This window comes from Urocampus carinirostris, chromosome 19 (assembly GCF_059441175.1).
Source record: "Urocampus carinirostris isolate Australia breed hairy pipefish chromosome 19, RoL_Ucar_1.0, whole genome shotgun sequence".
NCBI classification, from domain to species: Eukaryota; Metazoa; Chordata; class Actinopteri; order Syngnathiformes; family Syngnathidae; genus Urocampus; species Urocampus carinirostris.
In genome coordinates, this window is record NC_142367.1 from 20,637,851 (window position 1) to 20,747,407 (window position 109,557).

At 39.8% G+C, this 109,557-nt stretch overlaps 2 protein-coding genes and 1 long non-coding RNA gene across 6 annotated transcripts; 1 reads left to right on the plus strand and 2 right to left on the minus strand.

The window, feature by feature from the left end:
- The first annotated feature begins 8,818 nt into the window (after positions 1–8,818).
- Positions 8,819–87,652, plus strand: etv4 (ETS variant transcription factor 4). Of its 4 annotated transcripts, XM_088323237.1 has the most exons (17): positions 8,819–8,931; positions 29,181–29,331; positions 33,062–33,277; positions 36,724–36,932; positions 37,991–38,116; positions 40,365–40,485; positions 40,828–40,918; positions 41,010–41,057; positions 53,001–53,054; positions 77,775–77,907; positions 78,609–78,782; positions 78,851–79,179; positions 82,494–82,562; positions 84,701–84,748; positions 85,683–85,858; positions 87,114–87,215; positions 87,275–87,652. In XM_088323237.1, the coding sequence occupies exons 6-17, from the start codon at positions 40,429–40,431 to the stop codon at positions 87,488–87,490; spliced, it is 1,497 nt and encodes a 498-aa protein (XP_088179363.1). In that variant the 5' UTR covers positions 8,819–8,931; positions 29,181–29,331; positions 33,062–33,277; positions 36,724–36,932; positions 37,991–38,116; positions 40,365–40,428; the 3' UTR covers positions 87,491–87,652. The 4 variants fall into 4 exon arrangements, with proteins under 4 accessions (XP_088179363.1, XP_088179365.1, XP_088179364.1 ...); XM_088323239.1 differs by lacking the exons at positions 8,819–8,931; positions 29,181–29,331; positions 33,062–33,277; positions 36,724–36,932; positions 37,991–38,116 and adding an exon at positions 39,774–39,792; XM_088323238.1 differs by lacking the exons at positions 8,819–8,931; positions 29,181–29,331; positions 33,062–33,277; positions 36,724–36,932; positions 37,991–38,116 and adding an exon at positions 40,030–40,251.
- Positions 87,103–94,989, minus strand: LOC148347670 (uncharacterized). Its single transcript, XR_015847912.1, has 4 exons — positions 94,843–94,989; positions 94,393–94,767; positions 88,562–88,713; positions 87,103–87,809 (listed from the first exon to the last, which is right to left on the minus strand). It is a non-coding gene; the product is annotated as an uncharacterized LOC148347670 (long non-coding RNA).
- A 431-nt stretch (positions 94,990–95,420) lies between these two features.
- Positions 95,421–109,289, minus strand: dhx8 (DEAH (Asp-Glu-Ala-His) box polypeptide 8). The gene is made up of 22 exons (XM_088323250.1): positions 109,085–109,289; positions 108,852–108,937; positions 108,702–108,774; positions 107,428–107,510; positions 106,907–107,355; positions 106,250–106,394; positions 105,969–106,175; positions 105,801–105,888; positions 105,630–105,727; positions 103,920–104,067; positions 101,803–101,984; positions 101,532–101,726; positions 101,271–101,456; positions 100,985–101,195; positions 100,735–100,916; positions 99,623–99,763; positions 99,398–99,553; positions 99,191–99,328; positions 97,850–97,978; positions 97,577–97,773; positions 97,323–97,502; positions 95,421–95,892 (listed from the first exon to the last, which is right to left on the minus strand). The coding sequence occupies exons 1-22, from the start codon at positions 109,191–109,193 to the stop codon at positions 95,673–95,675; spliced, it is 3,603 nt and encodes a 1,200-aa protein (XP_088179376.1). The 5' UTR covers positions 109,194–109,289; the 3' UTR covers positions 95,421–95,672.
- Positions 109,290–109,557: the final 268 nt, after the last annotated feature.

A 109,557-nucleotide genomic window follows, 5' to 3' on the forward strand; every position in this document is an offset into this window, starting at 1 on the left:
TTTAAGAGCCGGCTCTCTTTAACGAGTTGAGCCGAAAAAGCCGGTTCTCTAAAAAGAGACGGACTTCCTTTCACTTCACAACTCGAACTCGTTTGACTTGATTGATTTGCCATTTTGTGATAGTCGGTGTATACCGGATGGTATCCATATTTGACAAGTTTTTCCGTACAGATTTTCTTGTACGTCGTACACGTCTTAAAATGCATAATAAACGTACTTTGTTCTGCAAAAACGTACAGGTTAACAGGTATGCATACACACCCACAACCATATGAATGTCCACACACAAACCCAAGACCACATTTATACCCGCACCCTACGTTCAGCATGGAACCCTCAGACACCCCAAAAACATTCTTACACTCATCAACATAAATGCATACATACCAACACTGACAATACCTAGAGCAGCACGATTCTTAAAGCTAACCTCGTTTGAGGCTATATTTCTAAACTAATATTGTGTTATACTTTATTTTGAAATTTTAATGTGGACAGCTCAAACATGTGAGAACTGGGGGAATCCATCCGTTTTATGAATACACATCGTTTTGATTGCTTATGTGAAAAGTTAGTTCAAAAGGGTTCTGATTACCGTAAATTCCGGACTACAGAGCGCACCTGATTAAAAGCGGCACGTGCAAATTTAAATAAGAAATTCAACCTTGATTTTGTACAAGCCGCACCAGATTTTAAGCCGCAGGCTTAAACTGACGAATAAATGAAATAATTTCACGGCTATTTTTTTGCATTTAAAAAAAAAAATCAGGGGGGAAGTGTCTAATACAGAAAAGTAACACATTGTGTCCTGATTAAGACACTGGTTTGGGGACCCAGGCCGCAACTGTCTATCTCAACGAGCACAGCAGTTAATTATAATTCATTTGTCATTAACATATATGCAGGAGTGAAACAAAAATTATTATGCGTGAATGTTTTTATCATTTTAGCAAGTAATGTCGGCTGATAGAATATTTTAGCGTGGCAGCAGGTGACGAATTATCAGTATATTTTTCCTATCGGGATGAAAACTGACATCATAGTGATCAGTTCAATAACTGTCGTGTACACTTCCTTAATTAATAAGAAGTGTCGGCATGTAGAATGATTTTACCGTAGTATTAGCAATACTTGGTCTCCTCTCTATCACTTTGTCATGTGCGCACGGGCTGAAAGATTCACATGGTTCTGCATGTCTACAGGCTGTTAGTATTTTACGGGCTTGTAAATAATAGTACAGTTATAAAGTTTTGTCTTCAAAAAATTGTTTTCACACTCCTGCGTATATGTTAATGCTGATTAATATTGATTGCGCAATGAGATTCAGATTGACTGTTGCGCACAGAGTCCGTAAATGAGTGTCTTAATCGCGGTACAATGCGTTACTTTTCTGTAGTAAACATTTCCCCTCTGATTCTGTCTAGATCGCAAGCTTACTCTATAGCAGGGGTCAGGAAACTTTTTGGGACAAATAGCCATAAAAGCATAAATATTTTCTTTTTGAGGGAGCCTCACCATATATTTTAAGACAAAATTAAACAAAACTGCCAAACCCACTCTACAGACAAAAGCTAGTTCTTCGGCACACTTTATTTTACGGTGTGATGATTTGATAAAATGTACGAGACGTTAATAAAAATGCCAGAACCTGTGTCCCATATCAATATAAAGATACCACCTAAATGGACTAATTTTTACGCAGGTGTGCAGAATCATTGATTGATTTCTGGAAAGATAACATTTACAACTCTTTCACAATGTCTAAACATACAATATTTAGTTTTTCAGATTTTGATCAACATTGACAAGGTACCAGTCAAGGCTTTAAGCTATCGTCTCACCTGTTTTCCTGATAAGATTACCATGCTACACTTATCTGCAGGCGTTTAAATGCAAAAAACAAAAATTCAGGCGAGAATAATAACTTTCTATTTCTGTGTGTGCAACTCAGATTACTCAAATCTAGTCGTACTTCTAGTAATTTCAGTTAGGGACAAAATTTTAGAGTATTACCTTTTTGAAAAGAGATTTTAAAAAAACTTTCGTAGTCTTCAAATGGTTCAAAAACAGCATTCAATTTACTTTTGGTAGATCTTGGATTGGGATTTAGGCAAATTTTATAGGAACCTTATGAGTGTTGAAGCTCATTTTGATCGTTATTTCTGTCTTAAATAATGGTTTCAAAACGAGGTTTGAGCAAAAGTGTCACAAAATACTGTAACATATTTCACTTCGACGTAGACTGCTCTGGTCAAGGGGTGTATAGCTCCAACCAATCCTACCTCTCACCCAATCAAATTGCTTTGGGTTTTCGGCTGGAGTTTGTTTGTTTTGTGGGTTTTCATCATAAAGTGTTTTAACAGTGAAATATGTTTCATAAGCTTCAATATAAAGGATTCTTTAGCGATGTACAGCCAAAACGGGGTCTGTTGGTATGACAACTTGACTGTAGACTAACCAAATACCAATTTAGTATTGTTCCGGCTTTACACGTGCTAAAAATCAGCTTTACGTTTAAGCAATACAGTAAATAATCGCAAGTTGTATTTTATGTCCGGGTCAGATGTACTCATGGAAGGAACCATAAATGGCTTGCAAGCCATATGTTTCTGCCATCTGCTCTATAGGGACAGTGTGAATCTCATCCATCCTCATGCACATCACTAATTACATGACGAGTCATTTGGCTAACAAAGGGAGTCATAGTTACTCTCGCAATTTACCAGGGCTTCATTGAATCTCTTCACTTTGACTTTTAGATCATTTGGCAGAAATCACGTCGCGCCATATCTTGCTGCATGCCTTTGTGATGCTATGTTTGAATTAAACAGTCAGATTTCCTTGGTCTGTAACTAGTTTTAAGCCAGCTGATGTGACATGCAGGTGACGTGCCTTGCCGCCAGACTTGGTGGAGAGCGCCACCGGGTCAACCCGGGGCCCCGACGGGCACTGCAGCTGGGGGTGTCTGAAGTCCCCTCAGACACCCTTGCAAAACATCAGCCACATCGTTTGTAAGCCGCAGTAGTACGGAATTTACAATACTAAATTTACTTTTTTAGTTTCTGGTATAGTGAAAGAATCAACAATTGACCAATAAAATCTTTGAACGCGAAAGGGATATAAAAACAGATTTTGCTGCTCTGACCAATTATGACAAACACAACTTGAATGAGAAAGCAGTGTTTCTTTCTCACCTTTTCTTTCTTTCTTTTGTTCTTTTTCTCACCTTCTTTTTCTCTCTTTCAATCTCCTTTCTATCTCTCTTCCTGTCTATTTTTTCCCCCTGTTGTTCTCCATATCTTTCTATATCTTTTCTCTCTTCTCTCTTGCGCTCTCATTTGTTTTCTCTCTCTCCCTCTTTCTCTGTCTCCCTTTCTCTTTTTCTCTCTAATGTTCGAGTCTGGCCACGCAAAAGTGCTTTTTCAACCATGTGGCCCCTGAGCTCAAATGAGTTTGACACCCCAGGCCTAGTGGCTATCCATAGACTATTTTAATGTTTAGGAATCTTTTACATAACTTCCCTCTTTAAAAAAACATTGAAGGATTTGTTTTCCTTTGTTCTATATCACTCAGCACAAATTGCTACAAATTCATTTGCCAATTTGTTGTCCACTTTCTCATGAAGTGTCCCGTGGGTGTTTTCTATTCTAGTAATGCAGTGATTTCTTTTGTCTTAGCATCTTGGTATTTTGCGCCAGGACCGCGTGCACTCTCAACAGATCCGAGATGACATTTATGCTGCTGGCAGCGGAGAGATAAATTGGAAAAAATGGCACTCTGTCAAAAACCCAACAGGGAATAGTGGAATGAATTGGAAGCCCCGACGTCTCCCACCTGTGCTTCATTGTCTGTCGGCCTGTTATCACATCTGACCTCAACCATCAATCTGGATTCACTGACATAAACCAGTGTTTAACCCCCACGACATCAACCTTAACGTAACTGCAAGTGTAGCACTGCCCAACTGGAAGAGGATATCAGTACAATATTGCTACAAATCATATGTATAAAAATAAATAAATAAATAAATAAACAAGACCAATCGATGGGGACCTATTTACCTGAACACAATGGTTTGGTGCAATTTTAGAGCAAAAGCAAGGAGACAGATCTATGATCATTGTGTGCCCTTCTATTCTTCTTATCTTGGTATTGTAAGTGACACATGTTTTGTCATTGTAACATCTGAAATCTCATCTCATTAGCCGTACCGCTTATCCTCATTAGGGTCGCGGGGGGGCTGGAGCCCATCCCAGCCATCTCCGGGCAGTGGGCAGGGGACACCCTGAACTGGTTGGCAGCCAATTGCAGGGCACACAGGGACAGACAACTCATTCGCTCATTCACACCTAGGGACAATCTGGACCGGCCAATTCACCTGAAATGCATGTTTTTGGAATGTGGGAAGAAACCGGAGTGCCTGGAGGAAACCCACGCAAGCACGGGGAGAACATACAAACTCCGCACAGGAAGTCATGCACAACAAAATTAACTCTGGTACCTTGACTAAAAATAGTGTGATTAAATCGACTGCCTTTTCATTTGTCATTTTTACCACTGGTGGTCACCTGGTTAGAATTTGGTGCTCTCACTGCTACAACCAGTGTTTGAGTCCTGTTGCATCCAATTGCAAAAATTGAGCTAAAAAAAGTGTCATTTCATACTGATTTCTAATAAAAAATTAGTGTTGTGCACGTTACACCCCATTAAGTACTGTATATCTAAATAGTGTTATATTTTTGAATAATACTATTTTACAAGGGACTGGTGGGACAAATTAAAGCCTGGTGTCCCACCAGAATTCTCTCATGGTATGGGAAACACTGTACTATGTTTGTTATTACCAGGTTATAATTCTTACAAGGTAAAATGGGCTCAACCACTAGAGAGCATGGCAATTAAAAATCAAATTTCCTAGAAAATCACAATGGCCCATGTTACATTTTCAGAACCAGTTCGCGGGCTACCTGGTGCCTTTGGGACCCTTGTCCTACATAATAGACACTTTAGAAATGTAAACATTAAAATAATTTAAGAAAATTTAACTTTATACAAAAATATAAATAAACTATATAAATGTCTGTAACTATAACTAAAAGTTTAAAAAACAAATGTAAAATTGTTCTGGAACCAATAGGATCTGGACATTAAAAAAATCCTAATTAAAATGTAAACACAAGAATTTGAAAAAAAATGGTCTGGTCACAATTTTTTTATAGAGACACGAAATAAACTGGAAATTTGTAAGATACATAACAAACTCAAAAGTCCAAACAAAATAATCACCACAAAAAAAAAAAATTGTCAAATAGAATTTCTGTTTTTAAATGAATGATTAATAGCCAGTTTAAAACACCAAGACATTATTTAAATGTTTTATTTAAGAAAAATTGTTTAACTGATCCATTACAAAAAACCCCGCCCTCTCAAATTACCCCACCAACCCATTCGTAAACAAAAAAGCCTATGTTATTTTTTTCTTTTTTTAATAGGAAAACTGAGCGAAACTTTGTTTTCCTGTTGGATTGGACTCGCAACCCACTTTCCTGTTTATGTAATGCCGTGCTCAATGAAGCGTTCACTTTTAACCAATAATTCGACTAATGCCTTTAAATACCGACTAATTCTCCGTAATGCACGCTCGGTCTCCTTGTTTGTCCGCCGGCGTGCCTGCGGGAAGCTGCGAGAGGAAAATCGCAATCTGAGATCGAATTCCCTCGCAGCTGGAAAAAAAATCATTCATGCCCCACGGGAAAACAATCAGGTTGTAGGGGGCTCCTCTAACCCTAGTGCTGCCTCTCATTCTTCCGCAAACCTCTTCATCTGTTTTTAGCAGCTCTCGTGTAGAAAAAAATATTTGAGCCATACTTCCAGGCAAATAAGTTTTACTTCAGTCATGCCAAGCATCAGTTAAATTGAAGAGGATTCTGTCTGGTGAAAAGAAAAAAATTATGGTATTTTCCGCAATTTAAGGCGCACTAGATTATAAAACGCACCTGCAAAAAAACTGTCTTATGTTATCTTTTTTTAAGGCGCACATGACTATAAGGGTCATGAAATTGAGACTACTTTAAGAGCTACTTTGTTTGTAGACCCTTGCATTTGTTTTTAAACATCGTGATGTATCTGGCGGGCGGGGCTTAGCCTAGAGGCAAAAGAAAACTTGCGCAGGTCAGAAGACAGATGGGAAAAAAAGCAGTTGTTGTCATCAAGTGTGTTTGTGTGGCAGAATCGGAGAAAAATGTTCGTAAATTGAAGTTTTACAGGATCTCTGCGGACATTCCTGATCAAAGAGAAAGAAGAGAGTAGTGCAATAAAGCAAAAAGATTGGACCGAGGCACTCATCCAAAATGTTCGTGTTTGCAGCACACACTACATCAGCTAAGACAAGTTAAACGTTTATGATTGTTGTCCATATTACTATATTGGCATAGTATTTTGTTAGATAGATAGATAGATAGATAGATAGATAGATAGATACTTTGTTCATCCCCGAAGGGAAATTCACATTTCCAGCAGCATCCCTGAGCTGAGAACAATCGAGAACAATCGAAAATAACACGGGAGCTGCTGGAGTGGCTGCCATTCGTGACGGCGCCGGAAGAAAAGATTCAATTTGAATCATGTACAAACAAACAAACAATTGAATCATGTACAAACAAACAAACAAACAAAATATTCATGTTTCAATAAGTGGAGTGTTAATAAAATGGGGGGAAAATAATTTCTGATACTGATATAACCAGGTAAAACTAATTTTAAGTTACCTGTCCAAAGGAATGTTGTGCCATCTCACCTTTCCCACTCTCTCTTCTCTCACCTTTCCCACTCTCTCTCCTGCAGTTGACTTGCTGCTGCTCGCTCCTGAAACTATTCTCTTAGCTTCAGCTAACTGTTAGCTTGTAGCCTGTATGCCAACAGTAATAAACACTGCTCAGGTCAAAAGTAAAAACAGGCACACGTTGCGAACAATTCTTGGGCATACAATCAAACGTATTCATTAAATAGCCATACATATTAAAGGAGTTATTGTGGTTTTTTTTTCATGTATAAGCATATCTTGATGACCTTTAGGCTGCATAGTTAGCTGAAGCTGAACAACATAACAAGATTATTTGCCTATGTAATGAGTAATATAGACTCAGTAGCAACAATCATATACATTTAATTTCTCTTACCTTATATGAAGTGTGCTGCAAACTCAAGCGTTTTCGATGAGTGCCTTGGTCCAATCTTTTCGTCTCATTGAACAACTCTTCTTTGATCAGGAGTGTCTGCTGGGATCCTGTCAAATTTAAATCTATGATTGCTAACGTTTTTTTTCTGATTCTGGCGCACATATAACATGACAGAACTTAGCAGCAACGACTGCTTTCTTTTCCATCTGTCTTCTAAGCAGCGCCGGTTGCTTTTTGGCACCATCATCGACTGTGACGTCACTCACGCGTGACATAGGCACTGAAAGGGTCTGTACATGTATAATCATTGGGCTCTTTATACACTTAAGGCGTAAATTAGTGTAACTATTGATCAATCCATAAGTCGCTGACCAAAATCACAAAACATTGTATGCTACGGGATTAAAACCTGGGTCTTAAGAGTGAAAGCGCCAACCACTCTAACACTATTTTTACTCATGATGCCAGAAGCGCTCAATTGCATCGTGCATTTTTTTTTTTTCATTCTGGTTTGTTAAACAGTCTTTCCACTTCTTCACCTGTGCATCAATAACGTTGCAGTTGAACATGTATATGTATGTATGAGGACTTACAGTATTTTGTTGAGAGACTTTGTTTTCTCCATTCTCTAACTTCTGTTTGTGGCAGTGCGTAAAAATAGTGTTAGAATGACATAAGCTCAAATGCCTTTTCGTATGTAACATGTACCACTGGTGGCCGAGTCTTAGAGTGTCTGTGCGCCCACTGCTACGACTTCTGTTAGAATTCTGTTGCATACAATGTTTTGCTATTTTGTTCAGAGATGTTTATTAATTGAATAATCATTACACAAATACGGAAATATACTTAAAACCTTATATAGCAAAGCATACCTATAAATACCGTATTCATTTCCAATCTTATTCACCTGTGGAGGTCATTTTAAAAAAAGATGGTCTCAACCGCTTATCCACCATATTCTACAGTATATAAGGCGCCCCGAGTTACAAAGCACTCTTTGCAATTCATGGCCAATTTGAGGTTTTTAGGTGCGCATTATTGTCCTGAAAATACAACTAAAATGTTTAATGACTGGAGGTACTGTATGAAGAAAGTTGAGTTGCACGGAAATCAGAAACCCAGTCACCTGATAATGTACATTTTGGTAGGTGAATTTGAAGTGGAGCACGCTTGCATCAATCTTTATCAATGCAATCAATATCAAGGCAAGAACAAACCAAAGGCGAAAGAAACCTTTAGAATTGTTATCAGCAGTATCAGCCATCTGTGATAATTTAGTTCTTTGTTTATCTGCTAGCAGAGGAAAGAAGGGGGAAAAAGAGATTACCTTATAAATTAAGATCAGCCACCCATGTGAATAATTAAATCAGCCGGCTGATTAATCGGCTGGGCCCTTAGCGTTTATTAACGACCATCTCAAATCCACTCTCTCATCCACACACGATCATGCCTCTCATCATGAAATTGTAATGTAATTTTAAGTTTTGTCTAACACCCCCCCAGTTTATTTGACACAACTAGTTTTGTGGGGTTTTTCTGAGAGATTCCAGACATACTTTTTTGTCTCAATTAAGAGAAAATCTGACCATTAACTGTTGCTTATGAGTGAAACAAATTGCTTGATGTTTCCAGGAGATTCTCCACTTGCCATTAAGTCGTTGATGTCATGTGAAAACGGCAGAAGGAATTCAGTGTGCACTCTGACGGTGCGAATGGTGGCGGCGGAAGCCCGGAGCGGCATCTCAGCTGACTGGCAAGTCACTTTCTTTCACGGTCAAGATGGGGGTTAGCTCCGCGGGGTTGTTTGTGCTAATGTCGGCCCGCGGGCTCTCATGGGAACTAGTACATGCCAACTGGACAAAGATCTCAAAGACTAAGTGAGACAGGCCAATGACGGCACAACTTCGTCATGAATTCGCCTTTTCTATCTTTGTAAATTTAGTTGCTGTATTTTACGGACTGTAAATATCCCAAATAAGCTAGAAATTTGATAAGCCATATAAGCCAATGCGCCTTATTAGCCTTACGTACCGCAAAATACTGGTGGATATACTATTTATACGTGAGCATTATTACACAAGGTTTTACGTTATACTAACGTATTTGTGCAATGAATTGTCGATTAAATAAATAAAATTCTGACCCAAATCAAAACATAAAACTCTCATGATTACTCATAACACTTACCTGTGCCCGCTCGTTTGGCGCCAGCTGCTGCTGGTTACCTGATTGGTTCCCCGTCCTATTTAAGCTCAGTCCTTTCACTCGCCTGCTATCAGTCCGTCAGCGAACCTCTGTTTTCACAAGGCAAGCATTTTGGCCAGTCAACCAACAAAGTGTTGAGTGACTGATCGGGCTAATTAATTACCTAATCAACAAACTAAAAACGATTTCACTGACTAGCCAACAACAGCCCATGCAGGAAGAATTTAGGAAGAATGGGGTGGTAGGGGGGCGGCAGTCCGAAGTCGAAGTCAGAAGTTTAAACGTAGTGCAGTTGTGAAACCGCAAAGCGTTTTTTTCAAGGTTTTGTAGTGGAGTTTTGGCCAACCACAATTGTTACTGTTGGAGTTTTAAAAGTGCCGACCAATCAGAGGCAAGTTTTAAGAATAGCACAAGCCAATAAACGCAATTAACAGTTTGCAAGCACCACACTATGCCACACTCACCGTGTGAGCTCATTGAGTGTCATGGCAGACTCCGTAACCATAGTCCAAGAGTCAACAAACGAGGAATACTCGCTAGAAATACACTGGTGAGCCAAGGGGGCGCCAGCTTGCAAAAGTTTGGGAACCATTGATTTATATCCATTCTCTAACCTGGCACTGTTATTAAAAATAGTGTGAAAAGGCGTTGCATTGTCATATCGGTATCATACATCATGTGCATCACTAGTGGTGTATTTTTTAGGTTTCGGCGTTGTCACTGCTGCGACCGGTGTTCGCTTCCAGTAACATACATTCTTTTTGGCTCAGCGACATTTTTCAACTGATTAATCATTGCATTGCAGTAATACCGTAAATATATAAAAATGTGCAATGTTTACAAACAAATGGGTATGGTAGCTCTCACTGTAGTTTAAATTCCATGATTCTTATATGCCAGTGCGCCTTATATATGAAAAATATCAGTCAAAAGACTATTTTTCGGGGGTGGGTCTGATAATCTGGTAAGACATAGTGAGGAAAATATGGTAATTGGATTATTTAATTTGGATATACAGTGCTGTGAAAAAGTGTGTTCCCCCTCCTGATTTTGTTTTGAGTATTTATCACTCACAAAAAGTTTGTCATCAAACCAATTTTATTATCGCAGACCAACCCAAGGAAATACGAAATGCAGTTTTCCAATGTTGATACAATTTATTAAGGCCCAAAAAAATTCAAAACGTATCTGGCCCTATGTAAAGAAGGAGTTGCTCCTTGAACCTACTTGCGAGTTGGGTCACCTTTGGCAGCGATACCAAATCAAACAATTATGATAATTGATAATAAATCTTTCACAACGCTGTAAAAGAGTTTTGGGCCCAGTCTTCTTTGCAAAAGTTTCAGATCATTTATTTATGTTGTTTGTTGTGAGTGTCTGTTGAATTGTTGCAATGTTATGTTTATGGTTAAATGAAATAGTGTTAGGGCATTGGATTAAACACTTGACTCGCTACTTAGGAATTACCGGTAGATCACAGGTAAACTCGAAACTAGGTAGCTCAGTGTTTATTTCCCCAAAACATCAGCTTGAAATAACTAGCAGGTTCCCTGATCAGCCGGTCTTGTTTTCAATCAATGTCATTTCCACGGTGAGTCTGCTCGAACGGAAGAAGATCTTGCAAACAAACCTAAGCCGGTAACGAGGGGGGAAACACAAAATATTTATCAGCCAACACTATTAAATAAATCAGGAATAAAGTTTTTGCTCTTTCAACCAAAACGTATGTTGGCTTACAAACTTGGTGTTTAAATTTGGAGATCACTGAAAACCAAATAGTTCAATATGATGTCAAATCGCTTTACACATATGCATCGGAGTAAAGGCTTTCTAATGTATTAAAAAAAAAAAAACTATTTTTTGAGTGGTCGTTAAAGACAACAGCGGCCTAAATGCATATCAAACACTTTCTTTAGCGAGAAATGAGTACTGGATGAATGTGTAACAAATATGATAGTTGAGGGAATACTGGAAGTCGTGTGCGATGACGTTAGGCTAGGCTAACAAGGCAAACCTGTTAAAATAGGGCCAACGTTTGGTCATCGGACTCGCCGTAGTTCATTCTTCTTCCTTCTGCTCTGTGAGACTCGTTTCCGGTCGCACTATAGGATAGAGTGACAACTAGTGGTCAAATGTGACATCATGTACCTTCAATAAATTTCAAAACTGCATTTTGTATTTTCTTGGGTTGTCTCTGTGTGATATTAAAATTGGTTTGATGATCTTAAACTTTTGTGATAAATATGCAAAAAATACAGAAATAAGGAAGGGGTAACTACTTTTTTCCGGCACTGTATTCTAAATTTCCCTCGTCATAGCTCTATGTTACGATTAAATTCTGTATTGAATATTAAATTCTTTAAACTCAAAATTGACTTTGGTAATAGGGGTTGGCATACTAATGGATTGATTTATTGATGATTAAAAACAGAGCATATTGTAAAGCGCTTTGGGAGGTCTTCATTGACTTGAAAAGCGCTATATAAAATGCAGATCATTTACATAAAGTACACATTTTAATTATTTACACTGTAAAATAACACATTTTGCTTAGATATTCACAATAAATGGCAAATGAAGAAACGTGAATACAAAAATGTTGCAACAAAACTCCATCAAATTCCCATTACACCTAAAGATAATGTATCGTGCAACTGCAATGTTTTCTGTCAACATTATTGAGTAAAGAAACATTTCCTTTGCATTCCATCTGCTGCCAGTCATGAGACACTTCCAGGCATCATGTACTTCACGCATCAGACAAGCTTGATTGCGGAATTACACCGCAATCAATCGGGGGCTTGTATTGGGACCTTCCACAGGATTTATATTACACAGAAACTCGTTTGTGAAACAATAAAATCTTATGTATTTGATATGCAGTGGAGGTCACATGGTAAAAAAAACCCTTCTAGTCTCTTCTGCTGCAGCTTTATGCCGCATGAGAAGCAGCCCAGATGTGAATGCTTGCAGAGACGCTTGCAAACACCAAGGTGACTCGTGAATAGTAATATCACTCTGGAGTGGTGTTGATGGAGGAAGGGATATGTTGGGTCAACCTCCCCTCCCTCTGATGTACAGGTTTGGTTAATTGCAAAGATGGTGGAGTTTCCAAGTTGATTCATTCAGGTGCTATGGAATCATCCTGGACTGTTTATTTTGTAGGGCTGCGATTAACGACTATTTTAATAGTTGACTAGTCACTCAAACAATCGGAGGATTTTTTTTTTATTTAGCATGAAGTTTATTATTTGGCAAATGCTAATATAAACACCAAAAATGGCTACAATAAAAAATACATATTGAAAAAAACGGTGCATCTAAAAATTAAATTAAAATACCCTAAATGAAACCAATTATGCCCGGTGCTTTGCAGTTGAGACATAAATCCATAAATTAACCTCTGTTCGGACAGGCAAAAAAACCCACCCATTCATTCATTCATTTTCTTCCGCTTATCGGGGTAGGGTCGTGGGGGCAGCAGCCTCAGCATAGAAGCCCAGACCGCCCTATCCCCAGCCACTTCACCCAGCTGATCATACAGGATCCTTAGGCATTCCCAGGCCACCCTTGAGACATAGTCTCCAGTGTATCCTGGGTCGTCCCCGGGGCCTCCCGCCGGAGGGACATTTTCAGAACACCTCTCGAGGGAAACGTCCAGGAGGCATCCTTATCAGATGCTGGAGCCACCTCAGCTGGTTCCTCAATGTGGAGGAGCAGCAGCGGCTCTACACCGAGTCCCTCCTGAATGTCCTAGCTTCTCACCTTATCTGTAAGGGAAAGCCCAGCCACCCTGCCGAATTAAGGCAAAAATTCTCCCAAACATTAGTTTTGTGACACGTACTGGATGTTGACGCAGTCATTTCTGTATGGTACAGTGGGTAGTAATCACTAACATCTCGTGGTGAACTTAGAGTGAATCTATTTTAGAAACATACTAAACTTAGCATTTGAAACAGAGGGGTAGCAATCAGCTTGATTAGCAGAGCTGTTAACAAGAGTGGTTAGTGGGACAAGCTAGCATAGGGAGTCCTCGGACAAATTTAGTGCTGACATTCTGCCGTTGTGGAAGGTAACACCATTCGACACAAATGTAATCATGCAAATTTCTTTCCACTTAGGGTAAGAAAGATGGTGGCAAAACATTTCAGTGAGACAAAGAACCAACCTACCGATGTGATAATTAGCAATAACTAAACCTATGATGACCTGTATCTATAAAATGTAAACCTGCTTTAATATGAAGCTGCATATTATGTCTCCTGGAAGGAAAAGCACTGTATTCTATGTACTAATATAAGTTATTGCTACGCTAGCATACAAGTAGGAGGTGGTGTCACGGCCTTGTTATCACAGCTTTCTTCTCACTTTCATTTTATGAATTTTCTTTTTAATTTGACCTTTACCCTCCTTCTTATTTGCTTGTTTACTGTGCCGCCTCGTCTTATTTTCTTCGGGTGACAGCTAAGGTTGACAGGAATGAAAATCTATTCACAGTTATCAACTTTTACTGAAATTGTTCATTTGTTTGCAACCTTGTTAGGTGTTTGTGTAGATTCTAAGTAAGAGTAAGACAGGGTGGAATATATGTGTTGAGGAAGACGCAAGTTTAATGTAACTTCGCGCTTTGTGCATAAATGAAACTAGCATGAACAGACCTTTAACATGGAAAAAATTTCAATGGAAGGGGCAGCGCTAACTACCATATTGGGAATTATTTCTTGAGTCTATTTGTAAACGTAAATCAGGTGGCGAAACAAACTGATAACAAGATGCAACATCTAACAATGCAGAGATGTTTTAGGTGGATTCCTATTTATCTGTCTGCATAATCGTGTCTCATCTCATCTCATTAGCCGTACCGCTTATCCTCATTAGGGTCGCGGGGGGGCTGGAGCCCATCCCAGCCATCTCCAGGCAGTGGGCAGGGGACACCCTGAACTGGTTGCCAACCAATGGCAGGGCACACAGGGACAGACAACTAATTCGCTCATTCACACCTAGGGACAATTTGGACCGGCCGATTCACCTGAAATGCATGTTTTTGGAACGTGGGAGGAAACCGGAGTGCCCGGAGGAAACCCATGCAAGCACGGGGAGAACATACAAACTCCGCACAGGAAGTCTGGAGCTGGATTTGAACCCACGACAGGTTCCCATGACATGAACTGTGCTGCACAAGCGCTAACCACTGTACCACCGTGCTGCCTGCATAATCGTATATTTTGGAATAAATATTTTACACGGTCGGATTCTATGGATTGTCCTTGATGTGACGAAGCCATTTCCAGGGACAATCAAAGAAGTTTAAGGCTTTATAGTTTCAGTTATCTTGGTTCAGACTGATAATGACCTTTCTCTGATGAGTATATTTTGAAATGGTTCTCATATCTTGAAACCCAAGAGTTTCCGCTTTCCAATGATATGTGGCATGACATATTTCAGTGACCGTTGACATCGACAGACATGCATTTGTTTATCAAAAGTCCGGCAGGCCGTTGGAACGTTAAGGTACCGTATATAATTAAAACTCTTTCTGTGTAGCGTCTTTCATTGTAAATATCTCATGCGGCTTATAGTCAGGTGTGGCTTATGTATGTACAAAATGTTTTTTCCTATAAACATTTACTGGGTGTGGCTTATGGTCAGGTGCGCTCTATAGACTTATTTTTAAAGTATTATGCATTTATGTTGTGAAAGGTTTAGAAGTCGATCAGTTGGTTTGACTAATCATCTTGGTGTACCTTATCAAGGTTGTTTTGATGCATTAATAAATCAGTCACTCTGATTTATTGTTTTTTTTTTTTGGGCGGGTTGATAACTTTTTCAGTTTGTACCTGGTAGATTGTTTTAGTAAAATAGATTATTTATAGTTATATTATTCAGGTTATATATATATATATATATATATATATATATTCATTTCGTTTTTGGTAGTCGGACACAACTTGTTATCCACCCAGCTAAAGGCTTACTAAGGTGACTGGCCAGTGGTTTAGTGGTTTTAGCCTTTTCATACATTGATTGTCCTGTTAATCACTTTGTTGGTTATTACTTATTGTATTCCGTCAATTGCTTGGCTAGATGGTCATATCGTCATCTGATGAGTTTATCACTCAGATTAGTAGTCTTTTGCATGGGCTGTTGTTGAGTAGTCAGTGAAATAGTTGGCTTTTTAGTCTGTTGAATTAATTAGCCCAATCAGTCACTCAGCAGTTTGTTGGTTGACTGGCCAATTTTGAGTTGAACAGTCTTTTAGTTTCAAAGGCAAGACGTTTTATTGGTTGTCAGTTGAGCAATGAGCCAAGCCAGCTGGCCGACTGGTATTACTGTCACAAATTCAATGTACTGTTGTGTTGACTGGGCCTTTTGATAAAACCATCTCAGGGTCACAGATTATGCTACTGACAAGGGAGGATATGATTTACATACTGTTTAAATAAATGAATGCATTAACAATGTAGGCGATAGAAAGATGAGCTACTCCTTTTCATACAACCAGCAGTCACCACTGGAGCAAGTATCCTGAATGTTGTGTATTACTAGCGTGGATTCAATCCCATATTAGCATTCATTATTTTGTTCCTCTCCGAAGGTTGTAATCCTTTTAACCCCTGATCCCCAGACTAGAGAACCACTTTTCGCCTCCCGTGCTTGAAATCTCAACCCTTGTTAGCCTTATTTATTTTTTGCCATCTGGACGTGCCGCGTCAACCTGCTGTCCTTCTACACAATTAAAAACGCACACAAACACAGATGGCCTTCATTGTCTTTGATTTAATATTTTATGTCAATGAGATGTTAGAACCATTTCAGCATTTATGAATAGCTGAAGTAGTTTGTTGAATTCATCATAGGTTCACCGACATTTAGTTCAATTCTGTAACGAAAAAAACCCAACTGGAAATCCACTTTTTGTCTCATAGAAGCTAATAAAGGTGGGTAGGTTATCTTCCAAAGAGCATCTTATCCGAAAGATGTGTTTGGATTGTAATCGAAGTAAAACAATATTTACTAATTCAATGTCTTTCCTCATCATAATTCAACCCACATCCTATTGTATGTCTTGTATTGCACATCACACACATGCAAACATGAAATGAGAAATCTTATTTATTTATTTTACTGATTGTAACCCATCAAGGAGAAATGAATTCTTTCAGATTGCTGTGTATGTAGTGCACCACATGCGCACACACAACGCAGTTATGCACTGAGAAAAGGTGTAAGCGTGAATGGCGTGCACAAACACACTACGTCTGTGGGGGTCGAGGCAGGGTGCAGGGGGGGCTGTCCATTTCTTGACAGTGCCTAGAATGCAAAATCAAACAGTTTTTGCCTTTTGCCCGCTGTGGGACTGTCCTGATGTCCATCAAGCATTCCTCATCCTTGAGAGTTTGTTTTCAAAGAAATTTCTATGACGACTGCTTGAAAGAGAAATAACCCTAAACTGTGCAAATGTGAGTCATTCCATACCGATGGAATTTAAGTGCATCAAACTGTATTGAACTTTAAAAATAAAAATATATTTAAAAATTGTGCTGTTGCTCAAAAATTCCATCCGCGGTAGTTGTAAAGTTAATTGTACAGAACAAATCACAGATTTCCATAAGGAGGAAGTTATACACCGTATTTATTCAAGTATAACGCACACTATTTCTTTTACCTAAAATAACTCAGCTTGGGTGTGTGTCATCCACCAAGTTTTACGGTAGTATGTTACCGTGTTTGCACAATGATTAATTATTCAGATCCTTAAGCATTAGATGCAACGAGAATTGAATACGGGTCATGGCTGTGAGAGCGCTGAATCCTAACCACTAGTGATACAGATGAAAGACAAAAAGGTATTCTGTTTTATCTCATCTCACTATTTTTAGAGAACCGAGAAAACTGAAAGTCGATACAAACACAAAAAAGTACAACAAGGGAAAAAACTCTTAGGTGTATGTGATGATGAAGCTGATGAATTAAATAAGTACATTGTAATTTTTATTTTAATCATGGCTGCATGTATTTAACGACGTGTGTCACTTACAATACTTAGATTGAGCTGAGAAATTGTGAAACCAATTTATTTACCCATATTTAAATAAATAAAAATAATGGGTGCGCTTTATACACAAATACGTTAACTTTTTTAGTAAACAGAAATTAATCAATTGGATATCTGCAAAAATAGTCAACATACACTACCATGATAATGAAAAGAACTAGGGATGCAACCATCAAAATTTTCCAGTAGATATCCGATCGCTTATCTTTTAAAGCGTCAAATCTCACAATCTTGATTTATTTTGTGATGATCCTGATATTTTCGAAGAACATGCACAGGATACTTTAACCTCTCTGATTTTTTTTCATATAACATTGAGCAGTATCTGCTTTTGCTTGATTGTCAAATAAAGTCTTTCTTTGAAATAAGAATTAACATCCCACTGCTTATTTTAGCAAAAGAAAATTTAGGAAAGCATCTTGGCAGAAGCCATTTGTTCATGCTTTTTTTTTTTAATTGGTAAGGATTTGGCCTATCACCAATTGTCAAAAATTGGGGTAGAATGGTAGGTGCACTTCAAATAATTAATAATGTAATGCAAATAAAGTTGTCATTAAACAAAAATGTAGAACCAATTGCTTTTTATGGATGAAAAAGCATGACATCGAAGTAATTGCTACTACGCCGGAGGTCATGGCGACATATGGGCAGCCGTGCCAGGCATTGCTACACGCATTAGACAAGCCATAAAGCTTGAGCAGGTGCTTGGAAGCAAGGAATTGGTGGAATCAAAATCCAAACGACCCAATAAAATATAAAAAAAATCTACATCTCTGGTCCTCGTTTTGTGGTTCTGCTTGTACAAAGGAAAGCCATGTGAGTTTTATCAAATTGGATGCCAATTTTGCCTCCCTTGTTAAGTCTCATATTAAAAATTTCATCACGTTATGTCATAGTCAAATTGTTTATGGCTGGGATTCTGCACCACTTTCCGCTTTGTTACGGGTACTGTACTTGTTTTGTATTCACGGTCTGACTTTGACGCAGTTGCGCAACAGAAGCAGATTACAAACCATGGCGAAAGGTTTTACAAGGGATCATTTGTGCAAATGTACTGAACAAATAACACCGTGTGAACAAATAACACTGGCGTAAGCCCGCGACACTGCAGGATTTTCATTTCAAGTGTGCACTTTCACTTAACAGTCATAACATTAGGGGAGCCTGCTGAGTCATGATCAACATTCTGCCTTTCCAAATCTTTATGTAGTTGAGCAAATCGTTAAATAGCGAATGCCGAGGGCTGGCATTTTAACTCAATAGTATAACACGCATCATTTAATGGAATGAAGCTGGTCTTTAAAGCATGCCAAGCGATTTCTTTTTTACATGTCGACTCTTTTATCTAACAAAGGAAAAGTGTTACATATTCTCGACTATTAATATTAATAGATCTGACAGCACTGTTTTCAGCCAATCAAAACGTGAGGCTGCCCTTTCCGTATAACAAACAATGCATGGCATGATAACAGCTTCACCATCTCAACGAGCATAGCATCAATGAGAACTGAAACAGTAATTTATTCAACAGTAAGGGTTTTATTTTCAATATGCTGCTATTGGGTCGGTTAGTTGTCGGTGACAATCGAGACGGGAAGTAACAAACATGTGAATTATAATCCCCGCATCTGACTGAGACAGCAGAGCCTTTGCTCTGAAAACGCTGGTCTACTAGTGATCCCAAGAGCCAAGAAGAGATCCGCAGGTTCGAGAGCATTCTCCCTCCGGGCCCCGGTGCTGTGGAATGCTCTTCCCCTGAGATTCGATCTGCAACCTCAGTGGAAATGTTTAAATCTAAGCTTAAAACACACTTCTACTCTATAGCATATGAATAACATATACTTTATGTAACATAATATGTGTATCATTTGTCCTCATGTAGTTTGTAGATGAGGGCATGGTGTCATGATAGTCTGTAATAATAGTTTGCAATAGTCTTTGATCTGTGCAGCCATTTGAGACTCTGTGATTAAGGGATATACAAATAAACATGACTTGACTTTACTTGCAATGTGTCAGTTGTAAACTCAGACTGATAGATTTTTCTGGGACGATTGTGATTTTGAGACATGTACACTTTAGGGTACATATCCATACAATAACACACATATACACAATATAGATTTGGTCTTGTGTTGTATTTGTGTATGTAGATATATTTAACTTATTGTATCCCCGTTGCCTTTTACAAGTATTTGGAGAAAAGAGATTTATAATTAAATTCATGTGAGAGGAAAAATGCAAATATAATGCTAATGCAATCTGATAGGATTAATAAGGAAAGACAAGTGGGTGGAGGAGCAAAACAAACACCAGAGATTCAGACGGCAAGGCAAAGCGTGTTTTGCGTGTCAGTGGTTGTCGGAGGATGAGTGCCAAAGATCAAAAGAAACTCTTCAAAAACACATTTCAGGGCTGACGGACAGGTTGAGATGGTGAGGTCATTGTTCTGCTTATAGTGATATACGTATCATATTCACACGACATGATGTCTAAACCAAGGTCAGGGTTTAAAATCATAATTTCAGGTGTATAATGTGACTTTGTGTCTATGTAGTACTGACAGGACTTTGTTTTCTTATTATCAAATCCATTTATTGACTTCATATCACAGTTTGCGTTAAAAAAAACTGCAAATCAACTTTGACCTGCCTGGCATGTGACACATACTGTAAGTACTTCCTACCGACACGCAAGTTGGCGTTTGTCTGGTGGCTAGCGCACAAGCTCATATAGGATTATTCAGCTTGTCAGCTGAGATAAATGGAAGATAGAAGCCTGAAGGTGGAAAGATATATAAATGTCACCACAGTAATGGAACCCGGGGAGCCCGTGGCGCATCAGGGCCCTGCAAAAGAATAGCGACCTTGGAACCAACGAACGATCACAGAAATTTCTTTCAAATCGGATGTTTGCAGTCTTCTGATTCAATAGTGAGCTAAGGACAGCTCAGTGACAATCATCATAGATAATGTAGCCAAGAAAACGAGCCATCAGTTCCCGTGCGCTTGTAAAAGTCTAAATGCTCATCAAAGTCATTATTTTTAGGATCTAGGACTTGATTGGAATTTCAGAGAGAATGAGGAAACCTATTCTCTGGTGCTAGCAAGAGATCATTCCAAAATCCATTGGATGTATAAATAAAACTGAGGAGCCATGCCTTACCTTGATTTGCTTCTTAGTCTAAGGCAAACATTTTGGTCGTGAAATTTATAACGATGAGAAATTCCAACAGCAGAATTTTCTGAATAGACTTAAATCAAAATACTCAAATGAGGAGTTGCGTTCAAGTGAGAAGCTTTTCGCCCTGGTTAACCAGGACGGAACATTACATCAATATGTGATAGTGATTTTTTTTTTAGGTATTTATCATGGGTGTGAGGGTATGTGAGCCCATTTTATTACCCTGCTTAATTTTTGATAACATCAGATCAATGAATTTGAGACTGCAGGGCTCGACATAACATGGCCACCTCAAATCTTCTTTCTCTGAGCTGCTCGCTTGTTTTCATTTTGACATTCAGGAGAAAGCCTGAAGGACATCCAAGGAACACTTAAATCTACATGATTCGAAATGACAAAGCTAGGAAATGGAAAAGAAAGACAAGCTCTGTAGTAAAGGACGTGTATTGTTTCGCAAGCTAGAATAATGCAGACAAATAAGGTAGAATGCAAGCAAAAGAGGTGTGGATTCTGAAATGAGATAATAAAACCAAGGGAACAAATGCTAAAGGCAGTACTTGAATATATTTTACAAAAAAATGTCAGAAAATTGCTGGGAAAATGTTTTGGCACTTTGATGTATTTCAAGTCATAATCCCAAGTGGTCTTTCCTGGTTGAACTTGCCATGGTTTGCTTCGGAAGTGTAAATCCTGATGATCTTGTTTTAAATGAGGTGTGTAGGTGGATGTGACAATTTTCTTTGTCCATAGACCAAAGAGCTACAAATTAGACCCACCCTTTGGACACATTCATTATTACCAAAACACATTTTTGGAAAGTTGAAACATTAAATATTCCATCCATCCATTTTCTTCCGCTTATCTGGGGTTGAGTCACGGGGGCAGCAGCCTCAGCAAGGAAGCCCAGACCTCTATTCCCAGCCACTTCATCTGACGAGATCCCAGGGCGTTCCCAGGTCAGCCTAGAGACGTAGTCCCTCCAGAGTGTCCTGTGTCGTCCCCGGGGCCTCCTGCCAGTGAGACATGCCCCTAAAACCTCCCTTTTGCGTCTGTATCGCGGGTAAAATTTTGCGATTTTTAATTTTTTTTTATTTTTATTTTTTTGTTGTTGTTGCCCGCGGTAGAAAATGCGCAAAATTGGCCAACCGGCTGTTCATCCGTGGTATGCCCGCAAAACAGACGCCGGCGACTGTTCCGCATCCTCATCGCGTCAGTTCCACGTCCTTTCCGCGTGTGGACCACGGGTATAAAAGCTACCGGCCGGGCTGTAGAAATCATAACCGCTCAAGACAAAGTCCCGTGAAGATAAAGATTTCAAGCTATGGCACCGAAGAAGAAGCCAATATGTTATTATTGTAATAGTTTTTCATTTTTATTTTATTATCTTGTTATGAAATGAAAAGAAGTGTCAAGAAATACAAATGGATTAAGACGAGGTCACTACGGTGACGGGGATCCATGTTCACCCCTTGACGTCTCGAGCACAACTGATGTGTGCTCGGCAAATCGCGCTGAATACACGCGGAGAAAGGCGTTTGACCGTCACACGCGTTACATGCGCTAATTCACGTGATAACGCCGCGATACAGGCGCAGAACAAACGTGCTATGACCGTGCTCCACCCGCGATTACCCGCTAAAATTCCGCGTCCTACCAGTGTGTAACCACGCCGCGGCCGTAGCATGTCGTTCCGCGTCTGTACCGCGTCATATCCGCGTGTGTACCACGTGTGCCGCCCGCGGTTACCCGTGGTCTAAAGTTTTGAGCAGCGCAAAACTTTTTCGCGCGGCCAACCGCGTGTGAATTTCTTGCCGCGTGTAAAGCACGGCTGTATCTCGTCTGTATCGCGATCTCAAAGCGTCCAACAGCGTCTGCTTCACGGGCAGAAATTTCTGGTCGTTATTCAGCCGCGATACGGACGCAAACGGCTGTGTGACCGGGCCCTTAGTGAGAGCCCAGCCACCCTGCGGAAGAAACTTATTTCAGCCACTTGTATCTGGGACCCATAAAGAAATATACACTTAATTTGTTGAGTCTTTCTTAAAGTATTGTTAAAACATATTGTACGTGTAGTTCTATACAGTCAATGGATTTGCCACGCCTGTTCCTGAAAATACAGGCGCATAAAAGTTTGAAGGATAGTGGTTCTAATGGATCCTTATGCTAGATTTATCCGGATGTATTCCGGCATATCTGTTGCAAGCACAACTCAGACCATGGGTAAACTAAGGCTGGTGCCATAACTTGATGTTTTGGACAAAAGAAACTAGACCACAATGGTGCCAGGTGATAAAATGTAGGACACAAGAGCATGCACCAGGTAATCCGGCTAAATAGAACAATTGGGTCCCTCTGGGATAATCTTTGTGGATTACAAGCATATGTTTTGAAACAAACAGTTACTTAACCCCTTTAGAGGACTCTGCTTTACACCTTTTCTTATGGCTAGAAAAGAACATCTTATTCAACCAAACGAGGGAAAAATGGCTAATTGTGGTTTCAAAACGCAAACCCAACATCACCAAAAGTTCTGGCAGGTATCAAAGACAGCCAACTTTTTACATATGTAGTAGTAGTGTTATTGCAGGTACATAGTTACTGTATGTACAGTATGTTCTTCTGATAGCATATTCATTTGATGAAGCTTGTTTTTTTTAGGTGAGTTGCTGGATTTTAAGTATAGGTAAACATCGTCCGATCTTGGGAAAATGGAACTTAGACATTCAGGGTGTTTTTGTTGATCTCCATCCAAAGATGTTTTTTTGGGATAAAGGAAGTTCTAGGTCCTCCTATACTGATGCCTGTGTGGACAAGGTTCAAGTGCACCAGAGAAATTGAAATGGTTTTTACTTATATTACTGCTCCTATGACAGTACTTTTGAAAAAGAAAGGCGGACTAAATTAGAAATTGCAGCGAACATGTTCAAAAACAGACGCGAGCGAGCACTATAATCGAATACTTTCATGGTAATAATTGCTCCGATTGAAGCCCGTTTCACAAATCTCCCAGCTATGGGTGCCTTTCTTTTCTTTATTTTTTTTTGTCTGCTTCCCGACAGTGCAAGCCAGCTTTCAAATCTCTGCCATCCATCTCTCGGTCAGCAAGTGGAGAACACGATTTCATACAGACAAAAAGACAAAATCAGAAACCTGCATATTGAGACTCACTCGGGTAAGCTGTATAAAAAAACATCTTGACAAAGACATGTGCTAGGATTTAATGTATACTTGCAAAATGAAGCATTCGATACACATAGAAAAAAACAATTGTTTTCCCCGTGAGTAAACGATTTTGATGACAAGATGTCCTTGAATAGCAGCACCTTATTAGCATTGGACTTGCGTTTACTCTGGTCGCGATATTGCCAGGCAAGTAGATAAAAATTCCTGTCATACAGAAAAGTGCACTTTATTAAAAGATCTAGACAAATAGGTGCACTCAGGCAGTACCCTATTAACATCGCGCACTCGCCGAGCAGTATTTTCACACAAGTACATTAAAACGTACGCTTAGACGGCAGCATTTCAAAAGAGACAAAAATGTGCACTCAGATAGCAGCTTTTTAAGGGGACTTCCATTACTATAAGTTAAAAAAAATTTCATTGGTGTGGTCTTGTTAAATCACGGGAAAGAAAAGCTCTTTGTTTTAGGGGGAGGAATTCCCTTATTACAGGTGCCGGTAGAAGCCATAAAAGCCATTTTTTTCTGAGAGCCACATCATACATTTTAGGAAAAACTATTAAAAAAACACCAGACACACTCTCCAGACAAAAGTTAATTTTTCAGAGCATTTTATTTCACAGCGTGACAATTGATGATTTGATCAAATATATGACACTTAAATTTACCATCTAGCATTTGTCTCTCTCCTGCAGTTACTTAAGACGGTGAGTCTCATTTTGATCGTAGATAGTGGTTCCTAAACAAGGTGTGAGCAGAGTTCTTTTGTAAAATGTTCACAAATCCCTGCAAACAAGAAGGATACTAATGTATTGAGGGCATTGCGCTATGTCTTCAGAGACCCACCCACCCTTACAGCTCACCCAATTTAATTGCTCTGGGTGTTTACAGTTTGTTCAGTGGGTTTTCATCCTACAGTGTCTCGACATTTAACATCGATTGTTTAATGAGATTTCATATAAAGGAATTCTTAAAGACGTACAGCCAAAGCTGGTCTGTTGGTGTCAAACCGCGAGTGTAAACTCTTTTTTTAAACTTTGTCTTATTTTGGACTAAATGATGAATATACGGTTATGCTTTGACTTCGCAATCCGTTAAAAAACAGGAAACTCACTGAGGTTACTTTGGCCATTATTTTATCTTTGAGCCAGATGTACTTGTAAGAGAAATAGCCAGCTCACGAGACATGCGTTCCTGACCCCTGTCTTACTATAAAGTGTTTCTAAAACTAAAGACAACAATCAAAATTGCACGCTCGAAGCCAAAAAGCACCCAAGCGTGTACAATCATCTCAAATAGGAAAGGGTTGTTATGGTGACAGGGGCTTTTATATATTTCAACCCTCGGATTCATTCATCACGAGAAGTTAAGTTTACTCTCAAACACATATGCAGACAGAAATGGAAGATCATTTCAATGCAATTTTTTTGTAACAGGGAAGTCACGTCCAAGATTGCAGCTGAGGGACGCCGGGTTAAAAATAACCCTCTAGTTTGTATTTAAACCCCGGCGTAGTCTCCTCCTCCGCCGATGCTATTTTTAAACCGCGTGAGCGTCTGTCTACCACCTCGCCGCACGTGAGGACCCTCGCACGTGCACTTCCTGCCTTCCCGTGACGGAAGATGAGGTGAGGCGGAGGCAGGGCCCCGTGGATGCTGATATGAATGAGTGAAAATCCGGGTGGAGGCTTAGGATGCGCCGATGAGCCGATATGTTGATGGATTCAGCACAGGTTTAAATATAGTTTATTTATGGGTTTAAACCAGAATGCTGTGAAAAAGTATTTCCCCCCTTCCTGATTTCCGTTGTTTTTTTTTTTGCATATTTACCACTCACAAAGGTTTCAGATTATCATACCAATTTTGATATCACACAGTGACAACCCAAGGAAATACAAAATACACTTTTCAAATGTTGAGTCCATTTATTAAGGGCCCAAAAAATTTAAGTAATTTCCCCCTTAACCTAATGGCGAGTTTGGCCAACTTTGGCAACAATAACAGGAAAAAATATTGTGATAATTGGTGATGAGTCTTTCACAACCCTGTGGAGAAATTTTGGTCCACTCTTCTTTGCAAACTTGTTTCAATTCTGCCGTATTGGAAGGTTTTGTGGCATGAACTGCCCGTTTAAAGTCACACCACAGCATCTCAATTGGATTCAGAGGTGGACTTGCTGGTGTGGTTTGGATCATTGTTTTAGTGCATGATCCAAGAGCGCTTGAGTTCGAGAGCACCAACTGATTGCCGGATATTGACCTTTAGGATCTTTTGGTTTACAGAATTCATTAATCCATCAACCACAACAGTTGTCCTGGTACAGAGGCAGCAATGCAGCCCCAGACCATCACACTGCCACCACCATGCTTTATTGTCTGCATCATGTTCTGTTTTGTCAATTGCTGTGAAATGTTTACGCCAGATAAAGGGCTGCACACCATAGTCTGGATGCTTTGGCAAATATGAGATGACTTTTTGTGTTCTTTTGTGAAAGCTGTGATTTTTGCCTGTAAACTCTCATGGACACCACCTTTGGCCAGGGTCTTTCTTACAGGGGAGTCGTGAACACTGTCCTTAACTGAGGCCAGCAAGGCCTGCAGTACTTTCAATGTTTTTCGAGGTTATTTTGTAACCTGTATGAGCTGTCATCGCACTTTTGGAGTAAACTTAGTTTGCCGACCACTCCTGGGAAGGTTTGCCACTGTTCCGTTTTATCTATTTTTGAGTAATGACTCTGACAGTGGTTTGCCGGAGCCCCACAGCCTTGGAAATGGCTCTGTGACCTTACAACTCGTGGGAAATCGTGACTGATAGATTTCAATCTATTTTTTTCCTTATTTCATCTGGAATTTCTTTGGATTGTTGCATGTCAATTGTTGTCTTGAAGCTTGGTTAGGGTTTTGAGTTTTTGTCTGATACCCAGGCAAAAGGTAGAGACTGAGATCAAGGGGTTTGTGTCCAGCCAATCGATTCAAGAATAAATTACGGCTCCAATCTGTGTTTTTAGTAAGTGTTTTGAGTTTTAAGGGTTCAATTATAATCAAATCAAAAATTATTTGTAAAGGAATTTTCAGGCAATGAATTGGTGTATAAAATCGGTGTACAATAAGGAAATACAATCTCCTCTTTTTTCCCAACCAACAACAAAATACACACACACTAGAATTTAAGTTAGATTTTGAAACATTCTGATTAAGGTTTGAGACCCAGATAGAATTTAAATAGTATTTTGTTTTAGTTTAGTTAAAGTCAAAGCAAAGTTTAAGTGTTTAAGTTAAACCTTAAAGTTTTTTTTGACTGCTTTAATGATTTAGATGTAAAGTTAAAGTTGTTTCCAATTGTGATTTAATGCAGTTCAAAGTTTACAATTAACTTAAAATTTAACGGGACAGTGTAATATTTGTCGTTGAATTGTGTAGTGCAACCGAAAACCAGTGCTTCAAAGGAAAATAAGGTGACAAACTACGCAGTCAAAGTGACCAATTCACACAATTTTTCCTCTCAATTTTTTTTGCCCAGCCTTTCACAAAGTTCTTGTTTTTTTTATTTTGGTTAAACTAAGCTTCAGGATGGCAGGTAAGTTCCCTCTAAGAGGATCCCCATCTAATAAATACAAGCATTTTGGCATGCACAATTATATGATAGTTCATTTATATTTGCTTATTAATAAATCCCATCCATCCATTATCTGCTCTGCTTATTCCCAGTAGGGCCGCGGGGGTGCTGGAGCCAATCCCAGACATATTTGGGCAGTGGATAGGGGACACCCTGAACTGGTTGCCAGCCAATCGCAGGGCACACAGAGACAGACAACTCACTCGCTCATTCACACCTAGGGGCAATTTGGACCAGCCAGTTAACCTGACATGCATGTTTTTCGAATGTCGGAGGAAACCGGAGTGCCCAGAGTAAACCCACTCAAACACAGGGAAAACATGCAAACTCCACACAAGAAGGTTTTATCCCATGACCCCAGAACCGTGTCGCACACGCGCTAACCACTGTACTCCCGCGCTGCCTATTATTAAATCCCATTTTCTTTAATTAAGTTATTTTTACTGCTAGGAAGTGCTAAATAAAACACAATGTCCCTTTAAGGTTTGAGTAGGTCTAATGTAGGACGCGTAGAACGTTATTTAAAGCAGATTTAAATCATTAACTGGAGTTAGAGCTGCTTCAACGCTTGAGTTAATCCAGTTCAAAGTTTAAGTTAAGTCAAAGTTAATTTAACTTTTTTAGTTGTGTGAAAGAATACAATGTATTTTGTTAAATTTGTGACTTATGACATTATTTTGGCATTATCGTTGTGTTTTAGAACATGTCAAACTGAGGTTTTAAAGACTGGGATTCTCAATGAAAATTGGCCCAATGTTTAAATGCAAATATTTATAAATTCAAAAATATTGCTTTAATACTAACTTGTTAATTGAATTGTGTACTTTTGTCAATATTATTTTTGTGCGTCTGTATATTTCCCCCATTTTTTAATACAGCAGCGATGGGCTTGATCTTTAAGATGACTAATTACAGCCAAAAATCTCCACGTAGATTGTGACATTTCAGCTAAAGACATTAAACGCTCTTAGCAACATCCTCATTGTGCATCTCCCATGACAACTTGCTCTAATTAGATGCCAAGACAAAAAAAAGAGTATTACAAACAGTATAAAAAGTTTGCTGCCATCTAGTGACGAAAAATCATTTTTGCACACCCCAATTTCTTGGATGGTGTGTATTTTCTTTTTTAAATTGTTTTTGTCACATGGTAGAAAGGGTTTGAAACAACATTTTGTCAACAGCGAGCATAGTTTTAACTATAGTTTGACCAAAGAAAGTTTGTAAACTTTTAATCTTGCTTAACTTATCATCAGCGTGCAAAAGCTTTTTTTCATAATTTGTCGAGAAAGTCAACAACATCAACATCTATTTTACCTTTTGATTGTTTATTCTCGAAGCCCACTCAGCCAGCCTCCGATGAAAAAAATACTATGCATGCCAGACTGTACTTCTAAAATGACCCGCTAGAGGGCGGCAAGCAAACAGATATGTCGGCTTTTTTCATGACGGTTGGGAAAAATATTTTTAATGTTCACACTGAATTTTGCAAAGAAACTATTTCGTGAGAAATGTACTTTTCTTTATTCAAAAAATGGAGGAATATTGCTAAAAAAATAAGCGTAAAAGGATAGTAAATAATTATAAATTTATAGAAAGATATGTAAAATATAGAGACCTTTTTTTGTTAAAAATTGTGTTGTTTACATTTTTAGACTTGATTATTGGATTAAATTAACTTGTTGAATTAAAAAATAAAATCCTTTTGGAATTCGACTCCATGCAATTTATTTGAACCTTTATTTTGTATTTTCTTCTAATAGATGGGAGCGGCCGGCTTAGTCCTCGGTGTGTTTAGTGCGCTGGGCGGAAATGAATGAGCTCACCCCATCAAATGAGGATGACCTAATGCCACGTGACCTCACCTGAGACCAAAGGGGGCGCTCAGGATTTGGAGATCAGCTTTCTCTTTGGGTGAGTTGAGAGCATTACATCACCACATGTGGTGGGAAAAAAAAGAATCAAAACAATATGGCGCGTCGCACGCAGAAATTAACTTGCACATTGTATGTAAAAGAGAAGGTTAAATCTACTTGTCTGTGAACAAAATGTTTGCTATGCTCCGATTTCCTCAAAAATTAAAATGGTAAATCTATTTTTCTTGACTAAAGAAAAATGCTGAGCAGTTTTAATGTCAAATGTATGGTATTTTTTATTTTAGTCTTACAGATAGAATCCCTAATGCCCCCAATAAGCAGGTAGGCACCTGGTATGGCTGACTCCCTATTGGTGTGTGAGTGTGTGTGTGAATGGGTAAGTGTGAAGCACATTCTAAAGCGCATTGGGAGGTCTTCATCAACTTGAAAAGCGCTATAGAAATGCAAACCATTTACCATTTATATTTTTTCATGTAACCGGTGCATTTAGTGGTACTTTTTTCATATGAGCGTAATTTGTACGAGCTCGAATTGCTGGTGCAACCAACACATTTTACTGATAAGAAATACAGAGTATGCTTGCCATTTTGGCTTCGGTTATCGCTGGTTGACTGCTTCGCGGATAATTGATTGAATTGTATTGTCTTTATTGTCATTGATATCAAAGCATCGTCCATTGTATTTCGGTTTGCCGACAGGTTTTAAAATATTAGGATGAGTGCCCCTGTTTACACACTAGTAAGGATGTCTATTGTTTTTCTTTTTTTTCCTTCGTTTTTCTAAAAACCAGAGTACAGTATGTGTCCGAGTGAAACTGTTTTAATGAAATGTCCCAGCCTTCCACATGTTTGGACAGATAGATGTTAGAAAAGAGCATGACCACCCCCGCCCTACTCCCGGGGTTGTGGGCAAACTAGTGTGGACCAGCTTCCAAAAGGCTAAAATAACTTGGCGTTAATGTGTTTTTAACTCGTGATCCGGAGAGCCATTGTGTCGGATTTGTGAATGACATCTTTGTGGTTGTCCACAGTGGACAATTTGATGTTGCCCCCCGGGTGGGGAGACCTCCCGGCTAACTAATTGAAAAAGAAAAACACGTTCTGCCATTCCATAATTGACGTGCTTATTTTATATCCGCACCCAAATTAGCATGTCATATTAAAGGGATTCAAATGGACATGTGGGCGAACAATTGAGATCGGGGCGGGGAGGGGCCCCGGGAGTCAAAGCATGACACACAGACCCCAACAAAGATGGTCTTTTTTCTTCTTGCTGAAAGCGAGCATGTCCCCCTCGACAGCAGTTGCCTTTGGCAACTTTTTTCTTTAACGAGCCTTCTCAAGCGTAAATACACGTCACTGTGACTTGTTTGCGCATTTAAGAAGTGAGAGGTAATCTGGTCCAAAACCTTCCTTGTTATTGTGGTCATTAAAACTACGATTAGAAATGTGCGGTGGGCCTTCTGCCCCTTAAATCAACAAATAATTGTATTCTTGAATAACAAAGTTATTTTTTTTTTAAACTCAACTCAGTTTGGGTGCACGTTACACGAGAGGTTTTATGGTGGTATATTACCGCATTTGTACAATGATTGATCAAGGGGAAAATATCTCGAACCACAATCACTAAGCATTATATTCAATGGGAATAGAACCCTGATCACGGTGGTGAGAGCGCCGAATCCTAAACCCCAGTGATATAGATAACATACAAAAAGGCATATGAATTTTTTCATTATCACACCATTTTTACTCATGGCACCAGTTGTTACCGTGTTCCCGCAGATTCCTGAAAAGTCATTAGATGCATTTAATTCATTCTTTTAAAAATTAGGCCTTAATTGGCAATTTGTACTAAATCCAATTTTCGAAAGCCTTAAAAATGTGAGCACATTATTAAATTTATATTTGTTTGAAATAAAAAGATTGAATAACATTTATCAATCATCTTCTTTTTTAATTTACTGATTGGCTGGGAACCAGTTCAGGATGTCCCCTGCCCCCTGCCCGATGATTGCTGGGATGGGCTCCAGCACCCCCGCGACCCTACTGAGGATAAGCGGTGTGGCTGATGAGATGAGATGATTTACTTTTATGACCATAATAACAGAAGTATCAAAACGATGATGTGGTTTCAGTCGGGCCTTTCAGAGCAGAGTCTTGTCTTGTGTCTACCCACAACACACATAGGAACTTCGGACAGAGACATTTACTTTGGACAATGTCACGGTTGCCCATTGCCTTTAATTGGCCCCGCCCGTTTGGCGCCAGCTGCGGCTTGTTGCCTGATTGGCTTCCCTCCTATTGAAGCTCAGTGCTCTCACTCACCCTTTGTCAATCAGTCAACGAACCTCTGCACCCACAAGACGTGTATTTTGACTCTGTCCAGTTTCCTGCTTGTGTATCCTGTCCGGTATCGATCCCGTCGGTCCGGCATCGGCTCGTGTATCTGGTATCGATCCCGTCGGTCCGGCATCGGCTCGTGTATCTGGTATCAATCCCGTCTGTCTCGTCCTGTCTGATATCTGACTCCAGTCTCCAGTACCGGGTATCTATCCCGTCTGTCTCGTCATGTCTGATATCTTGCGCCAGTCTCCAGTATCCGGTATCGATCTTCTCTGTCTCGTCCTGTCTGATATCTGAGTTCAGCTCGTGTATCTGGTATCGTTCCTGTCTGTCCCGTCCTGTCTGTTAACGACCGTGTCTGTCCGGTATCTGCTCGTGTATCTGGTATCGATCTTGTCGTCCTCTGGCTTCCTGTTTTTCCACGCTGGACTTCTTCCTTACTTCTTACGCCCAGCGATCGCCGAATCACTGGCGTTTGTGTTAATGTGCATAACGGCCCCATTCCTGTAAAATAAAACTTGTATCTGAAAAACGTTACGCATTTGGGTCCTCCTCCTGTTCTGGTTCTGACAGACGATGTAAAAGGGTAAATTTATTGAACGTTTCTCGCCATGGCTAAAAGCTGTAACAGGTTACATGTGTACAAGGCACCATGTATTGTGTGCAGGTAATTTGTGTTGTTTTGTATGATTTGTTTTAATTTTGTTTTTTGGGCGACTCGTTTCTAAATTTTATTTCAAAAGGCATTCAAAGAGTCTTGAATTTAACGCGCCTTAAGCTGTAGGAACCCTGTGTTAAGAATGGAGAAGACAGAAAATCGTCTTGCAAGTTATAGATAAATGCAAACACAGCACAACGAGCAAACAACTCTTTATTGTATCTGATATCAAATCATACTTTTAAATAAATACCTTGTAAATTTTATATTGGCCGTGTGTTCATAGTTTCCATCGTCAAAAAATGATTTGAATCATGGCCGCACATTTTCAACAACATTTGCCACTTACAACACTTGTATTGGGTTGAGAAAAAGTGAAACACAATGTACAGATTTCTAATTGAAAATTAAAGGGACGCGCATTATACACACATAGATACGGTAGGTAAGCAGAGCTGCAGTGTAGGTGCAGTTGCCTATCAACTAATGATATTGACTTCAGTCCGGGTGCTCGCTCGAACGTTAGCCTCCGTAGTCAATTTGGGCTGTGTGGGAATTTGGTGTTTGACAGCGTGAAGTGCTGCCCTCCTGAGTGAAAATACAACCTCATCTTTATGTCCACGCTCTGGTGTCTCAGTGCAAGCTTTGTGTGCTTTCCCGTTGGCAGCTGAGCCGCGCAGCTGCACAGCCGCCGCATCTCTTGAGTGCAAAGCAGGCCCGTAAAAGCTCGGAGCTATTGTGCTCACCTGATTGATCTCCGGCAGGGGCAGGACCGGGCCAGACGGGGGCCGCCGACGAGGCCCGCGCGCTAGAACAAGTGGGCCTGTGTGCTCGGTGGACGGGTCCTGCCTGCAGGTGGCTCGCCCGGGAGAGGCCGACTGCATCGCAAGACCGATTCGTCCCCCCCCAACACACAACAAACAAACGAGGCATCCCGGCAACACTGGAGCTGTTTGGTGAATGAGCGACCGGGATTGAATGTAAGACAGAAGCAGACATAATATTCGCTTCACCTGCACCATTTAAACCCAGACACTCAATTTACATTTGAAAACAAACCAATTCCCTGCTAGTTCCCTTAAACCAGAGTACAAATATTGCTTTGTCGGCATTTTGTGTCAATTAGCTAACCAGAAACTAGGTTGAAATTAATTTAACAAAAAAATTAGTAAAGCTGCAAATTTAGGTGGATATATGTATATTTTAGGCAATTTAAATCAATGTAATGTGCAGGGGTGCTTGAGATCCTTAAAAATGCTTGGAGTTTAAGATTGTGTTTTCAAAGATTGAAAAGTGTTTGAACTTTGGTTAAAGTGATCGTAAATGCTTTAAATTGTTGCAATGTTTCTCAACAAGTCTGCTTGAAACGATACCGACACTGCTCTCTGCTGCCTTCACTTTGCCATTGCCTTTCTTCTCTGGTGATAACGGCAGCTGGCATTAGTCTGTATGGCATTTTCTTATAAAAAGTAATCATCCTCTGCGGGCTCGGTACAAGCTAAACCTAAATAGCACACTATTAAATGTTTACTAGTGCAAGTATTACATATTAGTTTTGGACATTTGTTATGGGCTATAAGGTCTCAATATCATTTAGAATGATTCAACACTGTTCTGGAATGTCAAGGAGAGAGTGGTGCTAGGAATCAAATGGACCGAACCATTTCAAAGCAGTGGAGTATTTTCGACGCCTTGTATTTTTTTTCTATCTAGCATTTCTAATTACATATAAGCCTATCCAGTCCTTTATTAACGGAAAGAGCGTTCTTAAAAAGCTATAATTTTGGGGAAGCTTGGGTTGAATATTGGGGTGTTTTATCATCCCGGAAAACAGGCTGGTTTCGCCCTAAGTCTAAACACAGCATTTCATGTTTTTGAAATAAGAAATATTGGCCTGTTTATATCCTGTACCCAATTTAACATTTGCTGTCGTGTGAAAATTACTTTAAAATTGCACAGGAACCAATTTACAACCAATCGCGGCTCTCCTGCTTCCTAGTGGTCTCTAAAAACAGGTGGATCTTGTTTCACTCATATTCAACAAACACAATATAAATCAAAATGTCGCGTTTTGAATAGTGGGGCCCCGTACAACTTATTTTGTTAGGAAATCCTTTGCAATGAATTGTTCTTTAACCATCTCGTTATCCTGTAGCAAGACGCCCTTCGGGTTCTCCACAGGAGTGCAAATAAGATAAGTGAGTCAGTCGTACGGTATTTTTAATAATTACTTAAACGCCTGTGGGGGCAAGGCACCCAAGCAGCAGGAAGCGCCAAAGTACTATTTTCAAAAAAGTGTGCTTATTGTTGGCTAGCCACACCTTGGCTTCCTCCGGCACAACGCTTGGGGTTAGAAGGGGTCGTTCTGTTTATTTTTTTGTTTTTTCTTTCCCCGAGGAGAAAGTGGAAGTTGAGCATGTCCGGGCACCAAAGGGGCACACACACTGTCCCGCCCGGCCCTGCGTTCACACGGACGTTGTTTGCACGGCGGATTATATTCCGGTCCAGACGAGACTCGTCCAAACAAAACTCCCACGGATGCATGAGAATTTGCTTGAAAATTGCCATAGTAGCAACTCTCAACCCATGCATACATGACAGATTTGCCTATTGCAGGATGCACGTACAGAATAAACGTGACGACGGGTTCCACGCTGTCAAATTGAGTCCCGTTTCCACAGACTCCAGAACAGAAGATCAGGAGTGCCGGTTGATTTAAAAAATATTAAGGCAGTGTATATTTTCTGAATATTTGGTAGCTGAAACTACTCAAGCAAATTTGAGAACTTTAAAGGAACTGTGTGTATTATTTAGCACCTCCTCACGATACAAAAACGAATTTGTTAAAACAACATTTTGATATGAATAATGAGCAAAAGTACATGATTTATCATAAAACGTGCGTTGATTTAATATTCACAGGTTGAGAAATTTGCATTTGTTTGACATTGCTTGAGGCTCACTAAAATGGAGCTGACGTTATTGGCCGCCGTCTTGCTGCTACGTGTAGCCCCCCCAAAAAATAAAAACCTGTCTTTTTTTGTTCTCGTCTTTTCTGTTCATTTATCTTCTTATCTTCTTTTCCTTTTTTCTTTATTCCTTTTCATCTGTTTTCCTTTTCCCTTTTGTATTTCTTTTGACTTCCTTTTCTGTCGTATTTTTTTCTTAAATGTTTTTCTTTATTTTTGTTTCCGTCCTATTTTCTTCATTTCCCCTTCTTTTATCCTTTTCCTTTTTCAGTTATTTATCCTTGCTTTCCTCTATTTATCCTTTTTCTGTTGAAAAAAAACACTGGGCAAAAAATGAGAAGAAAAATTGTCACTTTGAATGTCTGTAGTTTGCGTTCTTCATTGTGCTTTTAGCACTCATTATTCAGTTTCACCATACAATACGGTGACATCTAGTGGTCAAATATAATGCACAGTCCCTTTAAGGTGTGTTTGTAGATATTGAGAGTATTTAGCTTGCAATAGATTATTAATAATGTAGGGTAATTGCTTTATACATATGGGGTGGGGCTTGGCCTCATGGCAAAAAAATAACTCCTCAGACAAGTCTCTATCCCTTTTGTTGCATTCCTCAGCCGAGCGATTGGGAAAAGGAGAACGATGGTTTGGTTTTGCCCTGTTTCCTGGCAGGGGAGACGAGGTTGTGGCTTTCGAACTCCTTGATCGCCATTGTCCCCTAGGCAGGCGAAACCGACATTCACTTTTGTTGCTGATTACGTTTTGCGTTAATGTAAATAGTTATTAGCATTACTGTTCAGCTAGCATGGTAAATAAGTGCAAGTCTTAAATGTTGTAATCTAGGTTTCTTGTCACAGTAGATATTAGAATGGATATTAACCTATATGCACTGCTTACATTAAACATTACCGTGATTGTCAATGCTCAGTACCATGTGCCCTGCTAGCTAGCCATTGCCTGTTGATCATTGCTGCAGTGGGGACAATGCTGGACAATATACTGGAACGAATAGGCAATTCACTAGCGCCCACCAGACTTGACTCTGCGATCATCAAAGTTGGAGATTTGCTGAGTATCATTTAATCTCCTAGCCATATGTACTCACGAAAGAGCCATATATGGCTCGCAAGCCAAAGATTCTCTACCCCTGACCTAACGTGAAATACTTTGGTTTACTGGCTTTGGTAAATTTCTGATTTTATTTGAACTTCGATGAAAAATTGTTATATTTATGATTCTGTCTTTTATAGGGTGAATTTAAGTTAGGAATAGTATAATGACTTTTCATACTATTACACAACTATTTTAATGATGATCATTGTCACCCACTTTTGTCTTCTTTTTGAAGTAAAAATACTGCAAATAAGTGTGTCAATGTGCCAAGTCACCCTTTTGCTGTTTTCATCGTTTCTTGGTCTTCTCGTGTCACTCACTCACCGCGTATTCGTCTCCATCGACAGACACGATGGCGCTCGGTCCATCCCGCTGGAATCAATAAGCACTCTGAGTCCAGAGTGTCTCCCGTCTGTCTGCCCGTCTGTCAGCGCTCGCCGAGGAAGCCGGACGCACGACACCGACGCGAGTCTCCGTGCTTCCACTTCATTTGTTTCCAATCGCGAGATGTAACGAAGAACACGTGTGCTTCCGAGACGTGCGCCATGACTCAAAGGTTATTCGCTTCCCCCGACTATGTAATGGCATGGGACGGCTTTTTTTTTTCTCGGGTGTAAATATTTTATGGCGCCCCGTAAATAATACGGTGTTGTTTTGCATATGCTGTCGTGAGTTGACATTGACAAACGGGAGCGGGCGACAAAGCCCTGCTGCAGCTAATATGCAAGGAATTTTATACAAGATTGTACAGGGGTACAAACCAGTGTCTGAAATAACGTCTGCCCGGACGCCTGGGGCGTGCATCTTTTACGTCGGGCGTACAACTTACAAAACGTCTCCGTCATGGTGGCCGACAACTTTTTCAAGAAAAAAAAAACAATCTTTCGGGGTTTTTTTCTTCTAATCAAACGTTTGCTTTATTCCAATTTGGAAATCTTCGTTCGGTTTGGAAATTTCGGTTCGTTTGGCCATTTGCATACTCGGCAGCCAATCAGAAGCCTGGATCGAATAACTTCGGGCTTCCGGACTCTCCCGAGCGTTATAATGTCGTGCATTTGCATATCATTTTCCAAAGTAGATGCACAGAGAACACAAGAAAAATGAATAAGTGGTTAGGAATAAAGCCAAAACATCAGCCCCAGAAGAAATATTCAAAAGAAGCTAACAACATTTATGACGCTACAAAATGTAAAAGTACATTAAATGCATCGTGGAAAGAGGAGTTCACGTGGCTTGTAGCAGAATCCAGGTACATACTGATGGCAGATGGAAAACAGCGATGTCATATACATTCAGTGAATGTTATAAGTAGATTGATAACAAACTTAATTTTAAAGTGTTGTTCTGTTATATATTCTGATTACCAATCCTTAATACATTGCAACAATGTTTTTTTTGCGATTAGGCGTCTTATTGTGTTTCAAGTTAGGAAAAATGGGGCAGACAACTTTATGGCTGAGTAGGCAACTTTTCAGAGTTGTCTGCCCTGGTGTCCTGTAACTTTTTGTCATGAGTTTTAGACACTGGTACAAACTCTGGTTTACCGTTCTAACCTTTAAACCGGACTTTTGCATATTTTAACAGTCGTTTTATTTTGCTTATTTATTTTTTCAGTCATTTTACAACAAATATGACATCACAGAATGAACAAATCATCTATTATCTACACCTCTTATCCTCACTGGGTAGACTTTGGGCTGTTGAAGCGGACACCCTGAACTGGATGCCAGCCAGTCGCAGGTAAAAAAAAAAAAGTCCACAAAAGTGCATGACAAGAAAGACGCTTAGAGCCTGTGAAATAGTCCAAAAAAGTCCAGCAACGAAATCTTGTGCATGTAAAACTATCCAAATTGTAACAAACACACGTTGTCTTGTTCAGTGCGAACCACGATGGCGTAATCTTTCGTACGGAAGACTACGCTGACGCTAACGTACGATTAGCCTGGGTTAGCTTCATGTTTACTTTCATGGTAAACGTTCAGGGTGTTGTAACGGATTAAAACGATTTTACATTACTTTTAATGGGAAAAACGATTATCGGTGATCGACCAAATCGGTTTTCGAACAGGGTTCTGGAACGGATTATGGTCGAGAACTGAGGTTCCACTGTGTATATATATATATATATATATATATATATATATATATATATATCCACACACATTTTTTTGTTATAGGAGCAGTTTGGAATTTTGAACTTTGTTACACTCTGCCGCCATCTTCTGGCTTAAAGTCGTGATTGCAGCCTCAATCAGCTCATTCATGATGTGCATGCAAGTTCGTGCATTTCTTAGAGGCGCTCAAATATATATATTTTCTTTTTCATCTTTCTTGGGGTTTGGGTTGGCGTTTGGACTTTACTTGAAGCAAGCCTTTTCTTTCTCAATTTCCATCCTACACTGTCAAATCAGGAAAAGACCCTGCGGGAACAAGCACGATGTCAATCTCTAACTCTCCCCCCAGTTCCCATTCCTAAAACCTAATGTGTTCCACCCCGAACACATTTGCTAAAAGTAAGATAAAAATATATGAGGGCACAGCGGTAAATAAAGCATGAGGGCTCTTTGAACTCATGTGGGCATTGTTAACACATACATAATAGAGAAAATGTTTAACTTTCTTCATTTTTAAGGACACCTCCAAAGATGCACCTCGCCTTTAAAGGACAAGAAGAAAATATTTAAATTATTTTGTTTGTTTCACTTCTTTCACAGTACGATTTCAAACGTCTTCTTGAGACAAAATAGGTTATTAAATGTTTTTCCCTGTACCAGATAGCTAGTATTGTAAAGGGACAGTGTGTATGATTTGACCACGAGATGTGTCGTGATCCTAAAACGAGTGCTACAAAGCACACGGAAGAATAGAAACTGCGGAGACTCAAAGTGACTAAACAGTACCACTTTTATTATTTTTTGCCCTGCTTTTCTCAAAGGTTTTGGGGGAACCCGCAGAAGCAAGATAGCGGGCAATCATGACAGCTCCCTGTAGGTGAACTCCCCTCAGCCATGAAAATAAAAATACATTTTGTGAGCTACTAGTATTTAAAAAATAATACAAGTTCATCTGATAGTTCTTGATGTATGCTTATTATTCAAATCAATATTGTTTTTTTAATGATTGGAGTTTTGTTCCAAATGATGAACATTGCACAGTTGAAAAACATTGTGTATTGTTTTACATTTTTATTTATACGTATGACGATTCGGTACCGTTTACTTCCAACCAATTAGGTCACGCAAGACTTGTAAGTCCTTGCAGAAAATATATGCGCTTTGTGTTTTTTCTCTCGAGTTGCAAACATTTCTGTCGTCGCCTTGCCTTTTTGGACTTTCAAACCTCAAGAATGCCAAGCTCCTGGCCCATTTACGTCACATCGAGCGCCACTTTTCTACCTCTCGGTGGAGTGCGATCAGGTAAACAGGCAGAAGAAAAACAAGCCGAGGCAGGTTTTTTGTGAATGGAGGGGTTTTTTCCTACCCCCTCTCACTTTTTTTGTGAATGAAAAAAAACAACAACTAGAAAGTCCTGCGCGAACCTGGAGTTATTTTGCATTGGCGCCAATTGGCTCCCAGGCGTCCTGGTCCCGCCTTCTTCCTTCATGGCCATTGGCTGAGGGGGCGCGGTTTAGTCTCCATTCATAAGTAGAAGCTTTAACAAATGTCTGAAACTGGACTCCTCGAAAGAGGAAATGCGCCAATCGCGAAGCTTCTTTGAGAATAAAGCAGGGACATTCGTCTTAAATTGCGAAGGTCGATGTTGTTTTAAAGTGGATTTGAGAACTCATGGCAACTTTTATTCAGGTAACTCGAAGTAAGGACGTCATCGACTTTTCTGCAGACACGCCATCGCCCCTTCCCCCCGTGTTTTTTTAGGTTCTTTTTTTTTTTGTGAATGGAGCTCATTATCTATGCACCCTCCACTCAACTCCATTCACACCCCTCCTCTCTCTTCTTCCTCCTCTTCCTCACCCTTCCTCTCTCGTCAGGCTTTTTGCAGGCTGCACGGTTGTCCGCACCGCTCGGGTCCAAATGAGCGCAGTCGGCTGACGGATGGCCCGGAACATGGATGCATATTTGGACCAGCAAGTGCCTTTCACCTTAGCAAATGTGCGTATCCCCCTGGTGCTTTTTAAACGTTACTTTTGGTGCAATTATTTGGGAGTCGTTGCTCCTTTCCCCTTTACGCTCGTGCACTGCGTCCAACTCGGAACTCTCGCCTGCGTCCTTGCATTTTTAGTTTTGCTAAATCAAACTTACAACAGTACCTCAGTTAAGTTTTTTTCAGTGTTGACTCAGTGCGGTAAATGACTACTGTTCCTCTTGTTTTTGAACATACCCCTACTTCAAGAAGCGCTGGGATATCGTTACAACTTAAAAAAAAATATTCTGTTTATCTATGACGCACATGCGTCCAAGTTTTCATCTGTCAACGTGTGTTTTGTTGTGCAGAAGTCTCACGGAAATGGGCCCTCAAATAGACTACTGATGGCCGCCAAAAGGAAATACATGGACACGGAATTGCCCCCTCAGGAATCTGAAGGTAAAGTCCACTTTGTTTGAAATACCCCCCTTCCTTTCCCCTCTTTGAAGATCTGACCTTTCCATCTATTTTCCTTTCGTGTACTTTGTAGACCTCTTCCAGGATCTAAGCCAACTCCAGGAGACGTGGCTCACAGAAGGTAATACTCTATCCGTGTGAGCTGTTAAATGATCATTTACGAGCTCGTGAGCTTTTTCGGCACAAAAGTAGCTGCTGTTGGCAGTGACGACACGTCATCGGCTTGAGATTGAGTGTTTCTTGTTTGTTTTTAAAACTGTTTAAGTGAACGTGAAGTGTCCTCCTTCTGTGCTTTGGTTGGCGGTTTAGTGTTTCTAACTGCATGACCTGGCAAATGTCAATGTAGGGGAAGGTCAAGGTTCTCAGTGCTTCTATAGCCAAAAATAGATTGGTCACAATAGAAATGTGAGTTATTTGCTCCTATGCAGGAGAATGGATGGATGAAGCATAGTGGGCTTATTGATTATGGCCGTGTGGGCATGCATCACTCATACCAGCAAACATATAGACTCTGAGGCTGTGCTGGTGCTGCTGAGGATGACGTGAGTGCTAATGGAGTCGTTATACCGTTATGCTTCAATAAATGCTGCTTGTTGGACTGTGGTGGGAATTAGAAATACGAGCAGAGCAAAGATGCTTTGTCAACCCTGGTCCTTGATTAATATCGCTAAAAATGGCAATGATGCTTTAACGAAGCAAATACCCTCCATCAATGTTATTATTGAAGGGAATCTTTGTTGTTGTCTCAGATAATGACTGTTTTTATTGTTGTTTTACCACTCTACAAATTTGTGAAATACAGCGCAATACATGAAAATGAGCTCTTTTGACACGCTATGCTGCTCCTTTTCCAGTTTGTATTGTGTCTGCATGTGCTGCATCACTTTTTGTGCTAAAACTAACTTCTAGGTATTATAACCTTAATCTTTATATCCCCTGATCTATTGATTTAAGAATTAAGATTTTGGGCTCTGCAGTCGAGTGGGTCATAAAATCCCAATCAGAATTTGTTAGTTTTGTCAAGCTTTCAATACTTGGAGTTACTTTTTTGTTTTGTTTTAAAGTTTGTCTGCAACTCGGACATTCGACTACAAAGCTAGCCACCTACTGCCGCTCTTTTACGACCTCTGGTCTTTTGTCTTTGTGTGTGTCGTGAAGCTGGCGTGAAGTGAACTTGTCGCTTTTGACGCCGCATGTGAAAAGGCCCAACGCCGGTGTGGGTGCATTATTGTCGGGCTGTTTAAGAGAAGGGGAAAAAAACGTCAGAGACACAATGTCTGAAGCCAGCACACTGGTTAAACCACCCTATACTGTTTCAATAGTCTTAGAAATTTTGTCAAAATATAATCAACCAGACGGTGGGATTAATTATATTTCTCAGTTGTCCTATTTTTTTTTTTTTTTTAATGAGTAAATACCTTGGATGATTTTTACCCAAATCTTAAGTAAAATATATGTGTGTCAGTAAATGGTCACGATCATTAACCCCTTAATGTACCTGTAAAACTTGCCTAAAATCCCAATCTAATACGTACTCAAAGTAAATTGAATGCTGTTCTTGAACAGTCTGGAAAATATGGACAGTTTTGGTCTCCTTTGAAAGGTAACCAAACCTGAAATAATCACTGCAAGTGCTACTAACATTGAGTAATCTGAGTTGGAACACACAGAAATAGGTTTTTGTCCTCGCCGTTTTTTTTTTTTGGTTTTTTTGTTTTGTTTTGCAATTAAATTGCTGCAGATGAGTGTAGCATAAGCATCTCTGCTGGAAAAACAGGGGAGACCTGGTTTTGTCACATTTGATCACAATCTGAATAACTAATAATTGTAGTTTACACATTTTTCAAAGGATAGGTGTAGGCGTTTCCAGAAGTCGCCTTTTGGAGACGACCACTTTACTACACCACTAGCTTTGAAAATTTGGATTTTACTTTGGCCAATTTTTAGACACTGTGAAAGAGTTGTAAATATTCGAATTATTTTTCCAGAAGTCAATGATTGTGCACACTTGCACGTAAAAATGAATCACTAGTTTGGTTACGCATGTTAAGGGGTTAAAAGTACTAGTAGCGGGAAAAATGGTACATTTGTACTTTTTAAGATTTCTAACACTCCTCAAGGTGTGTTTCATTTTTACTATTCAAAATGATCTGTAAAGTAATTGAAGCTGACAGGTGACTGTGATCATATAGGCCTGGGGTCTAAAACTTGCGGGCCGGGGGCCAGTGGCAGGCCTCGGGATGATAGTTTGATGGCCCTGCCTTAAAATAAAAGTTAAAGGGACAGTTTGTATTATTTTCCCTCAAGATTTCGCTGTATCGAAAATGAGTGCTAAAACTAGACTCGAAGTGACCAAAACACACCTTACCTTTGTAAAGAGAAATAAGAAAATAAAAATTATTAGAAAAAAGAACAGAAAAATGTAAAATAATAAAGACAAAAATAAGAAGTGATAAGACAAAAAACTCAAAGCAATTTTCTCTTTTGTTCCTTTTATCATTTTTTTTTCTTTTATCTCACAAATGTAGTTAAGTTATTAATTTTTTCCATTTTTTTTTCTTTTCCTCTACTATTCTTTTTATTCGTGTTTTCCTTTTTTGCCTCTTTCATATTTCCTTCTTCGTATTTTTTATTCTTTTAAAAAAAAAACATTTTCTATTCTTTTTGTCTGTCTTTGATCAAGGCTGTGTAAAAATTGGAAGACCCCATTCGGCCCAATCTCACCGGCGGTGTTGGTAGGATAAAAACAACGTTTAAAAAAAGTCTCATAATTTCCGTAGTGCGGTGGTTAGCTCATTCGCCTAACACATGAAAGGGATCAGTGTCACCAGGCTGTACTTGCCCAAGACACACCTCAGAAAATGGTGCCCCTACGACCCAGGTGGTTAAGGGATCCAACCAACCAATAGTATATTTAAAAAATATATATAGATCAATTTTGACCTGCCACATGACATAGGGGTTATTTAAGACTCAGTAGTGTACTAATATCCATCCATCCATTATCTGCACCGCTTATCCTCAGGAGCCCATCCCAGCTATTTTCGGGCAGTGGGCAGGGGACACCCTCAACTGGTTCCCAGCTAGTCACAGGGCACACAGGCACAGAAAATGTACTCGCTCATTCACACTTAGGGACTATTTGAACCGGCCAATTAACCTCAAATGTATGTTTTTGGACTGCTGGAGGAAACTCACGCAAGCATGGGGAGAACATGCAAACTCTACACAGGAGGTTCGATCTTGTGACCTCAGAACTGTGCTGCACACGGGCTAACCAATGCGTCGCCGTGCTGCCCTACTAATCCTCAATAAATAAATAAAAAATAAAAAGCAAAAAAAAAAAAAACAACAACTGCACGCTATCCCTGTTAAAAAGACACACACGCTCCATAACTGAAAAACTGATCAAATCTGAAAACTGCTACAAAATGACACCGAAACGAGGTAATTGCTGTGGCCTAATGATAGTCGTTTCATGGAGGGGAAAAGGCTCACGTGACATATTGACTTATTTTGGTAATCGCGTCCCAGCTGTAGCACAGCTAAGATGTTATTTAACTTTAAATAGCAGCTTGAGCGCAGACCTTGTCTTTTCCTGTCGCATTAATTAAAGACTTTATCTCCAGCCATTGCGCTACGGAAGTATTTGCACCGATTGTAAATGCCAGGGAAGCTCTGGGGGATTTCGGCTTTATTTTTTTGGAAGTAGGAGAAGCGGAAGCGACTGATAGTTAACGTTGTGGAAGCTTGTTGCATCTTGTCCTATTGGCCCTCAGGTTTACATGCCCAGAAACTCCCACCAGGGAAAGGTGGGTGGGGGTTAATGGAAGTGTGTTTGTATGCACTTTAATATGTGTGTGTTGACTTACACACTTTCTTTCTTGTGCAAACTTGCACCTCAAAGTCCCCGGAAGCTTCAAAAGTAACAGTACAAGTAATCTTACTGCAGGTACATTCATAAATACATTATTTTCCAGACTATAAATCGCAGTTTTATTCCTTGTTTGGCCGGGTTGAGACTTGGAATAGCTTCACACTGCAGAGCTTAATGCTCCATTCCGATTTTTTGGGGGTGAAATCTGATGTTTTTGTGAGTTCGTTGACATCTCTATCTCATTGCAACTTGTATTCAAGGTTATTGTGCTACCGAAGGCTGAACAGAGTTGTCCCCCTAAATATTTTCCAAGACTTCACTTTCCCTCCATTAAATGCCATTTGTGTTTTCGTCTGCTATGGTTGTTGTGTTCTATGCTTCTTCCCTTCTTGATGACGTGCAGGACGCATGTTCACACAGAAGTAGCATGCCAAATAATCTGATATGTATCGGATTTAGGACCACATATGGATGTAGCCTGGGTCTGGTGTGAAAACATAGGATTGTCCCGTTCAGGCAGACTTTAACAGATCACATTCGGGTCACGTTTGTGCAAAAAATCAGATTTTACTGCAGTGTGAAGCTAGCCTAACCTAGCTCTGGTGCGACTTATGTGTGAAATGTTTAACACATTACATAAAATCAGTTCAGTTGTTATTTTCACACTATACCTTATGTGTGAAATGAATAATATATCATTTCACATGTTATTCTAACTAAACGAGGCAAACTATTTTAAAAAGCCATTTAAAATAAACACTGTCCACTAAGTAAATAGCTTTCCTAAAATGTCAGATTTTTCTTCTTTTCATGAATCATAAAAGAAAACTGTCTAGAAATGTGCTAGTCTCAAAAAAATGGTAAAACATGCAAATAATATGGTCAGAAATTTGTAGTCTTAACATTTCTTTTCTCAAAGACCAGTGATGCAATCCAAATCATATATATTTTTTTTTAAATAGTGATATTAATAGCCTGCCCCTACTCTGTATGCTGCACACTCTGCCCCAGCCCCTTTTTAACAACAGGACTGTCTATTTATTTCAAAAGGAAAATAATAACAAACCTGTCAATTTTTAACATCACATTCACATTACTTTTATTTTATTTTTTTTTATTTTTTATTTTTATTTTTTTTTTGCAGTTTCCAAATGAGTCACAACTTCAACTGTGTAACACTTGTACAGCAGATAATTTTGTCATCTTTGGGGTTCTCTCCAGTCCATTATTGGTCTCTCAGACAACCTGAATTTTCTGCTCAACCCACTACCCTATTTGCAAATCGTAATGACGTACCACCATATTTACTCCCTTCCAACATCAACCCCATTGTGAATTTTACAAAAAAGTGATGGATCATACTATTGCAGCAGCTAGAATATGGCTCTTGTTGAATTTTGGACCAGGTCCAATTATGTTCCCAGTCTGCCTTGTCCCTGGCCACCCGGCTTTCCAAGTTTTCTTGAGGAAACCCTGATCATAATGGATCTGGTTCGACTTCAGATTCAATATCCGCTGCAACTATCTAATGATAGACTGATGTACGCGACAAAACTCTTGCCTGCTGCATTTTGTCAGCATCAGTTTCCTCCCTAAAAAAATGAAATACAATTTAAGGCTGAGCCTGAGGTGAAACAGTAGCAACTTGGCGAGAAATGTTGTTATTATTGGGTCACAGTTGGCCGCAGGATGCTACGTTAAATTAGAAATCAATGATGTGTGTCAGAGCTTGCCACACACATAAAAATATGTGTCATCCGGTCATCCGGTTTTCTTTGTAAAGAGAAGTGTGATGACGGGAGAAAAGTGAATGATTTTATTTCCGCTTTTTGTTGCTCTGAGTGCCTGTTGTCTGTCTTGCACTCAAACTTTAGACTCAGGATAGGTTCGCACTGCAGAGCTTGATGCTCAATTTCAATTTTGTGTGTGGGGGGAGAATCCAATATTTTTGTGAGATGGTTCAAATCTCCAACTAAATGGGACTTCAAGCTGAGAGCATTTTTTTTTTTTTTTTTTACCAATTTCCGCAAAGTGCACTTGTGATCTTGTGTGTGAACGACTCCAATCGATGTCATTTGCTATGCGATCAGTGTTTATGGATGCAGTTTCAAAGTTGTCCCTCTCAAATAATAATAATTCAATGTAAAACCTCACTTTCCCCCCTATTGAACGCTTTGTGTTTTTTGACGCCATGGTTGTTGCATTCCAAGCATCGTTCCTCCTCGTTGAACGCAGAATAGTGACGTCTGCTGCCTATAGATGATGTGCAGGTCGCATAGAGGTTTCTTGATCGTTCACACGGCAGCCACATTCCAAAAGATCAGAGATATATCAGATTTGGGATCACAAGTTGGGATCCGCTGGCAAGCACATGGTGGCCAGTCCTTTTGCCCACGTTCCTTGTATGCCCGGTGCCAGAGTTTAATCTGCATTGCCGGCAGTGAGTCGGATTCGTTTCCAGTGGGAGTCGGACTCCGCCAAGGCAGCCCTTTGTCACCGATTTTATTCAGAACCTTTATGGGCAGAATTTTTAGGCGCAGCCTTGATTGGGATGGGTTCTGGTTCGGAAGCCTCAGCATTGCATCTCTGCCTTTTGCAGATTATGTGGTGCTGTTGGCTTCCTCAGGCCGTGATCTTCAGCCCTCACAGGAGTGATTCACAGACGAGTGTGAAGCGGTCAGTTGAAGATCAGCGCCTCCAAGTCCGAGACCATGGTGCTTGGCTGGAAAAGAGGTGGAGGTGTTCCAATCATGTCCCACTGGCAGAAGGCCCCTGGAACGACCCAGGAAACGCTCGAGAGACTACGTCTCTAGGCTGGCCTGGGAAAGCCAGGGGATGAGCTGGATGAAGTGGCTGGGAATAGGCAGGTTAGGGTTTACTTGCTGAGGCTGCTGCCCCAATGACCGGACACTGGATAAGTAGAAGAAAATGGATGGATGAAGGGATATGAGAGTGGCCTGGGTCTGGTGTTAAAAAATCACTTATATACCATGCAGACTGACTTGAAGAGATCAGATACAAGACAAAAAAATCAGATGGTGCAAAACAAAAAGCAACTTCAATGCAGTGTGGACCTAGCCATCATGGGGACGCAAGCAGGGTAGATGCTACAAGATTATCCGATATATTAACCTAGGCTAAATCTGTTTTCTTATAATAATACGCTTATTTGTTTGCGTTCACAAATTTAAATTGAGTCTGATCAGATTGAAAGCTGTTTTTGTTCCAAGCAGAACTCCAGAGCGATTTAGCAATGCTGTTCTGAAACGTGCCAGGCACCGTGGCTCCGATGCCACTTGTCACTGTCGCGCTGACTTTGTTTAGCCGAGACTGGGTTGTGTCAGCATAATAACTGTTATTAAATAGTTTTCATTTTTTTTATTTTTAGGATTATACCATTGATGTAATGCTGATGCTTTATCTTTATCACCAACCATGCTTCTCCTAAGCAAAGTACCCATCTGGCATTCTGTGCTGTTCTTATAGTACGTTCAAAGACCAGACATGTAGCTGGATAATTCAAAAGAAAATGTTTTGGTGTCAGAATGTATTGAATACAATTGTCTTTATTACCATTGATTTCAATGTAGTGTACATAGTTTACCACAAGATTCAGGGTGGCACTCCAGGATGAACAAATAGATTAAATAAGTATTAGAACAGATGGGTACTATTTATAGGGTAGTGGTTGTAGACTGGTCTTAATTGTATGTGCTTTGGAAAACGACAATGACATTAGCAGCAGAAGTATGAAAAAAAAAAGTCGAAAAAAATAAACTATGAACATAAACCTTCTATATCTATTGTAGACTGAATATCCTGGAAGGGGGATTACCTCATGTGCAGGCCCTTCTTAGAGTTTCTTCATTTTCCTCATGCTGAGGTTTTTGAGTTTTTCCTTGCCCTTCTGTAGGATTTAGATTGGGGGGATGGTGTAATGGTAGTCTCAAAGGGCCTGATGTAACTTATAAATGTAGCTACATTTAATAAGTATGTAAAAAGTGTCACTTCTTCATTTAAAGTAATGTATGTTCTTAATTTTCCAAATAACAAACATTACAGTTGAATTGATTTTAATATTATATATATATTAATTATAACTATACCTCTACATATGAGCTACGGGAATTTCAAGGTACGAGATGTCTTTCGAGCAAATATTTTGCTTGACATCCGAGAGAAAATTTAAGGTACGGGAATTTGCAGACATTACTAGTACATACCGTGGCTTTAAAGCCATTTTATCATCTTATTTATCCTATTACTATATTTTTATGTTCAATTCCTATTTAAATATGTTTTGTAGAAGATGTGTTTTATACCTATTTAGGGTTAACTTGGATGCTTTTCGAAGGCCGGTAATGAATTATTTTGTTTTCAGTTATTTCATATCGGGGGCGGAAAATCTTTAGATACGAGCCAATCTGGCAACAAATTAATCCCTGATGTGGAGCTATCCCATTTAAACAGAATAACAAAATCTTCTAGTGCATTTTTTGGAATCATTTATTTCTGTTCCACTCATTGGCATCAATACGGAAATACAGGCGTGTAGTGGTAATGAGCCGTCACTTCACAGAGATTGTAGTCTGTATGCATTGTGGGAAATATAGTTTTTGTCAAATAATGTTTTGACCTGTTTATTTTTAAGCTCTTTTGGGCTACACAAAATAATGTGGTGGTCCACATTCTGTCTGCGGGCCATGAGTTTAAAACGTGATCTAAAGTCTTGTGTGCTTATTTAGGGAGGTTATAGCCCTCGGGATGAAACTGTCCCATAGCCTGTTCGTCCTTGTTTTCAGGGATCTGCAGCGTCGCCTCAAGGGAAGCACGTCAAATATTCAAAGAAAAAGCTTTATCGTCCGAATGTTTGTTTTGCAGCTTTGCTCCAGATGTTTGACGTCTAAAACTCTAGATACCGCCTCCGTGCTGCAGTTTCTGTGGACTCTTAGGGAGTCGCGAGCGCGTGCGTAACATCTTGATGCGATCAGTGACTCCTCTCGGCCGGTCTCCTCCTTTCAAAAGCGTCCGATTAGTGAATGAAACTCGTCCCAGCGAGGATGTGAATGAGTCCAGTCAGAGACGGCGGCCCAGGTGCAAGCGGCCTCAGACAGGCGCTATTGTGCAGCAGGTCAGCGTTGGGAATCACCATCCATTCATCATTGTGCTGCGTGGACTACAGGATTGGGAGGGTTATGCCTGAAAATCCAATCCAAAGCAGTTTATAATTACCTGGTAAAAAATGTAATCTGTAAAGTAATCCGAAGAACTTAATATTGCAGTATGGTAACTTGATTACCTTCCATTACTTTTGGAGAACTTGAATACCAAATAAAAGACAAAATAAATATAATTATAAATTAAATGACTACATTTTCCTGCTTTTTGAGCTATTTAGCAAGCAATCTAGTTAGCTTTTTACATTCTTTCCATGCTATCTGGCTAACATTCGAACTTTTTTGCTAGTTATCAAGCTAAAGTTTGGCCTCTTTTCTAGCTAGCTATCTGGCCTTTTTTAACTTTTTTTTCGGCTATTTAGTTGGCTTTTAACTCTTTTAGCAAGCTCCCTTTACGTTTTTTACCTTTCCAGCTAACTATTAAGTTACATTTTAAGCTGTTTAGCAAGCCATCTAGCAAAGTTGCTATTTTAGAAACTCGTATCAAACTAGGTGCACTTTGCGGAAATTGGTAAAAAAATGCCCTCAGCTTGAAAAGGGTTAGACACCCCAGCTCCAGAGAGGCTTATTGTCAGAAAAATGTGGTATTCCATTACTTTTCAACCCTGGTAAACGCACACACTCACGTAGGTTGGGCAGGATAGAATCCTTTCCCTGCTGGGCCGTAAGCAGCCAGGCATGTTGTTTGCCGCTCTCGAATGAATGAGCTGAGCAGGAAGGCCGGCCAGAGATTTTCATGTGACTTTACAGTGCGCTGCACTTACCGGTGGAGCTCGAGGTGTTTACAGTGGGGTTTCGAATCGGGGTTGCGGTTTCAGTTTAGAGCAGGAGTGTCCAAACTTTTCAGAAAGCGGGTCTGATTTGGTAAGCTGAAAATGTGTGAGGGCCGACTATTCAACTTAGAGTTCTTCCAATAGTCTTTACAAAATTAACCCTCTGTGAAAGGTTTTCAGTGGTTGGCGGTCAGCATCATGACCTCGTAGCTCGCCTCTGTAGCATTTTCACTTGACTTGTAGGGTCTCATAAATAAGCGCTTCTCTGCCGTTAAAACAGCTTCCAGTTGCCTCACCTTTTCACAGCGTTCGTTTTCAGTTAGCTCTTTGTAGTCTGCATGTTTCGTCTGGCAGTGCCTTTTGATATTATACTTTTCGAAAACAGTCAGTCTCTTGGCAAATTAAGGAGACGCAATTGTTTTGGATTTTGGTAAGAAAATACTATAATGTCCACTAGTCCAGGAGGTGGAGGCCCCTCACAGATAACTTTCCTTTTTTTATTTAGAGCCACCATATCGGAATTGGGGTGGGCTAAAATTCTCACAGAAAGCTAAGGGCAAGGTGGCCAAAGGGCTACTGCCATCATCTTGTGAAATGGGGATTTATTTATTTTTTTGTACAAAATTATTTTATACTGCAGTCAACATTACTTAGCGAGGCACATATGACAAATTTTATGACAGAGGCCCAAGGCCAATATCATTTTTATCACGGGCCTTAACTTGCCCTCGGGCCGGTATTTGGACATGCCTGATTTAGATTTAAAAATGTATCAGCCCGAGCCAAGGGCATCAAAGGGGAATAGGCGTTCCTATTGTCACAATTTCAAGACCTGATAATACTTTAAAGCCAAGGTTACAATTTCAAAAGGATGTTTTAAGCCTAGGTTAAGGTTTCAAGGGTTTAGATTTCAGGGTTAGTTATGTGTAAACATCAGAGTTTATGCCTCGAGTTGTAAAGTAGGGTTTTAACACTCTTATGGCTTTGAAACTTGGTTTAAAGCGGAGATGGGTAGACTTTTTGCGTGGCGGACAGCATTGGGGTTAGCAAATTTAGGATCAGGGCCCGACTAGCGGGGAAAAATTATTTATTTTACTGACTTAAATCATCCGATACTTCGGCAATACATGAGGAGAGAAGACCTATCCAATTTATTATCTATTTTTGAATTCATGAACTTGCAGACTTCCACCTGTAATTCAAAATGGCTTTCAAACAAAAATATTTTTTTGGGTCACTTTTAAGGACTAAATTTCACAATATGCAATGAATATTACGAAAAATACTGTGAATATCTCAGAAGTTAGTTTTGCATGAAATCCCATTACTATTTTGCAAAACAGAATAATTGCACGCTTAAGAAAATAACAAGTACAATAAAATCCATGGCACGACATTAGGGACAAGTGTGGTGCCAAAACTCTTGTTTTTTATTTATTCATTAGAAGTTCATTTTTTATTAAAGTTAAATTGTTTTCCACTTTTGGATTTGGCCAGCGGTGTGTAGTTTTTCCACCCCTGGTTTCAATTTTTCGAACTATGGTTCAATGTATGGGCTAGGGTTGAAAGTCAGCCTTTGGCTTCCTGAGCTGGTTTTTGGTGCAGGGTTTTGGCTTCAACAAATAATGTTTACCCTTAGTTCAGGCTTTAAGACAGTTGGCAAGTTTTGAGAATACTTTGAAGGCTGGGTTAGGGTTTCAAACTGGAGCTAAGAGGTGAAAGCTTTGTTAGGCTTGGATTTTAACCCGTTTAGATTTTTTTAAAAGGGTTTCAGTCCAGCGTTCAATTTTAGTTGGTGTTTGTCTGAGTCTGGATTATAGTTTTAAGAAAGCATTATGCTTAAGGCTTTTTTAAGGTTTCAATTTAGTCTGTGTTGTTTCAAGACAGCCTTATGTTTTCAAATTTGTCTTTTAAAGCTTGGTCAAGGTTTTAAGAACATAGTTAAAGGTAGAAACGTGTGACAGAGGTTTCAAACTCAAGTCAATTTTCAAACTTTGTTTTCAGGTGTGGGTTAAAATTTTGGTGTGGATTTAAGGTGTCAGCTCCCACTTTACCAGTTATTTACAAGACCAGTTTTTCTTCAGAACAATGTTGTTGATTCAGTTCAGCGTCATTGACATCAGAAATCCATTTCAACTAAACTGGCACTAATTAATTTTTAATTTAGCATAAAAATGTGAAAATGTTTGTGAAGTTTAACAAGCTCCTTATGCGAAATGTTCTCTTTTTTTTTGCAGCTCAAGTTCCTGATAGCGACGAGCAGTTTGTTCCGGATTTCCACTCGGAGAACTGTAAGTAATTTGTCTTTCTTTGTCCTTGCCGAGCTCATTTCGTTTTGTGTCCTTTACCCCCGGAGATTTTTATTGTTTCTGGTGTGATCCGGCATCACTAAATTCGCTTGTGCTGTTTTTGGCCTGCTGTTGGCATGGCGAGGTCAAACACGGGCCTGTGGAAGGTGTCGGTGGGGGCTCAGCGGCTAAAACAACTAGAGTGGGGAAAAAATGACATGGTGTGTTGAGATGGATTTTGACCCATCACGAGCGGCTCTGGAACATATCATGCGAGATGATCAGTGGTCCACTGTAATCTTTCCGCCAGACAAAAGCCAGAGCGCCAAAAGGCCTTTGTATTCTGTGTCGTTCTCCATTTGCATACTCTTGAAAAGCCGACAGGGCCGGGCCAGGAAACATGTAAAAAGGCGGATTCAGGTCCAAAGATGAGGCTTTGTCCTGGTGGCAACATGTAAAAAGGGAAAGCGATCTATTTGAATGTGCTTCCTTTTTTGATAACCATGGCAAGACGGTTCAACAATTCATTTGAACAGTGTGGTGCATGTCGAGAACGAGGATTTAATTGATATCAGAGGTAAGATCGGGCCTAAAGAGTCCAGGCCGAACCGACCCATGCCCGAGGGTGTCATAGACCGACCCGGCCTTAGCCCGACCGATAAATTGAATTTTCCGGAGCTAACTCGGAATTTCATATTTTCTCTGCGAGAACTCAGGAGGAGGAGAGGGGATTTCTGATAACAAAGTTAAACAAGACTGTATAAATATTTCCATATTTCTGTGTCTTCAGAGGTTACAGCAACAATTTCATCATTGCAGGATTTTAAGAGTTCACGGGGAAATTTTAAGGCCATCCATCATTTCAAAGGGTTAAACAATTGGTCCATTAACCACAGTTGCAGTACATCCTTAAGAATCGAGCGCAGCACTTTGAGAGAGGCAGAGAGACAAACAATAATGATGCTGGATAATAGTTTATAATAGTTTTTATAAACATATATATTTTTAAAAAAGTCTGCGAGAGAGAAGCCTGGCCCAAACATAATGATTGACATTTAAGACCCGACCCGGGCTGAAATTCGGGTCGGACTTAAGTTAGGCCTTAAGATCTTATCGCTGAGAGAAATGACCTGAAAGTTGTATCTGCTTAAAATAAAAATAAAAAAGCTTGTCTTGTACTAGGAATACATTGTCTCTACTTTCGAAGACTTTGGCGTACACAAGGTCATGACTTGATTTTTGTATTGAGGTGAAGTGTTGTTTATTGTGCAAGGGGAATTGGCAGGCTGGGTTATTTCCTGGTATCAAATGTACTACTTGGCAAGCTAGCAAACGCAAGTAATGGGACTTAGTGTTGTGTAATGTTGTAAATGCAATTTTGGTCTTTTGTTTGTGTATGAAGCAGCACAGCTGATGCTTACCTAGGCTAGCTAAATAAGGTAAGCTTGGTACAACCAAAAGGAGTTACTGTTTTTTTCCGTACGATAAAGCGCATTGGATTATAAGCGCACCCCAACAAATAGTCTATGTAAAGAGCATGAAATTGAGCCTACAGTAAGAGTTATTTGTAACTGTTTGGGTCTTTATACATTTATGGCATATCATGTAAATAAATATTGCTAATTGAAATCGCAAAATATTGTTTCCAAATATAATATTATAAATATTATTGTTTCAAACCTGGAATGCGGTGGTGAGACCGCTGACACTTTACCTCTGGACCACCAGGGGTAAAAATGACATACGAATAGGCATAAGTGGTTATCTCATTATCACAGCAGTTTTAATCACAGTGCCAAAAACTCATACGTAAAATAATTGTATCATAAATTATCGAAAGACTTCATTTTCTATTCTGTTTTGCAACGTTTTTCACGCACAGATAAAAAAAAAATTGGAGATACTGTCCAGCCTGTCAATGCACTGTGCAAATCAGTGTTTATAGGACCCTGAATAATAACATTGTGATAATGAGATGAGCTTCATTGTCTTTTCATATGTCATCTGTACCACTGGTGGTCTAGTGGGAAAAGTTTTGGCGCCCTCACCCCCACAACTATGAGTCCAATTGCATTAAATTTATTGCAATTTGGGCCAGCGATGATTATCGACCAATCTTTGCACAGATAAAGAGGTATACCGTAAAACCTTTTGAACTAACGCACCCTTTTAATTTATCCCAGGGGTCGGGAACCTATGGTTCGCAAACCATGTATGGCTCTTTTCGTGAGTACTTATGTTTCGGAGAAAAATTCATACCCACGCAAACTTCATCGCAGTCCTAGTAGAATTCATGTCAGTCCTGTATATAAAGAGCATACTCCCCACTACAGTTGACGGTCAAGATGTCACTCCAACAGACCCCGTTTTGGCTGTACGTTGCTGAGGAAACCTTTAAATGAAAGTTCATTGAACAATTGAAGTCCACTGTTGAGACACCTAATGATAAAAACCTACAGAAAAAACGTTAAGACAGAAACGCCAGCCAAGCACACAGAGCAATTTGATTGGGTTAGCTGTAAGGGTGGCAGAGCCATGCATACAGTGCACTTCTACCAACGCAATCTGCACTGAGGGTAAATATGTCAGTATCGTCGTTTGCTGTATTTTGGGAAATTTTTACAAAATAACTTCGTTATGATAGCATTATTTATTAAAGAATGGATGTCAAAAGGAGCCTCAAGGATACTAAGTAACTGCGGGAGGGAGACAAGTTTAATGTGGTATATTTGTTGTTACGGACCCAGGCTCTGGCACTTTTCCTAATTCATAAATGTTAAATCATCTAGCGTGAAAATAAGTGAAATAAAATGCATTGAAAAATATTCTGGAGAGCGATTTTGCTGAAGTTTGTCTTAATATACGATATGGCTCTCTCATTAAAAAAAAAAAAAAAAATCCAAATATTTTGCTATGATGGCTTTTTTGGTCAAAAAGCTTCTCCACCCCTGTTCTATACATTGTTAAGGCCTGAGATCAACAACCACCTCTGACATGTTTTATATGGCTGAGCGTCACTCTTGGAACTACAATTTGAATGACGGGCTCGGACAGGGAGGTCACGGGGACATCCTGCCCGCTGTCTTTTGTGCGTAAACACGGCGCCATTTAAACTTGCCGGTGTCACCATCCCCACATGACACTTGCCCGCCCGCTACATTGTCGCCGTCCATTAGGCCACAAAGCGCCGGAGGAAGCGCAGATGAACCCGAGGGCACGCCAGGGTCATGTCTACTTAACCTCCCCCGGCCCGGTCGGCCAATGGTCAGCCGGCTTGCCGCTAACTGCTGACCCCTGCGCGATTTGCGGGGTCACGGGGGCCCCTTTTTGACGGGCACTTCATTTAAAGGCCAAGGGGACCTTTGTGTTGACGGACCGCGTCCCGGCTGCTCGCAGTCACTCCGGCTCTTCAACTTTGACCGGCAACTATAGTCACACATATGGAGAAGTTTGCTTAAGTTCTTCTGAGGGTCTTGACAGTTTTTTGGGCTTGACGGGTTTGGATTTTGCCATTAGAAGGGTTTGGTTTGGTCCTCCATTGTTTTCGCTAATTGTAGTGAGCCACGGCAGGTATTTTCCAATAGGTCACACTCGCGTCACTCTTATTGTGCAACGCAAGATTTGATTTGATTAATCATTGCCAGCTTACTTATTATTCGAATCATAACATTGGTTTTCGTGTATCTGAATACGCTCCTGCTCGGCATTATTTTGTGTTTACTGTGTTTACATACGTGGTTACGGGAGGGGCTTCACCCAACAAAAGCAGTGTTATCTCATGATAAGTCTTTTATTTTTCATATATGGGTAAGATAGCCCCAAGTATTACCTTTATTTAGATCCCAAGAACATTTTCGTATGTTTAAGTATTCCAGAACAGCAGCATTTTTTTCTCCCATGTAACTATTACTATGGCACACTTTTGGTTCTCATGGACCCCTCCTTTAGGAAAACTTGTGAAAAATGCTTTTTTTATTTTTATTTTTATTTTTAGTATTGTCAAATTTGAAGTGGAGCTGGGCAAGCCTTTGGGTTGTAATCCTATTGTGTTGTTCAACCCTACCACCCCGCTACATGCATTTCCTGGCAGATTTTTGGAGAGAAGAATAAGTAGAAATACTGTTAATTTGTGAGTATTCAAACTTTCAAAATTCAGTGCCAGTAGTAGCTAATCAGATTTGTACATTAGAGGAAAACATCTACCAAAACTATAATGATACAGTACTTCAAATGGTTCAAGTACGGCTTTAGTTTTACTTTGGGTGCACCTTTTCAGGTGTTCAGGTAAAAATATCCAGTGACGCTGGACTGTTTTATTAAGCAATCAATTTGAAGATTTTCATTTCACTTCCTGTATTCTAAAACAAAATATTAGTTCAATTTAACATTTTTAAATATAGATTTTGGTTGATCATTTTTTAAGTTTGATTTGTTCTACTGCTAACTTTTTACTGTGACATATTTTACTTTAAATATTACATTTTTAGGATTTTATTCTGCAGTTGTTTATTTTTTATTTTTTCAGTGTTTCCTTGTGTGGGGGCCCCTTACTGGTAGGGTGTGGTGGTTGAATGACTGAGAATCTTTTTTTTTTCTTTTTTTTTTTCAATGCCAATATAATGGCTCTTATACCATCAACAAAAAATCTAGAGCTAGTGATCTAATCAGTTAACACTTAGTAGACACTCAAGATAAGGTGGAAATATGTCATTGGTTTTCGAAGACTGGGGGATGGGTTCTCAAATAAGAAAAGTTACATCCCTTCTTAAAGCCCTTTGCCGAGCCCCATCTTTTTATTAAATCTTCAAGATTGCAAAAAGCAGGCCAATCATAAAGGGTGTGGTAATCAAAGAACCGCAACATGATTGCCCAATAGCGACAATTATGCTAAACAATGGACAACCATGTGTCCAAATAAAAAAACTGGCATCCCATGATATCTCCTGGCAAGTATTTTATTTTCATTTTTAAATGATGACACTGCTTTGCCACATTTATTATGATGAACTGCACTTGTATAGCACTTTTGATCGGTCACTGAAGCCCTCCAAAGCGCTTCACGATGTACTTCACACGTAACCCTTTCTCACACACCGATTGCCAGAGGCAGCCATGCATGTCTGCCTGCCTGCCTATATGCATTGGGTGTTCAATATGTTGCCCACATTTTGACTTTTAACTCAGAAGCCGGGTCAGGGAACCTGCGACCTCTTGGTCCCAAAACGACCGCTCTACTTCCTTAGCTACTGCTGCGAAATTCCACCAGGGACCGTTCTTAGAATAGCGTGGCATATTTTTGAGTTTTAAAGTGCTGCATAACAATCCTAACCATACTTCACGCAATTTATTATTGGTGTCTGTTTGAAAAAAGAAAATCGACATGTACGGCTGTAATTTTTTCCATGACGTCTATTCTGATGAAACCTGTGCCCACTGTCCTCTGGAATGTGTTGTTTACTAGCTTGTTGACGTTGTTGCTTCCTCGGAGAATGTTGATTGGGTTTTTTCCTTTTTTTTTCTCTAGTCAAAACAAGGCACGTCGCTTTTGTTACTATTGCAGCCTTATGATCCCCGACTCTAAGAATGAGATCCGTTTCGGTCTGTTGCCAGAAGTGAAAAGTTCAAGCCGTGTCGAGCTTGAAAGCCACCCGAGCAGGTGACTCACCTGTTATTGGAACTGGGATATGTTTGCGTATGAAATCTAAAAGCCAGTCTCTAATCCTGCTTGGCTGGAGTATAATTGATGCCTGAGGACGAACTCTGCGCCCCGCCGAGCTTGTTTACCACGTCCGCTTGTTACCTGCACGGGTGTGGCCTCCGACGGGGTGAGGAAAAAACACTTAAATAACAGTGCGGAATGTCACACCAAGGCATGGCGCAATACCTGCACATCTGTTGAGTGGATCTCGTCTGCTGGCTCGCTTTCGCCGGGCTGACTAGAAATAGAAGCTAGTGGGGGTGTACTGTAAAATTCCGGGGATGCCGATTGCTCAAAGGGATATATTATTTGAGAATAGTGGAATGTCTTTCTTGGACCTTTTCTAGTGGAAAGTCCGCTATGGCCCAACCTTACCCAGAATGCATCACCCGCCGCACCTCCAGACCCTGGTTTAAATTCTTTTTTTAATAAAACATTTGAAACTCAAGGAGTCATGAAACCAGAAGAGGCAAAATAATTTTTTCAGCAGTGTGATACGCCAAGAAATCCAACTTTTCTGAAAAAGGTGCAAAATAATCTGGGTGCTGTGGTTCTGGATTTGGCATGGATGAGGTTAGCCAATCTGTGTACCTTAACCCGGGAACTCAAAGTGAATGAGAATTTGCACAATTTTAGTTATTTCTTATTTTCTCTGTTGATGTTGACTGTGTAGTGTCTATTGATGCCCTTGCAACATCCGTTGCAGCCTGGTCCTGGAGGGAGAATGACCTCATGTGTTTCAAGGTTTCTTAGTTTCCCCTCAGTTTTGGGGGAGTTTTTCCTTGCCTCTGTGTGGGTTTCAGATCAGGGGATACTGGTCTGTGCAACCCTTTGAGACTTTTTGCAATTAAGGGCTATATAAATAAATATGATTTGACTTAACACCCCTGTATTTATGTGCAACAAAAACGACACCACACAGTTCAAAATGTGTGAAAACAAACTTATTTTCCAAAACTGTTTTCCAAAATCTTGATTTTCACAAGTCTCAATCCAGCACTGACCGGGTCGCTTAGCGCTCAGTCTCTTGTTTACACTCCACGAGGGCCATTCATAAATTTTCTTCCCTGCCTGCGTAAGAGGAAGTGTGCCTCTCTGTCGCTGACTTCTTTGCTCTCCATTCATAAAAAAAAAAAACGAGCCCCCCTCTTTTCCCGCCCTCGTCCTTCTTTCCAAGTGGATACTCCAAAACCCTCCCTCCCTTCCTGTGTGTGTGTGTGTTGAAATCTCTGCTCCTTTCTGCACTCACAACGACGCACACACAGTTTGAGTGTTCCAAGATGTGAACTAATCCAGTGATTTCTGTGCTGTATGGGACGATTGTTTGGTTTTGTGCCTTGCAGTAATTACGTAGGAAGTTGCGGCCGTAGCGAGTCCCTGCACTTCTTTTAAGGGAGAGGATGCGAGAGAGGACGAGGGAGAGCAAGGAGCCGTTGGAGTGAATGGCAAGCGGAAGCGTTTGTCGCTTATTTCGACAACTGGGAATTTTTGCTTGCTTTTGTGGTCCTTATGAGTACAGGCAAAGATGTAGTTATCAGTTTTCCTTCATATTTATAATGGTAATCCATGTGTGGTGAATAGCAAAGAAACTAAACATCAGCAGTTAGTGCACCAGACAGTCCATACTGGTTCATTAATTCAGTGTTTTTCAACCAGTGAGGGCTTTGCAGCAAGATATTTCCCAACATTCTTTGCAAATAAGCATGCCATTGTTCAGCATATTTTTTTCCTTCCAGTGATCAGCTGGGTAACTGTAACATTCATCCATATCAGTAGGTGGCAGCAGATTGCAGATTATTATTATTGTTATTTTTTTAATTTATTTTTTCATTTAAAAGGTTATGTATTATTTTGTGCCGCCAATTGTTAAAACCACTTCATTCATTAGTAAAACAATATTGATTTAAATAACAAGCAAAAATACATGAACTCTGCATTTTTAAATGCTAGTAGGTCTTGAAATTGCACAAATTTTGCAAAAAAAAAAGTATGTCATTGTTCAGTATATTTGCTTCCTTGTAGTGATCAGCTGGGTAACTAACAACCATCCACATCAGTAGGTGGAAGCAGATTGCACCATTTCTTTTTCATTTAAAGGGACATTGTTATTTAGCATCTTCAAGTGGTTAGAAAAATGTGTTCCAGAAATTTGCTTTTTTTTTTTTTTTACATATCATGAGCCTCACCTAGAGGAAGCTGATATAACTGACCATCATCTTGCTGCAACGGGTCCCCAAAATACCAAAAACCTCAGGAAAGGCTAGGCAAAAAAATTAGAAGGAAAAAAGGTGTGGTGCCGTCACATGGAGTGTCCGTAGTTTTTTTTCCTTGTGCATTTTTGGTTGCACCACACGATACAGCAACATCTAGTGGTCAAATAAGGCTTACTTTTCCTTAAATTGTTACCGTGCCCTGGAGAATGATCTTGGCCAGTCCTGATGATCTTATGACGTGACCAGACGTCCAATGTGCCCCCTGGTGGTGGTGCGCACCGTTTCGTTGGTCTTGTGGGCTAAGTAGCTCATGCCTAGAGGTTTTCTCGAGCATTGCATATCAATGGCCTGGATTTTCCTTTCCAAATTGACTGTGAGAGCCCATATATCTCCCAAGCATAAAGGAAGATGGAAGTAACCAGCACTTGCATGAGTCTGATCTTTGTTTCACTGCTATGTTCTTGCTCCTTTCTGATGAGTTTAGCAAGTGCAGCTATCCTGACCATGGTTTCTGGTTCTGACCCCTTCGGAAACACTGCATAAATGTATGCAATGATCCATGCAGTAAGTGAGTTGTTCATTAAAGAGGATAAAGAATATATTCCAGTTCGAGGGGAGAACGGCTCTTTCTTCCTCGCCTCATCTGTTTCCAAAACGAAGACGCTATTCAACCGCCCAAACGGCCAGGTGCCTGCCAGAAACGAGAGCACAAGCCACGTAAGCGACGCCTATCCCCGGCGCGTTCGACTCCGGTTGAGGCAGTGCGTACAAAAAGTCCATTAGCGCGCACGCGCAGACATGCAGAAGCGGTTTTATGAATGGGCTGCTTGTGAAAAGCCAGCTGAAGCTTGCCGGTCTTTTTTCACGACACCTCAGAGATGCTTATTTGAATCACATTATTTTTTGTTTTTGGTTTATTAAGCTGTAAATCATCTAACTTATTATTAACAATTCGCTCTATTGGTTCATTAATGTAGGAAACGGTTTAGAAATGCAACAACAAAATGTTGAATCGACAACTCATGATTTGTTATTATTTTGTAATTGAATCGTTTCAATCTTTGAAATTTTGTTTTTTTAAATGGTTAATACTTGCTGGTTTAATTGTCCTGCATAACAAACAACCGATTGGTTTATTAGGTTGAGTAATGCGCATCCACAAAAATCTCTCACCTCTCCCTCTGGTGAATTGATCTCCTAATTTCAATCACAATAGCGATCTCGTTCCTTCGGGTGTACACATCCCTCTCTGAGCAGACAAGTCTTAGTTGTCTTTTTTTTTAAAGGAAAAAGCTCTGTTGCCGATTCGTCTAGGGCCTAGACTCTAGGCCTTGCACGACACTGCTTCAGTACGCTTATTCACTGCATGGGGCTGCCTACACACACTCAATCGTCAGAAAAAGGAAGTGGGGGCTTCTTCTGGTGTATGAACCAAGATCTGATCAAAGCAACTCCTGCCTCGAATGATGATTTATCATACTGAAATCATTCCCAGAGGCTTGATACTTTTTGAACCCTTTTTAATAGTTTTTTTAGGAAATAAAACCGCGACAATGATTCTGTAAGAGGATTCATACGCCGTGTCACTGAATAAGTTAAATAATTGAATCATGGCTGAAATAATCGACAGTTTAATATGTTTACCAAACAGTGAGATGCTACAATTCCGCCCACCATTCCCGTTGAGTTACAGCACGCGCACGTGATGCCGTCCTTCTGCTGACACAAGTTCTGGGTGGGGGTTTTGACAGGGGGGAGGCATCAGAGTGTTGCGCATCGATTCCTCTACTCAACCCCCACTTGGCAGAGCAACTGATAGATGACTTGATAGAGATAAAGTGCAGATAAATCAGCTTGAAATAAGAGAGTCAAGACGCGTGCGGGTCAAACGTGTCGTGAAGCATTTACAGATCCCCATCATGATATTGAAAGAAAGCCGTCGTCGAAACGATGAAGAGGAATTGTGCACTGCTAATTTCATGCCATTGGATGACTAGTACGCTATATTAACAAGCTGTTATGTCATTTTCATGATTATCTTTTTATTTACCGTATTCGTTTTAATAACACCAATGTTCCAAGCTTCTGTGATCTGAGCAATCACACGAAGTCTGTGAATAACAGTGAGCACCATCAAAATCCCAAGTGTGGTAACCAAATCATGATCAAACATGTCCATACTATCAAGTCACATTCTGCTGGATTTCCGGCATCACTGGTTTTTTAAATTTGATTGAATTGGCTAATATCATATTGGGAAGGTTGCACGGCCCACAAGAAAGTTGTTTTACATGATCTTGACGTTCTTAAAAATAAGTACATTTTGTCACATAATTCTAAAATTGTGTAGATTTCTTTATTGGTTGCACAATTCTAATAAATACGATCAAGTAATAGTTATAACCTAAGTTGTTATTTTAGAAATGCATTCCAAACCGGATGCCCTTCTTGCTAATCAGCCGCAAAAAACTGAACAATTCTTCAAATTGTTGGTGAGCTAGCTGTTAAGGTAGCATACCATACCCGTCAACTCGACAGTAGATATACAAATAACACAGAAGGGTAGCAGTTTTTCTGTAATACAACGAAGCCAGAACAAGCTTACGGCTCCGATAATAAGTTAGTCGTCAATCATCTCGTACAACGACGCCGACGTTACCGCCCCAAAGCTCCGCGTGCGCACGATAATCCCATCAAGCGGCGCAAGCTCATTAGATCATCCCGGTAACGTGTGGGACGCATCGATTCCTACGTGAAGCGGACGGCGGCCATATTCAGGGGAGCAAGGAGTCGATGCCTGTCGGATTAATGACGTCCCTTCTCTCAGGACTGGGATGTATTGTCCCGCAGTGTCAGATTTACAGCGGCCGGACGGCAGTTTGTCAGAAGCGCCAACTCGGCACAATTGCGAGTGAAGTGGACGGCGGGGAAAACGTGTCGGAGTGTTGACACATGGCGTAAAAGCTCTTTAGCGCTCGCGGGACTTTATCACCCTCTATGTGCATTTATAATGGTCTCCGTCTATCCCGTCTATAAGTTATTTGCAACCGATTGATATCCTGCAATAGACGGGGGTACTTAAGGGTGCTTGAAATCTTTAGAAAAGCTTGAATTTTAAAGTTGCGTTTTCAAGGGTTGAAAAGTGCTCGAATTATTGGGTGAAGTGCTTGTAAAAGCTTTAAATCGTTGTTTCTTTAAAAAGTCCGCTTAAAAATGGCATAGATATATCATCTGTTCTTCCGTTGTGATTGACTGCAGCTGGCATTAGTTTGTATGACATTGTCCTATGAAGCGTCTTGGCGCCCAAGAGGACAAGTGTGTGCTACACATAAACGATGCACGATAAATTGTGTATTAAAGCAAGGATTGTAATGGGAAGAACTCCCTGCCACTGAAAATTGAGTCATTTTTCATCAACACCTGCATGGGGGGGATATTTGTCTTGAAACCGAATATAGTCGCGATTTACTCGAGATACAAAAACCATATGTTTTGATAAATGCACACGTAAGATTAAATATTGCATTTGTAAATCACAGATATATTTGTGGCATAATTCACATCAGATTTTTTTCTTTTAATGGTTCTGGAGAAATTGGAAAATTGGCTTTGAACGTCCTTTAAAAGTGCTTGAATTTGGCCGTGGGTAAGAACAAAAGCGCTCAAGTAAGAGTAGAGAAGCTTGTGTATGTAAAACAATATTGATAAAATTGTAGTGGCTTCTTTATGATGTTTTACATTGTGTTTTAGAGAAAAGCTACAGAGTAATACTCCTTTTACAGGCTGAGAACTACCGTAAAATATAGTGTTGAGCTCACCTGATTAAAGAAAAACCTTTTTGTACATACATAAACCACACCACACCTGACTATAACCCGCATGTGCCCACATTTTAACACGAGATATTGGGTAACTCTTAAAAGATTCATAATGAGTTATAAAGAATTGGGTATCTATAATAAAAAGCTGAATTTGTAAATCAGGGCTGCAACAACTAATTGATAAACTCTAAAATCGATTTTTAAAAGCGTTGGCAAGTAATGAGATCATCGATTTGTTGTATTACTTGGTTTGTGAGCCGCTAAGTACGATATATAAATGCAAATAAGCGTGCAAACAATTCGGTTGTGAGTTGTAGTATCACTTTGGTCCATCAGAGGGCACCAAGACAAGTTTATAAAAAGTTATCTTACTTTTTTTTTATTGAACAGTGTATCATTACGAAAAAAACTGGCATGAAAAAACTATTTTTCTATCCGTCCAAAACTTCAATATTTGAATAAAAGGAAGAAATTAACGTCTTTGGAAATCTATTCGACTATAAAAATTATTGTTCGTTGCAGACCTATCGTAAATATCTTATGCTAGGTGATACCACTACTGTTGACTGATGTCTGAAATGGACCTCAGACAAGTCTGTTTTCAAGCTGGCAGATGAGAAGTGCCATTTTCAAGTAGAAGGAAGCGAAAGCGTGACACTTGCAGAAAAGCAAGGCAACGTATGACGGCAGTCACACGCGCATCCGGTTAGCCAAGGATCCTTTCAGTCTATTGCAAAGAAATGCTTGAATGGAACACTTCTTGACCCATGAATCATCCGCCTGTTGTTGCCTTTATCAAACTTGCCTCATTCAAGTAATTTTGCCCGCTTATAACGTTGTTAAAAATAACGATGTGGGTCATAGACAAGCTGTAGGGGGTGCAATTCTCTTCACGAAAGGTGATTTGATACGGTTTCCGATTTAATGGGGCGTGAAACGATCTAAGGACTATTCTATTGTGCAGGGGAAACAAATGAATTCTCTGGGATTGTGATTCCATTCAATATGGTTTGACTCCTTGTGAAAAGCCTGATAGTTTTTATTATTAAAATATCAAAAGGGCCCATTTGTAGGGTCTGTATGATTGCTTGAAATCCTTGAAAAAGCTTGAATTTTAAATTTGTGTTTCCAAAGGTTGAAAAGTGCTTGAATTTGGGTCAAAGTGCTAGTAAATGCTTGAAATTGCCGCCATGTTTTCTGGCAGTCTGATTCGATAGACCACACCTTAAATATAGAAAAATAAATCAAGTCTGCTTAATAATGACGCCGAATATCTCCCTTTAACAATTCATCCATCAGAACGCATCGCACTAATGGATCCATTGGCGAGACTAGCGTGTCGCGTTTGACTCTGATTGTGCGGCGACCCGGAAGGAGAGCTCATGCCCCACAGATGTTGCAGCAAATCTTGGATAGCGTCCCTAGCTGTCTTTTTTTTTTTTGCAATTTGCAATGCCAGATAACAGAAATAGATTGATGAAAATTGAATGGATCTAGTGTTTCTTGATTCAAGTTCTTTTTTGGAAGATAATTGATCTGCCTTCCTGATATCGTCTTATACAGTTAATATTGATGACTCCTTTGAAGGCAGAATACTTTTTCGATGATTTGAAGATTGTCGTTTACCCGTATGTACAAATAATGAGAACAGCCCTCACTTTTCTGAAGAGATTTCATTATAATGTATAATAGAACATCCCTGAGGAAACATCACTTAGACGCAAAGAAAATAAGTTTGTCTACAAAGGCCATGAACCTACTGGAAATATCCCCGCTTGCATAGTGCTTTCTGATAGGTTAAACAGTCTCTCCACTTCTTCACCAACAAATGTTAGAGAATTGAGAAAACAAAAACTTTCAACCAAATACTATACAAACTCTTACATAGATATCAAGAAGTGGAGAGACTGTTTCACCTATCAGAATGCACTATGCGAAACTGTGTTTTGGCACTGTGAGTAATAAGTGTGATCATGAGAAAAATTCTCATGCCTTTTTGTACGTCATCTGCACCACTGATAGAGCGTTTGGCGGTTCGGGTTCGCGCCCCGGCCGAGTCATTCCTAAGACTTAAAAAGTGGTCGGCGGCGCCCTCTCTTGGCTGCGGCTGCATCGGGTCAGATGCAATCGACATTTCGTTCTGTGTACATTGTTACACAGAATGACAATACAAGGAAATTATTATTATTATTATTATTATTATTATTATTACTCTCATTACCTTGGTTACTTCTACATCGGGTAACCATTTATGAATAAATTAAATTAATGTAGTTGTATAACCAGATTTCACAAATGTTATGATCCCGAAAGGATTTTTTGACAGGATGATTTGTGTGGCTCTTATTGGAATTTTTATTTCATGCACCTTATAGTCCAGCGCGCCTTACATATGAAATAAATTTCTCCTAGTGTAATATTTTGGTAGTGCGCCTTAAAATTATGTTAGTTATATCGTCCAGAATATAGGGTATGTTTTATTTTTTTTTACTTTTGGACGTCGTCAAGCTTGAACTGAGCACAGCTGTGTTCAGCTGTTTGCTTTAGTATTGTCTAGCGTTGCTTCAAAGGTTGCTAGCTATAAACTTGTATATTTTTATGTGCATTCTTTAAAATTCTTAAATGCAATTTTTTTTACTCAAAAAAAAAAAAAGCAAAAGAAATTGCTTGTTATTTGTATTGTGCCTCATTGCATGTATCGATGCGGTGAAGAGGAAGCAATTTGAATTGTGCTATATGTTGTGCGTATTGTATATTTGACAATACAGTCGAAGGTGATTTGCAACTAGCATTAGCAGCTCCTTTCAATTTCAACATTCATTCCGTCGGGCCCTCGGCCTGTAGCCGCATTTTTCGTTCGGCCCTGGGTCCGTTTGACTTTGTCACCCCCGTTTTACAGTTTCAGAAACATCCAGTTAAAATCGGAACGATTGCGTTGTTGCGCGGCTCATGTCATTAGCCCTTTTTGTTAATCAATAGCTTCCTTTTTAACCTTTCAAAGCAGCATGCTAGAGGTGTCTTCAGTGGCTTCATTGATCGACGGCGTTTGGAGATCGAGCGGGGCAGGGGGACGTTTACACAAGTGATGAGAAGCAGATAACACTCGAAATGCAGTTAACTAAAAACTCAATTCACATTTGTACATATCCCCCCGTCCCCCCGTTTTTTTTTTTTAACATCACCAAAGTTCTGGTCGTGTTTGACACATGGGCTGATGTCCGCTGATTTACTGCCAGCGGGGCTTTCGTGCACTGTAGACTTGGCAAGGTTTTGCATAAACATCCCCTTGCTAGACTGTCCAGACCCAGTTTTGCCTTCTCATTGAGTTCGCGGTCGCAAAAGAGGAAGTCATGGCGAGTGCTTGTTGACTGTAGATTTGATGTTTTTGTTGCCTTTTTTTGTTTATTTTTATACATCGGGTTCAGTGGGGTTACGTTTGTGTGCAAATTGAACACAATTTAGTGTTGTCGTAAAAATGACAAATGCGTGTTTTTTTTAATTACATTTTTATGATTTTACATTAATTTCAGTTATTTCAAGACTAAAAACCTGCTGTTTTTTTTTCAACATTGGGTTTAATGTATGTTCATTTATTTGCATGCTGTATTTCTTAAGTACTACCCAGTGAGAAGAGCCTTGTTTTATTTGGCTATTGATGGAGTGATTAAATCAGGATTAATTGGCTACTTTGCTTTAAAATAATAAACACCGTGCCCCTTTTCTTGGCACAAGGTGGAAAGTCATCATAAACAGCTCATTTCTACTCAACATGGTGGAAAGACTGTTTTATGATGTAAAGTAATATAAATGTAGAATAGATTTTAATAAGTGGCGTTCATGAATGTCAAGCAAGCACATGTTTGGATGCTTTGACCACATTTCAAACGATTGAAATAGCCTCACCCAACAAACATTAAAGTATATTCCGAAAGATTCCTATGTTAAAATAACAGTTCTTTAAATGTTGGTTGATTGGATTCCTTAACAACACGGGGTTGTAGGAGGACCATTTCCAAGTACAGACTGGTGGGGCCCGTCCATCTCCAGGCTAACATTTATTTTCACCCGGTCTCGAACTGGGGACCTTTTGCATGAGCTAAGAAACTACTCGTGGCTTGTGCTTAACATGCTCAAAATGGCCTGATTCTGTTGCTTTTCATCTAGTGAACGACCCAATTCACCATTCTGACACTCAACTCAGGCATGGACATTTCTCACCTTTAGGAGAATGTCACAGCTTTGAAGTCAAAAACCTACATGAATTGTATAAATCCAAGGAGAAAATGTTTTGAGGTGGGGAGAGTGGTATTGTGGGATTTACCAGAGTAAATCGGACGTTTGTCGTAGTACAATGGAATTGAAATCAGTGTAGTTCACGTGGGCAGGAGTACTGTACTTATTTGTGTGTAACGCTCATTAGATTTTATCTCATTATCACAATATTTTTATTCACAATAGATGAATATTAGCGAATGGAGATAGCATAGTCGTCCTGAATTTCAGCCCCCACTTTATTACCAAAGGGCTATATGCACAACGTACAGCACGGATGAAATTACATTCTCTTCAGGTGGGTAAGTATGCAAGAAATAAGGCATAATACAAATAAATGGCATCAAGTTAGTTTTTTTTTTTTTTTTTTTTTTTTTTTTTTTTTTTTTTGCAAAAAACAAAACAAAAGTATTCGAAATGGAAACATATGTTGGGTTGGAGAGGGATGGGTGCCACCAGGCTGTGCTTGCCCAAGACACACCACAGGTAACGGTGCACCAACGACCCTTGTGGTTAAGGGATCCAACCAACCAACCATGCATATAAAATATGTAAGTTTCGCATGAAAAATGTACAAAATATAAGATATAAATGAAAAACACATGACAAGGGAAACCACTCTTTGGGGTATCTGGTGATAAATCAGAATTTGAAGGACTTGAAATAAATACATTGTACATTTAATGTGTGTATGTGGTGCGTATTATACAAAAAATAAATTACGTATTTCCTCCACCCTTTCTCACCTTTCTTAAGCCCTGACCTAAAAGCCAGAAAAGAACCAGTTTGTTTATATAAGTTTTATCAATATTTTGAATTCTACTACCACAAATTATGGCTGGGCAACTTAATGAGGTTTTTTTTACAATTCTTTACTGTTATACTGTATTTCAAATAGCTGCAATATACTCACCCAACAAACATTAATTTAAAGATTTCAATAGATTCCTAATGAAAAACTGATTTCTTTAAATCCACCATTAAAAAAAACACTCGTGGTTAATGCCTAACTTGCTATCCTGGTAAACGAGTCAATTCACCATTTTCGACACTTAAATGTAACAAAGAAACATTTGAGATAAAGAGAATCCTGCTTGTCATTGTAGCGGCTGCTCTACCCAAAGAAGTAGCGTAGTCAACACTGAAAGTGTGATCACAATGTGGTTCTGTCCAGGCTGGATGCTTATTTTAGTGAGTCGCTCTCATCCGTGATTGTGTGTTCTGGGGATCCCACAGGAATCCAGTCCACATATATTCCCACTCGTGAGGGGCCCGTTGGATGGATTGATTGGGTGGGGTTGGAATCGTGCAGGGGGGTGAAGTTTGCATCCCATCCCTGCCGCCTCTTGTGATTTGTTTGTGTTGAATGGGAAGCCCTATCCCCCTTGCCATCCCCCTCTGTTGTAATGATCACTTCCTAAAGCACTCAGCCATGACCATCACCTTTCTCCCAGCATCCTCCACCCCTGATCACGGTTCGTATTTGCATATGTAAAAGTACGCCCACTCCCCGCCCCGGCTTTAGACGGTCAGGGGTTGTCCACAGTTAGGCCCCCAACAGTAGGCAGTTGCTGCAAATTCCAGTTCATTTGAGTTGACTACTTAGACTTGGTGTACATATGATAAGAACCAGAACTACATGAAATTTCTCTTCTTTAAATTAGAAAATCTGTATTTTGACTTGCATGTTTATTTGAGTTTTTTTGGGGGAATAAGGTTTATACAAAGGGCTGTACAGACTACTATTAGACCATCCCCTGATCTAAAAACCTACATGAGTGCAAGGAAAAATGAAGAAACCTTGAAAAGGGACAGCACATGAGGTTATCCCCCTTCCAGGATAACCAAGCTGCAATGAATGTTGCAAGGGTATCCAACAGACAATACACAGAGACAATACACAAACATTAAAATAAAATATAGGTCATAAAAGAATGCCCAGTTGACAGCTTTCTTAGGTCAACGTCATTCATAAAGTATCGAATATAAGAGCATTCAACAGCACCAGGGGCCCAGAAGGAGAACGCTCTCGAACCTGTGGATTTCTTCTTGGCTCTGGAATCACTAGTAAACCGGTGTTCTGAACAAAGGCTCCAAGCAGGAACATAGGAGGGAATTCAATCTGAGAAGATCGTTGTTTACATTAACAAAGGCTGTCTCAGTAAAGTGATTTGCCCTGACTCCCGATTGCATGAATTTAAAAAGATTATTCTCAGACTATAGATTACAATTTGTTTTAGAAGGAAAACTTGTTTTCGTATGTGCAAACATGGTCAACAACAGGTATGCTACTTTTATACGGAAAATGTTTTGACAGCTATACAATGATTTTATCAAGTTTGTCATAAGATTGGAGTTCAGATTAAAGGGGAAGTGTGTATTAACTAGCATTTATGAGCCTTCAAAGAAAACAACATTTATATATTAAAAAAAACAACAATATTGATTTGGATAATAAGCAAAGATACACAAACTACTATATTATCATACAAAAAAATTGTATTTTACATAACACGAGGTTCGCCTGGACTATAAATTCATCGTCAGCCTTTAGCGAGTAGAAAAAAAGAAGAAAAAAACTGAGAGCGTAACAAAGCACGGAAAAAGTGCCTGCGTGGCCCCAAATAAAAAGAGTAAAAGGAGCCGGGGGACATCCCATCACTCTCTCTCCTTCTGCTTCCGTTTACACAACCGCCTCTTTCTTGTAAATGCGGACGCCATCATTTACTCTCGCGTTGGCTTTGTTTTCATTCAGGGATTATTTTTAGAAGCGCTTGTTTGATTCGAAAAAGGTTGCCAAGAGTGACTTGATCCAACACGGACAAGCTGACTTCTAGTCATCTGTTAAGGAACATTTTCTTCTTGATCAAATGGATTATTACCGGGGGCCGGGAGTCCACTAAAATAAATATCCAATATTTTTTCGTATCATTTAAAAGTAACGTATAAGGAATGATTCACATATGAGGTATTCAGGTCAATTGAATTCATTTGACTTTTTTCCTTTATACAGTAGCTTTCCATGAATGTAGTCCTTCAATCTTAATTCAATTACTGTCCACTTTGGATTATAAGTATGAGATTGGTGCATGTATGGAACCCCTAACCCAGGGGTGTCAAACTCATTTTAACTCGGGGGCCGCACGATAGAACGAACGTTCTCTCGGAGGCTGAACTAGTAGATTACAAAGAAAAAAAAGATGGCAAGAGAAATAAGAGAAAGAGAAGGCAAGAAAAAGAGAGGGTGGGACAAATAGAGAGAATAGAGAAAGAGGGGGAGAGATTGTGAGAAACAAAAGATAAAGAGAAATAGTGAGAGGGGGAAAGAGAGAAAGAAATCCAAAGACAATTAGAAAGAGAGAAGTAGAGAAAAGAGGGGAGAAAGAGAGACTGGGAGAGAGAGCAGGGGAAAGCAAGAGAGAGAGAGAAAAGAAAGGAAAAAAGGAAAGAGAGCAAAAGAGGATAAAAAGACACCGGTAAAGGGACAAAGAGGAACAAAGAAAGAAAAAGAGTGAGTGAATTAGAGGGAGAGAGAGAAATAAATACAAGTACAGTGGGACTTTGCGGTTCCAAGTTGGCGGGTTCAGAGCTTCGCGGGTCTAAAAAATGATAATAATGAAATAAACATTTTAGTATTTTTGAAGGGGCGTCGCTACTTCGCGGATTTTCACTTTTCGCGGGTGGTTTTGGTCCCCATTAACCGCGATAACCTATGGATTACTGTACAGCGTTTGTGAGAGGCACCTGGCTTTGGTAACATCAAGTGGACATATTTCAACCTACAGCTCGTTTTTCTCTTGCGCTTCTCTGAGCGCTGTCTCGCGGGCTGGATTCAATCCCTTAGCGGGCTGCCTGTTTGACACCCCTGCCTTAACCATTTGAGTCATAGGGCTACCATTTCCTGTGGTGTGTCTTGGGCAAGTATAGCCTGGTGGCCCCCATCCCTTGGTATTAATTGCGTTGTTAAAATATTATGTATTAGCTCTTAACATGAACTACACAATAAAATCATGATGAATCACCCATACTGAGACCCAGCTACAGATGTGAATTTTTGGGCAAAAAAATCAGACAATTCTAAAAGAAATGACACTTTTATTTTTGAGTGTTAAAATGACTACTTAAAGTAGGTTACTTTTGTCTGCTTGTTTTGCTCAGGACATATTTTAGTCAACAAAACGAAATAAATATGATTTTGGTGGCGGTTATTGTTTAAAATTGGTTAGAATTCGTAATATCCAGACTGATTGACAAAATGAGATATGCTATTTTTTCCCAGCCTGAAATTTAATCAAAACAAAATGTCTGAGTAGCAAATCAGGTTATCAGTACACACAACAATGGTTGGGTGCCAGTATCAGGTGCCCTCTAGTGGCCACTGTTATTTGCCCGTTCATCAATTTTAGGCGTAGTATGGCGTTAGGATTTCCAGGTATCTAGATCAAGTCACAATTATTCGTATATGTCTTTTACCTATATTTTAGGTGATGATGTTTTGCAGTCTGTTAACAACTATTAAAAGGAGCAGGATGGAATTTTGTAGTGTTTTTTTTTTTTACATTTACTGACTTGTCATTTTTGCAGCCTCAGTCAGTGTGAGTAGAAATAGGTGCATATCTTCAATATAGCCTTTCTCTCTTTGGGTTTGGGTTGGCGTTTGGACTCTACTTGATGCAGTCCTTTTTTCTTTCACCATTTTCATGTAAAGGTGAAAAATAGAAGGAAAATATGCGGGAACGAGCATGACTCTCCAGCATTTCCCACCACCCCCCATTCTTCTTACGTAATGTGTTCTGCCTCGAACAGTCTTGCTAAAAGTGAGATAAAGGCAAATACAGCATAAGTGCTCTTTGAACTGAGTTGGGCATTGTTTTCAAGTCATGAACACATACTGAATAGAGAAAATATGTAAATGTCAGCTTTTTTAAGGACACCTCAAACAATGTTCTCCAGTTTTGAGAGTATCCGTTAGTAAAATTCCTATCGAACATCCTTAATGATGTCTCGTGCGTATCATAAAAGCAAGATGCCATAAAGACACAGAGGATACCATTGGGTATGGATTCCGCTACGTAAAAGAAATACAAATATGAATACCTCATGTTCGACCCTTTCTCTGGGTTTTTTTTTCATTTCCTCATGCTGGTGTTTTTGAGGTTTTCCTTGCTCTCATGTGGGTTTTAGTTTAGGGGATGTTGTAATTGTAGTCTTTGAGATCAAGGGCTTAACAAATAAACACGACTAGACTTGACCATTGTATCGGTATTTCTTGCTCCCAGTCGGAACTTTCTTGACTTGAAATTATCCTTCTGTTGGAGTTGGTACCGTTTAAAGTCACTCCCGAGTCAAAATCCTTTGTAGGGATTCCCTCATGGTACTTGGGGAAGGAAGTGGCACTAAAACAATGTCGCTACTAAGTTGCATTATCTCAAAAGTATCTCCTCCAAAACAATGGCACGCTCTTTCACTTTCTGGGCCATACATTCTTTTTGTGAATGAAGCGCAGCGTGCAGTTATCTGCGCGTGTACACGCCCTCGGGGATTCCAGACGTGCGCATGAATGGACGGCGCCCCTCCCCCGCCACAGCTGCCGCTGTTTACCCTGCCGGGACCAGAAAAACATCCTGTGCGCGTCCCGGGGCCCCTCGCATAATAAACACCAGCCCTCGGCACGGCGGGAAGCCTCACTTTGGATGTTTTTTCTTTTACGGGTGTGCGCGTTAGAAAGTAACCGCCCACTTATTCCACCGCAGCCTTGATTGACGGCTCGGATCTCCGTATTATTCGATGTATATGTTTGTATGCGTTGCGCTGAACGTCAACATCTGGACGCAAAGAGGGATGGAATCGTACAACCGACAGATAGCGTTAAGCCGTATAATTTCCTCATTATGCAAACTTCTCAAAATTCAGTTGTAAGGGGTCTGGTATATTATGTGCAGAGTTGCATTCATTTTACCTGTGGTGTTCCGCAGGGTTCAGTACTTGGCCCTCTTCTTTTCAGCATTTACATGCTTCCATTAGGTGATATTATTCGCAAGTATAATATCAGCTACGCAGATGACACTCAACTTTTTCTTCCGATGGAGGAATCTGCCACACTAAACTTGAAATTTGGAGGCCTGCCTCACTGAGATAAAAGAATGGATGCCACTCAACTTCTTGCGCTTTAACTCTGAAAAGACTGAAATGTTAGTTATGATCCCAAGAGCCAAGAAGAGATCCGCAGGTTCGAGAGTGTTCTCGAATCGGGCCCCGGTGCAGTAGAATGCTCTTCCCCCTGAGATTCGATCTGCAACCTCAGTGGAAATGTTTAAATCTAAGCTTAAAACACACTTTTATAGCATATATTTCAGAATGAACCCATGGTAGAAATTTTTAAGGCATTGTAATATACCCAACTAACATGGAGCTTCAGCTGATGGGGTGCTGTGTTGTAAGGAATTAGTTGAAATTGTAACAAACAGGGTACTGTGAATGTAAGTGTTCAAATGGGGGTGTGCTGTACAGGTATTCATCTTGATGGCTGATTTTACATATATTAACAGGAATAAGTTGGGCCATTTCTAAGACTTTATACGAAAGGGCAACAGGCGGTCAATCATAGACGTGGGTTCAAGCCCATTTCCCTGACCAGGGACTTAAGTCTTAAGCCATCTACAATTCAAGACACCCACAGACACATCGTCGAACCATTTTGATACAAAACGCTGTACAAGCGTGTAGATCACATGTGCAATGTTTGTGGTACAAAGATGGCCGGGTCTCGACAGGCAGCCACAGGCTGTCGTCTGCCTCATATTCTGATTGGCTGAAAGGAGCGCTGTAGGATGTATGACATTTCTCTTTGAGTGTGCAGAGTTGGCACTCAGCCGTGACGTTTGCCTTGGTGGCAGTCGTGTTTAGCTTTGAGGAAGTTTGCTGTTGCGTCTGCAAGGGTTTAAGCGAGACTTTGGCCGAGAATGTGTTCAGGGTGTAGAACGGTGCTCAAATGTGAATACCTTCCATTTGTGTGTTGTTGTATTGCAATTTTAAATTTCTTGCAGGGATTAATAAATCTTTTTGATAAATCACAAACCAGACCAACCTGCTGCGTCGGAATGAAAGTTGCTTTGTCAATTTACGCTCTTAAAATCAATTGTGTTGAAATAAAAAAACCCAGTTAGGGTCGAGAGTAGGATTGATTTCTTGGTCCACAGAAATAAAACAACCTCATTTTGTTAGAGATAAGTTATAAAAATGTAATTTCTTACCAAACAACCTCCAAAGTAGTTAGATATAAGTCTCCAAAAATGGGGTACGAGGAATTGGGGCGTTGTTTTAGTACTAATCTGAAAGAATTGGGTTGCAATATATTGTAAAATTCATTTACATTAAACAACCCCTTAAAACAAGGTCATTTAGTCCAAAAGTCTGGTTTCTATTGAACAGTAAGATTAAAATAGCGATAGTATTGTTGCCGAAATCCTTATATTAAGGTATTAGTACTACATATGGTTTGCTTTGTAGTGGCCATTTTAACAATTATGATCTACAATTTAAATGTATTTCTTTAACTGTAGAAAAATGGATATTTTTGGACATTTTTGGCATGATATTGTTGCCGATATCCTTATATTAAGGTAACAGTAGTAGAAATCCGCTATCGGTACGTTTGCTCACGAGGGACATTTTACAATCAGGATGTACTTGTTTTTTTTTTTTATATGTGGAAAAATATATATTACTTCCTGCCAATGTCCTTTTATTGCAATTTTTTTAAGCCCAGTATTTCAATTTTGGTGTGATTTTCGATTTTAAAAGAAAAGCGATTTTTCTCTGCTAGTTCTGTTCGAGAAATCAATCATATTGACGTGATTTCAGCTTAAAGCCACAGTGTGTAATATTTGACCACCAGATGGCACTGTGTTGCGAGTGCCAGTGTGCCTGGGCAAACATGGGGGGGACTTCAGTGACGATTCCACTGTGTAAAATAAATTAAAAAAAAATATATATACACATTTCTTAGATAAAAAATAACACTGGTGTGATAGTTTTGCCTAGTATTCAAATGAATGTTTTTTGGGTTTTTTTTATAATGAAGTATTTTTTTGTACCACTAGGAAGGCCTAAGTATTACCAAGAGTTCCCTTAAAAAACAAGAAACGGTGCCCCCGTCTCGGACGCATTGTTCAGGTTGCTGTCTGCTCACACTATGTGGCACAGTGCTGCTTGCGTCACCTTGATAAAACATGCTTCTGATTGGCTGTTAAGACCCGAACCGTGACTGTTCTGATTGGCCTCACAAACCCAGAACTAGAAATTTCCATTGTCTTGCGATAACACAATAGCACTACGTCACATCGCAGTATCGATTTTAGTTCATCGTGAAACCCTCCTTTGCTCCTTGGTTGCTATTTTACAATCAGGATCTACATTTTTAGAATGGGAATTTTGGCAATGTCATTCATTTGATGGCGTTTTAACCCAGAGTATTGTGTGGATATCAGTAGCCATTAAAATACATTTTCTTGAAGTGAGTCATTTTACGTGCTAGTGGTATCGGTATGTTTTAAGAGTTAAGAGGTGGTATCGGTCTGAATAACAAATTGGCATTGTGCTTCCCTATTTAAGTCATATCATTGAAATCCATTTTTAAAACGCTTTAAATATCTTTCACTGGTTTTAAAAATGTGCTCCTTTCGGAGCTTCTCACTAATTGCGTGTCTGGTGTCGCCAGCGGTGGCTTTCCACAGTCCGCCCGTCACCATCAAGAAGGAACCGCGGAGTCCCGGTTCGGACCCCAGCCAGTCCTGCAGCCACAAGCCCAACTTTGCCTACGCCGCCAACGGAGAGCAGTGCCTTTATGCCAGGTGGGCATCGCCGCGGGTACCGCAAATTCCGGATTTCAATAGGTTAAAGCCGCATGAGACAATTCTAAAACACACAAAATGTGAACAGTGTATAGTAATTTTAATTTTATGGGGCATTAATTTGTGCTTCTGATTTTTAGTCCGTACAGTTCGTTGAGTCTTGTTTTAGAATGTTTTTGTCACACTACTGCGTATATGTATATGCCAGTTTAGATTGACAGCTGAGGACAGTATCTGCAAACAAGTGTCTTGACAGCAACACAATGTGTTAGTTTTCATTACTGGACATTTCCCTGCTAATTCTGCCAAAATCCCAATGTTACTCCCATCTATTCATGCGCATCACTTATCAGATGACAAAGCAGTAGGCTACCGAAGGGAGTCAGTTCTTCACTTTGACATTCAAAGTACCTGGCAGAAATCGCATCGTGTGCCCTTACAATACGTTGTTTAACTTAAACAGCCGGATATCACCGGTCTGAACCCGCTATCTGAGGTGACATGCCAGAGGTGGGTAGCACAAACTGCTGCTGCTGACAAACTCGTGAAAACAAAAAAGGCGAAGGTGCATTGTATTGTAAGCAGCAATGTTTTAAAAGTAGAAAAAAGTAGCGTATTGTCTGGAATTTATGCTATTTTTGATCTTGTCAAGAGAATATCCGGGATTATGTGGAGGTTTACGAGTTGTGTGTCTTCCGCAGTGCCTATGAGCAGAAAAGGGGGGCAAAGCGGCCCTGCCCGGGCACCCCCATGTCACCCATGCAACAGCATTACTCCCCAAAACCGGCGGCAGCGGGGCGACCCGACGCCGGGTACATGAACCCGGCCGCCGCGTCGCAGCCGCTGCCTAGCAACACGTATCCCCTCAACGCTAGGTAATACCGCCGACAACATTTAGTGTGGATTTTACGTTGGCACTTATTGTTTTGTCTTTCCCTTCTAGATATCAGGGCCCGTCAGGAGACCCCATGTGCCCCCAGTTCCCCGGATCCTCGCAGGCCTTCCAGCGGATGTCCTCCGCCCCGGCCGGGAACGGCGGCGGGCCGGGAGGAGGCGGAGCTTACCATCGGCAGCACTCGGACCCTTGCGTGCCCTACCTGCAGCAGAGCTTCAAACAGGAATATGTGGACCCCCTCTATGAGCGGGCGGGTCATGTGGGGGTGCACGGCCGTGGACCGCTGCCCCACGGTGCCCAACACCCGCACCAGCACAGGTTCCCACCGGCGCACATGATGGTCAAGCAGGAGCCCACTGACTTCAGCTATGACGCAGGTGAGGAGCAAACACACCAAAAGAGCCGCAATCGTTTGAAAGCCTTATATAAGCCTTATAAGTAAAGAACCAGATACAGTGGTACCTCCTAATACAAGGGGGTTCCGGATACAAAGTCAAAAATACAGTACAGTAAGTAGGCAGTGTCATTCGTTCTACCTGGCAAAACCGTATGCGTGAATCCAAAAATTGTCAAAATTCCATAAAGTCTCGGAATTTGTGGAAAGGAATCACCCAGAAAAAGCGTTGACAAGTCAAGCTATCGTTCATGGCTGCCTCGCGTATTTCCGACGGATTGTCAAAAGCCTCAAAAGCATACATCTCTGGATCGGTTTTTCAAGCAACACGAGGTCTTTTTTTCTTTGTTTTCTTTTATTATGTGCCTCTTTTTATCTTCGTGTGGTAATTTAATTTTAAGATGTATTTGTTTCATGTTCCAATAATCATACTTTGCGGGGCTTGAAATGGGTTAGCGCATTTACACTCAAAAGGCGTCTCGACTTACAAATGTCCCAGGTTACAAAGCTACTCCCGGATAAAAAAAAAAAAAAGTAAAGGGACCACTGTACTTTATGTATATTCATTGAAAAACGTCTAGAATGTCTGTGTCCTGTCTGTCCTACAGAAACCATATGTTTTCCCATTATTCAATACGTTTTAAAAAGTACTAGGTAGCTGCTGGTTGCCAACCCCTAGTCTAAATATAATTAAGTCAAAAGTCCTTTCACCAAAAACTACATTTCCCACGATGCCTGTCATCTGATACCCGCAAAGTGACTGCTCAGGATCACCACACACATCAATGCCAAAGAGTGGAGTTGAGAAACCATATCATCCAACAAATGTCCTAGATTTCGTTTCTAATGTGTATATGTGAAGTGACATTATTTTCAAAGCTAATGTCTCATGTGTAATGAGTTGTTTTACTTTAAAGGGACAGTGTGTAATTTCTAGTGCTCCTTAGTGGTACAAAAACTTTCATTCAGTTAAAAAAAAAAGAATAACTCAAATACTCTGCAATAATACATAAACTACCATACCAATGTTCATTTTTATAAAACTTGTATTTCTTTTACACAGTGGAATCCATAATTAGGTCGCCGACATGTTTGTCTGACTTCCTGCCTCAATGCTGTGCTGTGTGGCACTGGCCCTTGCTCGCACAAGACAAAACAGTGCCATCTAGTGGTCAAATATTACACACTGGTACTCTAAACTGTAGTTACATTTATTTACACTTATACCAGGCCCCTCAATAGAACTTAGTTATAAAATTAATATTTTTTGAACGTAATAACTGTTTTGCTTGATAATTTTTCTTGAATTTTTTATTTTCTTTTGTACCCTTTTTGATAAAACATTTTTTTAGCTGTCAGTGGTTGATAGATAGATAGATAGATAGATACTTTGTTCATCCCCGAAGGGAAATTCACATTTAATGTTTGAAGCAAAAATTTTGGGGGGAATTAAATCATAACGTAAAACAAGGTGTTAAAAGGTTAACACAATAAGTTGAGTTAATATGTATAATCTAGAATGAATTAATATTGAATACAATTGAAAATGTTTTTATTTAGTTATGAAAAAAATGTGAGCCAATATATGTAAAAAAATTCATAATAAAAAGGTAGGATTTTTATTTACTTCTATATTTTTTTCTTTTATTGTAATGAACAGTAGTTCATTACAAGTAGTATTCCTATAAAATAAGAGGTTTTAAATGAATGCATAGGAAGATGAATGCATCCATTTTTAAGATACGTCACTTTCCACAATGATAAAAACGTTTTCCTCTCCCCCTGACGGTTCCTTTTTATCCTTTCGATTTAGTCGCGCACACGAAAGCTTTGAGTATTTGCACTGGTGAAAAATGAAAAGCTACACGTCGATGATAAGAAATATCCTAATGAGGGGAAAAAACACGTCCCCCCCTTCGTCTTCACCAGCCGCGGAACAAAATGTCCACGAAAGAGCAAACTTTTCCCCCGTCCGCCCCTCCCCTCTCCACGGATACGCCAGGAAAAAAAACGAAAAAGTCCTCTCGCACCTTCCTTTCCTTTCCCTCCTCCCTCCCTGGAGGCGGTGGAGGAATTTCATTGAGAAAATGGAGGGCAGAGGAAAGACTAGAGTCCCCCGGCGGAGGAGGCCGGGGTATCGCCTTGCAGCGGGCGGCTCCCTTCAGCTGCGGCAAAAGCCCATCAAGTCATAATGGAAAAATGAGTGCGGTCGCGGTAACCCGAAGCTTTCGGGAGGAGGGGGTGGCGGTTTCTGAACAACAAGCTGCTGACGCGAAGCAGACCTTCCGTGCTATACTGAATCGAGTCGAATATGGAGGTTCCCAAGAAATACTCCTCGTACTTCTTGATTCCCATTTGCCGATCCTGCAGCTGAACCTTTAGTGTTTGTTGTGCTGTTTTTTCTCAAGAGTCAGCAACTATTTGGAGTGGGGGGTACAAAAATTAAAATTAGCCGAGGGGCCAATAACAGAGAGCATTTTTTTTCCATTTATGAATAAATATACATGCGGGTATCATGGTACATGGTATATTTCGTTGTTTGTATTGAAAGAGATTAGTTTCATCCTATTGGTTTTCATTTAATATATTAGGTGTTTTAAGCACTACATTTATGTTAATTGTCATGGTAATTATTTTAGTACTGGTTTACTATTGCTATAGTGATTCGGCACTCAGGTATTTGAGTAGTTTTGTAGTATTACTGAAGTTGTTTGTAGTATTTTTGCATCGTTACTGCAATAGTATTGTAGCGTTTCTCCAGTAGTATTTTTGTTGAATTTTTGTAATATTTAACCCATCATATTTCTGTAGTGGTATTTTTTGTAATAGTAATACTGTAGTGGTACTTTGGTAGTAATTCTGTAGAAGTATTTTTGAAGTATTTATATAGAAGAATTTTTGTAGTATTTGTCATTATATTTCTGTAGTGGTATTTTTTTGTAATAGTATTACTGTAGTGGTACCTTTGGTAGTTATTCTGTGGAAGCATTTTGAGGTATTTCTATAGAATAAATTTTGGAGTATTTCCATAGTAGTATCTTTGTAGTATTTCCATGGTATTTTTGTAGTATTTAAGCCATCGTGTTTCTGTAGTGATATTTTTTGTAATAGTATTACTGTAGTGGTACTCTGGTCGTAATTCTGTAGAAGTATTTTAAAGTATTTCTACAGAGGAATCGTTGTAGTATTTCGAAAATTGGAATTCCTGTGGTAGTTCTGTAGTATTTAGGCCTTCATAATTCTGTTGTGGTCCAATTTGTCCATTTCATTGATTGTCATTCATTTGTACTACTGCAGATGTGTCAGGATGTTCTTCTATGTACCACCACAGCGAAGCGTACCCCAACCCCCAGCCAGCCCCCGAAGGTAAGATCTGTTTTGCAACCTAGATCTTGTAGAGAACTTAAAATCTGCCCAAAAAGTGATTTAGTTTTGTTACTCATTTACTTCAAATGACGTCTATAGCAGACGGCAGAAATGTACCTAAAGGGACACTTTTTGATATTTGACCACCTGCCGTGCTGTGCAACAAATACGAATATAAATGGCGCAGACTAAAAGTGACCAAACCACACTCTATTACTTCTTATTGGACCGTTTTGGGGTACCCGTAGCAGCAAGGTGTAAAATCCCTTTAGGTGAGGCACATGTTATGTAAAGTAAATGCAAACTATTGCTTAAAGAAATGCACGTTTTTAAGAGTTTGTGTATTGATGTTATTCCTCACATCAATATTGTAGATAGTCTTCCATCCCTGCGCTACATTTTTGGAATATATACATTTTAAAAGAGAGCAGATTTTCCCGGTATTTTGACCTTTTTTAGATAAATAGCATTGCCAGTAGCAATATTCTATTATAAATGTATTTTTGATAATAATTTAGGATGAATAATATGAAATAAAACAATCTTTGCGCTTTGCTAACATTCCTTCCATGAAAAAAGAAACAATGGAAATGCGTCTTTTTCGAGTAGTAGTGACAAATTAATAATTGTAGTTATCAATGTTTTTTTTCTTGTTGCCTTGATGGTTGCTTGGAGACAGACTAACTAAATAACGCAATTTTCTGAGTACTACAAAATCAAGCAATATTGATTTTTACATCAAAAATGTTGATTGTTACAATTACATTATATATATATATATATATATATATATATATATATAAAATCACAAAATATTAACCAGTTATATTATCAAATTTGTATTTTAATGTCATTAATATGACACCAAAATAAACCCCTGAAGAAAGAATTTGACCATAGTGGACGTTTAGTTAACTTTAATTCCTTATCCGAATGGTGAAAACTGCAAAGTACATTACAATGCATTTAGTCTATGTGCCAATAAGTTCACAACAATAAAGTACATCAACCTAACATCTGTCAAAACTATTCAAATATATTTTTGTTTATACATCATATAAATACTTTGAGGAACTTAAGGCTTTGCATGGATGGAGAAAGATTAGAACATGCGCGCTATATAAATGCAGACTACTTGTCCTGTCAGCCCGTGTGTAATTTAGAGATCAAAGTGCAGAAAGTGACACAAAAAAACTGGAAATAGTATTATTTCACGATATTTTTGGACTTGGAGCATATAAACACAAAACCTCTTTGCATAACACTTCTTAACTTGCATCATTTTTTTAGTCTTGTATATCATTTTAAACACAGTAATTTACTTATTACACAAAAACCATTGTCTCAAGGACAACAAAGTTATTTATATCGCAGTTATTTATTCGAGTGATATTATTGTCTTAAGAAGCACTTTCAACCTCAAAATGGCGCTGTATTTTCCAGATCTAAATTCCATTCTCAAACAGAATTTTTAGTATTTGGTAGCTTCTTTATTGTCATTTTGGTTGTGTTCAGATTAGCCAAACCTTCTAGCATTAGCCTCTTCCTGTTCAGCCTGATCGAAGTTGTTCATGCAGGGTTGCTGCAGAGCCTTGAAAAGTCTTAAAAGGCATTGATTTCATTATTCTAAAAATAAGGCATTTAAATCTTAATCCACATTTTTAAGATTCATATTTGTTTGAGCTAAAAATATTTATCAAATGTCTTTTTTTCTTGATAATTCAGCGATTTACTTTGCTGGCAACATCGTCTGACCACGATAACAGGACTATCAAAACAGTGATGTGGTTTCAGTCGGTTGTGTGTCTTGGGTCTACCCACAATACAAATAGCAACTTGGGACAGAAGTGTTTGGATTGGACCATGGCAATTTCATAAGAAGGGGGCTGAAAAGCTAAAAGCAACTAAAACCGTATTCATGGGTTTTCTGTCGACTTGGTCTTAAACTTGATTTCAAAAGGCATGAAGTCTTTCATTTAACTCGTCTTAAACTCTAGGAACGCTGTCACGAGTGGTGCATCTTTCAAAGGTTCTATTGTCTGGAAATCTCCGCTCCCTTTTTATTTGAAATGCTCAAGCGCTCTTCAGAGTTGTTTGCCGTTACACAATCTCACGCAAATGTTCTCGTTGTCGCCTAGGTTACGGCTTCGAGAGCGATTCTCGCGTGGTCCCGGAGAAGTTCGAAGGTGAGTTCTCACTCAGCAGGGAAGGCAATTGGCGCTGGCGTCTGCCCCTTTTCGTTTTGTGGGCTTCTCGCGTTTCCATTTTTGCTTTAAGAGGGTAGCGGCATCCTCAGTGATTGTACACAACGTATAAGACAAATTTTTCACTTAAACCAGAAACTAACAGTTCAGGGCATAGTATTGAGCTTAGCAGCAACTCTTAAAAAAAGGTACATATAAACTTGAATACAATTAAAATTTCAATACAACTAAAATGACTTAAATTAACCTAAACACAAAAAGTACAGGGATTTTTCAGACTTGGACAGTATCTCCCTGTTAGTCACTATGGATAATTTATAAAGTATTAATATATAAACTAAATAACCCAGTTTTAAATATATTTAATTAACCTATCAAATTCCCAAGTATTGCTGTCACTAGTTGATCAGAATGTAAATAAAGAGAAGTTACCAATGAATTTGAGCTTGTAAGGAGAATAAGAGTGAACAGTAGAAACCACTCAAGCTGTACATTATCCAGCCTGTTCTCAAGGTTAGACCTTTATAAAATCTTCCAGGCTTCATAAAGTAGCTCAAGCCTAAAGAGTGTGGAAATTAAAGAATCGCCGCAGCGGTCATACGTAGAACAAGTTACATTTTATTGTAAGTGCTTAATGATCATAATAAGCGAACTAGCATTATTCTTCATTGCAAGTGAAGTAAAAAAAAAATGTAGCATTCTTCTTTTGCAAGCCATATAAAAGAAAAGCAGGTTGCCAGGTCTGATATTAATTTAGAAAAATCAATGGTTAACATTATTCTTCCTTGATATGTTTCACGGTATAGTGTATATATAATATATGATTAATACTTAAAAGCATAAGGAAGAATACAAACTATGAAGACTCAGTGACTGAAATAAACAACCCTGGCCACCGTCTTGTGCCCTTTTTCAGCTGAGGTGAAACAGGAAGCGGGCAGTGGTGTTTTTCGCGAGGGGACACCTTACCAGCGGCGAGGGTCTCTGCAGCTGTGGCAGTTCCTGGTAGCCCTGCTGGACGATCCTGGGAATGCGCACTTTATCGCTTGGACAGGACGTGGGATGGAGTTTAAGCTCATCGAGCCTGAAGAGGTAAGACTGCCATTCACACCCTGTCTTGCAGGATGCTGAAATACTATGTGAGCTAGAGTTGCATAAAAGTAAAAAGTTTAAATGCACCTTATGAAATCTGGTTTCACCTCTAAAATAATAATTACACATGATAATCATCTTAGATATTTTTAGGGCTGATAACACCTTAAAACATTTTATAGTAGACAAATTAAAAGTACAGGACATATAATTAGGCTTAGGAATAACTTGTAAAAACACAAAAAGCTAAATAGGTTTTTATATAATAGATTAATAAAATATGAATATAACCATGGCCTAAATAAGCATAAAACAAAAAGTACATCACATTTAAATGTGCTTTTCCTGGCTCTCAATGATACATGCTTTATTGTATAAATATGATAATAGCCAATTATATGAGCGTGCCACTTACAGTAAGTTACATTTTATGATGTCAGTTTAAGCAGCCATCTTAATTGCAGAAGTGCTATTACTGATAAGGTTAATTGGAATAAAGTTACTGAAGCATAATGTTAGTAAAGAGGATATAACTTTGAAAATATAAGTGACAAAAAAAAGTTTTACTCCCAAGAGTAAATCTGAATTAAAAATTAATGGCCATTGGTTTTAGATTTTGTGATATTCTATAATTATTTAGATGAAAAAACATATGTTAGCAATTTGACTTTTTTGTACATGTCTACTGCAGATAAAAAAACAATTGTTTGCAGACCTGGCCTACAGCAAAAATTCTGTCCAAAACCAGTGCCACGCAACTGATCGTAAGCTCTCTCAGCCCTGGCGCATATAACAAAGAAAAAGTATTTGTTACTACAGAAAAAAAAAAACCATTATAAATGTATAAAATTTCAATGTGTCAGTATATATTTTTTCCTATTGGGGGAAAAAAGTGAAATTGTATTAATCTTGTCAGTTTGATAATTACCATGTATAATAACTTAATGTAGTAGCAATAGCAAAGGATGGGAGAGCTTAAGCTGAGTTTTATGGCCCAGCTAACCTACAGGTGTTTTGATTTTAGTCAGTACAATACATTATGCTTAGTAGTGTAGTGATAAAACATTCTAAAAGCTAACTTTATATCTGCCAATATGGTACTTTACAGATTTGGTTATAATGTAAATGTGCAAAAATGTTTTACCTGCAGCTTTCATTGATGTATACATTATAGTCCTGTATATTCATAAATTAGAATAGGTTATAATAACATCGTTAATTAAATAATTTAATAACCTTACCCTTTTCTCTTCAGGTGGCTCGACTGTGGGGAATGCAGAAAAATCGGCCAGCCATGAATTACGACAAATTGAGTCGCTCATTGCGCTATTATTACGAGAAAGGAATCATGCAGAAGGTAAATCGCCAGCGCGCAATTGTAACTTTAATGCAATGACATATATTTTTTGTTCTCAGGTGGCCGGCGAACGCTACGTGTACAAGTTTGTATGCGAGCCGGAAGCCCTGATTTCGCTCGCGTTTCCCGACAACCAGCGACCGAGCTTGAAAGCGGAGTTTGAGCGTTACGTCAACGAAGAGGACACTGTGCCGCTATCTCACCTGGATGAGGGGGGAGTGTCATACACTGGCGAGCAGCCTCCCCAGCCTTACTCAAAAGCTTACATGTACTAAAACTGCATACCTTTGCTATACCCGAAAGCATCATATAAACTCCACTTGTATATACAGCTATGGTTTTCATTCTAAATTTATTTTGCAAGGTGTGCTATCACCTCATGGCCTTGCGCTACGAGTGCACGTTAAGAGATTGCTTAATAAATACTACAAAAGATACGTGGACTTATGTCTTGATTGCTTCAATTACATTTTATAGTACTCATTCAACTTGTGGCATGATAGAAATGGTATCAGACCTTACCGTTTGCTTTGGGGATCTTAATAAAGAAGCTCCTGATGTGAAAGAAAAAGCATCCTTCCTCTAGCTTGTGGTCTTGAGAAAAAGAAAATCATTAGTATAGCTACTAGACAAAATGTTCAAGTTTATCAATTTGTTGTGGCAGCCCCAAATTGAATGGTTAACATATTTTATTGACAATTTGTCATCTCCTGCATTTTATGCACTGCTCTACACATGAATTCAATGCAAATAAATGGGCATTGCATTTTGTGGTGACATGTTTGTAATACCATTATGATTCGGCAGAGCAATACAATAGACTTAGTGGCACTTTGTATGTGTTTATCAAAGAGCTTAATTATTTTTAACATGGAATATTTTTGGGATTTTAGCAAAATTTAACGATTTCAATAGTTTTTTAACACTGATCAAAACAAAAAAACTGATTCATGAATTATTAAACTAATGGCTTTATATTTAAAAATATTTTAATTGCTAGTTTTACCTGTGGTTGATTCCCTAAATCATTTGAGGCCTTTTTGTGATTTGAAAGATTAGCCCTGCGATTGGCTAAGGATAAGCAGTGCAGCTAATGAGATATAATGAAACTAAAGCGCAGTTATCAAAAACCCATTCTACAAAAACATATACCCAACTATTTCAAAACATACTCAAAATGATTGATCGTATTGGATCTAATATAATTATAGCATGATGAAGTATTTATTTCTCTGTATAAAATATTTTTTTAAAATTCAGATCCACCAAAGGTATATTTAGTGTCCTAAACTCTTACGCTGCCACCTGCTGGTCGCTTCGTGTACATCAGGCAGTAATAAGCTCACCTTTTTGAAGACCGTCTTGGCGATGGTTAAGGAAGCCAGGCGACGATTCTGAGTGCCGCCTGCCTCCACCTGGGACTGAGTTCTTTGGGTGGGCTAGCCAGAGTCTGTTTAGCCCGTCCATTGCCAATCGGGCTCGGATGGTCTTGAACATCCTGCAGAGAGCGAATGACAAGAAGATGAGCAGGACAGTCGATTTTACCTGAGGAAACACGAAGGTTCTGGAGCAAGTCAACCAAATAACCTGCCTTTCAGATCCAATCCCCACATCTCTTAAGGACATTTTATGGATTCCTCTAAGAACAGACTTTTAATATAGTAAGTTGCTCTCCAGACGGGCATTTTCCCTGCCGCCTTCAAAACGGCGGAAAGGCCCCTTCTGAAGAAAAGCAATGTTAATAATTACTGTCCAGTGTCCAGCCTACAGTTTTTAAGCAAAGTTTTAGAGAAAAAATAGTATTTGGGAAATTTCAGTCTGGTTTTAAGATTAACCAGAGACCGCCTTTTTAATAATTTTAAATAATGATATCAGGTATAGCATGTATTTTAATAAAAACACAGTTCTGGTACGACTGGATCTCAGTACAGCCTTTGACACAGTAGATCAAATTTTATTAAACACTTAGAAACTTGGTGGGCATCTCTTGTACCATTTCAAACTGGTTCTCTTCCTATCTCACAGACCAACGTTACTGAGTAGGTATGCATGTTCCTCTAGAACCTAAGAAATTACACTTGGGGTTCCCCTAGGTTCAATTTTAGGCCCAGTACTCTTTACTCTGGATATGCTTCCCCTTAGGGATGTCATTAGGAGACACAAAGTCAACTTCCATAGTTACGCTGATGACACCCAGCTGTACATTGCCTATAAATACCCTTTTAAAATGCATTTCAGATGTTAAGTCATGAATGGCAGAAGACTTCCTACAACTTGACAGGGACAGAATTGAGATTTTACTCATTAGTCCTGAAAGTCAGAGAGAGAATTTTACCAAAACCACAAAATTGTCCTGTTGTATGCGGAATGCTTTTATACAGAATTTTGAGTGAAAATCTATTGGCTGAAATGTGCCTAACAAATAAGTTGGATTTGATGTAACAAACGTGGTTGATTAAATACAGTATATTAATCATTAACATACTCACCAAAACTACAGTTTTCATGGTTTGTACACCCTTTCATGGCCAAATTCAAGCACTTTTAAAGACTTTAAAAGCCAATTTTCTAATTTCCCCCAGCACCATTCAAAGATGAATCCGATGTGAATCATGTATTTTGCAAAGCCGCAATTTTTGATCTTGCATGTACATTTATCAAGACATATGATTTTTAGATCTTGAGTAAACTGCGAATATATTTGTTATTGAGACACAATTTTGCACATACAGGTGTTTCTTCCTAATACAATTTACCACTGGAAAAAGCTACATTTATTTGTGCATGGCACAAAAATGACCATAATCTATATTACTGTTTTTCTCCCTTCAAAAATACCAAATTTCAAGATCATGTCCGGAATGTCAAACTGTTACGCTCTGCTGCCATCTCCTGGCTTAAAGTCATAATTGCAGCCTCAGTCAGCCCATCAATGAGTACTGTATGTGAAATTCTTAGATGCAGTCGAATACCGTATTTTCCGCACTATAGGGCGCACCGGGTTATAGGGCGCACCCCCAAAAAATAGTTTTTGGTCCTATATCTTCCATAGATAAGGCGCACCGGATTATAAGGCGCTACAATGGGAACGTCGACAAAACAGTCAGATGATTCAGTCCAACTGATTACCCCCTTAACATTCCCAAAGCTTGCAAAGAAGCAAATACGTGTCGTAGACACGTGCGGATGCGGTGTCCGTACGATGTCACTTAAATGCGTCATTTCAAATATCATTCGGAAGGTTGAAGTCTTGGGATTCAAGAAATGCCAAACATTTCTATGTTTCTATTTTCTTTTTCACTCACAACTTTACTGTGCATATGACAATAAACACTTGGAATTGAGTTGAATTCACTCAACTCATCACAGCAACATCAAGATTGTTCTAAAACAAGATACCGGGAAAATATAAAGCCGCATAACTCACCTAAGTTCTCACGTTCAATAATGTTACGCAATCATGGTCTTCTTACAACCGTGAGTGAAGTAAATCCAGGAGAGTAGAATATTTACAAATACAGACTAATGAAACATGTTTCTTTATGGCGTACTGTAGCAAGCTTGCTACGCCATTGCTAAACTCGGCCGATTGAAGGGTTTGTTTTGGGCATCTAGCCAATCCGAGGCTCCGAATAACTTCAGCCAATAGTGATCGATTCAAATGATGATTGACACATTGGTTAGCCAATGAAATGCTGGTATATAAATCCCAGCATACACCGCGGACTTGCTACGCCATTGCTAAACTCGGCCGATTGCAGGGTTTGTTTTGGCCATCTAGCCAATCCGAGGCTCCGAATAACTTCAGCCAATAGTGATCGATTCAAATGATGATTGACACATTGGTTAGCCAATGAAACGCCGGTATATAAATCCCAGCATACACCGCGGACTTGCTACGCCATTGCTAAACTCGGCCAATTGCAGGGTTTGTTTTGGCCATCTAACCAATCCGAGGCTCCGAATAACTTCAACCAACAGTGATCGATTCAAATGATGATTGACACATTGTTTAGCCAATGAAACGCCGGTATATAAATCCCAGCATACACTGCGGACTACTCCACGTTCGGGGTAAAATCAAGGCGGCGGCCGTTGAGTAAGTTGCGAGACCTTGCGAATTTAATATTGAGCCATATATAAGGCGCACTGAGTTATAAGGCGCATGGTCAGCTTTTGAAAAAAATTAAGACTTTTAGGTGCGCCTTATAGTGCGGAAAATACGGTACTTATTTTTATGTTTTTGGGGCTTTGGGTTGGCATTTGGACTATTTCAAGAGACCCTTTCTTACTTTTATCATTTTCATTCAACACCAACAAACTGCGAAGAGCACGAAATATTAATACACAAATACTGTAAAAATACAACTACAGCAATAGTACAACAACACTATAGGAATACAACTACAGTAAATTCACAAAAACACGACTGAAATCCAAGGACTAATTTTGTAATACTGTATTACTAAACTACTACAGATTTACAACAACAAAATAATTCAAAGGAAATATTCAACATACGACAGATATACAACAATATAATTCAATGAAAATTACATACTGCAGAAATACTAAAAAAAAATACAACTACTTTAATACTACAAAACTAAATATCAAATGAAGTGCTTAAAACAGGGACCTCATATATTATTTTGCTTTAATTGTGATCATTTCAAAACTAATTTGATGAAACTAATCTATTTCAAAAGGAAATGTAACATAGATGTCAGCATTTACATTCATAAATGAAAATAATTGGATAGGTCTCCAGGATTGGAACATATTTTTTTACCCAATGTTGGAACGTTATGCAGCTTTCTGTGGCAAAAATATAAAATTGAGTAAAATATTAATGACTGAGGCACTTATGTTATTGTGACAATATGCAGTTTTCATTTACCCCTGCCGTAAAAAAGATCATTTGAGAACTTAAAACTAATTCAAATCATGGTAGCGAACCTCGACAGCACACATGTCAAACTCATGGGCCACATGTAATTTTAAGATATCCGCAAAACAATGCTAAGAGAAACATAAGAGAAAAATAAGCTGCATTGCGTTGAAAAAAAAAGACTTGCAGTTTTAAATAAGTCCACCAAAGCCAGGCGCTAATCGCAAAGCACCCACAGTGTCTAGTCAAAGTCAGCTTAATTTTCAATTCTGCAGCATACAAAGAATTGAAATTACGTTACTCTCAACCCTCAGTGTCTAGAACACTATGCTGGGAAACACTACACTAAGACACACAAGTAGACAGTACGACACATAATTAGACAGGACTGACTACCATTAATCAACCAGAGAACATTGAGCAAACCCCTTTGAATGTTATTTTTCTTAAGTCACGGACGCGTTGTTTAAGGCTATATGAAAAACACAAAATAAAAATAAATAGCACCCGGGTGTCTGCAGATGTAAAAAGAAGCTTTAACTCCTTCTATAAATCGATCCTATTTTCAGGTATACCTTAAAAAAAAGAGCAGAAAGACTTTTAAACAATTAAATCAATAACTTTTTGGGTATGCTATTTTTGTCACTTTCAAGTTTGCATTAGTTCAACAGATTTAAATAAACTAGTGAAAATGAATTTAATTGTTGTTTTTCTATTTTTTTAACAAATGTCACAAGAAATTAAATTATAGTAAGGTAAAATTGTGAGGAAAAAAAAATCCTGAAAAATCATTTTTATGATCAAATAAACCTTGCTAAATCATAATTGTGAGCTTCCCAAAAGACCCCCAACCCTCCTGCTAATGCAACTTTTTATGCCAGTAATTTACAAATCTGGCCCCTAGGAGAATGTTTATTCGACCATGAGGCATCTATTAAATTTGACACCAGCTCTAAGGATTCAAATTTGTACAGACGCAACCCTACTTACGAACTCATCGATGTCATGCTTCTTGTGAATATTTTTTGTCTGTTCGCCTAAATAACAGCAATTCTTTTTTTAAGTGCCTAGTGGAAATAAATTGGGGTCAAAGGGACCATTGATTAAAAAATAAACAGCCCCCAAAGACAATACAATTTTGAATTGGACATACAGACGCTGCCGACCTACGAATGAGTCCACAGCATCGTTCGTAAGTTGCTTCAGTGCTATATAGTGCATGTTTGAGGTTTTGTACTAAACATTCCATAAAATAATATGCTCCATAGAGATAAATAAAGTTAAGTTTAACTTTCTTTTTGAAGGGTTAGGCAACTTCCTCCTCTGTTGGTAGAAAGTGGCCAAAAAAAGCAATCCAACCATTTTCTCAACCGCATCAAGCTTTCTTATTCCACTTTCATTTCAAAAGAAACAGCTCGCTGCTTTACACTTTACACGAACCATATTGAACGGATGCGTGAGATATCAAACAATAAAAATGTCAAAGTTCTTCGCACGCTGGAGATACAGTATAGTATGTTTACACATGAACTAGGAAGAGGAAGACTGATTTCTTCTTTGGGCTGGATGCTGGGTGAGCTCTCACAGCGCCACACGCCGGTAGCGGCGGAAAGAAGTACGACAGTACTGTCCAGTACTCGGAAAAAGGTGCACAATAAAAAAATGTCCGGATATTTTTCGACATCCTGAACAAAATGTTCATAACTACCGTTTTTCATAAGTCGAATGGTTGTGAGTAGAGGAGCGTCTGTACTGCATTAAAGTTCGTATAGAACGCAGAGTTCTGTTACATTTAGACCAGACTCGTCTGAGTTTTTCTGAGTTTGTAAAAGAAAGAAGTGTGTTGAGGTCGATTCTATCAAAATTTAATTTTCCAAATGCAGGTGAAGCAAATGTTCTCTGGCTGCTACAAGGGAGAGGAGTTGAGTTTGTATAGCCTGGCGAGTTGTCAAAGGTGTAAAACTGCGTTCAGTCTACTCTTAAAATCAGTTGACACAATTGAATTCAAAACATGAAAATCTTCCAACAACCTCCCAATGTTTGTGAGTAAATGTACTGTATTTAGTTAAGGAAACAACTCGTCAGCTGCGATTCTAATATGTAGGGTAGATTACGAATGTACGTAGGCTTAATGATAGAGCATAATACTCATATACATAGCTAAAAGTTTTTAGATTACATTGTTTTACTGCTCCGACCCTCCTGAGAACCAAGTCCACATATCGGCTCAGAGCTAAATTGAGTTTGACATCCCTATTACAGTTAATGGTAACGAAACTAACTTACCTTCATGACATGATGACCAAGTCGACCTCCACATCTGTTGGCAGGGTGCTTAGGTTGTCATGAGAAGGTTGTCTTCTCCGGTGTCATCTTTCCTTGGTTGGGTTGCAGGTTCACTCTACTTTTCAGGCCCGAGTTCTTATGAGTCTCTTGTCTGGCAATGTCCCAAATTCCTATGGGTTCTGGCCTTCATTCTGGCCAAGGACAGCATTTTGTTCCCTGCCGACTTCTGTAGACATGTCCGCACTTGCTGCGTTGGCGATTTTAAGTATTATAAAGTTGTTTCTCAGCAGGACATTCATTCCAATTCGTTTGTGTTAAATAATAATGTCGGTAAGTTGTTGTAATGAGTGTAAATACGGTGCCGGTGGGAGTTTCCTGAAAACCACAAAAAAACACGCTTTTCATACAACCAGTGCCGCCAGGAAATGTTAAATTACATTGAACACCTACCGTGAACTTGGGTCCATTTAGTCACAAAATGTTTGTCTGCGGCGAATAAACGTCAAAGTAAACGATACGAGGACATACTAGAATCATTCTCGCTTATTCCAAAATGTCTTTTCCCAGCTGTTTCAGATTAAAAGGCACCGCCATAATACTTGAAACGGAAGTGTTTCTTCTTCTACGCCGAACACACCGCTATTGAAGAAGTGTAACAATCACGTGTATTCCCATTAAATCGCCTCCGTAAAATACCAGTTTTGTCAACCAATATTATGAAAAACAGTATTGTTTCAATTGCGTCCTCAAGTATTTTCCAATTTTATTAAGACGATGTTTAATTGAATAGACACAATTATTTTATACAATAATAGACTTTTTTGTCTTTGACTGCTATGCTAGTTCTGTTACCCAGTTTTGGGTAGCTTTACATATATTTAAATCGCTTAAATCCCCACAATCTTTCTTTTAAGTCGTTTTTATGTGTTAATTCTAGAGTATCTCATCTACTCTTCAATATGTACTTTCAATATGTTATCAAAAACAATAAAACCACTCTAATTCTGACTCCATACAAGCCAATCAAATCGAGAGCTATTTCAATTTAATAAAAAAAATGTTGACATTGATATTAGACAATAAGGTACTGGAAAGAAATGTTCTATTCACATATAATGAAAACAACCCGTTTGCGAATCGCATCCATCTTCTTAATGACTGAAAAATCTAATAGATATGCACACTTTTTTGAGGACCAAAAAATGAAATCGTCCGATGATTTTTGTTTCGTCCATGTGAGAAAACAAAACAGAGACAGAAAGCCGCGGCAGCCGAAGTCCTCAACGTCGCCTGAAAGCTCTGGAGATCCTCCATGCGTTGGGCTCCTCGTAGCGGTTGTAGAGCGGCTCCAGACGTTGCTGCTTCTTCTGCTTGCTGAGACGCGTGGGGTCGGAAACTTTGAAGAAAGCCGGCGCAAACTCCACCAGCCAGCGAGGGTCGATGGTGGTCACCTCACGCATGTACTCTTTGGTGGTCAGCACCAGCTCGTGGTAGACGACCCTGAGGACGGGAAGGGGAACGGAACAGAAAAATATAGATTAACACATTGTTTTAAGAAATGGCAATTCGGAATTCTTTATGGCTCCAAGAAAGGACGATTGACCAATGCAAATTTAAAAATGAATGTTGTTTTATAAAATGCAAAAAGTGAGAAAATGTTTTTGCATGCAATAGTTCCTCATATTCTTGTTTCTGGACCTGAACATTAATCAAATCAGAGTTTATAGATGTGTGAAACATTCATTTGTGAGCGATAAATAGTCTAAAGGGACAGTGTGTATTTTTTGTCCACTAGATATTGCTGTAATACCGGGGTCTCCAGTGTGGTGCCCCTTAAAACACCGGAGTAGACTGTGGACTGGTTCAGAAAATATATCATGGGTCATTGTGATTTTCTAGGAAATTTGATTTCTAACTGGCATGGTGTTTATTGGTTGGACTGAGCTGATTTTAACCTCTATAATAAGAAATCAGTCTTCCTCTTCCTAGTCTGTGTGTAAATATTCTATACTGTATCTCCAGTGCGCTAAGAACTTTGACATTTTTATGCCCACACTTTCTTGTGTAAGTATTGTGCAAGTTATCTTTTTTTAATCCTTACAGTTTAATGTGTAACTAGAGTGCCGCGTCCAATTTCGTTGTCACAATATGTTCAACCAATTTTGTAACAATGATAATATAGGTATATTCTATTCTATCCCTAGCGAAAAAGGGATTACCCATAGTTATGCAAAACAAATGCACATTTCTCCACCTACAGGTATTGAAAAAAATTGACATTTATCTGGTACCTGGTGTATTTTTGCTTAATTTCTAAATCTTTATTTTCATGGATTAAGTTATTTTCTAGGGCAGCACGGCGGCGCAGTGGTTAGTCCGTGTGTAGCACAGTTTTGAGGTCATGAGATCGAACCTCCTGTGTGGAGTTTGCATGTTCTCCCCGTGCTTGCGTGGGTCTCTTCCGGGCACTCCGGTTTACTCCCACATTTCAAAAACATGCATGTCAGGTTAATTGGCCAGTCCAAATTGTCCCCTATGTGCCCAGCGACTGGCTGGCAACCAGTTCAGGGTGTCCCCTGCCCACTGCCCAAAAATAGCTGGGATGGGCTCCAGCACCCCCGCGACCCTACTGAGGATAAGCGCTGCAGATAATGGATAGATGGAAGTTATTTTCTAAAACCAGAAGCCACTCAATAATACACATTGTCCCTTTAAAGGCGCCTGTGTTTTTTCGGGCTTCCTTAACAAAAACAATCATTCAATGTTTTCCAATAAAATTATGTTCCCCAGCTAGGAACAGGAAATATTGTCAAGGACGACTCTTTTAAAGAACCAGATACTGTTTCGAAGAAATGTGGTTTAATACTGACACCCTGAGGCCTATAAATCTTATAAATTAAAGTAAATGACAGAATAAGCCTTCCTCTCACCATTCAGGCTGGCGATTGAACAGCGCACTGGACGGATGGATGTAGACCACCTGCTGGTCTATGAGGGTCCTGTAGCCCTCTTGAGGGTCTTTCTTAGCGGCATTGCGGAAGAAACCACTGCATATGGCCTTCTGGACTCGCACGGTGGCTTTGCCGCAAGACACCACGTCCAACTTGTGCCTGTGTTAAAACAGTTACGAGACGGTGATGTTGTTTAATGATGGAGGGATTTAGTTATATTGTAATCTTCCTACCTGTCCATGATGCCCAACATCTGCTTGCGAATGTCCTGGCCCCTCCTGAGCGAGCGGGCCTGAATGAAGTTCTCGTAGCACCAAGGGTTGGAGAACTTGTTGTTCTTCCAGGAGTTATAGACAGCTAAGAGGGTAAGGTGGTCTCCCTCAGGCTGGTGGAACTTGGCCTTTTTCTGGTCTGCCAGCGCTTGCTTGTCCTGTGGCAAAAAACAAACAAAAAGTCATGATAAACTTGAAGAAAATGTGACTTGAAGGAGGAGTGTGTCTGCCCACCTTTGGCCTGTAGAACACGTTCTGCACAGACAACATGGACACAATGGTGAGCATCTCCTCGCTGCAGCCGAGGTGCACGGACATGATCAACATTTTGCACAACATGGGCTCCAAAGGGAATTCCGCCATCTGGACAGGACAAAAACATGTGTCAGGCAACCTAGAAAATAGAGTTTCTTCCCCAGGGTCTTAATTACCAGAAACAAGCGCACGCAACTGAAGATATCTTGCCAGTTGTCTAGAAAAATAGGTACTCTTATCTATTGACTTACAGTAATCTGCCGCTGTATCGTGGTTCGGCTACTTCACGGAATTTCACCATCCATTGTGATCTGTGTTCTGATTGGCTAAACAGTCACCGCGCCCCTTTTCTGCTTGCGTGTCAATAAAGTTGCGCTTTAAGTTTTAACTGTGCATAAAACAACTTGATGAACCCATATACACAGTTAGGCATTCCTTTAACTGCCTGGGTCGTAGACAACCAATGATGAAGATGCTGTATCCTAGTCAGTCAGACATCTTCCGTTTCATGTGGGGGAGCAAACACCCTACCCAAAGAAAACCAACCTGGAAATTGCGCAAGACGCATTACGCACAAGTCTCTCGATTCAGAGTTTCTCAAAAAGACATCAAGTCAACGGAACAGTCTGGACTGACAAAAGCACTAAAAGGGAGAGGGAGATGATTTTTATCAAGGACAAAGTTGGACTTCTCAACAAGCAAAAGTAAACACATTTTTTCGGTACATTTTTGTTTTCCAATAATGTCCACATGATGGCGACAAAAAAAAATCATTTGAAGTAATAAAGTGGATAGTGTCCTAAATCAATAGTGCAATACAGTAAAATTATAATTAAAATAATTATTTGACAGTACAGAATAAAGCGTTTATAAAGGAGAGAATTTTAATTTGTAAAATAAATGCTTGAGCCTGTAAATAGGGTTTGGTCTTTGGTTTTATTGTAAAATAGAGTAATTATTAGATAAATGTTTCCATTTCAGTTTTGACCATCGTGGGTCCTTTTTTCAACGGAAACCTTGTGAAAAAAAGAGGGATTACCATATATGGGAATTTTGTTATTATTAAATGTTATTGCAACATTTTTCAAAGGACTAGTAATGTGATGATGGGATACTGGGAGAGTGGCCTCAGTAAACATGTTTGCCTATTTATCCTGAGATTCTTTTTCTCTCAGTCTTCTCTTTTAAGTCTGCATTATTTGTTTGTCCCGGAGCACCACGACTCATCTTGTGTCAAACCATGTTCACTGCACTGTTATGACAAGAAGGACAATTCTCATTTTCATCCTCAAATCAAAAGCAACGACGTGTGTTACTCACCCTCCTCCCCAACCGTGTGAGCAGCCCCTCGTCATCCAGCGCCCCCAACGTGTACAGCTGCTCCATGGCCGTGATCAGCGTCTCCATGGGGGGCGCATCCATGAAATCGAAGGAGAGCAGGTCGTTGATGCCCATGGCCTGGTAACAAAAGGAACATTTTTTAGCATCGAATCCAAACATCGTCCGACCTCATCGCAAAACGCAGACCTTGAGCGAAAGCACGGTGCTGGCCAAGTTGGTCCTCTGGATCTCCGGCACGTTGGTGGTCAACATCTCGTCCCGGTACGCTCGCTCCGTGTATAGGCGGTAGCATTTGCCGGGACCCGTCCTGCCGGCACGGCCCGCCCTCTGCTTGGCTTGAGCCTGCGGTGACGCCGATGCATTTCAGTAACGGGCACAAAATAATGGAAAGGGGCAGCGACCGGGAGCGACCTGCGAGATGGGCGTCACCACGAGCTGGTCGATGCCCGTTTTGGAGTTGTAGACTTTCTGCTTGACAAAGCCGGGGTCCACCACGTAGTAGATGCCGTCGATGGTCAAAGAGGTCTCGGCGATGTTGGTTGCTATGACGACCTGGTTTTTAAAAAAAGATTCAAGTCCCATTCATTTACATAGCCCTTAATCACAAATAACTCAATGTTTTCAATTTAAATCTCTCTTTATCTGTTTGTATATGGTTGATTTGTAACTTATATGTTCATGAAAGCTTTCTAGTCAAAAATAAAAATGCATTTTCTAAATTGTTTTAAGAGGTCGTTTATTATTTAGTGCCTACTAGTTGTAAAAAAAAAAAAATCATTCATTGAAAAAAAAAATTGAAATTATAAGCAATACATCAACCATCCAATGAACGTGCATTTTTTAAAAAATACTGGTAGGTCCATACATTTTGTATTTATCCTACATAACATGAGGCTCGCCTAAAGTGAGCTGACATGATTGTCCACCATCTCGCTGTTAAAAAAATGATAGGCTGGGTAAAAAAAAAGAAGAAAAATTATGCGGTTTGGTCACTTTGAGTTTCTGTATTTTTTCAATTTTTTTTTAATTGAGATTTTTATTTTTATCTTTTCCATGACAATTTTCTGTTCAGGATTGTAAATATATGAGACTAGAACTTTGTGATTAGATATTAAAACAAAGGTTGAGTGTTTAAATATGTATTCTGTTTGATTTTGAAATAGTCTGACTGGATATAAATGCACCTTGCAGCTCACCGAGCGCTATCCTCGTAACGGCTACAGTGGGAGATTTATGCCACGTTGCAAAATGATCGAGTTGGTACCTAGCTATGAATTGGCATCCATAATTAGCTTAAATGAACCACAGTGCTATGTTTTTGATAATAGCACAAGTTGATTAAGGTTGGTTTGTCAAAAAGGGAATCGGCACACAGTGCCCCGAACAGTCGTAAGTTTGTTTAAAAAGCAGTACTTTCTCACAATTCATTGTTGACATTATTTTACTCTGACTCAAGCAGAATTTCAGCCTATGTTACTAAAGCTGTGGCTGCTAAACAGAATATTCAGTAAAGATTGATGTACTTTTCTGCTCCCCGGCGGCGCTGGGTCAAAGATCCTGGTCTGCATCTCACTCGGCAACGCAGAGTAAACCGGGAGAATGATGAGTTCGGGGACATCGGGCCCGAGTGACTTCATGCGCTCGTAGAGGATCTCGCAGGCCGTGTCGATTTCTTCTTGTCCGGTGAGGAAAACCAGGATGTCGCCTGCAGGAGAATTGAAGATAATGTCATGATTTCACTCTCTGGGTTGGAGACAACATTCTATGACGCACCAGGGGGCTCGGTCAGGTGAATCTGCATGACGGTGATGAGGCTGGCGTCCAAGTAGTCCGTCTCAGGCTCTTTGGTGTAGAGCACCTCCACCGGGTAGGTCCTCCCGGGGATGGTGAAAATGGGCGCCTCGTAGAAGTATTGGGAGAATTTGACGGCGTCCAGCGTGGCTGACGTCACGATTAGCTTCATGTCTGTGCGCTTTTGCACGGTCTGCGAATTTATTTGTGTTTTTAAACAGCCCCAAAAGAAACAAACTAAAACGTGACAAAAATATGTGCAGCAAACCTTTTTGAGCAAACCGAAAAGGACGTCGGTGTGGATGGTTCTCTCGTGAGCTTCGTCCAGCATGATGATGGCGTACTGTCCGAGCTCAGAGTCGATTAGACACTCCCTCAGCAGCATGCCGTCAGTCATGTACTTGATCACCGTCTCAGGGCTAGTGCAGTCCTCAAAGCGGATGGTGTAGCCCACCTGCAGGGGGTGCAAATGACATCTTTAGGAAGAAGTACAAACCTCCAAGTTAAGAATCCTGCCGCCACATCGCACCTCCTGCCCGAGGCAGCACCCGTACTCTTCGGAAACCCTCTTGGCGACGGACATGGCGGCCACACGACGCGGCTGCGTGCAGCCTATTTTCCCGCGTGTGGTGTAGCCTGCCTCCGCCAAGTACTGCGTGATTTGGGTGGTCTTTCCTGAACCGGTCTCCCCGATGACAATCAGGATCTGGTTGTCGTGGACGGCCTGTGACAGGGAGACGTTGGAAGTGAGCTTTTCACTCAAGTCAAAGACAGATTGCGACGTCAAAAACAAAAGCAACCTGAATGAGTTCCTCCTTCAGCTTGTAGATGGGCAAACTTTCTCTTTGCTCCAAGATGGAAAGCTGAGTCTTCTTTCCATAGGATGCCTTATTGCCCCCAAAGGCGTGCTTCTTCCATTCGGGGATGTCATTGGGCATCATGCCGATGCCACGCATGTTGGCTGCTATCTGCCTGCCGTCAACTGTAATTCAGATTTGAGTAATATTATGAATAAAATAATCATCGACAAATAAATAAAAAAATAAAAAAAACTTATACACCGATGTTTCCAAACCTTTTAGGAGCCAAAGCACACTTTGTTTTAAAACAATCACAAAGCACAGTCCATCAAAAACATTTAATAAAATAATTCCAAACACTAGTTTCTTTTTTTAAAAGCTTAAAATATAGTGTGGACTACATTGACAGAATAAAGTATTTTATTGTAATTTGTGGTCACTGTGGCTCGGGAGGTAATAAGGGTTATTTATTCTGGTTTATCATTTTGCTATAATTTAATTTTGCTATACAGACGCTCCCCTCCGGGACAAACAAATACAGCGGTAGATACGAAAAAATTTTTTCGGGATGTCGAAAAATATCCGGCCATTGCTTTAAGTTTGATTTTCTATTGTGTGCACCTTTTTTCGAGTACATTACTGTCGTGCTTCTTTCTGCCGCTACTGACGTGTGGTGCTGTGAGGGGTCACCCAGCATCCACCCGAAGAAGAAATCAGTCTTCCTCTTCCTAGTCTGTGTGTAAATATTCTATACTGTATCTCCAGTGCGCTAAGAACTTTGACATTTTTATTGTTGAATATTTCATGCATCCATTCAATATGGTTGGTGTAAAGGGGAGGCGAGACATTTCTTTTGAAACAAAAGTGGAATAAGAAAGCCTGATGCAGTTAAGAATATTGTCAAAACAATTTTTTGGCTACTTTTTACAACGAAGGAGGAGGTCACCTAACTCTTGAAGCCTATCTTCCAAAAAATAGCTTAAACTCAACTTTATTTATCTTTATAGCGCATATTATCTTATGAAATGTTTATTTTTAGTACAAAACAATACAGGTGACTTATGCAAGCCTTAAACATATTTATATAAACCTTAAACATACTTATATACACCTTAAACGTACATTCCATACAAAATCTAGCACTGAAGCAACATACGAATAAATTTTACTTACTAACGATCGTCCGGAACCAATCTCATTCTTATGTCGGGCAGTGTCTACACTATTAACCTGTTTTTCAAGATTTGTTTTTTTAAATAATTTTTCTAGAAAATTAACTACAAAAATACTTAAAATGAGCAAAAATTTTCTTCCAGCAGATTTTTTTACCATGTCTTAACTTTATTTTGTATTAAAAAAATAATAAGTACAACATTTACTTAGATTTACAGTAAACCCACATTTATTGCGCGGACAACGTTCCAAAAAGAACTCATGATAGCCAAAATCCGCGAAGTCGAACCCCCCACCATTTCTTTTTTTTTTAAGTCTTTATAAAATTGAATACTCTATTATACATTGAAACCAAAAACAAAACCTGTTGAATAAATAAGTCCTAAACCTGAAAACATTTTTTTATTTACTTTAGACCGCTTTCTACTCTTTTTAAAGCCATTTAGCCAATAAGAATACATGACAAAAAAAATAAGACAAGTAGCAGTGAGCCTAATGAAAGGTAAACTGTGTTATTGGGGAAAAAAAAGAAATCACTGTATTTTACTTTCATTGCCGTGCAATCTCAAACAGCTTCGTCAAACAAAATATTTTATTAAATATACAGTACAACCTCATGAGCAGTGGACAAAAAGAAAAAAAGTAATCTGCTGCCATCCACTGATATGGATGAATGTTAATTACATAGCTGATCACTGGAAGAAAACAACGAAATTGAGCAATGACATACTCCCCCCTAAATAACACAGGGGCAATTTCCTGGGTCACACACGTTCTCACAGCACACCGGTTGAAAAATACCGCACTAGACGTGATTATTAGAATCCTGCGCCTGGTTTACAACGTCCAGGAAAGCTGGGCCGACATAAGCAACTTTTCACCACAGGGAGCGGCCATCATATTTAATTCATTCTTCGGCATATATGGACGTCTGAGGCACTTACCGTCAGGCAGAGGGTCAACCCAGTGTTTGTTGAGGCCCATGGGGATGGAATCCATCTCCGCCTCGCGCGCCGCTTGCTTCAGCTCCCGCCGCTCTTTGGCCAGAGCGCTCTGCATCATTGCCGCCTGGGATAGTGAGCCGTCCGGATTCTGCGGACGCACGTGAGCGGATTTAGTCACGCAAACCATCGGCATGAGTGTGCAGGATTCAAATAAAAGGCCACAAAAATCAATGAAATACTAATACTGGTTGTGGATTTAAAATCAATTCCATTTTTTTTTTAAATGAAAACGTAAAAGTTCATTTCGAAACTTTATATCTATATATATATACTGTATATATATTTGATTCGTTTAACTAAAAAACAGAATTTATGTTTTCATTCATTTTTCTTTAGGGATTTTCCAATTTTAATAGCACACAAGTATTAAAACAATGGAAAAAAATCAATGTCAACGTTTATGATTTCTGAGATATAGTAATGCAAAATATTCTCAATTGTAATCCCTTATGTATCGCAGTTACAATTTGAACATGTGCTCGGCCAGCCCTGGCTTGCAGCAATAGGCGACCAGGGATAACAAATTGCAGCTGCACAACAGCAACACAACACAAATTTGCTCACTTGGCCTCTACTCTCAGCAAAAGTCAACTGGGGATAATAGATCAGGGCAAAAAAAATTGCAGCTCATTTAACCCAGGCCACAGTGACGAGCTTTAGTGGCCTGCATTGAAAAAGAAATACCATCTGCTCGCTCCCTTTCTCAGCAATGGTCGACTGGGGATAATGGATCACAGCCAGAATCATTTATGCCACCCAACAAAATGGCTTTCTGCTGGTCCATTTGCAGCAATATGGGATTGGTGATAAAGGATTGAGGCCGCTTGGGTGCTGTCCAATTTAGGCGGAAAGAACGGGGGGAAAAAAATCCACCAAGCGCTACACAAATTGGCTATCTTGGCTTTCATTCTCAGCAATAGTAGACTGGGGATAATGGATAGTGCCCAAAGCAGTGCGGTTCAAATTAGGCTAGCCATAATGATTTGCTCAAACACAAACACGTTCAGACAGCTCTTGCTCTCAGCAATAGTCCACCGGGAATACAGGATCACAACTAGAACCGTACTTCTAGGCAGGCCAGAATGGGACGCCTTCAAAGAAGTGTCTTCCGTCAGTCCTCGCTCGCAACATTATGAGATTGGGGATATCGGACCACAACCACATAGGTGAAGTTAATCTTCGGCGGAAAAACAAATAATGTCAAGAAATGACAGGCCTGACAAAAACGTGCTCTGCTGGTCCCTGCTCGCAACAATATGTGATCAGGGATAATGGATCCCGGTAGCAGGAATGAAGTTTACTTTTTGGTAGAGAGAATGGCAATAAAAAGCCACCAGGGCCTGACAAAAATGCGCTCTGACGGGGATAATGCATAGTGAAATATTTTTCAACCAGCGATGCATTAGCGATGAAGTAAAAAGGCTGAAGATGCTAAGGATTACCGTAGTATCTGAATATATGGATTCATCTAAATTTGTAAAGTGTCATTTAACTGGTGGTATCTTAGATTAAAACTACTTTGAAAAGTCCACCTCTCCCAAAAAAGAAGATTATACAAATTGAGGTATGGAAAATCAAAAGCATCTTATGATTTGGCTATTCTTTCTAGCAACAAACTTATTTTATTATCTCCATGGATACACAACTTACCTTGACAATCTTGACAGGGCTCATGTCCATGCTCTGCTTGGTGTGTCCTCTCAGGAACGGCGGCTCCTCCTCCACCAGCTCGATTTCCAAGTCTTCATCTGAGAAAGCGCGATACATGAACACAACATTTTTTTTTATCTCTCACGGTAGGAAGATCAGATGGTTAACTACCTTCTTCGTCGTCGACTTTGGGAAGAATTCCAGTCTCGTCGTCGAAATCCGGGAATTCTTCCTTGGATAATACATTGGCGGCGATCATCTGAGGGAAAAATTCAAATTAGATATAAACGGGAGAAACAATTGAAAATATGAAAACAATCGGAAAAAAGTCATACTAACCTGCTTGATCTCCCATTTTTCTGGGTCAGATATTTTAGTGAGCCGCTTCCTCTCCAATGTGTCGTCCTGTTCCAGCTCACGCGCTGGACCCAAGTTGAGGTTACTTGGCCCATCAGGGTTCCTCATGTTCACCTCCTCGCTGCCATCCGGGCCGACGTTCCTCCTCCTGTTGGGGTTCAGGTCCTCACCCGTGTCCTGATCCACATCCTGAAGACAGCCGAAAATTGACAGGTGTCCGGACAGTGACGGCTTTTTTGTCAACGACATGATTTCGTCCTTACCTTCATACTGAGGCTGGTCTTGGAGCCAGTGAAGGACAAGACTTTGATCTTGACTCTTTGTCCTTTCCTTACCACGTCCGCCACGTTGGCGACTCGGCCTTCTCGCCGCAACTCAGATATGTGGACTAAACCCTCCCATCTTTTCCTGCAGGGTAAGATTTCAATAATTAATGCACTTTACGCCACGTCCATCCATTATCTGCACCGCTTATCCTCAGTAGGGTCGCAGGGGTTTACAACATGCAAACTCCACACAGGTTTGATCTCATGACCTCAGAACTGTGCCACACACGCACTAACCACTGCGGTGCCGTGCTGTTACTTTACGCCACGTAAAAGTTAAAAACAGGCTTATAACTTTAGCCTCAAGACTGTTACCTTCAGTTATTATTGGTTTCCCTAATTTTGACTACATGTGAACTTTTTTTTTTGCCCAATCAGGGTTCATCTCTTCTTTTTCCATTAAAACCAAACCTCCTCTGGTCAAGGAGCTGATGTACAAGGAGCTGATGTACCTTGAACCATACATAACAGAAATGTTTTTTTTTTAATTCAGTTAATACAACCACAGAAAAAGCCCTAAATGACAATCACATTTTTTTGACACCACGGATTTTAGAGTAAAGTGCAAAGACTGGGGACGCAGTACATACACACCTGAGGCCCTCTAGCTGGACAAAGCATCCAAACTGCATGATGCTGGTAACTTTTCCATTGTAGATGTCTCCCACAGAAGGTTCCTCCGGGGGCGGGCGGTCCACGTGCTTGTCCTTCCAATCTCGCTCTTGTTCCTTGCGGGGACTCGGAGACCGCTCGCTCCAGCGGGAAGGTCGGTCTCGTCGCCTGGATCGTTCGTGGTCTCTGTGGCGGTCTCTGGAGCGAGATCTGGACCTTGAGCGAGAACGATGGCGCCTCCTATGGTCCCTGTCTCTGTCCCTGTCCCGGGTTCTGTTTCGGTCTCGGCTCCTGCTTCGACTACGCCGCCTGCTCTTCTCTGTGCGGCTCCGATCGCTTTTGGAATCCGTGCCGCTCACGCTGGGCATGAACATCTCCAGCTCCTTCATGGCATCAGCCGCGACCTTCACGTCCTCTTCGTCTAGGAGTTTCTGAGAGAGAAATAAATACTCTATGTTGGAAGTTCACATGTCACATTATTAATGGGCGAGTCATGTTCATACCGGTGCTTCATTTGGTCTGCAGAGCGCAGGGAAGAGCTCCTTCAGCTTGTCCTTTTCAGACTTGTGCTTCTGAGGTTCAGAGTCTGTAAGATGACATTTAGTAAATCATTTTCCTTTTTCTCTCATTTGTGTCCGCACAGTTGTCACAAACTGTGGTACCGGGCCGCACAGTAAGAAAAATAAGTTCCATTATTTTTTGCTCAATACCCTATCAATGACAATGCTAACGTCACACAAAACGTGAACCGAGGGTTTGAGGTGGTGAATTTGAATTAAAACCGTTGTGCTTCATGCGGGCACGCGCAGTTTACTGTTGGGTGGTGCAAATGTCAAGTTGAAAACAAGGAAATACATGAAGGGATAGATCAAACCAAATTTCTGCGCCAGCCAATCAGCGTGGAGAATGAGCAACTGCAGCACACAATGTCATGTTACAAAAATGGCAATGGAGTTTAAAAAAGGCACTGTTCCCTTTAGCAATCACACTTTTGGCTTCGGTTGGTTTATCTGGCGAGTTTGTATTTATTACATGGCACGCAGTTTGTGGTGACATTTTGCATTATTAACGTTGTGGTAAGTTGCCCATCCTCCTATGTGATTATGGTGTGATTTTAAGAGGACACCCAAATGTCACATTTAATTACACTGAGGATTTACACTTACAGAACCGCTTAAATCTAGGCTTAAAACACACTTCTATTCTATAGCATATGAATAAACCATATTTTATGCTGACAATATCTGTGTATTATTTCTTATTGCAACATCCATTGCAGCCCTTCTCAAGGTTTCTTCATGTTCCTCATGTTGAGGTTTTTGAGTTTTTCCCTTGCCCTCATGTAGGTTTAGATCAGGGGATGGTGTAATAATAGCCTGCGGTTTGCAATAATCTGTGGTCTGTGCAGCCCTTTGAGACTTTTTGTGATTAAGGGCGTCACAAATAAACATGACTTGACTTACCAATATTATTATTGTTTTGACCAATGTTGTGACTATTATTGTTGTAATGTTATTCTATTTGTTTTTATCTTTGTTATTATGTTTTAGAAAAAATACAAAACGGTCTGTGGTACAGAAATGTTGGGGATTACTGTTCTAACATAGCATTAAAATAGACAATATAGTTGATCGTGGTGGAAAAGTATGAAGAGTGTGTGCCAATATTCAATCATATAATGAAACAAGTCGGATCACATTTGATTTCATTTCACATTTGACTACAATGACAAAACAGGGCTCTGACAAGCATTTTATGGAAATAAATGCTCCATTACCGTTACTTGTTGACGACTTCGATGGGGGTCTCATAGTCTGAATAAGCCTGAGCAAGTTCCCAATGAGGGAGTCCTGTTATGCAAACAACACTACCATAAGCGCCAATCTTGGATGAAATGTGATTAACATTTAATCAAAACGGAACTTACTGTAAATTCAGCTCCATTCTCTAATAAAAGAGCTTTGAACCCGTCAAATGTAGGTTGTTTTTCCGCAAGGCTGATGACAAACTCAGCTAGGAATAAAGCAAGACGACATAACTCAATGTAAACAAGCATCATACAATGATCATTTCATTTAACACAAAATACAACACGTAAACATTAGCCGGGGCCGCGCTAGTCTAGCAAGTTAGCTCGATAGTTCGAAGCGGTGGACAAACCTAAATCTTTGTCACTTATTCCAAGATGGTTGTCGAGTTCCGTGCAGACTTTGGACACCAAAGATAAAAACTCGAGCTGCGAGAGCTCGTCCACGTCGGCGTCTGCCATCCTCACTCGGGATAAGTTTTATCGTTCGCTCGCTAGACAAGCTAGGAATACATGCTAGCAAGCTAGCATGGCAACAAATGAGTTTCCTCCCCAAAAAACTTCCGCTTCCGGTTTGGCCGGAAACGTGAAGTGTGCCATTGGACTAACGGGATCGGTCCACAAGAGGACGCCATCGCTATTTCTAAATACGATGGTGTACACGCAAAGCGGGGGGTGTCAATCTCATTTTCGCTCTGGGCCCTCATGGCAGAAAAAAAATACATTCTCAAGAGCCCGGACTAGTATGTGAATGAATGAATGAATGAATGAATGAATGAATGTATGAAATACCACGCAAGAGAAAGAGGTAGAGGACAAGAGGAAG

Bases quoted from the DNA above. Each gene is read 5' to 3' on its own strand.
- etv4 (XM_088323237.1), top strand. From the start codon at position 40,429: ATGGCCCGGAACATGGATGCATATTTGGACCAGCAAGTGCCTTTCACC. The intron at 53,055-77,774 runs GTAAGTAATTTG...TGGTGTCGCCAG, and splicing joins GGATTTCCACTCGGAGAACT to CGGTGGCTTTCCACAGTCCG. The intron at 84,749-85,682 runs GTGAGTTCTCAC...GCCCTTTTTCAG, and splicing joins GGTCCCGGAGAAGTTCGAAG to CTGAGGTGAAACAGGAAGCG.
- dhx8 (XM_088323250.1), bottom strand. From the start codon at position 109,193: ATGGCAGACGCCGACGTGGACGAGCTCTCGCAGCTCGAGTTTTTATCT. The intron at 101,985-103,919 runs GTAAGTGCCTCA...TCTGAATTACAG, and splicing joins GGTTGACCCTCTGCCTGACG to TTGACGGCAGGCAGATAGCA. The intron at 100,917-100,984 runs GTGCGTCATAGA...ATTCTCCTGCAG, and splicing joins TCACCTGACCGAGCCCCCTG to GCGACATCCTGGTTTTCCTC.